General features: G+C 44.5%; 1 protein-coding gene across 3 annotated transcripts; it reads right to left on the bottom strand.

The window, feature by feature from the left end:
• Positions 1-4,871: 4,871 nt before the first annotated feature.
• Positions 4,872-100,785, bottom strand: STRBP (spermatid perinuclear RNA binding protein). Of its 3 annotated transcripts, none has more exons than XM_054997818.1 (20): positions 100,739-100,785; positions 83,003-83,027; positions 76,612-76,664; positions 65,692-65,876; positions 64,192-64,409; positions 57,831-57,996; positions 51,103-51,247; positions 42,442-42,536; positions 41,876-41,971; positions 40,981-41,092; positions 39,731-39,828; positions 38,900-39,011; positions 34,097-34,189; positions 30,738-30,937; positions 27,533-27,691; positions 15,650-15,784; positions 14,996-15,136; positions 12,281-12,404; positions 11,666-11,716; positions 4,872-6,296 (listed from the first exon to the last, which is right to left on the bottom strand). In XM_054997818.1, exons 4-20 carry the CDS (start codon positions 65,692-65,694, stop codon positions 6,202-6,204), a joined length of 2,043 nt encoding a protein of 680 aa, XP_054853793.1. In that variant the 5' UTR covers positions 65,695-65,876; positions 76,612-76,664; positions 83,003-83,027; positions 100,739-100,785; the 3' UTR covers positions 4,872-6,201. The 3 variants fall into 3 exon arrangements, with proteins under 3 accessions (XP_054853793.1, XP_054853794.1, XP_054853795.1); XM_054997819.1 differs by lacking the exon at positions 4,872-6,296 and adding an exon at positions 6,304-9,027; XM_054997820.1 differs by lacking the exon at positions 4,872-6,296 and adding an exon at positions 6,304-9,027 and having other exon boundaries at positions 42,442-42,533.
• Between the last annotated feature and the right edge of the window lie 21,111 nt (positions 100,786-121,896).

Raw genomic sequence — 121,896 nt, 5'->3', positions numbered from 1 at the left:
CACAGAACTGATTTTTTGGCATCATTTTAAAGGCACAACCAGCACAATTATGAGGAGGCCCCTCTTGAGCTATAACAAGAGAGGGGGGAACAAACTTTTCTTCTTTAAATGTAGTTTTATTCTGCACTAGAATGGCAATTTTTAAAAAGAGAAATATGTCTCCTCAGCGTCAAGAATGAGGCGAGGAAAAAAACATCCTATTTCTGCAGTGGCAGAGAGAACTGAGGGCATAGTGCTCCTCCTGGTCAAAACATGGTTTTGGTGGGAAAGTGCCAAGGGGAGGATGGGTGCTCCTAGTCATCCAGAGACCTCTGGAAATCTATTCTGCAGCAGGCCTATGCATGCACATTCCCAGTGTGGGATTGCACAGAAACCATGAAGATGAACAGCACATGGGTCTTTCAAACAGGTCACTCTCAACACCTGCATTTTCTCTTCCTTGCTTGTTCATCTTGTTAAAGAAGCAACAATTACTGCTTGCACCAAGACCATGACAGCTGGTTGCCTAATATTTTATTTCCTGGCATTGAATCTTTGGTACCATTTTCCTTGGCAACCATCCCTCTTGTGTACATTAGAATAGACAAATCTGGGAATACTCTTGATTAAAATGAGAAAAATAATGCTGTTTTGCTTTCACTTCAGAGTATAAGCAAAAATGCTCCTAGAAAAGCTGAGTAGTGAACTGAGCCTACTGCAAATGGGGCTTCAAGGTGCTTTTCTAGCTAAACATGCCATTTTGCCTCTGGGCTGGTGGCTTCAGTGTCCCCAAGTTCTGAGTTTTGTCAGAAGTGAGACAGAACATGCAAAATACTCTTATTCTGCATTCACTCCACTGGCTACCCATCAGTTACTGGGCACAATTCAAGGTTTTGGCTATCATGTACAAAACCCTTCACAGCCTTGGTCCCTTGGGATCACCTTTCTTATGCGCTACCATGGCAGCTTTGCTTTCTGCCTATGACACGCTGCAGTTGGGCAAAACCATCAGCTGCCCATCAGGTGCATTCTGTTGTGACCCTGTCCTTGTGGAATGGTCTGCCTTGAGGTCAGGAGAGCCTTCACACACAAGTAACAAAGCTGTGCTCTTAAGTAAATTATTCACAGAGGTGTAGTATACCACTATGTACTGCCTGTTGCTGCAAGTACACTCCTACTGGATAGTTTCCATGCTGTTAATGTGTCATATCAATCAGTTTCAGTATATTCCAGCTCTGTATTAGATGTCTGCTTGTTTCCAAATTTCTGTTATCCCTATCGTATTGCTTATTGAGTGTCCCCAATCAACAATTGTATGACTTACACTGTGCTATCCGCCTTGAGTCTCAATGAAAAAGGTGGACTATAAATAACATAATAGTAATAATAGTGTCAACAAATCAAGTTCTCCTGTTTCCGTCCAGCCTAGTATACCTCCGCTTCATTCTATCCCCATTTGCTACATACTAGATTCCAGAGGGCTGCTAACCATGTAAGTCCACTGCATTCAAAATGATCATTCAATAATTCTGTGAGCCTTGTAAGACTTGTTTTCACTACATGTTAAGATTTTACAGGCGACAGCTCTCATGAATTGGCACACTTGTACCCTCATTCTTGGCTAGAGCTTTTGGTGACCTCCACAGCAGGACACTTTGAAGTCACCTCACCCCTTTAAATAGATGTTCCTCTGCCACTTTCTGAACCTCTTACTCTGGATTCTTGTTGTAACCCAAATGGTTACAAATCTTCATAGCTCTGCTGTACTGTGGGATCTGTATACTCCTCTGCATGACAGTACTGTACCGAGAAATCTGTGCTTGTCTCCTCATCCTGTGTAACTTGACACAACCATTGCCCGTGTGACATAATTATAAATAGCAAAAAAGACATTTTGTCTAATTTCCCTCCCAACAATTTAGTCCTTCCCTGGGGCTCCTCCTTAGTTTTTCATTAACAACCCTTCTGTTTACTTCCTTCAGAAACAGGATGATTGCCTGCCACCTAGTGCTCAGGTTCTGTCCACATTGCTTGTGTGTGTATCCTCCAGCTTTGTGCTCCAACTAGCATAAAATAATTTCTCCTTGACTATTAACAAATGGTAAGGGAAGAGGACTTGAGCCAGGCACACAGTTCCTAGAAGCAGACAGCTGTCTTTTATTGTAAGTTGTAAGAAATAAAACATCACCATTTCCCAAACTAGGCTGACTTACGAGTAGTGGCTGATGAGCCAAGGTTACAGTGTGGCTCTTCCACACGTGAGTGCTGGTGTTTGAACAACTGCCATGGACCATAGCTTTTTTTTGACTAGCTTGTGGAAGTCAATTAAGCATCTTGCATACTTCCAAAAATCCTGCTGAGAGAATCTGACTTGTTTCAGACAAAACCAACTGTATTGCTAAATACATTGCCATTTTATAATACCTGGAGGATGTGCCTGTTAGCTTAGTTTGACCTTAAGCAAGCAAGATGGGAACAGAAGGGCAAGCATTAAAGTTAGTGCTATGTGACGGAAGGACTCCCTGGATGCCTGTTACTTTTATCACTGAATCCTAAGCCAGTTTTTTTGTATGGTAAATAAAAATGCCACAGTGAGAAGGGAGGACAATGCATGGCCTTAATAAGAGAAGCTAGACAAGAAGAGGCAAAGCAATACCTGAGTAGGATTTTGGACTGCTAACCTTTTAGGCTACTAGGAAAAAGATATACAAGACTCACCAAGCAACTGCTATCCCCACCTGCACCTGAAGCAAAATTTTGTTTTCTCTGAGCTTCTCCCTATTTGGGGAGATGCTAGTCAGAATAATTTTTAACAATAGTGCAGAAGTACAGCAGAAGCATTCTCCATAGCAAGGGCTCAAAGGGGTAGGGGGAGTTAAGAAAAATGTTGTGGCTCGCTTTGAGTCTTTCATGCTAGAAAAGTAGGTCTGAATATATAAATGACAAAACAGGGAGGAGCAGGAAATGGTTAGTCCCTGCCTGTGTGAAGAAAAACAAGGGAGGGAATGAAAGAAAGCAAATCATAGTGGCAAAGCAGGCTGTGACAGCCTTTTCAAACAAGAATGCAAACTAGTTTTGTGGCTGTGTTTATAACTGTTCTGAAATGTCAGCTCTGGAAGTTTCCATACATTTCCCAGGAAAAAAGCTATGAGGAAGGACTTTAAGGCGCTGGCACCCAGTCCTCGCACTACTGGGCCTTTTGGTTTGGCTGTCTGGATTTTCTTCCCAAATGGTCAGAATTTCCACTTGAATGATGTGGAATGAAAATTAAATTGTGCTGAGTGTCACAACAGGGTGAGTTGCCTTTTGAGAAGACTTTGTACAAGAAGGGGACAGTGTTTTGGTTTTTATCTCTTCTTTTCTCTGGGCAGCTCAACTGACTACCCAGACATTTCCCTTGACAGTAAAGGAGGACAGAACATCCACGGCTGACTGGAAGGGAAATAGGCTGACCTTCCTAAGCTTCAAAAATATAGATCTTTTTCTAAAGAAAATAGCATTCACCCTGACAGATGACATTTCTAGAAGTCACGGTGTGAACGAAACAAATGTTATCTCACGCAGCACTGAAGAAAAGACTACTCTTGTTTAATTTCCTCTTTAAAAAGAAACCATTCCACAGCTTTTGAAACAAAACCAACTGTAGCAGCTGGCCTATGTGCTTCCACAGCCCTCCTGTACCATTCATTTAGTTCCTTAAAGGATGACTTATTAGTGTAAACTTAAAACCTTTCCCAAACTGCCCTCTCACATAGCCATAGGATTTAATTTGCTCTATTTATAAGCTGCTCTCTACAGATTTTTAGGTTTGAATGTTTTTTAAATCTCCAAACTAACAGAGTTTTAGTTAGGAGACCAGTTTCAATTATTGATGGGGAAAATATTATCTACTTTAGTTCCAGAGGTCCTCTTTCTCTTCATGTCAGTTCCGCAATGATGTTCTCCCTGCAAGCCCTAACAGAGAAATTAAGAAAGTCCAGCAGCATCAGAGCAAGCTCTGTTTTTAGTCCAGCATCCAATTTCTGATCGTGGCAACCACATACCTCAAGAAATGTACAAGCAGCATGTGAAGCAATCCGTCTCCTCCCTAGCAACTGGCACTCAGAGAGACACTTCCTCCATGTATGGAGATTTCACTTAGGCATTAAGGCCTGTGCTCCACGAATTCATCTTAAGTATTTTAAAAACTAAGCAAATAGCAGTCACTACAGCCTGTGGCAGTGAAATCCCATAAGTTAATGTGTCATGTGAAAGAACAACTTAACTTTGTCTACTTTGAATCTACTACCCTTCAGTTCCATGGAGTGCCTCTAAGTTCTGTTCTCTTTCTCTAATGTATACACCATTTTTTCTCTCTTTCAAAGCAAAAAAAGCCACAAACTTCTTAGCGTTTCCTTTTAGTGAAGGTGCTCCATTAATTTGATCGCCCAGGTTGACCTTTCCTGCACCTAATCCAGTGCTGCTTTTTGAGTAGTGACAGCCAGAACGGAACACAGCACTCTAGATGTGGCTGCACCTTTGATCTATACAGTGGTATCATGACACAGGCCATCTTATTTTCAACCCATCTAATCATTCCTAGTATGAAAATTTGACCTTCTTCCAGATGGCATGCCTATATCAAGAGCAGTTTGTGTGGATGATCTTCAAGCACCAGGAATTTCCACTCAATATATGTGGAATGAAAATTAAACTCTGTTGAATGTCACAGTGGAAAGAGGTGCCTTATGAGAAGATTTTGGATTAAAATAGGCAGCTGAGATTTTGCCTGCTGAACTCCTCACACGCGTGTATCTTGGGGTCACGGCACAGTCCTCATCATGATCTGAGACTTGAGCAATGGGATTAAAAATGAAATACACAGACATGTTTTCTTTCAGTTTGATTTTTTTCAGCATGAAACTAAAAATATCATTTATCCTTCACCAAATAAAATATGTTTAAAAAAAAGTTGGCTGGTTGGAGAAAAACAGCCTTTTCTAGGCTGCATGACTCCTTCCCAAATATTTACATTCCGTTTTACAGTTCAAGACATGACAGTGGTGGACATGCTGAGGTTCAGCAAGACAGCAAAATGATTGAAAGGCAACAACAGAAATAAATCTCTAGGCCAAAAATAGAAGCGCTTACCTCTTTCAGACCCACCGACCTCAGCACACAGCCACTACCTTTCTGCTTATTTTACACACAGAGATGCCTACAGGCTGTGGCCAGAGTGGAAAAGAAAATTGCCATTAACCTGATTAGCAAGGATTCACCTGCCCCGTACAGAAGCCTCACCTCCACTGGGAACTAAGGGCACGATCCAGTAGGATCTTCTCACACACAAGTTCTGCTGGAACAAATGAACAGGAATTGTGCAAGAATATAACTGCACAATAGAATGCCAGTCATTTCACTGGGGCTTGAGTATCTTTTCATTTGGGGTATGTCATTATCTCTGTCCTCACCAAAACCCCTATGATGCTGGTCTAATGCCCAGAGGAACAGCTCTCCCCGCCCCCGCCCCCCACAAGCTCCACCCTCTTCCAACTGACACATGCGAGCTCTCGGGTTTCACAAGATGCATCTTGCTCTAGGACATTCAATGTGGCTATCACTTCCAAAGCATTTCCTTTTAAACCAATGGGTCCTAAAGCAATCTTAAGGGCTATAAGAAACACCATTTGCATCTGAAATGGCTCGTTTAGTTTCAAAATCTCATTTAGTTAGGGCTCAGAAGAGGTGGTGCAGACATGCCATTGTGGATATGGATATGGCCAGAAAGCCAGAGACCTTCCACCACATTGCTATGAGGGTGGGGAAAAGGTTAGCTTTCCCACAGCCCCTGTTTTGTTCTGTGCTTCCCATTCAAAAAAATGAGACTAGCTAGAGAGCCAAAAGTGGAGTTAAAGCTAGCTAATTCGATTTGAGAGCCAAGCCAATTTTCAAAGTGAAACATGGTTTAAAACATCTGTTTCTATATTAGTACAAAGTAGAAACAGCCAAGCAATGCTCTATGTACATCTATTGCTGTGGTTCTGAGAGCAGGGGCTTGCAAGTATTGCTTTTTGGAGTTCAGGAAAGGAAGAATTTAAAAAAATATAAATACACTTTTTTAAAGAGAATCCCAGAGTCCGATTCTGATGTTGAAGGCTCCTCACTCAAACGAGTCTCGTTAAGCTCTTGCTTTTAGGAAGTAATTTTTGAAAAGCACTTTGCAAACCGCGTAACCTGCTTGCTCTAGAAGTCAGAGAAGAAATCTTGAGGGCCCAAGTGAATGATAAAAGGAGCGATGTTGAGAGGTTGGCAATAAGGGCTGTCAATGAAAAAGCCACCTACAGCAGAGAGAAGAGCAGAGAAGCAAGAAAAAGCGCAGGTTAATTTTCGAAAGGGGACGATGGTTAAAGCGCCGCTTAAATTTCTCTGCTCTTTCAAGCTGTATGTGGGGTTTTCATTGCAAAATGGGGCACTTTTGGATCCCTTTTTTTTAAAAAAAAATGATAGTAGTATTGAATCATCCTTTAATAGCAGCCTCCAAAAACCGGTTACCCCCTGTCTATTTTTATATTTATGCATATAAAACAAGGAACCAACAAGGAACCAACAGCTTATTAAAGGGTTTTCTGTAAAGCAGAGAAATATAAAATGTGCAGCAACAGGGTGGGTTTACAACATGGGGTTAGTAACTCCCAACATAACAAAAATAAATGGAGAGGAAAAAAATGACTTCATATTGATTATTGAAAATGACGGCCATCATGTTGGAAAAGAGCAGAGTGCCAGCTGCGACCACTGGCAGGCCAGAACGAGGCTCTCTCTGAGGAGGGAAGCCTCTAGAATGTCACATAAGGTATTGCAAATGGCTTCAAAACTGCTGAAGAAATTAGTGTCATTTTTAAGAAAACCCCTCAATTTACAAAACTGCCAATTACTCAGAAAGAATAACTATTACTGTATCATCTTATCAGCCATTCTTTTCCAGCTCCATGATGGCTTTTTTCATCCATAGGCCAGCACAACAGTCAACAATCTGGTAAATGCTGTTCTCAATTTGAAGGTGTCCCAGTCCTATATCCTGTCCCCACCTTTTAATTTCTTTTGCACTAAGGTATAGGAGGGCAAACGGCATCCTTGATGCTTCCAGTGTTTTATTAAAGCATCACCACCACTGCACCGCAAGCAAGAGCTAAGGCACAAAGTGAAAACAGTTATGAAAGATTGAAAAAATGCACATTCCAAAAAGCACAAATATTGGGGTGCTTGTTTTCTCTCCCCCCTCCCCCCACAACCTCAAACCACAGGTCTGGTTAATTCCAAGGAAAGCTGCATGTTTATATACTCTGACTCAAAAAACCAGCTCAATGATCGTTCATCCTACAAGAAGAATGACTGTCCCTTGCTTTTCTGCCTTTCCCCCTCCCCATTTTCAAGGCCAACGGTACCCCTTTTCTTGTCACGTAGCGGAGAACAGAGTATATAAAGGCATCCTCGGCCTAGCACAAAAATGTAAATGAACCACAAATGTATGGCCTTTGAAGAGAAAGAAAGAGCAACGCTTGTCTGTTTGTGGGGTGATACCTTAATAACAATCCATGATCGCTCATCTTCACCAGCTTCAAAAACAGCCTCCCTCCCCCTCCTCCCTGCCCAAGAACAGCATTTCTTTCTCAACTGAGATGATACCCACATTGGGCAAATCTCATACAACAAGACCTACACAACTCAAAAGAAGACAGATACTGGCCTATGGCTGAAGTGTCTTGACTTTTTCACAGCAGCACTGAACAAGACCAGGGACAATTAAAGTAGCAAGTATTCATGGGGACCGTGTTGCTGCTTTAGATTCTTAAGAGTTGGTCAAGGGTGGGTGGGGGGGGTAAAAAAGGAGCACCTTTTGTTTTAGCTCTGAAAAATCCAAGGCTGAGTGAGGGAGGCCACAAGAACATGTGTGCATTTGATTATTTGAAGGGGGTTTTTTAAGTGGGAGAGATTTAAAGACACTTCCGAGTGGAATCTTTTTTTTTTTTTTTAAATCGGAACATCTTAATTTGATAGTGATTTTCATAAAATACTGTACTAAATTACAAAAATCTCTTTCTTTATTGTGTCAGCAGCTGCCTTGCAAAATGAAATCCTTCCTCAAGGAAAAGTTTTTTTCCAAGGCTCCTTCTCAGATTCTTCAAGAATTATTGGAATCTCCTCATCCTTACAGGAAGGTTTCAGTTCAGGGGATGACTCTCATCTCTCCAAGGCAAAACTACTAACGAAAGAAGGGGCTACAAACTCGGTCCACTTATGAGAGAGGCATGGGCATGCTCTGGTTCTAGGTGTGTAAGGCATTTCTCACATGTAAAACCACCCCCCAGTCCTCAGTGGTAGATCCTCCCACAACTTGTGGCGACATGACAGATGGAGGGCCCCACAAAAGCCCTCAAATGGAACTAACGCTAAGTTATACTTTTAGAACAATATGCTAGAACAAAAACAGTGTGGGTTTTTTAGTTTTATACTTGGTGCTAATCCCATATTAAAAGTCTAACGACACAAACTCCAGTCAGTGGCACTGCATTATGAAACAGGCAAATACTCCATTACAACAAAAAGCAGGTTTTATTTTACGATCAGCGTATTATACTCTATACATCCTTCACAAGTTTTAAAATTTTACATAATTCGAATACTTCATTTAAAACATAAAAAGATTTTAAGCGTCTAAGTTTCTTCCCTATAACAGAAGGCTGGTATAAGTTATTTTGAAAAATAAAATAATGAGGTAACCTTTTTTTCACAGACTGTTGTTTTGTTTTTCTTCAAGTTTTAGAGAGAACTAAATTTGCATTTTATTTTAAAAAAAAGTAGGAAAAGATGTTTCTTTACAAATGGTTTTTGCTCGAGTATCTGTTCAAAGAAAACCAGGCTTTATAAGCTGCATGTCTCTGAACTATACTATGGTGTTCAGTCAGGGTAGGGAAGTGGTTTCTCCCATTTGTTAAAAGAAAGAATAATGGGGCATGGGGTAGGTGGGAAGCTTCATTACTGGCAGCAGAAGCATTCTCTTGGGCAAACCTACAGAAAGAAGAAACCAAAAGTACTCCAGATAAGTTCTCAATGCTCTTGAGAAAGGCAAGATTTAATTTAAATATATCTATCTATCAATACCCTTACAGCTTTAGAGAGCAATCCTACGTAGGTTACTCAGAATCTTACTCAGGTCATTTGAATGGGACTTACTCCCAGGAAAATGTTGTTAGGAATGCACAGTAAGTTTCCTGATTTATTTGTGGCAAGGGCAAAGCAGCCAGTGTTCACAGGTAAAGGTTACCCACCCAAAGTCACCCTCCTCACTGCCAGGCAAGAAATGAGAAGAACAAACCAGGACTGGTTCATTTAGGCCTCTGCTCAGCTGTCAGGTTAGAGGGAAGCCGATAAGGCAGATAAAGGCCAGGCAAGGGTGGAGTTCAAAGACGCTCCATGCGATCATTAATAGAGGGCAGATATGGCACCAACGCCATGCTGCATGCAAGGACAAATGCTACAAAAAACCACATAGCAGAGCGTGACACGCCTCTCTGGATTAGGCCTCAAAGCAAGCAGCCCAGAGCAACATATTCCTGGGCTTTTGCTCCGTGGCAGAAAAAGGGTTCCAAAGTTTGAAAAAGGCTCTTGTCTAATTTTCAATTATTTTAACATTCTTGTGGCCTCACAAAGATGCTAGTTTATTAGGGCAGTGGTTTTTGTTATGTTTTGTTTTAATCGGCAACAACAAAAAGTTCCTGGTTGACAGTCTCTCAATCTTTTCACCTTTCATGTCCGTTTTAGAAATCAGAAAGCAGCAACAGCAGGTGTTCCAAAAGGATCGAGATGATCAGAGTGAAGTTTTCCCAACATGCAAACAGCTTCACAGAGGCAGAGAGAAACGGGGGGAGGGGGTACCTTACAGCCAGGAGCAGCGCTTCTGTCCCAAGACTAGCACCACAACCAACCAACCAGACATTTTTTTTTAAAAGTCAGATTTTGTTCCTTTATGCAGAGAATGAGGGCAGTATTTTTAATAAAGCATTTGGAGTCAGCGATGAGTCATGCTAGACAAGAGAGGACGGGGATGAAGAACAACTTGCAGTTAGTAACAAGGTGTGCCCCACGTGGCCAAAAACTGCAGCTGCTCAGTGCTAAAGCCGGGGGAATGTTTCATTCACCCCCTCCAAATTTACTTTTTGAAAGTGTACATTTATGAATTATCAGTTCTCAGAAGAGGTGACCCCCCAGTATTTGTGCATGGGTCACTGATCTGATGGGAAGGAATCAAGCCTCTACCAGCAACTCATGCAGACAGCCAATAGAAAATCTCTTCCAACATGGACATTCTGCTGTGATGTGACCAAAGTACTCAATGATCCAGTCCCACCCAAGCAGACATATGAGGTGGCAGAACTCCTCAGTACGTAGTAGAAGTTAGGCCAGAGGAGTAAGTTCGAAGGAAGGGGTCTTGGGCTTAGCTACAACCGGAATCTGAATGGGATGCCATGCTAAGTGTTACTATCAGATGAGATGGAAGAATCCCCAAATTAACTGCATCTTTATCACATTACATCAGCTGTCTTGGGATTCCTTCTGGCTCAAAAGACGGTAGAAACCAAGTAACCAGATACTTCCTCTGTAGTGCATAGTTTGGGCTCTCTCTTGTTTTCTGGCATGTCACATGGTCTGGGAATACCTGCCACAGGGGATTCCTCCTAAGGAAATGGGTTGGGATGCATCACTGACTCCAAACTGCCTGGCCCCCATTGCTACATAAAACTACATTCAAAGAAATCCAAAGGGCCAATTTTGTTTCCTGTTAAGAAGGGTAAGGTGGATTCTTTTGGGAGAGGTGACAAATGGGGAGGGGGAAAACCCATGTCAAGTGCCCCATGTTGGAAGAAAGGAAGGAAGGTCTTTTGTACTCAAGGTCATATTGTACTGTCTGCTGCAAGTAGCAAGCTGGAGGTACTCAGTCATTCCAGCCCCCTCACTTCTGGGCAGAGTTCACACATTATGCTATTCAAGCAGAGCTTAGAACTGGGATGATGCACAGCATTTGAACCGAATGCATGAACTCCCCACTAGCAACAATTCTGTTCTTCTTGAGATGAAGGATTCAGCTAGCCATGTGGCTACCATATGCGCACTGGGGAGGGGCGCTATGGTGAACAGCTGGTTCCCAGCGGACTGCAAAAAGGCAAAGGCTCCAAGCAATGGCTGTCGAGAACCAGCCAGCACTCAGGCAAGGCAAAGGGGTGATAAAAGATTCTGGACAATGATACAAGCTTCTGGAAAAGATTCTGGAAAATGATATATTCAGACTTTTGGCCCTTCGGGGTGCTTTGAATGGAGCACAAGATGGCTGTAAGAAGATATGAAAATTACTAGGGTGGGAGAGAGGGAGAGAGAGAGAAAGAACCAGTTCTGGTATGAAAGGGAGACAGGCAGTTAGAACAAGCAGCCCTTCCACAGTCAGGCAAAGCAAGAAGGCAAGAAAAAAGCTCCAACCAGAACAAGAACCACATGGGTTACGGCCTTCAAAAGAGACAAAACCAAGTACTACAATGGCCATGTTTGAAGGGAGCTGCTGTTTGCCCCAGACCACCTTCACACAACTGTTGGGCTGCCCTGAGAGTTAACAGAGATACCACTACGCTTCAGATAAGCAAGATGCTGTACGTACCATAAGCTGGTGCAGCAGCAGCAGCACTGTACCCGTAGGGTGCCCCATAACCTGCAACAGAAACACATGTGGGGTTGTGGGGGCAGCAGAAGGGCGTGCACTAGATTAATAAGGCAGAGCATGCACACATGCACTTAAAACTTGGTTTTCTAAATGAAAATTGAAAAATAGATTTAAAAACAAAATTCAGATATGGAAGCCTTCCCACATAAAAAAAAATCTTAGACTCTCTCAGGCCTTCAATTTACTGAAGCTCAGTGTGCCTAGACAATCAAAATACATACTTCCTACAAACAGGCACAGTCTGATGATGTGTGTTAATGACTATTGATCCCTATTTTTATTGCCACAGAAATGTGGCAAAAGGGCTGGAGGTGGGATTACAAACACGAGCCCAAACATCGATGTTTACCAATAGAAAAGGAGAGCAAAGTTACAACTCAGATTCAGCAAAGCTGAAGAGCCAAGTGAGAAACACTGTCTCTCCCATCCGCTGCCCAACATCCTGGAAACCAAACCATGGATTTACCACAGGCAAAGAATTTCCGTTCCCTGCTATGCGGGCCGTGTCCGTGTAGTGGTTGTAATCATGGATAAACCTGGACTGATCAATACCTGGTGCCAGGTAACTAGTAGCAGCTGCCGCCCCAACAAAAGCGCCTCGCGTGAGAGCACCCCTCCCTCTGCCTCGAGCCACCTGGACTGCTGCTGACATGGCTGTGTTGACGATTCCTTTAGTCTGTGTGGAGAGAACCAGAGATTAATACAACGCCAGGCTGCTGGAAAGGAGACTTGCCCCTGGAGAAAAATTGCTGGCACCCAAGATTCACTCTCTCATGCAGGGCTAGTGCTCCAATTTGATGCTGGCTCCTAAAATAATTAATTCTTCTGGTTCCACTGGTTCTGCCTACCTCAGGGCTACTGGGCTTGTTTCACTAAAGCAATTTCATCCAAGAATATCAAGTGTGCAGCACTCTATTCCACTGGCTGCTAAGGAAAAGAGTGGGTTGTGCTGGAAGACTCTGGTTCAGAACTTCAGCTCTGGGGCCAAGCTTGTTCGTAGCTTTTGCAGCAAGCTTTCATCTCTCCCCTTACTTGGTCTCTCTTATTTTGTAAACTGCTTTGAACACACTCATGGATAATGGCAGGAAAGAAATTTAAACATTTTGCTTTCTTGCCATCTGATCTCACTCCAGGATGATCTAGAAACAGAGCTCAGAGAGGAGCTAGGCAGACAGGTACAGTCAGGGGGAGTAGAGGGGGAAACCATATTACATAGTTTAAACCAACACAAGGTTCTGCCTTGGCATTGGATGTAGGATGAGGCTCTTATTAGTCTCCTGAAGACTCCCTTTTTTGGTTTTCCCTCCTCTTGCAATAAAACTTTTGCACCCATTGCTATTAGGAAATACTGAGAATTTTCAGGGTTAATTGTGTTTGCTTGTTCTTAATCTCCAGCTGTGCAGAAGTCTTGCAGAAGAGGCTGTATTCTACTTTCCTCCTTTAGAGTTATTTTATTTGTTAATTACTTTCTGGCTCCATCTGCTCTGCTCATCCTCAGCAGAAATTCTTCTCAATTTCTCTACCTGATTTTAGAAGGCAGAAGGGTTGGTTGTGCATAAACTGGAAACTAGGCCTGCCAACCTCCAGGCAGGGCCTGCAGATCTCCCAGAATTAGTGCTGATCTCCATATTATAGAAATCAGTCCTCCCAGAGAAAATGGCTGCTTTGGAGAGAGGGAGGACTCTATGGCATTATACCCCATTGAGGTACCTCTCTAAACCACACCCTTCCCAGGTTCAACCCCCAAATCTCCAGGAATTTCTCAACATGAAGTTGGAAATCCACTTGTAAATGCCCCCCTCCCCGTTTCAGACATTCAGCCACCCACCACAAGACTTACATGATCGTTTCACATGTTGGTCATCAGGCTAAAAAGGAGGACCGAATCCTCTCTAGAAAGCAGCAGAAGACAGCAAGAAACCTGCCCCCTCCTCATCACCGCCCTAGGCTTTTGAGAACATTGCCCTCCTTGTGGGAGAGAAACTGAGGATGTCTAGGAGGGGAGCCTCATGATGCTGATTAGTCCCTGACTTGCCTTCCTGGAGCAACAAAATGAGAAGGTGCTTCCAAAGGGCTGCAACCGCTACTCCCTTGAAGCCCACAGGAGGAAGGTGTTTGCTTCAACTGAGGCAGCCTCTGTTCCAAGTCCTAGGGCCCACAACACAGGAATCCTGCCTTCTATCTACTTCTAGGAAAAGGCTCCCCTCTCTGCTGAGATGGCAAGCTGCTGCTGTTGCTAACAGGATATGGAATCAGTGCCAACCGCAGGGGCTGATACCATATTGGCAGTGGGAAGCAGTTTCTTTGCCAAGCGTGCAATCCTTTGCCTTTTCCCTCCTTTTAACATGTTTTTGCACTGTTGAGCTGGGGAGTGGGAACACCCCCCACACACTATTTTTGGCACAAGTTTTGAAGGAAAGAGGGGCAAAAGGAACCCTAATTCTAGTTAATCTGCCTGACAAAGATCAATGTGTTAATTGTCAGGGCTCACTCCCAATGTTGGTTCCGCAAAAGAAACTCCAACACTTTTGTTGTTCTGTCCCAATGTTAATCTGAGAGAACTCAGAGGAGCATACCAGCTCTCTGTAAAAATAAAGTAATGACTCCAAAAATATAAAATGTAATGGCAAAACAGGCTTATAAGTAGCAGGTATATGCCCCCATTTCAGTGAAACACTGCATCAAACAGCACCATGTATCTGAAGCTGAATATCAACCCTCCCACCACAAGCTGTGTGAAACTGACGTCAATTCTAGTGACACAGCACAGTTTAAAAGGAAAGGACAATTATGTAGCTGGAGTATGTATGCACTTGCCCTCTTTCTGCCACAGGAGCAGAGCCTTTTGGATACCAGCGTCCACAATGCTAGGACAAGATATTTCACATCTACAGGTAGAGAAGCCTTGGCCAGCCTGACACCCAGGATGTGCTAAAGGTGAGCCATTTCTTAAGACATTCCAGGTCCTGGATTGATACATTAACAAGCTCCCTTCCACGCACTGCAGACCTAAACCACTGAACCAGCATATCTGGTCTAACTGACCCTCTTGTTCAGTCTAGCCTCTTGGCCCTTCCTCATGGAATCTATGACTTTACAAGCTGCCTCTTCAGACCTCAGCCTCAGCAGCCATCTGCATACTTCATGGCACTCATCAAATCTCCACACCTACGAAGTCCATGCTGTCATTTTAACTACATTCTTAGGTCTTGCTGCTTCATCAACCAGTCAGGAAGCTCTCCCAAGCACCTACTCAACAAGCCTCACCTGGGGAAGAATCTTCTTCTTCTTGTTAGCAGCTGCATTGGGGCCAGAGAAGAGTTTCTCAAGAGCGGCCAACGCAGCACTGGCCTTGGCTACCTTCTTGTTAGGACCGGCGCCTCGGAACTTCTGCCCATCTACTTCTACCTGGAGACGAGATGGAGGATTTACAGTGAATGCGTATCACTTCTGCCAAGAGCCATCCTGAGTGTTTCAGAACTCATTCCAAGAAGGGACAAGAGTGCTCCTGTAATGGCCCAACTCACGGGCAAGCCTCCAATACAACAAGATGCATGTAGCCACACCTCTCACCACTCATGGTCACTAATAGTTAGAACAATTCTTCCCTCTCACTATTATCCCCCTTATACAGGCCCATTACAAGGAACCAAACCCAGATCTTCCCCTGAGCTTATACTGAACATGCACAGAAACCATCCTGGATCCCTCACAAGGCAACGTGTTTGAAGAGAGACATCTGTTGTGTTCACATTTTAAAGTGTACGTTTAAAATGTGAACACCCTAACAATGTAATGTGTGAAGAGACCCACAAGTTCCTCCTTGTTCTAGATAGCCCATTGTACATTGTGAAAATGATACTACAAGGGAGAAGTGGAACAGAGCAGAAAGCAAGGACTGATCACACTTCCCTCTCTCACCTCCATCACAAAACGCTTGTCATGGCTGCCACCCGTCTCAGAAATGAGCTCATACTTGAGGCCTCGTCGTTTCTCATTCAGCTCCATCACCGGGTTCTTGCCACTCGCCGTGAGGATAGGACCCTGAGTTCTTACCTAAGGAAAACAACATAGCCTTTAGGGGATGGAGAGTGGCATACTCATACCTAAGTGCAGTACAATCAAGCAACCGCAAAAAGCGCTTTCTACAACCTCACTCTTGCCTGGAAGATGGCTTTTTACCTCAATGTGGCCGACCTGGATCCATGCTATGGTAACATCAAGACTTGACTACTGTAATGCACTATACATAGGTTTCTCATCTAAGTTAACTAGAAAACTTCAATTGGTGCAAAACGTTGCAGCCGCGACTGTTATCAGGAACGAGCAGCAGCATAAACACCACCCCCATTCTGCACTCACTCCAGTGGCTACCTATCAGTTATGTGCTCAGTTCAAGGTATTGGTTATCACTTACAAAGCTCTTCACAGCCTTGGTCCAGCATACCTACGGGACCACCTCCTTCCCTATGCTCCTCCACAGCAGCTTCACTCTTCTGAACAGGGTCTCCTGCAGGTGCAACCCTGCACATTGGCAAAATCCACAGCAGCCTGTACACGGGCTTTCTCTGTGGTGGCTCCTACCCTGTGGAACAGCCTGCCTGAAGAGGTCAGGAGAGCCCCCACATTCCACAAACAATGCAAAACCAAATTATTCAGAAAGGCTTTTGTATTGTAGGAAGGGGTCTCAGATGCTCCGCTAATGAGTTAGAGATGATAGATTTCACCCACAGACTTCACCATTATGTTGCCTTACGTACTATCTATTGCTTTAAATATCTGCTCCTATGCCAGCCCTAGAATTGCTTATGTTCTGTTTCAGCATTTCTTTAACTCTGTATTGGATTCTTGCTAATGTTATGTCTTTGTAAACTTATTTATTTACCCTATGGCATTTACACATTTATTTACCCTATGGCATTGTTTATGAAATTGTCATTGATACTGACTGTACTACTCTCACACTGTGTAATTTGACTTGAGTCTTAGTGAGAAAGGCGGATCATAAATGACATAAATAAACACTGTGAAAACAAAGAAAAGGGCATGGGCAGCCTCTGTGTCCAGTGGCTGCCTCATCTACATCCTAATTGTGCAAATGCTCACTTGCACTATGATTCCACACACAACTGTAAGTACACATTTCCAGGATGCCCTCCAATTTATGGAACACCATGGTAGAAGGGGAACAAAACCTTATTTAGGGCCATGTCATATTCCAGGTTGGCAGCTCTAACAAGCTTCTTGTTGTCTCTCTGACTGTTCCCTCACCTTCCATTCTGCCTGAAACATAACTACCTGGTTCAAAAGGCTAGTTTTGAAGGAGTAACCACAGCCCAAAGTTTCTAGTTACCCCTGGACACCTGCTGCAACACTGAAGAAGGGGATCAGCTTACTTATTCCTTGCTCTAGGCCACAGACCCTTGACCTGCACATGCTCACGTTATGAGAGATTTTGGTCTGACCATGCAAATAAGAAGAGAAAAAGAGCCCAGGAATAGATACACAGCCATGTTTTGGATGTTTTAAAAAAATACGAGGGCAGGATGTTTTTATATGTTTATATGATTTTCTTGAATTATTTTATATATTATTTTAAATAATGTTCAAATGTTTTAATGTTTTGATTTTGCTGTCGGGACCCTGTTTAGGTGGAAAGGTGAAATAAAAGCGTTTTAAATAAAAATAAATATTTCTGTTTTTCCAGGACCCCCAGCACTGGTTAAGCAAATGTTCCCAAATTCCTTGGTGCCAGCACCAAAACTGGTAACAGCTCAAGCACCAGGAATTTCAATGTCAACAGTTTGGTGGGTGGGTTTGCCATTTTTAAAAAAACCTGAAGAAGAAAAACACTTTGTAGTGTTAGTTCGATATACACTTTTTGATGCATATTCTAACTAACTACAATTCTATAGCGGGTAAGGGAGTCAGAGCTCCATAGCAGAACGCCTGCTTTGTATATATATATATATATATATATATATATATATATATATATATATATATATATATATATATATATATATATATATATATATATATATAAGGTTCCCAAAATCAATCCTTGGCATCTTTAGTTAAAATGATCTCTGGTAACAGGTGAAGGGAGAGGCCTTGGAGAGTGGCTGCCAGTCACAGAAGTCAAAATAGAGCTAAATGGATCAACAGGCTGAAGGTGTAGGGAAGCTTCAGAAATTCAGAAGAAGGTCCTGTTCCTTTAAAAATTAAAGGATAATGAAACTGTTGCCAGCCCCTCTCCCCATTTTACCTCCACACCCTACTCATGGCCTGAATATATGTACTGCACGTGGAACATCATGAGTACATGACAGCCTCTGAGAAGCAAGCACAGAACACAGGGAGAAAACACCATGTTTTGTGTCTCATGGATCTTGCAGCAATGATACCACCAGCAATAATCTTGCTGCAGTGACAACTTAGGAAGAAAAAATAATCAGGAAAAACTGGGAAGGGTATGGTGTAAAGCAAGACTAATGAAATCAAGCCCCAATAGTGTGAAAGACAAAGGCATCTTTCCCTATATTATCTGGTATGTGGTATGCAATCAGCGATCATTAATGTAATCTTGATGTTAAGCTGTCTGTGACAGATGAGGTACCAGGCCCTGCAACAGACCCAGATGCCAGCTCTGCCCCTATATCTACCCAGGGAATACAATTACAGGACCCAATGGCATCAACTACACTGTCTCTGGCTCTTACAGCTGCTCATCCTCCAATCTGATATATGCCCTCATGTGCCAACAATGTCCTTCTGCTCTGTACATTGGACAAACCAGCCAACCTCTACGCAAAAGAATAAATGGACACAAATCTGACATTAGAAATGGAAACGTCCAGAAACCAGTGGGAGAACACTTCAATCTACCAGGACATTCCATCAAAGACTTAAAGGTCACTGTAGTTCAACAGAAACCTTTCAAAAACAAAATCCAACGGGAGGCTGCTGAACTGGAATTCATATGCAAATTTGACTCTGTCAAGCTGGGACTGAATAGGGACTATGAATGGTTATCACATTACCACAGGTAACAGATTTCCTTTACAGAGGTGGGGTCTGGGGGAGCTCAGTGGTACCTGGTGTGGGCTTTTGGGAACCACAGATCTCTTTGTCAGATGCATCTGGCAGGGAGAGCTGTGGTTATCGAAGGCCCATACTGCATTGGAATTGGATGGTCTAGCTGTTTGGCTTCTACAAACTAACAGGGCAAACTCCTTTGAAGCCAACTGATACACACACCAAAAGGAGATGTTTACATATACTAGCAAAGGAATGTTTTGATTGCTCCCTCCCCCTCCCCCCCTAATTGCCTCTTCCCTCTCCTGCTCTTCTGTGTTTGACCAGTCTCTGTATCAGGCATCTGACGAAGAGAACTTGATTCTCGAAAGCTTATGCTAAAATAAAATTGGTTAGTCTTAAAGGTGCTACTGGACTCTTTTTGATTTTGTGACAGATGAGGATCCCCAATTCAAATTTTCCCACTGTTTCCAAAATTGCCTCCACAGGAATGGCTCGGTTTCATACCTTCCGTTTTGTAATGCTGTCTCTGTACCAATCCCTGGCATTCTGAAAAGACTTTATTCTGAACTCTGACTTGCTTCCTCAATCAGACCTTTCACTTTATGTGTGATTTTCTGTAGTATGCACTTTGAATCAGAATTACTTGTACATTTATGATTGGTCATGCAGGCACACCCGATGATTCTTAAGTTTAATAAAAGTTTAACCATTTCAGTAGTACAAGTGGTTTCATTACGATTCCAGTCGAGGCCTAACCACTTTTGGTGAGGATCTCCTGCTCTTACCTCCCTCCTGTATCTCTTTTTCCCTCTTTGACGTCTTTAGCAACAGTAAAGACCACTTCTCCCTCAGTGCAGTAAGCACCTCATCCCTCTGATTATTTCCCTATAAACCAAGTTATCCCAAATTGTATTCAGAAATTGCCCCTTTGGGCTAATTATGGAGGTCAGAGGCCACAAAACTAAGTGATCCTGATCAGCCTGAATGTAGTAGCTCCTGACCCCAACAAGTGTAGATGTGGTCAGCTGTAACCCTGAAAGCAACCATGAGGTGGGAGCCATGTTTTCTGATCACCTTCATGACTTCTCAGGCCATATGCTGTCTGGGACTGCAGGAGAAAAAGATGCCATGTTTGATATCAAACTGAGACATTAAGATCAGGTGGCAGAAACAGAAAAGCTGACTCACTGACAGCAGTGTAGTCAGGCTCCTCTGGGGCTCTGGACACACCCTTGATGATAGTCCTATTCTTTTGCTTCCTGAGGGTCATCGAAATTCAGGCTATGTTTAAAGATCTGAGTTTGCTGGGCAATAACTGACCTTTTGAGGATCATAAATGGTATCTGCCTTACAATTCAGAGGTCCCTGAAAAATTAATCATAAGGAAGGCTAGGCCATCAGCCATCTCCCAGCCTTTGTTGTTTGAGAGCCAGTTTGGTGTAGTGGTTAAGAGCGGAGAACCAGAGCCAGATGGGTGACCTTGGGTCAGTCACAGCTCTCTGAGTTCTCTGGGCCCCATCCACCTCACAAGGTGGTTGTTGCGAGGATAACAACAACAACACTTTGTAAACAGCTCTGAATGCGGCATTAAGTTGTCTTGAAGGGCAGTATATAAAGCAAATGTTATTAATATTATTAGTAATCAGGCTTGCCACTCAGGTAAATCAGGCAAGTCACCACCCAGCCTTTGTCCAACAGGCCTGAGTTGGAAACCTGTCATCCTAGGCTGACTTTTCCACACTTTCCTGATATTTGGAGTTCTCTCTACCTTCCACTCCCCTAAAATTCAAATCTTCCAATCAAATCCAGAGTTTCTAGCCTGGACCCAATCCTGTTGCACTGACCTCTCAATGCAAGTAAAGGTGCATAAAAGTCACTTCTCACCCCCACCCCCAAATTTTTGTAGCTGGTTTCTGGAATCTACTTGCTACTCCAGCTCCATAATTGGTCTACTCTTGCTGCAATCACTTAGTCTCCTCAAGGCTTCCCATGAACTAGAATAGGCTTGCAACACATAGGAAAGGTATATATATCTTTGCTTCTCATCTTAACGATCTCCCCTTATTTTCCAATTCACACTTAATCACGCATAGAGCTGACATTTTGCTTCTCTCTGCTAGTTAGAAAGATTAGACGCTCTCTTCTGTCCTGTTCCATCACCACATTTACACCTTAAGCTCCAAAGCAGAATAGTTCTGGTTGATGTTTTCAAATGTAGATATTAAAACAAAGCACAAGCAAATAACACAAGTATTTACTCGGGATAAGTTCTTTCCCTCCTTTCTAATATTGTACCCAATCCCTCAATAAACAGCAGATTTCTCTTTAAACCCGTTTCTGTTGTCCTTTTCCTACTAGCTCACACTCCTCACAGTTACTCACAGCCCCTTCATCAGGTCAAGATCCCTGTTCCCACTCCCTGCACAAGCAAGCAAGCTAACTCTCATGCCAGTCTGAATATGCATGTTCATACGTGTGCAAGGATGTGATAACAAAATGCCAGGGAACTACTGCTAGGTTAGATGGGTCAACAGTGTGACTGGGAAAACAGAGTTGCGCTTACCGTAACTACTGTTCATTGACGTCTTCTGTGCAGACACACATGGGACTGCGCCTGCGCAGGCCTGCCGACCGGATTTTTCTTTCTAGCAAACGTCCACTAGGGGGCGCACGTCCGACCCAATGCGCATGCGCGGCCGTTTCCCGCCCGAGCGACATTGGGCGACGTCGCCCCCTTTCCCCTCAGTTTCTCCTTTGCCGCCGAATGCCTTCACATTATCTGGAAGAACACAGCGGGGTAGGAGGGAGGGTTGTGTGTCTGCACAGAAGACGTCAATGAACAGTAGTTACGGTAAGCGTAACTCTGTTTTCACTGTCCGTCTTCTGTGCAGCCCCACATGGGAGACTCACAAGCCACTTACCCAGGAGGCGGGCATGTGTTCTCACCGAAAAAGAGACTGAAGCACTGCATTACCAACAGCAGCCTCTTTCCTTTCCCACACATCTAGTGCGTAATGTTTAGCGAGCGTGTCAGAAGACGACCACGTTGCAGCCCTGCAGATGTCTTGCAAGGGCACGCCCCTAAGGAAGGCCGCCGAAGCAGCCTGTGCTCTGGTGGAATGAGCTTTTAGTTCCAAGGGGCAAGGTAACTGAGCATGCGAGTAGCAGGCTCGAACAGCTTGAGTGACCCAACGTGAAATTGACTGGTCTGTTGCAGCCTTTCCCTTCCTGGGCCCATAATAGCACACAAACAGTTGTTTGGCACTCCTAAACTGTGATGTACGTTGGAGGTAAAATAAAATAGCCCTTCTCACATCCAAAGAATGTAAGGCCCTTTCAGAGTTATCAGAAGGGTCAGGAAAAAAGATAGGTAGGACAATGTCCTGCGAGGTGTGAAATTGCGTGGACACTTTGGGTCTAAAACGAAGGTCAGGTCTCAGCACCACCTTATTCTGATGGACCTTCAAAAAGGGAGGGTCCCACCTCAGTGCAGCCAGCTCGCTAACCCTACGGGCAGACGTAATGGCTATCAAAAAAGCCACCTTACAGAATAACCATTTCAAATCACAGGTGGCCAGTGGTTCAAAAGGTGATTTCATAAGCCCCGCCAATACTACTTGTAGTGACCATTGGGGAACAATTTCCTTGACCTGTGGAAACATATTGTACAACCCCTTCAAAAAAGACTTCGACAAACTGTGGGAGAACACCGTCTTCCCATCTATTTTAGGGTGGAAGGCTGAAATGGCAGCCAAATAAACTTTAATAGAGGAATTAGAGAGTCCCCCGTCCTTTAGGGACAGGAGGAACTCAAACACAGAAGACAACTGGCAATCCCAAACATTAACTTCGTTGTCAGCAGCCCAGGCCTCAAAACGCTTCCATTTAGCTGCGTATGACCTGCGAGTGGTGTCCCTACGGGCATTCAGCAAAATTTCAGCTACCCTGTCAGACATCCCCTCCGTCCCCGAATGTGCCAAGCAGTGAGGTTGAGTTTGGGTAGGTCGTGATACCAAACCCCTTGGTCGGACAGAAGGTCCGGGTTCAGTGCGAACCGATAATATGACCCCTGCGAAAGCTGCATGACATGTTGGAACCATGCTTGTCTGGGCCAGAAGGGGGCCACTAGGATTAAGTGCGGCCCATCCCTCTGGATTTTGCTGACGACTCGAGGCAGCAGTGGGAACGGAGGGAAGGCATAAAACAGGTGCCCTGTCCAGCGTATCTGGAACGCGTCCCCTAGGGAGCGGCGACCTAGCCCTCCCCTGGAGCAGAATTGCGGGGCCTTCTTGTTGGCCTCTGCCGCAAAGAGGTCTACGTCTGGGAACCCCCAGTCCAAAAAGATGGCATTCAGGTAACTGTCTGCTACGGTCCATTCGTAGCTGTCGAATCGCATCCGACTCAGCGTGTCTGCGATGACATTGGTGGTGCCGGGAATATGGACCGCCTGAATGAATACGCCCCTGTCCACGGCCCAGTTCCAGATCCGAACGGCCTCGTCGCAGAGGGCCTTGGATGTAGTGCCCCCTTGCTTGTTCAGGTAGAACATCGTGGTGCAATTGTCTGTGAGCACCTGAACTGCTTTCTGCTGCAGCGTGTCTGCGAAAGCGATAAGGGCATATCGGACCGCTCTCAATTCTAGCAGGTTAATATGATCTGTCCTTTCCTGCTCTGACCAAACCCCATGTGCCCTCAGGGCACCACACTGGGCTCCCCATCCTACCGTGGAGGCATCAGTGGAGATTGTGATCTCGGTTTGGATGGACCCAAACGCAACACCCCCAAGGAGGTTAGTCTCATCGAGCCACCATCGTAAGGCCCGGATAATCCCTCTGGGGATGGAATACTGTTTATTCTGGGAATCGTGCTCAAAATCATGAACCGATAGGAACCACAGCTAGAGAGGTCGCATGTGCAACCTGGCCATAGGGGTGACAGCTGTAGAAGAGGCCATGTAGCCCAGTAGCCTCTGGATCGCTGTTACGGATTGGAACCTGCACTTAGAAAAAAGGTTCACCATCCTGCCAATCTTTAAAGCACGCTCCCTGGGGAGGAAACCTCTATTTACGCCACCGTCCAGTTCCATACCGATAAACAGTATTCTTCTGGATGGGGTAAGGTTAGACTTTTGCAAATTGACCAAAAGCCCTAACCGGGAGCAGGTGAGCATCACTGTACTAATCTGGGCCATGAGTGCATCAGCAGAGGGAGCTGCTAGAAGCCAATCGTCAAGGTAGGGATAGATGGTACAACCCCGTTCCCTCAAATAAGCCACTACCACAGCCATACACTTAGAAAAAACTCGTGGGGCTGTTGAGAGACCAAAGGGAAGCACTTGGTAATGGTAGGCCTTATTGTTACATAGAAACCTAAGGTACTTCCAATGATCAGGATGGATGGCAATATGAAAATATGCATCCTTGAGGTCCAGGACAGCGAACCACATGTCCTTGGGCATTAACTGGAGGACCGTGTTCAAGGTAAGCATCCTGAACCTCTTGACGAGAACGAATTTATTCAGTTCCCGTAGGTCCAAGATGGGTCGTACCCCTCCATCTTTCTTGTCTACCAAGAACATCCTGGAATAAAAACCTAAGGGGGGGTCCTGAGGGAGCACCTCCCGCACAGCCCCTTTCTCTAGCAGTGCTACAACCTCAGCCTGTAAGTTATGAGAAGAGGATTGTATTGAGTGGTCAGGAAGAGACAACACTGGGTAAACATCAAACTGAATTTTATATCCAACTGTAACGATTTTAAGAACCCAACTATCGGACGTAATCTCCACCCATGCAGAGGCAAACTGAGCCAATCTGTTTCCAAACACGACAGACTGTTCGAGCTCTAGTCAGAACTGCTTTGGTTGCGTAGCTGACTCTTTGGTATCGGCGGCATGAGGGCCGCGACGAGGGCGGTAGGTAGGCTTCCAGCGCTGGTAAGAGCCTGGTGGTTGGAATGGCCGGTAGGAACCATAGCGTGGATACGGCTGGTACCGGTGCTGTCGTCCATGATAACCCTGGGCAGGGCGATACTGGCCACGATTCTCGGTGGGTGGTCTGGCCGGGAGAATGCCATAGGATCGGGCTGTAATACGATCCTTGCGCTTCTGCGACAGGTAGTCATCTGTTTTGGTAGAAAACAGGGATTGCCCCTCAAATGGCAGGTTCTCCACCTTATTGCGTGTCTCCACTGGCAACGCAGTTGTGCGGAGCCACGAGTGCCAGCGCAGGACGATGGAAGAAGCCAGTGCCCTCGCAGAGGTGTCAACTGTGTCACGGCCCGCATTTATTTGTTGCTGGGAAAGCCTCAGGGCCTCATCGAGGATCACCTTCGCCAACACTCTCTGGTCTCCTGGGAGTTTCTCCAGGAAGGCCGCCATGCGGTTCCAAAGGAATATCTGATACGCCCCCATGATGGCTGAATAGTTGGAGATTTTCAGCGTGAGGGCAGCAGAAGAGTATAGCTTCTTGCCCAAAGAATCCAACTTCCTGCTCTCCTTGTCAATGGGCACCGCATAGGACCCCTGGCGTTGGCGGGTCTGCATTTCCTCCGTAATGAGGGAAGAAGGAGGCGGGTGTGCAAAGAGGTATGCACAAACATCATCCCGTGTCTTGTACAGGGCCTCCAGCTTGCGGGACGTCGCGTACACAGAGGCTGGCTTCTCACAGATGTTGTGGATGATCTCCACCAAGCCTTCAGTGAATGGGAAGGCAATAGTTGGAGGGTTCCCGGACTGGACATATTGAAGAATTTTGTCCTTTGGCTTAGGATCTACGGCCGATATCTCAATGTCGAGAGAACGGGCCATCCTGACCATCTGCTCAGAGTAGAGTCGGTAGTCCTCAGATGGCGACACACGACCGGTCCCAATGATGACGTCATCTGGAGATGGGTCAGATGGAGGACTGGGAATCGGGCCCTGGTAGGGTTCAGCAGGATAGTAAGGTGAACCGTGTCTGGGAGAACCATAGTGGGAGAACTCACTTCGAGTGTCACCCCAACACTCCCTGCCAAATGATGGAGAGCTGGCATACAGGGAACCCTCTCTGTCAAATGCAGCCCGCGGCAGGTGGTAACGCCGGTCCACACGGTCCGCATAATCACCCTCATGCCACTGCTGGGCCGGAGGTGGCGCGTCGGGCAGATCACCATCATCATCAGACGAGTGGTGCAGCGGAGGCGACAGGTGCGGCGACGGAGTCAAAGGCCTCTCCCAGAGGACCTCATCTGTTTGGACCAAAGCCGATTGACTGTGCTTCGACTTCTTCTTGGACTTTTTGCCGCCCTTGTCAGCCGAAGCCGGATCCGAGCTTCGGTCCCTGCCAATCGAATCCGATGTCTTCGGATCCGACCGAGCGCCCGCCTTCGGAGCGTGGTCGGTGCGCGCCGACTCTGCAGGCTTCGGAACCGATGGAGTCGGAGCCGATGGCGGATCCAATGGTTTGGGAACTGACCCAGCCGGGATGTTCGGTTCCGATGACGCTCTCGGCACCTTCGGAGCCGGCGTGAAGGTCGGTTCCGACCTCGACGGGGACCTGGAACGGTGACGTTTCCGAGTCGGATCCGACGTTGGTGCCAAGGGCCTGCGACCCGACGCGGAACTCGCAGTCCCCTTCGGATCCGGGGTTAACTGCCGGGCTTGGCGACGATCCGGGGAGCAGGAACGCGAAGCGGACGCGGCCTTCTGAGACCCCTTCTCAGGGGGGGTGTCACCCGTCCCACCAGCCGGTGGCGGTCCCTCCGGGGTAACGGGAGCCCCCGAAACCCGCATCGCCCGTCTCCACAGTAAGGCGTTCAGCCTATTAGCCCTCTCAGCCCTGGCCTTCGGGGTGAACCGTTGGCAGTGCTCACACTTCCTGACGATGTGTCCCTCACCGAGACACTCGAGGCAAACGGCGTGACCGTCCGTCCTTGTCATCTTAGTGGAGCAGTTGGAGCAGCGTTTGAACAGCGACTTCTCAGACATCATTGTAGGATCCTCACAGGAAAAGTTTCCTCACAAGCGGACAGCTAGATCTTTACCGGTCGGCGGCAAAGAAGAAACTGAGGGGAAAGGGGGCGACGTCGCCCAATGTCGCTCGGGCGGGAAACGGCCGCGCATGCGCATTGGGTCGGACGTGCGCCCCCTAGTGGACGTTTGCTAGAAAGAAAAATCCGGTTGGCCGGCCTGCGCAGGCGCAGTCCCATGTGGGGCTGCACAGAAGACGGACAGTAAATAAGGCAGCTTCTTAAGTGAAGGGGGCATAACTCAGTGGCTGAGATGTTTCACGGGTTGAATGTCTCGGGTGCAATCCATGGGATTGCCACTTCAAAAAGGATCAAGGTGGGAGACAACTCTCTCTCTCTCTCTGAGCCTCAGCCCTTGGAAAGCCACTGCCAGTCAGAATAGATATCACTGAACTAGATGGACCACTGGCCTGATTTGGACAGTTTAACATGTACATTATTCCCATATGGTAGAAGGGCGGGCTGAGAGTGCGAGGCAGCTTCCAGACACGCTCATTGTTGTGATGAACTTCCACAATCATGGCTGGCACTCTTAACTGGTATGCTATACTAACTCTAGTATTGGGGTCAGAATGTAGTATCCTAAAAACCTCAATCTTCATTTTTTTAAAAAAAAAAAAGTTTCTAGATCTCTTAAAGAAAAAAGAAGGAAATACTAGTGCAAATTTTTTAAAGAGAATTAAGCTAGAGGAAGACCTACAAAGGATTTCCTATGGCTGATTGTGTATGTGTGTGGGAGTGGGGGGATGCAACTCTAACCTCCAAAGTAGCAGAGGTGTCAATTGTAGAATTTCCAGTATTATTGCTTGAGTTTGAAGATGCTGTCTCATTTTTGCCTTCTGTATCCGACTTCTCATCAGAACTTATACATTCCATGTCGACATCAAAACCAGTGGGGTAGCCCATCGCTTGCAAAACCTGTAGTGAAGAAAAAACACGGGGTAAGGCATTGAACCATTTTGTTCCTGCTGTTGTTGACAGCCTAGATTTCAGAGCTTGATCTGTTGTTGGAAAACTCAAACCCTGCCACTGAAACACAGGACCAACTAAGACCCTCTAGGCTCAACACACACACACACACCATTCTTCCATTGCAAATGTTAAGGCTCACCTGAGAATACCCTTCCTGAACATCACAAGCAGAAATAGGAACATTCTGTCCTGAGGGAAAAAACCCTCCGTCTGCATAAATTGCTATTCTGTATTAATTCGTTTTTAAAAACTATTTGACCTCACTTATTCTGGTCTCAGTTGTCATGAGAAGGAGCAAGAGGCAATGCAAGGCCCTACTCCAAACAATACTGGAATTCTGCCACCTTTCTGGTTCCTAAGGTTTGGTAGCTGTAACAACACACCCAAATGCATCTTCACAGCCATGAGGGCTAGAAACTTGCTATATTTTTAGATGGAAAATTTAGATACTCAGGACAATGGATCCTGCACCTTTTCTGTGCTCCTACAGAATTCCTTGTCAACAACACAGGAGTTGTTGAAACCCTTGTGGGACTCTTCCTCAGGAGATGCTCTTCTGAAAGATGTCTGTGCTTAGGCAAGGACAGGCTGGTTTCGTGTGCACCAACTACTGACATGACACTGCAGTTGGTTTTAGTAATTATTCAATTGTTTATCCTAGCTCTAAACTGTTTCCTGGACACAGGAAAGCATCTTTTCCATTACCACCTTCCCCGAGGCTATGGGATAGTCACGTCTTTTGCTCTGGAAATAAATTTTCCCAATACGCTGAACCTCAGTCACTAGATTTTGCCAGTGAGGGACTCTACCCTCCTCCCCATTCCACAGCATGACACAACATGGAGATGAGAACAACCAGTGCTTTGCAAGACGAAGTATGAATATGTTTGGGGGGGAAGGAAGGGAGGAATAAAAGAGAATGACTCTTAACAGCTAGGTGGGAGGAATGATGTCTTGAGAGAGGGGGAGAAAAGAGCTATTGGATATTTTAAGGGCACTTTCATATACAAAGGAAGTGAGACCAAAAAGGAAACTTCCTCTCAGCTTTAAAAACCAGCAAGACAGAGCTAAATATTGCCAAATGAACTTTCTGAAAATGAGAGTCTCATTCAAAAAACATGAAATAAGCCTAAGATAAAAACGACAGATGGAATAGATATGGGGCTTCTTGCCTTGGCAGATCTGCCAGCTCAGAGAAAAGAATTTCCTCCTTTCTTTTTAAAGCTGGATGAAGGCAGGCTGCAGGTAGACCCTGTAGCAGATCCTACCCTGCCTCTCTGGAACCTGGAATGTGATACATGTGCATCTATTTCCTAATAACACAACCAACACTTGCAAAAGAAATGAATTACTCAGCCAACTTGTAGATCATCATCACCACCAGAAACCTTTTTAAAAGCTTAGAACTTGCTACATGGTTCATTCTAAAATCACTAACATAAAGCAGGCCACATACACACCAGCTGCACATTGCAAGGTTATGTCTTGATTACAGAAAAAGAATCTATTTCGGAACTGGGATTTCAGCCCAGGATTGCTAGAACCATCTTCTGCTAGGAAGCACATAGTGTAAAATAGATTCAAGTTGAATAACTCTAAAATTTGGTTTAGAGAATACCGTCTTGAGGTGAGGGCTGAAGTTGGCATCCGGAATATTTTTTTAGGAGGTGGATGACAGCTCAATTGGACTTCTACATCCCAATTGCTGGGGGAGACTGGTAGGGGAGTGCCGTTTCCTTCACGCTGGGCTCAGGAGGTTCCCTGTGGCAACTGAGGATGCTTCATTAGATGGACCTTTGGTTTGATCCAGCAGAATTTTCCTATGTTCTTTATTTCCCCAAAAGTCATCAACACTGAGTTGATTCAAAACTAACACCTACTCTTGTCAAAAGCTGAGTTCAGTTTTTCTGTTCCCCATCTGCAAACCCAATGAGTGGTGACCTTAATTTGTGTGCTGTATGATCTTCTGCTGGGGGAGTGGGGCGGGGTGGAGTTCGTGTATTGGGCCCCCAAACACACACTTTGCCAGACCCAGCAGCATCTCCAGCTCGGTGCCACCCCTTTTGCACCAAGCTTGGTCCCTGCTGCTGAGGCCACCAGTAATTGTGCCCCAGGAGATTCCTCTTCTGAGGAGGTGCCCTTTAAGAGCTCAGGGCAGAGCTGTTAGGGAAAGAACAAGCTATATCTGAGGAGGGTAGAGCCTGGAAAAGATAGCAGAGTAGAAAGCCCCAAGGAATATCAGAGGCAGAAGTGGGATGGAATGGCAGAAGGAGGAAGATGAGGTAAAAGTGGAAGAGGGAGAACTAGACCCCTGACATGACTTCGTCTGATGGGCTCCCTAGGCTGATGTTTGCCCCTAGGCTAAGGCAGATGGAAGCACCAGCCCTAACAACGTAACTGAGGGCCCAGGTGTAACTGTATAGAGATGAAATAAAGAATATGGCACTGATTTTATTGACTTCCTGGTTCCTGGGATGAAGACCCCAATGTCCACCTGCCAATGCCACACCTGCCAAAAAGCAATGGCCCTATTTAAGACCAAAACACTCGAGTTACTAATATTTCTCCCTATTACTAACATCAAAACCCAATTTGAAGCCAGAATGGTTGAGCAATGCCACTCTACCATAATTCAGGTTGGACAGAATGAAAAGGAAATACTTCTTTACACAACGAGTGATTAAAATGGGGAATGCACTGCCAGAGGATATAGTGATAGCCAAATGCATAGATGGCTTTAAAAGGGGATTAGGCAGATTCGTGGAGGAGAGGTCTATCAGGAGCTACTAATCATGGTGACTAAAGGGAGCCTCCACATCTAGAGGCAGTAAACTCTTGAATGTCAGTGCCAGGAGGCAGCATCTGGGGAAGGACTTGGCCTCTATGCCTGCTATTGGTCCTCCAGAGTAACTGGCTGGCTACTGTCTGAGACAAGATGCTGGGATAGATGGACCACTGGTCTGAGCCAGCAGGGCTGCTCTTATGTTCTTACCTTCACTGCTACATGAAGCTTGGCAGTTTTCTTGGAAGGCCCTGAAGCTTCGTATGTCGTACCATCCACGTCCACAGACATCGTGAAGACTGGGGCATGGACCGGGCCTGACTGGGAGAGCAGCTTGTACTGCAAGCCAGGCCGTATTTGATTCAGGCGCATCAAAGCATTCATGAGATCTATTGCTTTGCTGTCAAGGACTGTTATGGGGGAAATGAGAGAAAACGAGAAATGAGCTGGAGTGAGGCTGGGCTCCCAGGAACGCAGAAGGGAAGAAACTGGCATCTCTATTTCAGAGCCTTCCACACTGATTGGAAGCTAAGCTTCATAATTAACTCCAAGGGATGTTATTGCTTATACCATGTCATCAAAGCATGTGGCACTTGACAGAGTAACAGAGACAGAAAAGGCAGGTAGTCCCTGCCCTGAGTAACTTCCAAGTCTAAATTTCAACAGTAAGGAAAAGTAAACACAGGAAACAGCTAGTTTTAAGGGAGAGGCTCACTCAAGTAACTCTTTAAAAAAGTTTCAGGTGGGTAGCTGTGTTGGTCTGTAGTAGAAGAGCAAGATTCGGGTCCAGTAGCACCTTAGAAACCAACTAGATTTCCAGCGTGTGAACTTTTGAGAGCTAAAATGAAGCTTTGACTCTCGAAAGCTTACACTCTGGAAATCTAGTGGTCTCTAAAGAGCTACCGGACCCAAATCTTGCTCTTAAAAAACAACAAAAAACTGATAGCCTCTGGCTCTGCCCTACTCACATACAATACCATTTAATTAACTCAGTACAGGATTGCAAATGTTTCCCTGGGCTTGCTCCTGTATCTTTATTAGCAGCCTGACACCCAGAGAATCAGCTGCTAAGGGTTTCCCCCCCCCCCCAGGCACAGAGAAAACTGTTAGGACAAATTTTCACTTGCTAAATTGCTGTGTGTCAGAAGTGAGGCCAGGGGAAAAAGCTGGAAATCCCTTCCATATCCAAAGAGAGAGCTTCTTCAGTGGGCGCCGCTATTGTAGCTAGCTGGGCTTTGCCAACTGAAAGCGCGGGTGCCCGACTTACCAGGTGACCGGTTTGCTGCCATGGGGGCGCGGGAGCAGGACGAGCACGGCGGCCGGCGTGCTGGCTGACCCGATCTCAGTCGGGCAGCCAGTAGCCAATCAAATTCAAACCCCGGCCAGCCAATCCGCGGCGGCCGGGAGGCAGGCTGGGGGCGGGGCCAGCCACCGGACCTCAGGGAGCCAGTCTTCCCTCTGGTCCGCTGGCTGGGTATAAATTCAGGCTCCCGCCCGGCCTCGGTTCACTCGGCTTCGGCTGCTGAATCCCACCCACCGCTCCCTGTTGTTTATTGGTTTGTGGGGTTGTCTCTGTCACAACTTGTTGGCGGTTGGTCATTGGATCGGATCTCTTTTGGGGGAATCAGGGCCTCCGCCCTGGTTCCTGTAAGGGGATTCCCATAAGGAATCTTGGGGGTGAGTCGCGGAGGTGCATGCCCAGCTCGGGGGCTGCCAGGTCGGACTCACCACCAGGCGGCAGGGGAATCATACAGGGGTGTACACCCAGATGATCTCCCCCTTAATGCCGCTCCGCGGTGCCCCCCCTCAGCTGGGGGTCTGAGGGGGGAAGGGTTCATCGGCTGGCAGGCGGGCCAGCCGATGCTTGGGGATCCGATCCATATGACTGCCTTCGCTCCTCATCTGCTGTTCACAATAAAGTTGTGGCCTATTTTCACCCAGCCATCGTGTGGTCTCAGTTTGTCGCCTGCGCCTGCCAGCCTCCGCGCCATCAGCCTAGGCTGCAATATAGCTGCACCCTTGAGTGATGATGTAATAATGGTGATAAGGGGAGGTGATGAGGACAAGAAAAGTTGCTAGGGCACTGCAGCAGCTGACAAAACTCTGGCATCTTTAGTAACTCTTCAACCATCCCTGGCAAGATCCAGTCCACCTTGCACAGGTACAATCAGATACAATCTTTCCACATGTATCATTCAGGTTCCACTTCATGCATGTGATGAACAGGGCTTCCAGCCCCCAAAAGCTTATACTAGAATTAAAATGTGTTAGATCATATTAGATTGTAAGGTGCTGCACAATTCCCATCAGTTTTCTCCTGAAACAGACAGGGAATTGTTTTGGTCACCAAATGCTAGGCAACACTTCACAGTGCCAGGCTCTGTACAAAACCAGTATTGCCGAAATGATAATCCAAGCTCAAAAATGCACATGGGGAGTGAGGTTGGGCTTGTCCCACAGCTAACAACTGCCCAAAGAGTTGGGGGAGGGGAGCTCAGTCTGTCAAAAAAAAATTGTACTATCACAGCCCATATCACAGAAGCAAAGGAGACATTATTGTCTAGGGACTGCAGCTGTCGAAGTATTACAACTTGACCAATCAGCAAAAGGCACACTTGGGAGAAGGTATCAAATCGAGAACAACTACTGTAATTATACAAACAATCAACTCTTTACTACTCAAAAATCTAGTAGAAACAGTCAAAGATCAATGATTAATATACAAGAAATTAACATGTACAAGCAACAGTTTTGCTGATAACTATTTACAATAATGCTCATACAAATGTCCAACATTGTTTCCACTGATACCGGACTGGACCAGGTACTTTTGATATCATTGAAGGCGTCCCATTAATTATTTTGTTGCCCCTAAGAAAGCTTTGGCTGCGAAACTGATCGGGCTAGTGATTTGTCGGGCAAACAGCTTGCCAACCCCTCCCAGGAGGAAGCCTACTCACTTCGGGTTACTTCAGGTGTTCTACTACGGACCCTGCAGTGGGAGTGGACGGCAGCAGCAATTATGACACCTTCTTTATTAAACAGTTTTTTTCATGGGACTATGATTACATTTACAGCACTAGGATTTGTAACTGACTGTGGAAGAGCCTGTGGGCTGTTAAATTACAACTGAACTGGAACCTGGTTGCAGATCATCTATGATGTATTCTGTATTTGTATGAGGATTATTGTAAATAGTTATCGGCAAAACTGTTCCTTGTACATGTCAATTTCTTGTATATTAATCATTGACTGTATGTAAATTGATCTTTGACTGTTTGTACTACATTTTTGAGTAGTAAAGAGTTGATTGTTTGTATAATTACAGTTATTATTCTTAGGGGAACTTTTGTTGTTCTCAAAGTATTACAACTTGCCAAACAATGCAATATTTGCGTAGGCTCATGTACCCAAGATACTGCAGTTCATTTTTCAGGATGCCCCCCCTCCAAACCTTTGAGTGTTGTACCATAGAAGGAACTCAGTAGTGTCTTATCCCTCCATAATATCCTGACAACGAAGCCCCTTTGAAAACATAAGGGGGCAACAAAAGGCAGCGGCATCCTTACTTTTCCTCAAGTTACGCTTCATCTTCTTATTGGGATCTTTCTCGTCCCCCAACCCATCTTCAAAAGGCCTCTTCAAAGCAGAGGAGCCTGCACCTAAAAGAGAATGCTCTTCATTAGAAGGGTTTCAGGACAATACAGACTTAGCTTATGGTCAAGTATTATTGCTTACTGCCTGGGATGCAAGTGCATGCTCAGAATTAAAATCCTGTGCCAAGAAAAGCTTGCACAGGAACACACGGAGCTGCCTGATACTGAGCAAGTCCTTTGGTTCATCAATACCAGCGTCTTCTCCTCTCCAGAGTCTCAGTCAGAAGAAGATGATTCCCAACACCTGCTACCTGCGATTCTTAAAGTGGCAATGCTGGGCACTGAACCTGAGATGACAGGAGGCACCTACTCTGACATCAACTTAGGGGCCCCTCCCCTCCCCTCCAGGAGACTGCAGGGCACCCAACCCCTTTCCCAAATGCCAAAAATCTTCTTTAGCCATTGCCCAGCTTCTACAATTTCTGCAGCTGTTCAGTACACACTGCTAACCCTCACAGTTATGAAGATATGCTTGGAAACTTGGTTGCCATTTCCCTAAAGCAAAAGCCAAAAGAATAATTAGGTAGTCAAATTTGGTGCCTAGTAACATGTTCTGCGGGTCCTCTGCGCTCCCACAGGACTGGGGTACACTGCCAGCCCTACTTAACTGCTTTCAAAACATTACCACTCACTCTTGAGCCTTTGCGAGGAGAGTCCTCAGCCTCTCCAACCCAGCTCCAGCTTATCACTAATGATCAGTTCAGCCCCTCTAAAGCACTCAAGCACTCAGCAGACTGCTCCCTCCAGCTGTGGATTATCCCTTAGCCACTCCCAACAACTGTATATACAGATGTGGATTGGAAACATGCTAGCTAGTGACTGGCATCAAAAAAGCTGGCTGCATTTTCACTGTTGCCAGTCAACATTGTATGGCAAAATTCTCCTTACCAAAAGGAGAAGACAAAAGAGGCCATCATTTGTTATCTTATTGCCACTTGGCAGGCAATGGGCTTACCAAGTTTTAATATACATGCCCTAGTAAATGGCCCCAGTAACGTGTATTCAACCACACAAGGGAGACAGTCTGTGTGGTGCAGTAGCCAAAGTTTGCATTTGGGTATGGGAGGCTGAAGTCCAAAACTTTGCTCATTCACAAAGCTCCTTTGACCCTTGGCATGTCTAATCTATGGCAACAAATAAAAAAGTATTTGCATATTAACCTTCCCTAGAACAGTTGTTAAGAGGGACAGATGGTCATATCTCAGAAGCTAAGCAGGATTAGTAGTTGAATGGGGGACCATCAAGGAAGACTCTACAGGGGAAATAGTAAAGAATCCAGTAGCAGCTTAAAGACTAACCAACTTTACTGTACTGTCAGATGCATCTGACAAAGAGAACTGCGGTTCTCGAAAGATTATGCTACAGTAAAGTTGGTTAGTCTTAAAGCTGCTTCTGGACTCTTTACTATTTTGCTACTACAGACTAACATGGCTAACTCCTCTGGACCTACAGGGGAAGGCAATGGAAACCATTTCTGCTTCTCATTTGTCTTGAAAACCCCTTTCTGGGGTCATCATAAGTCAGCTGTGACCTGTCAGCACTTATGTACGTACATAAAACAGTTGTTGGCAGGGCAGGAGACAAGATGGATAAAACTAAAACAAATTCAGAGTGCAGGTTCTGCCCACTTCCAAACTGGTTTCCATCCTGGCCATGCATGCATACCCTTCCGCTCAGGCAGCTCCGCATTACAGCAAGGGCTTCACTCAGAACTCAGCTGATTCTATTTTTAAAGAAGCCTCAATGTTCTAAAGGAGGACGATGAAGTCAGGAAATGAAACTCAACAACAAGAAAAAACAAATATGAGGGACAATATTGACTTTGCATTTCAGTAAATCCCAGATTTATGGCTAAGTGAAGAGAGCTTTGCCTGACTCCAGTGAAAAGATGCAGCACTTGACATTGAAGGTCTGACTCATCTGTGCCAGGTAAGTGCCATAATAGAAGTCAATTTAGTCAGCTGGTGGCTAAACGGAGATCTGGGAACTAGGGGAGGTGCTAAAAGAAACTGCACTTGCACCAACAAAACCTGGAGATTGTCTCCTTTCCTTTGTTCCAACACTCTCCCTAGCACCAGCTTTTGAAGACCATATTCTCTCCCCCCCATTCTCCAATGCAATCTTCAGGAAAACACCTTCTGGCTTCACGATATACATTCCTAAGCCTACATAAAAAGAGGTGCATATGGTGGCTGCCCCATGACTGCAGAACTTCCTTCCTATGCCTGGAAACTTCCCAAGCCTGATCATAATTTGAATTCACTCCAAGACCTTCCAAATCCTGAACAGCTTTTCTCAGCTAGAGCTGAAAAGCAGCAGGACAATTTTAAACCAGGGCTGTATTGCAGGATATCCTTCAGTGTCACATTTCTCCATAGAAGCTAAAATGACAAGACTAAGGCTATCATACTTTAGTCACATGGTGAGAAGACTCAGTGGAAAAGACAATGCTAGGAAAATGGAAGGTAGGAGGACAAGAGGAAGACCCAAAATGAGATGGTTTGACTCAATAAAGAAGGCCATGTCCTCCAGTTTGTGAGATCTGAGCAGGGCTGTTAATGCTCGCACGTTGTGGAGATCTTTCATTCATAGGGTTGTCAGAAGTCAGAAGCAACTTGATGGCACATAACACACACACTTTGATGCCACGTGTTTAATTTAGCCTGTCCCTCATTAACTCACATTCTCACCTCATTTGTACCTCTGCTGCTCTTGTCTTGACACATTTATGGGACATCTGCACACTGAACAGCAAGGGGCTAGATACAAGCATGCTGGTTCAAGCAGGAGTGAACATGTGAAAATGTCTTATACCTACTGAGAGACCACTGGTCTATCAAAGTCAGTACTTAAAGTAAGTTACTACTCTAACTGGTAAGAGCTTGCCAGGGCCCACCCACTACTTGATTTTTCAAATTAGAAATGCAGGTGATTGAACCTGGAGTGTTCGGCATGCCAAAGCAATGCTTACTGCTGAGCCACAGTAAAACTAACAAGCACAGAATTGTGCTAAGAGGAAGAGATTCAAGACACCACTTCCTAGTTTTTGTCAGGGAAGTGCAGCTTTAATAAGGCTCCAAATAACTTTATCTCTGGTACGCATACAGTAAGTCCATCACAGAGAACTCTGAGATAAACTCCATGCAGCTCTAACAACGTTCTTGAAGGAGGGAACTAAGAAGCAGAACCCCTAATTAGGGACACCATCCAGGATGAGCTGCAACCTCCACTGCAGTTCTCCCATATGTTCCAGAGCAAAACTTACTGAAAAGCTAACAGTGAAGTATCAGCTCAGTTACTTAACTGATTTCACTGGAGTATGACTTTAATATTTGTTAAGTTCTGAGCTTGTAGGGTGGGGCAAACTAGTGCCTGTCTAGTGCCTGGCACATGAGTAATCATTTCTCTCTTTTTTTAACACTCACATTCAGCAACAGATAAGAGTAGATGGTGATGGACCCATGAACCATAACAGAAACAGAGGGACAAAGAGCTCATTTTCCTTAGCTGCTGGGTTTAATGAACTTACACAAGGATTTGCATAGTTGAATGTCAGTTGGTCAGAGTGCAAGAAAGACGACCTGCCTCTCCCTTCTCTCCCAGTTTTTCTCGGGTACTGATAAAACCAAACCCAGCTTGAGAATCCTATTTGTGAGTCTATCAGGATGTAGCAAGCTAGTAACTCTGCTCTAAGCATCCCAATTTCAGCATCTATCAGGTACTGGGAAAGGGTGGGTGGGTGAGTAGAGGGAATTGGCTATCAACATAGCAACAAACTCCCCCATAATAGACAGTGTCACAAGATCAATGTGCTCACTTTAAAAATAAATGGCCAAGGCCATCTCCACTATTAAGAGTCAAGAAGCCATTCTCTCTCTGACAGTAGTGAGTACTGAAAGAGGCACTCTTTTAATTGCTAGAAAGCCCCACACACAAATAAGGCAGGGTGCCAAGATTCCGGTCCCCAGTAAGAGGTCAAAAACCAGAGGGATCTGGTTGGCACATGGTCACAAGGAAGTCCCCTCCTGAACCAAACATTCACATCCTCTAAAGGCAGCCTGCATCTGAAACTGCCTTCAGGAGGGTTACTCAATGAGAGGAGCTGTGGGATTGTTGATGCAACCATTGCAAATCACTCCATGACAGCTAGATCTGGTAGCCTTAACCATGAGTAACCAGCCTAGCAATGCCTGTTGTTTCCTGGCTGCAATTAGAGGCAACAGGAAAAACTTATGTTAGCAGTTTGCAGGGATTTTAATTTTGAAATCACAAAACTAGTTAAAGTTCATAAATGAAACCTGAATGGTCAGAGGAAACCACACTTTGGGGGAGGGGAGGAGGACAACGGGATTTCTTGTAATTTTTCATTTTAATTTATCATCCCATGCTCAAGGCAGCTTATTTAAAGATATACCTAAACACTAATGCCTTAAAATCTCAATTCAAATATCAGTAGAACAGAATAAAACAACAACAAGCTCTGTCTCCCGACCCTATCCCACAACAACAGTGAGATGTACTTTTACTGCATGTCCAATACATAGGTGCACTGTTGTTTGCATAAGCTGACGCCTAAACTTTGGGGCCACCATAAAAAAGTCCCTGCTCTTACTACTCATATTCCTACCAAAAGGAAAGCAGTTCAATGCTTAGTCTTGTTCTGAAGGGCATTCATTGAGGTTCTCTCACCAGTTTGTTTTGCCCCACGAGACCCACCTTCTTTGTCGGTTCCTGACCAGGAATATTTCTGGAACGACTTATTAGATGGGAGAGGGTCCATCTCCAGCACCTTATAGATCTGACCAAATGCTGACAGTCTCAATGCATGCTGCAAAAACAAGAACAGTTATGCTCAAGGGATCCTGTCCCAATACTCCTCCATATTCATGACAAAGATTGACCGAAAGCACTCTGAAAATAGCAGCCACAAGCAAAGAGCAAGAGAACATCCCATTTCTGAGCTGTCAACAAGAAACAGCTATGCTGCAGGCAAGAGGATGCAGTCATATAATGCCCTGCAAGGAAAGGACTTCAACTCTGTGAACAAATCAACTCAAGCACTGTGAGCCATGTCCCTGGGGCAAAAAGAAAGCCCACTGCAGGAGGGGATGGGCAAGGAAACTGGAGATATTGTACCTATCCCTGCCTGCCCGCTTCCTCTCCCAAAGAAGAGATACAGCTGTCTACATAAATAACAGACAGATGAAAGCCAAGGCAGGATAATGGTTACAGTACTGGATTAAGACTTGGGAGACGAAGGATTAAATCCCTACTTGGCCATGAAACTCAAAGAGCAACCTTGGGTCAGCCTCTCTCAGCCTAACTGACCTTACACGGTCGTAGTGAAGATAAAAGACATGGAAACTGGTATGGAAGAAACATGAAAGATTAGATAGGAATCTTCATTTCATAAAAGGGGCATTTGTAAGATGCACATTGTGAGGACATGCACTAAGGACAAAACTCACTGGCTTATTCTTATTACCATAGGAGATAGCCAAAGGGATGCTTGAAACCTCCTTGTCTTAAGCTGCAGGAATATTTTACCTGGGCACTATGGGTAATGGCTTCTCGTTGTTGAACAGTCAAGTTGGACAAGGCATCTGTCGGCTCCCGCTCACAGGGGTCATGTACGCCAGGCCCACCTACAGGGCAAGAAAGCAGGATAATTCAGGTTAATATGGAGGCCATAACTCATTTCTTCCTCACAGGGCTGTCGTGATGAGATAACTCTGCGGCACTAAAATTAATATGATTCATGAATAAATGATGGCCCCTGAAAAACGTTTCTGGAATGCCATGTGGAGGCCAGCCAAACCCAGTTCCTGCCGACCATTAGGAAGCTGGTTCTAAACTTTTGTTCCACCAAACATTTAAGATGATTCTTTGTTGCCAAACCTCTGATTTTATTGATTAATTATTTTTACACAGTTTGTACATTATGGCATTTTAAGTTGTTGAAATGGTTTTTAATCTTTTGTGCACTGCAACAAAGCAGAAAGCAGGGATAAAACTGGTAGGAGGATAGCTAAAGTAGCAGCTACGCTAAAAGACCTGTGTTTCAAAGTTGTTGCATTTTCCTGAGAGACCAGGTGACTGCTTCAGGTGACTACATCTAAACCCCTCACTCCTACTGCTTGGAGAAGTGAGTAAACAAGCTTGTCCCACTCCTTATCCTTCCCTGCAGAAGAAAGTAAGGTCTGGACTAGAGACTCATGTAAGTACTGAGGCACTGAAAACACCATGGGGCCTCAGTTTGTACCTGGTGCATACTGCTAAGCACAACTCTCATATCCTCCCTTCCCCACCCCCCATTTTATTATTTGATGGCACACCAGCATCTTCATAGTTGATGCAAGAGCTTTTCTGATTGGGACAAAAAAGGCTGCCTACCCCTGGTCTGAACAGAAGACAATATGTCTCATGGAAGATCAAATGCCTCCTAGCTCAGCTACCTTGGGGGACTTTGCGTAAGTCAACCTCTCTCGGTTCAGTCCCCTACCTGTGAAATGGGAACAACTAGCAATCTCCACCCAATGGCTGTGAGGACAAACAAAATTAATATAAAGACATCTTATCTAACAGAAATAATGCGAGCGTGCTCTTGCCTATATTCACAGATCTTTAAGCACACAAGCCTGTGTGTCTTATAAAGACAATGAAATAGCCTTCAATCAGTCTGTGCTTGAAGAAAAACTGTGAAGGAAGCCGTTCTTAAACTGCAGTACCAGAAATAAACAGGCTGGCACACACCAGAAGCTATACATGTATGCACACAATTGCTGGGCAGCCCTTACCAGGTAACAGGATTCCCGAAGCCAAACACTCCATCACTCGCCTCAGAGCTTCGCCGGCACCCAAAGGTCTATTGCATGTGCCGATCGCTTTCTCGCATATAAGCTCCAGGGGCTATAAGACATTTGGATTGTGGTCAGTGCTGATGTCACCAATGGGGGAAGCCAACACTGTTCTGTATCACATTTGTTAAAATCAACTCTACCACAGAGGATGGAGACAACCAATACTGAGGCCTTGGAGGCTACATTTTATATGTCCTGTGTCTTGTTGGGTTGGGGGTACTGAGTGTGTGAACTACTGGGGCAACTGTACAGAAAGGTCGAACATTTGAAGGCTTAAGATGAGAGCTGCATATACTCCATTTTAATAAAAGTCAAGCAAACAAACCACTCTTGTGCACACACTCACACAGACACAAGGCCCTCAAAACGTGTGTTGCAATGACCTGCAGTATTTATCCACATGCGCTTCAGGCCAACGCATGCACTTCAGGCCAACACAGGCCAACACAGAGTATCATCTACAGACATTTCCCACCCAAGCTTCAGAACATCATCTACAGATATTTCCCACCCAAGTTCCAGTGAAGCAAACAGAAGCTGCATCAACTTCCATTTACTTCAATGAGACTTGCATGAGAAATCATCAGTAGATTGTTCTCAGTGCAGTATAACATAATCTACTTCCCCTAAGGACATTTTCCAGAGGCACATTCCCAGGGGAAATATGGAGTACCCCAACAGCAGTCTCTTCAGACTTCTTGTAATTAAGGAACAGACCCCAAATCCTTAATTGCAAGTCAATTCTGAACAGCATCCTTCTTTCACCTTTCTCCACAAGCATCACAAAACAATTTACCAAATGCTATTGGTTCCACTCTTTCCCAATACTCACCCATCCTTTAAGTGGTGCCCAAGTGGGGACTCTGTTGCACAAATCTCGCAGAATACGCAGCACAATTACACAGGACTTTAGTCCATTTGCCCTGGCCTAAAACAAACAGAACTGTTCCAATCCACCTGCAAAACACTCAGCCCAAACAACTCAAAAAAAACTTTTTTAGGGTCTTTTAAGAAAAATACACAGCGATTTTGGAAATAAGCCTTTTTGAAAAAAAGAAATTAGCATTTTAAAAAAAACATGTAAAATCAAAAGACAACAACAACGAAGTTACTCCCCCGCCCCTTCCAAAAAAGACAGAAAAGTGGAGAGGGGAAAATGTGCAGGCTTTAAAAAGAAGAAAACATCAGCGTTATGACATAGCTTCATAACCACACTAAATCAGCTGGCTTATCTGCCATCAACATTGGAGAAACCTGTGCTCATAAATCTGTAAACACTCAGTCATTGAGTAGAGAGGGATATCAATAAAGGCTAAACATTAAGGAGGAGGCATTTCAGGAGGCATCTCAAATTAAAAACCTTGCAAGGCTACGATAAGGTAAGAACAAAAAGCCAACCTGGAACCATTTGGCGTGCCGCAGAGATGCCAAAGCATCAAGGCATTTCTGCCTGTCCAGTAAGTCCGGAGGATCTTTCATCGCAACACTGTCTACTGGGGAAATGGGAATATAAGAAAACAAAAAGAAGAGACAGACACAGTTTGACCAAGGGGTTTCTGTCACAAGTACACAGAACAGTGGCAGCATGATGGGGAGTTAATAAGGCTCCCAGAATTTCTTGCTTTCCCCCCCGCAAAAGTATAAAATTTATTTTTAATTCAGCCATTTCCCCAATGGTAGTAAATATGCATAGATGCAAAAGAGGCGAAATTAAGGCATTTGTTCAATGGCTGGTCAGTCAGTCAATCTGGGATCTTATTAAAAAATGTAACACGTTTGGGACAGACAATATAAGGTGCAGCATTTTGCCTGATTCCTGCCAGTTTTAAGAAGTTTTCAGAGTTGATCAGCATATTTCAAAATGTTGAGCAGCATTCAGTTGCCAGAGACCGTCAGGGAGGGCATTGCCCTCCTGAATGCAATGCTAATTTTAAAATAATTTTAACATTTTAAGCGTTAAATCATACAATTTCTGTTCATATCCTGAAAGTCTCATTTTCCTCAACTTGCAATGATCAGATATTGTCAGAAACAATGCAGGGGCCAGGGAGCCCTGGGTGCTCAGAAATCTGAGAATGTTGCTCAAAAAATTTTTTTTCCTGTTAGCCCAAGCTTCAACCCAGAAGCAAGATGTTGCCAGACACCTCTGCTGAAATGTACACTCTGCTTCTAGGGAGTTACTTTTGAAACGATCAACAGTTTTTGCCTGTGGCAACTGGATTTATTTTGAAAGGGAAAATATTCAGAAACTACCACGCTATTTTAATAAATAAATATATGTGATTGCTGCTTCCGAGGTCTCAGAGAATCACAAGCGGAAAGAGCCATCTCATCACTTGTGAAAGGTTCCAGGTTCAATTTCCAGTTAAAAGTTATCTCTGGGAAAGACCCTTGCAATTGAGACCCTGGAGAGTCACTATCAATCTGTTTAGATACAACTGATGAATCAGTTTTCTGACTCAGTTCAAAGCAGTCTCATATACTCGATATAAAATGCAATCATCACTTAGTGGGTTGGGGGAGGCAACATTCTGAATCCCAACAGAAGCCTCTTCTAAACCAAGCCGAAAAGCCTACAGGCTCTGTCTCACCAGCAATCTGCAGGCAGCTTGTTAGAACACCAGATGTTCTTGGAGTTCTATTCTCTGGCACTCTCTCAAAACAATGATTTGCAAGGTAGTGCCTTTATCTACTTTTACTGTTGCAGAAAGATCTAAAGGTACGGAAATTAAAAGGAAGCCGAGTTTATAATCCTACCTACTAGGATGGCTGGGAGATGAAAGAGGGCCTTTCCCCCAGCAATTCCACAAGCAGTCCCACTTTGCAGTTTTAAAAACACTAAAACCATAAACAAGTGGAAGGATTTAAAATTAGCAGAGTGTAAACCTCAACGAGAAGCCGCATCTGTCTTGGCTTGTGTCCCTTGGCTTTGGTGTTGGCAAAGAAGCAGCAAAGTACTACACAATTATTGTCCAACCTCTATGAACTTTGCAGCAGATATTTGCATTGTTTGCATTACCCTCATCACCAGAATTGTAACAAGAAGCTTAATCTGTGCTACTCCCAATAAAAGCTGCAAAGTTGTAAATGGGATTAGCTGCTGAGTGGTTTATAAGCAAAAAAGAGGGCACTTTGGCAATTTTAGTTGCTGTTAGGGTTTTTCCCCCTCCCCACTTTTGTCAGCATCTTTTAGTCACTGCTGGAGGAAGGGTTGTGCCATTTGCATTCTTCAATAGTTAATCCACGATCTGTTGTGCGAAACAAAACATTTGATGTTGGGGGAGGGACAAAAGAAACATCTGCTTCAAGATCATGCTTTTGTACAAAACAGCAACCATCAATGAGTGAGTAGAATCTCTTTCAATAGTTAGGAAACAACAAGAGATTGACCGGCTGCAAGGCTGTCCTGCCAACCATGCAGAGATTTCGTGGCCCCCATCTCACAAGAAATTGTGCAACCAGTTAACCATTAAAGCCTACTGGCAAGGCAAGTGCAATCTTGGCATGCCAACAAATGAGAATTTTGCTCAAGTAAAATAGATCCTCCCTCTGTGCCTTAATGCATTACCCAGAGGAAGATAACCAATATGAAAGTGAAGGATCGACTTCCATGGTGCTTGTTCATTGTTAATAGAAGAGGCCACAGTGAAACATTAGAAAGGTCTTTTGAAAACAGCAAGGCCATTAAAAAGTTCAACCTCTGGGTGGTCTTGTGGTGGCATTCCCCTGCCACTGCAGACAGTCAATATGTGAGAATTAAGAATCACAGGGAAACGGAAAGATGGAGAGAAAAGAGGTAGCAAGGAGAAGTGGGTGGCTCATGGCATCAGGTGTCAGTTTTACCAATCCTCACTAGAATTGCTGTGTTGGTTCATGCTGTGCCTGCCAGTCATGATAAGGGGAACCATTTGTGAAAAGGCATTCCCATCTTCCCCACATTCAAGAAGCACAGGTAACATTATCCAAGTTACTCCACCTGGAGTGCGAGTTGAGAAAAAAAGGAGGTTGCAAATCACAATTTTAAAAAATCTGGACAGAATACCATTGTGTTGGACTGATTTTCAACTTTTAGCCATCTTCTGTGCTCATTCCCTGCCTGCCAACAGCAGCTAACTTTTCTGCTCGATAGCCGACACATGCCAACTCTCTAAGAGCAATGCAAAGGTGGGGCTCTCAGAGCTACAAGGCAAAGCAGGTTCTCTCTGCCAGCTTCCACCTGGCCAATTAAAATAGCTACCCTACTTTTGTGGACATGCTGCTCACTCATCACAAGATGGAAGGGAGATGGGGTCAAGAATTCCACATTTACAGCCAGAGGGTCTTTTCCTCTGTATCAGCTCATTCCAAACTCCCGCTCAACTCCTTAAATACCAGAAGCTGAACAAAGTTCAGGGTCTGATGTCCCAGGAGACTGATGGTGTAAACAGACTATTCCTTAATCTTAGAATTTGGAGGAGAGAGCTTGTGAGGAGCATGAGAATGGACTACTGGAATGCACAGATGGCTTTTTCATAGGGGGGACAAAAAAAACCCAAATCCATGTAATACCTTTTGGACAACCCAAATGACACAAAAATTGTTCCAGCTCACCAGAACTTTTCATCAGGCCAGATGTTACAAAATAAAAAAAACAGAGGGGGTGGGGGGAGAAGCAGATTTTCCAGGTCAAGATTTTAAGCCCTGGTCACCTTATTTCAAGGGGGGGCAGCAAAATCCATGGAAGATATTTAAGAAGAATAATTACTTCCCTGTTTGTGATAAAATGGACTTGTTTAGAGTATGGTTTCGAAAAGGAAGAGCATCAACTGTCATAATCATCTGGAATCTGTTTATCATCTTCTACTACAAATGTCAGAATAAAAATATTAATTTGCAGGAAGGGGAGAAGGTGACTTTCCTTGCTGGGAATCTCCCTTAGACCAAGGATTCCCTGGAAAGCACCCTGGTAACTGGCTGCCACCACTGACATATCTTGACTGATCCACTGAGATGGTGCCCTTCCAGTGCAGCACCAGAACTATAATGAATTATCAGTGTGAAAACCCTAGAAAATACTTTATAGCAAATAGGTAGCACCTATGCAATCTGGCACGTAGGGAAGAGATTCAATGTGCTGAGAGCTAGAATGGTACAGTGGCTAGAATGTCAGACTGGGATCCGGGAGACCCAGGTTCAAATCCCCACTCTGCCATGGGAGCTTGCTGAGTGACACAATCTCAGCCTAAGCTACCTCACAGAGTAGTTGAGGGAATAAGATGGAGCAGAGGAGAATTATGTAAGCCACCTTGGGTACCCACTGGGAAGAAAAGTAGAGTATAAATGAAGTAAATAAAAATAAATACTGTGACTGACTGCTTACAGTGTCCTTGTCTGTTTAAAAAAATTACACTTGAAAAAGAAACCCCAGGAAACTGACAACCAGAGCATGAACCTAAACACAGCAATTCCCAGAACACCAAAAACCGCTTGACACGCCCTCCCTCCCCACTCATTGGGTTAGAAGAGAAATTAGTTGACTAATCAGACCATACTGCAGGAAACCTTGGTCAGTTCCATGGGTTTGCTCCAAACACAGGACTCTAAGCAGGCTAGCAGCTACCAAAACAGAGGAGCTCAGATCTTGAACAGCAAATTGTGAAGAAACTGGCAGTCACACTGGTGAGGGGCAAGAAGAAGATGCCTATCATTATTCTCCCCCTTTGCTACAATATTTCTCCTCCCTGCTTGGCTTTTGCCTAGACTCCGTTTGAGCAGCCAGATCAGTTTCACAGCTCACCCTTTTCCAGTCTGAAACACCCTCCCACTCCCCCTTATTCATTCATTCATTCTCAGCCCTACACTCCCCTTTCTCTACTTCCCATACCTTCTTCTTCCAATCACAGCAGTTGCGGTGGGGGATTTTTTCCCCACTCTTAAAAAAGAACCCATGTAGTATAGTGTTTGGGGTGTCAAACTAGGATCTGAGAGACCCAGATTTAAATGTCCACCCTTGCTTGGGCCAATCAAACATCTTAGCCTAACCTACCACACAAGTTCGTTATGAGGCTAAGAGGAAAGATATGATGATTTATGCCACTTGCATCTCAATTAGGGAGAAAGGTCGAATATAGATGAATAAATAAATAGAATGATTATATAGAAGGGAAAACCCAACTCTAAAACCTTTGAGTGCATGTTTGACATGAGCGCATGCTGCCTGCCTTGGTTTATTTGCAAAGTTTACAGCTCTTGAGAAAGAGCTGACCTCTGCAAAAGTAAGAACACATGAGAATAAAACAATAAAAGTGAACTGATAAGTCAAAACATTACTCTTTTTTCTCTCTTACAAGCAGGCTTTACAGGGGTGCACCAGTTGGTGGTGTGTGTGTTTGTAAAAAAAACCCAATCTTAAACCCAGCACATGACATAGCCTGATACTATTTCAAAAGAGGTACTCTCTCTGACTTCTTGCATTGCCAGAGGCTTTTTACAAAGTCTGTTACTCCTCTGACAAGCATACAATGCAGGGGTTTCCCTATTGGTCAAGAATTAAATTTCAGGTTGCCATTGACAACCCTATTTGTGAACTTCTGCAACGGTGTGATATTCTGCAAGTGGCTTTAAGCCCACAACTCTGACTGGGTTGAGTCACATCTGCTCTATGCCACCTACTCTCCATAACTACTTCCCTTATACCTCTCAGTCATCACTCTTTTAAGAAAGTTCCTTTTGCTGTTCTCTGTCAAAGATACTTTTCTCCTCCAAAACACTATGCGAAGAATTAAAAAATCTCTCCAAATCCTTGATGTGCTTCATCTCCCCCTCCCCCTATTCTCCCAACAAGGCAAAGAAAAACTGACCAACATTTCTGACAGTGATGGCAGTGTAATGTGGGGGGGGGAGCAAGGTACGTGTGGCAAGTCTAGAAATGGGGAGAGAGGAACCAGGAAGGGAGAATCCCTCATCCAAACGGGATCCAGCTGCCTCAACAGTCATGACAGAGTGGCGCCAGTTGGTCAAAAGTCTGACATCGTTCAAAGTCTAAATTTTTTCTGCACATGTGTGTGTAGAGAAAGTTTGGGAAACAGAGGCAGAAATGAACATCATAAAGATTAGGATTTTTTTTTAAAGAGAAGAAAGAAGATGACGACACAGGAGCCCTATGGAACGTCCTTGGCTGTGTTGCTGGTTTTCCTTTAACGATGAAGAAACATCCTCCGCGGATACCTTTTCATGTGGCTGAACAGCAAAGTAGAAGCACGTAACGGGAGAAGGAACATAGGGAGGAACTAGAGAGGTAGAGTTTCGTAAAAGACAGCGTATGCCCAGAACATTATGTGCAACAATTTCAGGAGGAAATTTTAGCTGTTAAGTCCATCTCTGCCCTGCATGTGTGTGTTCTTTGCTTAAAGACAAATGCCTCAATAATTAGTACGAGAGGGAGGAAACCCTCACTGGGGCTGCAATTTGAATTGGAGAGAGTGGGCGTGGGCTGCTGTTGCTTTTCCAGCCATCAGATTATTTAGACAGTGTTAGCCAAAAAGCAAACCTACTAGGTATTTATTAACCAGCATCTAAAGCTTTAAAAATAGAGAATAAATTAATACTGGAGCTCATTCAGTGTGACAAAGTCCAGACTGCTCTTGGAGTCCCCCCTCCACCACTTTTAAAAATGTGCATCTCTGGGCAGGTATAAAAGCAGAAGCTCAGCTATGAGATCCTCTCCTCCAGAGTCCACAGTGAAAAAAACATCGGAGTGGCACAAGAACACAGCTGTTACTTGCCTTTGAAAACAACCACAGTCACAGAGATGGGACCAACTGACAGCCAGTGTGCACAACACGTTTGCTCAGAAGCAGTGGCACCCACCCACTGCAGTTCAGCTTATTTTGTTTATGTCCTTCATACCCTGCTTTTCTCCTCAATGGGCACTCAAAGTGACATGCATCCTTCTCCTCTCCCATTTTATCCTCACAACAACCTGTGTTATAGGGTTAGGCTGAGAGAGAATGACTGGCCCAAGGTCACCAAGCAAGCTTCCATAGCAGGGTAGGGATTTGAACTTGGGTCTCCCAGATCCTAGTCTGACATGCCAACCTTACATCATCTGGACTGCAGCACGACAACTAACACCCTTCTGGCTTTCCCACCTTGACAAAATTATCACAAAGCTGGAAAAGGCGGGGGGGGGGGGGAGAATTAAAATGATCAAGCGGTTGGAGCACCTCCTCTAGGGTGAAAGGCTAAAGTGTTCAGGGGGTTAGTTATGGGAAAAAACTAAATGAGGGACACAATAGAATTTTATAAAAGTATGCAGGGGGTGGACAAAGTAGATAGAGAACTTTGTCGCTATCTCTCAGCCTAGTAGGGTTTTTAATGAAGTTGACTGGCAGTAGTTTCAGGAGAGACAAAAGGAATTATTCCTTCACACAATTATTCCTTAAATTAACTTGTGGAACTCACAGCTATGAGATATAGGTGCAGACACTTGCTTAAATGGCTTTAAAAGGGAATTAGACAAATTCATTTGGGAAAGGTCCACCAACAGTGATTGGCCTTGATGGCTAAATGAGAGCTGAGCATGGTATAGTGTTTACGAAGAATAAGATCTGGGAGACTCTGGTTCAAATACCCATGCTGCCATGGTAGTTTGCTGGATGACCAGATATTCTCTGACATCCTAACCTACTTCACAGGGTAGCTGTGAGGATAAAATGGTGGGGAGAACAATGCTGTAAGTAGCTTTGGGTCCCCCACTGGGAAGAGAAGGTAAGTATAAATATCTGAAAAAGAAATTGATGGAGGCAGTAGACCTCTGAATGCCAACTTCTGGGGTAAGTCGCAGCAGAAAGAGGCTTTGACCTCTGCACCCCTGGCTTCCAGGCTTCTGGGGCTAGGTGCTTGGCCACTGTGGAAAACAGGACGCTGAACCAGCTAGATCTTCTGTCTGATCCAACAGGGCTCCTCTAGTATTCTAAACCTGAGCATGTGCACTTCAGGAAGTGTTTCGATAACTAAAGGGGGCATCTCACAAACTTATCGACTGTCATTCCCTAGCATGTTCACCAGTGGTAAGTACAAACTGCCTTCAGGTGACCATGCTAGCAAACATCTTGTGCACTGGAACAGAACCAACTTTTTCATTTTTTTTCTTCCTTTGGGATCATCAATGCATTTGCAAATAGCGTGAGTATATACATTGAGGAGAGGGGGCTGATCAAAATGTGAAATCTTATTTGCCAAATTGCTGCCACTCAGCTCCGGAGCAAAATCTGTTTACTGAGCAACTCAAGAGAGCTATTGCCATGCCATTCACCATTCTGTCCCCAGCTGTGGCAATATTTTATATTCCAGAGGACGAAGTCTTGTTGGTGTTGGTAGGGAATCTTTAATGTTACATTTTATCGGGAGGGAAAATCTCTCCAGATCCTATTAGATCAAAGTTAATGAATCAGAATTGATGCCACAAGAACCTGGAAACTCTCTTTTCTTCCTGAACGTGCTAGGGAGACTAGCCTTTGGCATAAGCCTTAATCTCCTTCCTAGATGAAATGATCCCTAAGCCCACATAACTAAAGGGAATGCTTATTCTTTCCCCCATTCATCCTTGCCTCCACCTTCTATCCGATTTTAGACAGTAACCTCCCTGAGGCAGAGACCACTCTTCTTGTATTCTGTAAAGTACATGCACACAAATGACACTATAGAAACAGTAGCAATTATTCCAAAATAATCAACATTTCTAGAAGTTGGAATAGACTCTGACTGGCCTCTAATGATGGGAAAAGGAGTATCAGCAACTCGCTAGCCCAGAGTGATAGAACATCTCCCAAGGAAGACCAAAGCTGATCCTCTCAACAGTAGGGATGAACTGGGGGAATGAACAGATGTGGTCTTGTGCCACTCACTTCAAATGGTACAGGATACATTCCAGTTGGTTCTGGGATCCCTGTGGCTATTGTCTCTGTAGGCTACAGTAATTTTCTGATAGCCCAAGAAGAATGGAAACTCCTTTGTCCATATGTCACAAGGAGGAAAACATTATCAAAACGAAAGGCATGGAAGAACTCATCTTAATACCTCCGTTCTTCTTCTCGGCTTCATCTCGGATTAGGGGAGAGGTTAGGGTCACCTTGAGTGTTAGTGGAAGCTCCTTTGTGCTACGGATGATGATGGCCGCCTCATCCACATGATGCTCAACTTGATATTTTTCCTCTGTGAGTTTCTGAAACAGTTCAGAAGTGCTTAGTTGAGCAGCCCCGACATACCAATGCAAACGCTTTACTTCACTGACAGGAAACACCATTAGGGCACCTAAATTGAAGATTCCTCCCCAACACTGCTGGTTCTACAAGTTATCACAAAGCTTTCTTATTGTCCTTTAGCTTTTAGTCTTTTGAGTGTGTTTTGGGTCAACCCAATTCTCTTCCTTCCAGCTGTATAGTCTATTGATAACGGACCTTTGGACACTTACCGTGAAGGGTCCTTCTCCTCTGAGTGCAGGAGGACATCTTGGGTTGTTTCCTTTTGCCCAATCAGGGAGGCAGGAAGTCAAAAAAATAGCTCTTCCTCTTCCTCTTGGAGCCTAGGAACGCCCCCTTGTTCCAGTTCTGGTGACTCCACAAAGCAGTAGAAGAAAAAACTATCAAATACTAGAACTTTCAAGAAGAAAAAACTTGCACCCGACCCGAAAAAGGAAAAAACTTAGTCAGTGTGCAGAACTATGTTAAGTAAAAAACAGTGAGAAAAAACGACTGCGGCATGTTGAGAGTGGAAGGAGAGACAGAAAATTCCAGCCGGAAAGGTGTCGTTTATAAGGAAGTATCAGAGAGGAGTAACAGGAGACGGGGGAGCCTGGGAGGGGCAAGATGTCCTCCTGCACTCAGAGGAGAAGGACCCTTCACGGTAAGTGTCCAAAGGTCCGTTCTCCCTCTGAGGCGGAGGACATCTTGGGTACTCCCAAAGCAGTTAGTCTTCTCCGGGTGGGAGAGGCTCCCCGTCGAACATCACGTGCTGGAGAACTCTCCTTCCGAAGGCAGCGTCCGCTGAATTGAAAATGTTCATTTTGTAGTGTCTGACAAATGTGGAAATTGATGACCAGGTGGCTGCCTTGCAAACCTCTTCCACGGAGGCGTCCTTGAGGAATGCTGCGTTAGTTGCCGCGCTTCTTGCCGAATGAGCAGTAATTCCCTGAGGCACTTCTCTGTTGCACGCCTTGTACGCTTCCGTGATGCAGGACCGAATGTTCCTCCCAATGGCTGCCGAGGACATCTTTTTCCCTTGGTTGGGAGGAGAAATATTGATGAAGAGCGAGTCGGAACACCTGATAGATTCAGTCCTAGATAGGTACGACTTGAGGACTCTACGAACGTCGAGGGTATGCCAGTCCCTTTCCTTAGGATGAGAAGGGTTAGGGCAGAAAGATGGCAGATTGATCTCCTGAGCCCTATGGAATCTGGAACAGGATTTGGGAACAAAGGTGGGGTCAGTCCTGAGAACCACTTTATCCCGGTGAAAAATGCACAGGTTGGGCTTGATTGACAGAGCCCCCAGTTCCGAGATCCGCCTCGCTGACGTGACAGCTACCAGGAAAATAGTCTTGATGGTTAGCCATCTCAAGGAAATTGAATGGAGAGGTTCAAACGGGGGCCTGGTTAAGGCCGATAAGACAACGTGAAGCCTCCAAGTAGGGAAACGATGAACAACTGGGGGGCTTAGCAAGGTCGCACCCCTGAGGAAGCGTTGGATGTGAGGATGCCGGGAGAGTCGACAACCTTCCAGGACAGGAAAGACCGAAGACAGAGCCGCTACCTGCTTGCGGAGAGTGGCCGGCTTGAGTCCAGCTTCCAGGCCCTGCTGGAGAAAGTCCAGGATCATAACGATGGATGGGCGCAGAGGATTAACCTTCTTCCTCCTAGCCCAGCGAGCGAAGGCCTTCCAGGTGGTGTTATATAGCCTAATAGTTGATTTCTTCCTAGACGCCAGGAGGGTAAGGATCACCTGCGGAGGGTACCTCAATCTGGTAAGGTACTGCCTCTCAATCTCCACGTGGTCAGACACATCCATTCTGGATGGGGATGCCACACCGGGCCCTGATGCAGAAGATCTGGTACCGTTGGTAGCTGCATCGGAGGGGAAATCGTCAGTGCCTGTATCGTGGAGAACCAGGGTCTCCGAGGCCACCATGGAGCCACTAGGATTACCTCCGCTTGACGTTCCGCTATCCGCCGTAGAAGTTTGGGAAGAACCGGGATCGGTGGAAAGGCGTACAGTAGCCCCTTGGGCCACCGAGTAGAGAGAGCGTCTATCCCTTCTGCCTGGGGGTACAGGAACCTGGAGAGAAACCTCGGAACTTGACAGTTCGCAGGAGTGGCAAACAGGTCCATGATCGGTGTCCCGAAACGTTCCGCAATCATATGGAAAACCTCCTTCTTGAGTGTCCACTCCCCTGGGTGGATGGACTGCCTGCTGAGCCAGTCCGCTTGAATGTTGGTCACGCCCCTGATGTGTTCGGCTTGCAGAGAGAGGAGATTGGCTTCCGCCCAGTGTAAGATCTTCATGGCCTCTCTGTGCAGCTTGGGGGACCGAGTGCCCCCCTGATGGTTGATATATGCCTTGGCTGAGACGTTGTCGGTTCGTACCAGAACATCCTTGCCGACGAGGTCTTGGCTGAAGAAAGCGAGAGCAAGGCGAATGGCTCTGACTTCCAGGAGATTGATTGGCAGGACAGTCTCTTCCGGAGACCACGTACCCTGAGCAGGTCGGTTTTTCAGAACTGCCCCCCAGCCGGTGAGACTGGCATCGGTGAATAGTTGCAGCCTGGGAGGATTGAGGAACGACTTCCCCCACCGCAGGTTGGGTGCTGAGGTCCACCATCTGAGGCTGGACTTGACCTTCAAGGGCACTGTGAGTTGTCGATCGCATCTTAGTGCAATAAGAGATTGGAACGGTCTGAGGAAGGACACGAGTTCCCGTGTGTGCAGACGGCCCCAGTCCAGGGCCTCGCAGTTCGCTACGAGGGTTCCCATCAACTTGGAGAGCGACATCAGAGAAACGGAGCTGCGGCTCAGCACCAGAGCGGTCATCTCCTTGGTTTTCTGGATCTTCTCCGGTAGTAGGTAAAAACGACCCTTCCTGGTGTCGACCAACATTCCTAGATGAAGCAGTCTTTGAGAAGGCTGAAGAGAACATTTTGATAAGTTGATCAAGAAACCGTGCGCTTGCAGGTAGAGAACCGTGGTCTGTGTGTCGGCCGCCACCTTTTCCCTGGAGCTTGCTCTGAGTAGCAGGTCGTCTAAGTAGGGATGTATATGAATCCCCCTCTCCCGCAGTCGAACGATGGGGTTGATCAGGATCTTGGAGAACAACCTGGGAGCTGTGGCAAGTCCGAATGGGAGGGCTTTGAACTGAAGGTGGAGACCATTCACATGAAACCTCAGGAATCTGCGATGGGCCTGATGAACCGGAATGTGTAAGTATGCCTCTGTGAGGTCTATGGAGGTGAGGAATTCTTTGGGTCGTAGTGACTCCGCGATAGATCTTAGAGTCTCCATGCGAAAGTGCCTCAGCTTTATGAAACGGTTTACGAACTTTAAGTCCAAAATGGCCCTCCAGTCTCCGTTTCTTTTTGGCACGGTGAAGAATAGGGAGTAAACACCGGAGCCTTGCTCTTGACGAGGTACAGGTTCGACTGCTTGGATGTTCAGGAGATGTTGTACCGCGTTTAAGGTGATGGATCTCCTTTGAGGGTTTCGGCGTAGGGGGGATGACAGAAAGCGATCCGGTGGGTGCGACTTGAACTCTATGGAGTAACCCTTTGAGATTACTTCCAGTGTCCAGGCATCCGCCTTGGAGTCCACCCAGGATTGGAGAAAGAACTGTAGTCTTCCCCCCACCGGAAGCGGCCGTGAGTCAGGACTTCTGAGTTTTGGAGTCGAAGTCCTGCCTTTCCCCTCGTTGTTGGTGTTGTCTGTTAGACCTGAAACCGAAGTTAGCTCTCTTGAACGATTGTTTGTTGGCACTCCAGGAGGACCGTTTGGAATCTGGACGTGGTCTCGCCAAGGAATGGTGTGTACGAAAGGACTGGTTATTGAAGGGTCGTTTGTCATACCGTCTCACCGACTTGGGTAAGGCTTTTTTCTTGTCTTTGGTCTCGATGAGAACCTTTTCCAGGGCATCTCCAAACAGTTTATCCCCCTGGAAGGGGTACGCCATCAGGATAAATTTGGATCTGATGTCAGCTGGCCATGCGCGCAACCAGAGAAGCCTTCTAGCCACTGCCGCAGAGGCAATGGCTCTGGACGAGAAGGTGAGAGCATCCAGAGTAGTATCTGCCGTGAAGGTGGTTGCTTTTAAGACTCTACTAGCCCCTTCTAACAGACGCTTTTGATTTTCAGGTAGCAGCTGGATTAACTTGCGCAGCCAGACTACTGCCGCCCGGGACACGATGGACGCGGTGGAAGATGCTCTAATCGCCATGGCTGCTGCTTCATGCGCTCTCTTGAGTGCCGCTTCCGCCTTCCTATCCAGATTGTCTCTGACTGAGCCTTGGCCATCTTCCGACAACAGCCCAGGTGACTGAAGCGCCGCCACCGGGGCATCAATTCGAGGAACCTGTAAAAGCTCAGATGCATAAGAAGGTAATGCATACAGTTTTTTAAGGGCGCTTGAGCATTGTTTGCTAGAGGCAGGGGAGACCCATTCTGCTTTTAATTGTCTTTCAAAATATTCCGGAAAAGGGAAGACCTTCTCCTGGGTGTCACCCCTTGGGAAAAATTCTTTACACCCTCTGGGTCTTGAAGAATCCCTACTGGTACCACTAGATGCCTCTTCCCCTCCTCGTTTCTCCTGAAGCTCTAGGGCAGCCAGAGCCTTACTCAGAAGGTATGGATAGTCCTCTGATTTAAACAGCCTGTTTGACTGGTCAGGCATAATGACTTCTTCCTCCTCCTCTTCTTCTGAAAGGAACTCCCTTTCTTCACCCTCCTCGCTATCAGAGTAGGCTCCCCCCCCTACAACAATATCCCCATCTCTGGCCGGGATTGGGTGTGCTTTTTGGGCTGCCTTGGTAGGCCACTGGCAGGATGTACGCCGCACTTTACTGGGGGGGGAAGGAGGCAGGGAGGAAGACTGGCTTGTTGCCTCGGGAGGGGGTTGGCACCAATGAAAAATCTCTTCCCGCATGGTCTGTAGAAAGGACATGAACTCGCCTCTCAGGAGGGAACCGAGGTCGCCCTGTACATTACCCGTCCCATGGGCTCCGGTGCCGATCGACTGCAGAGGCCACGTCACTGTAGAAGGGCCTGCAGGGCACTCTCCCGGCTGGAGGTTGGCGACCGCGGCACTGGGAGCCGCGCGGGAATCGGCGCGGGCGCCATCTTGGTTTCCCGCCAAAACCGCGGCTGCATCTAACGGGCTGCTGGTGGCCTGCTCGACTGGCCCTGATGCCTGGGAGTCCTTCTGCTTGCGTCGCGATTTTTTTGAAGAAGTACGCGGCTTTGCAGCCGGAAAGGTGCCGGGATGCCGTTCAAGCCTGGGCGGCAAGACGGTACCGGGTACAGCAGCCGATTCTGCCGCCGATGCGGCCGTTGGTGAGCTTCCCTCCTCACCCTCCATAAAGCTATCTTCGGAGTCCCTGGACTCCATCGTCTTGATAGACTTGGGCCCAGAGAAAAAAAGAGTTGAGGAGGGGGGGGAGGAGTAGAGATAAGAAAGGTAGAGTAGAGAAGAATAAGAGAGGAAGAGGGAAGGAAAAAACTAGAGCTAGAACAAAGAAGACAAAAAAGACAGGACTGTGGGCTGACAGAGAAAACTGTAGCCACAACTGCTCTCCCTGGAGGCAGGAAAGAACTGGAACAAGGGGGCGTTCCTAGGCTCCAAGAGGAAGAGGAAGAGCTATTTTTTTGACTTCCTGCCTCCCTGATTGGGCAAAAGGAAACAACCCAAGATGTCCTCCGCCTCAGAGGGAGAACTCCCAGTTACTTCTGCTTACCACAATCACATATTTAGCCATGTATTTTTCAGCATCTGGTGTTATTCAACAAACTCATAAAAAGTTGAGTTTAAAGAAAGATGTGGGTGCAATTAACTCACTGTTTCATTCCTGCTGTCCACTAGCACCTCCCCAATTCTTAAATGGAATGGAACCTCACTGGACAGAAGCACTCTACCTTTGTTAAATATTGGGGGCAAACAAAAAGGAGAAGGCCATCACCTTTCAGAGCCTACCTCCACTTTCCCAGAGGCATCTGACTGGCCACTGTTGGAAACAGAATGCTGGACAAGGTGGATGTTTGTCCTGACTCAACAAGGCCTTTTTAGTCTAAGCACCAAACCCTTAGGGCAAATTTAGAGTAGGGAGGGGAACCACACTCACAAATTGCATACTGGGTGCTCACAAACATGCAACAATTTGCTGGGAACCTGCAGAATCTGACTCTCTCTTGTTGCAGAACATTGGCTTTTTGAATTGCAGCAATTCATCATCCGTAGCTCAACACAGCAAGGGCACATTGCACAGAAAAAAGATTCCAACCGTTGCTCAGAGCAACGTGCAGAAAAAACAAAGCCAGAAAGTAAGAACTTTGTACCACTTGTGCTCACCTTCTCTGGGGACCAGCCTAGATCTTTTCTTCTTTTAAAATATACCATTTGTTCTCTGTACCTTTAAAAGGTCTCTATTTTTTCCCCTGGAGGATAATTCAGATAAGGTTTCCCTTTTCTGCTCATGACAGCAAGTACTGAAAATACAGAACACTCTTGCAGAGCCATTCATCACAACTGCAGGACTGCCCTAATTTTTTGCTCACCTGGATTTGGATGGGGAGATTGTCTTTAACAAGAGATAATAAGGTCTCCGTGGGCTTCTCTTGGCACATAAGAACCAATTCTAAATCCATGTCATCTTTTATCAGCAGCCCTTTAGCCACCAAGCCAATCCGCATCACCCCACACAAGACCCGGCTACCTTGCTCCCTGGAAACAGAAAAAAATGTTTTTAGAATAACTGCCCCGAAGTTTTGCACGTCCTGAGAAAAAGAATCAGCAATAATTATGCTTCAAGATCTTCACACCAGGCAAGAATTTATACACATTAATTTCTAGGCTCTGGAATGAACGGTGAGAGGTGATTGATTACCCATATGCATAGAGTGCAAAACGCAATACAATCATCTCACATTCACCCTCCTGACAATTCAGAGTATCCATCAAAGCACTGGTTTAATAAGTTTAAGCAGGATGAGGTGGAATAGAGTGGATTTTAACACTGATTTGTTCTAATGTTCTAGTTTATATATTGTCGAAGGCTTTCACGGCCGGAGAACAATGGTTGTTGGTTTATACAGCCCGGAAAATCCACAACAACCATCGTTCTATTTTATGTTCTTATTTTGTTTCAACTTTATTGCCACCTCCTCTGTTCCTTCAAAATGTGGCGAAGGAGAAAACTGAGAGGGAGCATCCAACAAGGATCATTTTCTCACAGCCCTGTGAGAAGTTGCACCAATGGAATCAGCTGCCTTTTAATGCACTGAAAGAAGATAATAGTCTATTTTTCCCAAGCAAGATTGCAACAATTCCCTCCTGGTACAATCCCCATTGCTATCTGATGAAGGAGACACTCACACTCACTCCAGCATGGTTGCATTTCTCACCTCCCAGAGACTCTGGCAACTCTAGCATGGCAGGCAGATGATAAATATAGCACAAAGTGTGGCTACTAAGATTGCTTTCTACTACTATCAGATATCATTTAGAATAATAAGGTTTCTTTTTCATCACAATATTCTGAATTGTTTTGCTATTTTTTTTTACCCATGTACATTTTTTCCACGTCCCTGACCAAACAAGCTAAACAATATTTTAAAAAATTATTTTAATTATTTAAAATCTCAGAGGCATTCCTCTAACTTTGTACAACTGTGGGTTTTATGACAATGATGCTAGCCTGACAAGTGTTCTTTTAACATGAAGCAATGGGAGCACAACTGATCTTCTTTGAAGGAAGCCTCTGGCTAGTTTTGCTGACTTCAGTATTGAGTAGGCAGGGCAAATCATTTGCTATCTTTTATATGGATTCCACAAAGCATTGTGCTGCAGATGGTTTAAAACTACCAGAATCACACAACCATCATGGCTGAAACTTGCTCAATCAAAAAAAGTTTCTCTCTTTTAAAAGCCCTGAGGAAAATAGTACTACAGATAGTCTTATGGCTAGGAACGGAAGAATACTTCCAAACATGGGTTGTTGTTTTTCCCCCCAGCTCTGCTACTGTAGCCAGGACTCTGTTCATTTCAAGACTGTTTTGCAGAAACACAAAGTTAGCTATTCAGCAGGCTTCTAACACTTAAGACTGCAATGCTCATTTATTTAGGACTTTTTTTATACCACCTTGTTACTACGGCTCTCAAGACAGTTCCCACAAACAGTACTATAACAATCAGTAAAAACCAAATATTAATAGCAGTTATTAAAATGCTGATGATTCTAACGAGTAGTCATAACAATCGTTAAGTGAATAAAAATACTATCACAATAGTCACCATTAAAAACAGCAGCAGTTAAAGTTATGAGAGTGAGAATTAACAGTGCAATAGAACACTAGTTATCATCAAATGCTTGGGAAATTAAATAAGTCTTCGCTTGGTTACCATATCTCAAAAGAGATGGGTAAGAGGGTAGCTCGTAAGAAACCAGTGCAGATGGTCATAACATACCTGCAAGAGAAAGGAGTGATACTTAGAGAGGTCTGAGCAAGAGATGATGGGAGGGACATGAGCAGGAACTCTGCAAGCAGCATCTGGAGGATCAAGTTGCTCAATTCTTATCCTTAAGGTCAAGATGTAGGGTAAGCAGCTGGGTTCTATAAGATTCCATCTATTTATTCAGATATCTATAGCCTGCCTTTCTCCCCAATGGGGATCCAAAGTAGCTTATATTATTCTCCTCTACTCCATTTTACTGTCAAAACTACCTTGTGAGGTAGGCTAGTCTGAGAGTGTGTGTCTGGCCCAAAGTCACTCTAAGAACTTCCATGGCTGAGTGAGGATGCTAACCTGGGTCTTCCCAGATCCTAGTCCAGCACCCCACCCACGACATCACATTGGCTCTCAACATCATGGGAGAAACACCCACAATCAAAATAATCTTATATCTATTTGGCCCAATCCATAAAGCAATGGCAGGAAGCAAACTGCTGCACACCCAATCCCTGGAAGGACTGGGGTCACAAAAGCTTGAGGAAGTGTAGAAAAGGGGTTAGAGGGGGTGCAGAGAGCAAGAGCACACGTGCTCAGAGGGACTCCCCAAACTGATCTCTACCCTTCAAAATGTGGGCCAGATGAAGAAGCAGCTGCCAGTTCCCACAAGATGTGTGCATGCACCCGCACACACAGCCAGCAGGCAGGATCTGTCATCTCACTGGCTTTTGCAACCAGACAAGAATGTCCTGCCTTTGATGCTGAAAGACTTCTTCCAATCACACTACATTTTCTGTTCTGCAGAAGCCAGGACATGAATGTTCTCTGTCCTTTCATGGGTGGTATGCACAGCTCACCAAAAGAAAACCTCTACCCACAGAGTGAGCTTTTAATTGGAAAGCCCTATAGAAAAAGATGAGCCTTTTTCGGGGGGGGGGAGGGAGGAAGAATTCAGGAAGGAAGAAAGACATCATACAGCGACACAGTCCTGATGGGCAACACCTGGCCTCCAGGCAAGCTATTCTGCAGTCAACCAGCTCTTTGTGTGAACATCTGGACTCAGGCGCCTGCACAAAAAAATTGTCCTAAATATAGAATGAGCTCATGAAAAATCCGGTGCAGAAAACGAGTAAGAAAAGAGACACCAGGCTGCTGGAATATCTCAACAGCACTCTGCATAAGCCAAGGGTTTGCACCAGAAGTGTTTGCAAAAAAAAAGAAAGAAAGAAATGAAATGAAAAGGCAATCAGGGCCTCATTTATTCCACAAAGGGAGAGAAGAAAAGCAACATGCCAGCAGAGCTTGACAAATGGCTCATGTGTCACGGGGGGGGGGGGGGAGGAGACCGAAATATGACCAGCTAGCATTCAACAAACATCATCAAGCTAACTGGGCTCTTTACCTGCCTCTTGTTGCTATTACCAATGCAGTCAACGGCTACATCTGTTCAAAACAATTTGCTGCCTAATTTCATGGTAAAATTTGTGTGGCTGTATATTATCCATTTGCAATCCCAAGTCTCCAGTCCCCATGCAAGCTTCACAAAGGAAAGTGCCTGAACGGATACAAGAAATGTTTCTGACCTGACAGAAGAAATGTTGGGGGAGAGGACAGATTGAAAGCAATGTAGGAAAAAATATTTAAAAGGTTTCCAGAAGATGACGCTGGGTAATATGGAGACATTCATTCTGTCCTGAACTGTCAACTTGCTTTCAGCAGCTGGTACAAATGGAGGGCATGCACATATTTGGATAGAAGCAACCTGCCTTGGGTGTTTTATCCACAAATAGCCACTATGCAAATTTATTCTCACCACCTTAGTACTCAGTGACAGATAGAAATTAAGTGCTGGGTAAGAAGAGTTGGCAGATTTGAGTCCACCTACAAGCCCACAACCCTTTTCTTCCCACCCCAGATATGTGAGCAGTGATAGTAATTACTTAGTCCTGAAGCAAATGCATTCTGCACATGCCCAAGCAATCCTTTCTGCCCAGGTCTAACAAATGCAAACTGAGTCACTGTGGATAGTGAATCACAGAGAAAAACAAATTGAAGAATAAACTGAGAACTGAGGTCAGTTTTCAATACATAGTTTGGACTCGTTGCTTGCAAATGGGGCAGCATTTCTTAAGCTATGTGCCAAGAGGTACCAGTGTGCAAGAGGGGCCAAAAGATTATGCTACCCTGGCTTCATGAATCTGCCACTCTTTGCCCTTTGAAGTGGGGCTGCCACACACAGCCCTGATTCTCCCCCTCCATCTGCAAATACGTGACTATAAGGATGGTCCCCTGCTCTGTTATGCAATCTACATTATAGGAATCCCAGAAGCCTCTTCATTTACCTTAAAAAGTCCCAACCCTAAGCCCTGAATGACTAAGCAAGGGGGGCATTAACTGGGCTACAATGCAATTGCAATGGAGATGCCTACCTGGAACACTATCATTAACATTACTATAAAGAAAATATGGGTAGGATCATACCAGCTTTCTTTTATTTATTAATTTGATTTTTAGCCCACCCTCCCCACAAACTGGCTCAGGGTGGGGTACAAAAAAATGCTCAATGAGCATTTAAATACACACACATATACATACATACATGTATATGCACATGCATGAGAGAAGGAGAAATGGTTTAGTTCAATATCCAGCATGTTCAGGAAAAGGCTCTCATGTTATAAGGAAGACCATTCTCTGCCTGAGACCCTGTAGAACCAACGCCAATCAGAGGGGAAAAGAGACTAGGCTAGATTACTTGACAGTCTGACTTGGCAGAAGTTAGTTTCACGTGATCATGCAGGTGCACTCTCAGGCTTATACCACAGCAGTAACTGCAAACAGAAAACACCAAGTACCAACCCAACAGCAAATGTTGCCAATAGCCTGCTTAATGAAATGCAAACACTTTGAGATGGTAAAAGAGGAAATGCATATTAAAATATTAATATGCAAAAACACCACTTTCAATTGTTTAACATGAGCTTCATTAATTACAAGTTGAACAGACAAGAGACAGGAAAGAAAAAGCCAAGACAGGGAAACAGTGTTTCGAGACCACTTAATACAGCTTTTACCAAATCATTTTTTTTCTTTTAAGTACAGATACTTGGCATGCTTTCTAGGGATCCCCTCTAGGGATTTCTAGGGGTGGGAGCGGAGGATCCCCCGCTTTCACCTTCTGCCCCCACCACCACTCACCTGGCCAGAGGGGAAGAAAGGTGTGGGAACAGGCCTCCCAGGTGCGCTCCAGGAGTGGCATGACGATGTCACTCCCAGGAGTGACATCATCGCGTTGCCCCGAGAACGCTCTCGTACTTTGCCACAGGCCAATGCAATGACGCCTGCGCAATGACGTCACTTCCCAGGAGTGATGTTATCACACAGGCGCGGGAGCATGCGCACAAAGCACATGCGAGGGAACAATCATGGGAAGGCTGGAAAGGTAGGCATCAGGTACCCCCGCCTCCCACTGGGAGGCTAGGGGGACCTGGCAATCCTAATGCTTTCCCTGCTCTCTGTGGTGTGTGCATGCACACGCATCACTTATACACTAGTGCTCACACCAACTTGGAAAGCATCAGAAATCCCATGTTTTAAAGTCAGACAAGTAGGGGAGGTCAGTTGCTCCACCTGTTTCCCAAACTGCAAGGATGGGGTTAGAGGATCAGAAACTGATCCCGACAGAGGAAGCAGATGTAGACTCACAGCAACAGGTGTTCAGTGCAATCCGTCATCATGCCAGATGCACAACTGCCTCTCCACCCTACTGGTGAAGCTATTCCTACTGGCTAAACTGGACAAGACTGCCAACACAAATCCACAGCCATTAACTTGGAATGGCTGCAAAGCCACATGCCTTTCTAATGATGGGCTGCAGCATTTACTCCATCCGTCTGCGTGCAGGGAATTCCAGCAGCTGAGCCGCAAATGCCACAGAGCTCTTAACCCAAGTCTCTTTCAGCATTAACACCTTGCCTTATTTAACCCCGCTACACTCCCAACACAGCAACTACAGGAGTCTCGGCACAACAAACCACATGGACAAATACTACCTTCTTTCATAAGCAGGAAACGGATATTCCTGAGCAATGCCCTTCCTGCTACCTACAGCAGAATCTGTAGCTTCAGTGATCCCAAGCACCGAGCCCTCTTTCCTGTCATCAGAAGTACAAAGCTAGGAGAGAAAACTTGGGACCACTGCAAAATTTGTCTTTGTTTTACCAATACTCTGGCTGGGAAGGAATCCTCACGTGCTAGAGGAAACAGTTCCTACAGAGAGGTCTTTCTTTTGAATTCCTGCAGAATTTTTGGAGCATCAATGGAAAGAGGTGCTCAGCACCCCCCCCCCCCAAGTCTTGTTTCACACTGCCAGAAAACAATATCATAAGACCTTGGTAGCATTGTAGCAACTCAATCGGATGCAACTGCCTTTACCAGAACTCTATTTGCTGGACGGTTGAATGCACTCACTTGCCGCTGCTGTCTGCCACTTCCTCTTTACCATCTGTGCTGCCCTCTGCCCTGGAGGACTTGTTCATTTCATCCATCCAATCAGAGACCTGTTTAAGGGCACACTCAACTGTGGAAACCATGTTCTGTACTGCTTCAAGTTCCTCTGGAGATGGATAAATGGTTGAGTGTTTCATCATCACATGCCGGTCATCATTTGCAAAAGAGCGGATAGATCTCTGTAAAGAGAGGCAAGAAAGGATTGAAAGAGGAGGATTATTTACAAGTAGGGGACAGACTTGTAGATAAGGAAATATTACAATGTCATAGTTTGCCAAAGATGTGGGAAGACATCCTAGAATTTATTAGGCAAAAGCACATGCCCCTCTCGAACCTGGTATCTGCAAGGCCTGCTTCCCGCCCCCCCCCAAACCTTAAGTACAAAAGGTTCAGAAGCAAATGAAAGTCCAGATCAGTCAGCCACAATCTGTCTTCTACATTTCATATTTTCTTGCATGGAGAAGAAGGAAATGCTCTAACCTGACGGTGCCCAGCAGAGTTGGAATTCAGCCTCCCACCACCTCCTGGTTCCGCCACCACAGGAGAAAACAGGATGGGCAGCGGGGGAGCAGGATGGTGCCAAAGCTGTGAAAACCCCATGCTGTCACCATGTGGTGTGCAGAACCCCAGGCTGTCTTTATCTAGAATTTGATAGCAATATTAACACCTCTCAAAACCCCGACAAAAGATTCCCTCTTACATCTGACACAACACCCACATATGTATTTTTTTCATGCTGCCTCTGAGCAACAACATTTGGAGGACCCAGGAAACCAATGGGCTCTGGTTGCTCTCCCATCAGCTGGCAGGCAGGAATTCATTAATTGCGTGAGTATAACCATGCATTTTCTCCACTCCTGATACATTTTTTTTGTCCAACATATAGATTTCAGAGAAACTGCAGAGTACTGCAATAGCTCAGGTCCAGGAAGGTGCAGCAGCTCTGCAACAGAAACAGGAGAAGGGAAAAGGTCGTCCCTGGAGTGTTTTAACAGCATGAACAAATACACTGAATCAATGCGCTTGGAAGATGAGCACAACAGCTCACCCCAACAATAAGAAAGGTACAGCAGCGACTTCACCTTGTGGGAAACAGAGGAGCATCAGCGTTTTTGGTTATGCAACCTAGTGGAGTTCAAGGTCACCTGAGCCATTCTTGCAACAGCTTGCTAATGCCACTTTTATTCAGAAAGGTTATTTATGAGCATCCCCTGTGTTTGCATTTAATAATTCATGTGCTGCAGACTCCTGCTCAGTGGTTTTGACGGAGGCTCCGGCAATAAATCAAAAAACCCCGTTTTGCTCTGCTTATAAACTGTGCCAGGCTGCCCTTTAATTCTGCAACAGTTCACTTCCTCTCCCACATCCACACCTTTTATTTGCTATCAGCAAAAAGGGAGAGAGCATGTTCCATGGCTTGGCTCGTGCATGCTTATTCTGAGACCAGCAGCAAGAACCTACCATGGCTGGGCACAGTATGTTTCAGCTCTGGTGCCTTTCCCCTTTCTCCTTCTCCCTCCTCCTGGGTGTCTTTGCTAGGCACTGTTTCGTCTGACAGAACCTCCTCATAAGCCTCTCAGTCTCTTGACGGCTCAGGAGGTCACACAGGTGCGAAGCTCTGACAATTGGATTCTGCAACACACCTCCTGCAAAAGAGAGACAAAAGAAGGACAGCCATACTCAGATAAACATGAAAACTACACTTTTCCAGATTGCTTTCTTGAAGGTAGAGCATGGGAAGGTAGCCTCAGAGTCTTGGTGACAAGCAGATGTCTCCGCAGAAGGTGGTTAACAACAGGCAACTCCAAGAACCAGAACTGGCCATACAAAAGGATTCCTCATATTCTACTCCCTCCCGATAGCAACTGAAGTCAAGAGAGTTCAGTTCTGGCAGTGATCCCCAACATGGTGTCTGTGGGTGCCATGGGGCTCATCAATGTGTTTCTTGGTGTCTGCTTGCTCTTCTTCCAAAGCATCTCTTCATAAAAATACTGGAGCAGGAGGTGCTTCAGAAGAACCCAGAAGGCATCACCTTTGAGTCTGCAAAGAGTACCCATTCAGAAACAGCTACACAATGACAGAAAGATGCATGGGCTGGAACCGCACAAAATTTTGAGATGGGACACAGCCCCCCCCTCCCATGACAGCCATTTTGTGAGTGCTGCTACGCACCCCGTAGCAGCCATTTCATTGTGGTGCCCACTGCCTGCTCTCAAAATTTCAAATGTGCCCTCAAGTTCAACAACGCTGGTGACCTCTAAGTTACAGCAACGCAACTTGTTGGTAGAGCTTAGCATCTTACCCCATTACTACCTTCAATCCCATTCTCAAGCAACCCTACCTAACCAGCCCACTACAGTCTGTTAGTACAATCAGTAATAATATATAAAGCACTCAAAATGTGCAACCTCTGTTGTGTTTCATCCAACAACAAAACCTATGGACGCTGTTATTCCCATTTACTGATGAGAGAACTGAGGAGCTGACATCTGCTGCAACACATAGCATCTTGAGAATCTCAGTTTCCATTTTAAAAAAAATCCAAAAAATCAAAGGTTATCAATGTCATGATCATAGAGAAAAAGCCTGGAAGTATGTGGCAGAGTCTAGAAGCTCAGCGACCTGAAAGCAGTGTGTGTGAACAAGACCCAAGAAGTGACATACTCCAGTGCTCCTTCTACCTCAGCTATTTCTCCCTTCCTTCACACTCCTACAGTCTCATACAACCTCCATGTGCTTCCCTCCCCCTTACCAATGCTCCCAACAACATTTCCTAAATGATTTGTATTATTTTAATTGTGGATGAAGAGTTCTATTAGCCAATTCAGTGTGTGCAAACTCAAATGTGCAAAAGTAATCCCTGCCTGAGGATTTACATTTCCTGAGGACAATAGCTAGATTTGCCAACTGGGGCTTTCAGGACAAGCATTAGAATGAAATGGTGACAGATAGGCAGAAAGGGACAGGCATGCTTCACTCCACACTAAGCTCCATTGGGCTTCCAAGCACAGGAGACAGTCTGCTCAAGAAGCAACAGCTTAATTCCCTTTGGCATTGTAAAATGGTTGACAGTGGCCTCTTTATTCTGTGCACGAAGCATTCCCCCTCTCAACAGAGAACTCCTTGCAGGCAATAGGGACTTATGGGTTATCACTTGCATCTAAAAGTTCAGCGACATGCCAGGGAATCCACCACCATACAATGATACCATCACTTTCAGAGGACAAGGAACCCCTTAAAGACAGCTCTGCATCGTTACTGCAAGCAGATCAATTTTTTTAAAAAAGATTGTAAAAAATCAAATTTCTCTGTATTTTTAGTTTCAGCTATCTTTTTAAAAAATAACTTGGTTTAAATCCGAATCTGAACTTAAAACAAAACTCTCTCTTAAAACTGAACTTATGATCCCTTTTACAAAAAGCTGCTTCTCTTTCTATTAAAAAACAGAACAAAAACTGTGAAGAAAACATCACCAAGAACACAAAGGTTCATACAATTATATTATGGCTTGATTCTGGGGGATAATGACTAGCAAATCCACTGATACAACTGGCTGACCCTTTACTCCTTTTATGCCAGTTGGAGCAGTACTTTAACTGTAACTACCAAAGAACATGCACATCTCTCTCCAATCTCATTGAGAACCCTAATCTACACAGTAGCTATTACCAGTCCTTAATTCTTGTTGAGAATATTTACTTTAGTGGGATAATGGTAGGGCATGTATAACAGAGAGCATATTAAAGCAGAAAGGAACTCTGGAAAAAAGCAGCATTTGCTGGTGTTGATGTCAACCAACCTCTGCCTACAAAAACCTGTCATGGCTGCAGGCCAGAGAAGAGACTTTATTCAGGACATGAATATGTAAGGTTGCTAACCTCCAGGTGGGGACCGGAGTTCTCCTGGGATTACAGCTTATCTCCAGTGAGGAGCGATTGGTTCTTCCAGAGAAAATACCATTTTTTGGAGAGAAGACTCTACAGAATCATACCCCCATTGAGCACCCTCCCCAGGAAATTCCTTCAAATTTCCAGGAGTTTTCCAAGCTGGAGTTGGCAACCCTAGTATCAAGTTAGCCAAAACTATGTATTGTATACTTCTAAAAATAGCAAAAATATTAAACAGTTGAGAATGTTATTGCACACCCCCCCAAGGTTGTATGAAGATTCTGTTCAGTTTTAAACCAGAATAGGTTGGATGCTACCCATCTGTTCCACTGACCTCAGCACATTCCTTTCACTCAAGGCACATTCTGCCAATGCAAGAGCCTCCTCCACCACTGGAAGAGCCTGTCGTGTTGGTGAAAGGCTCCTTGAGCCAGAGGAATGTGCTGGCACCAGCCGAATGGACCGGTAAGATCCAACCGATTGTTATGACTATAACAACAAATGTGCACTTTTATGTAGAAAGCATCTAAATAATATGAGAATGTTTTGGCTTTATTTATTGAAAGCAGACAGAAATCCACCCTGCCTGCAACCGTGTACTCAGCTAATGTACCTTGCAATCCTGAGTATCAAACCACTTAAATGAAGAATTCTCTTCCAAACAATGCCTGCCTCATTGAGGGATTATCAAGCTTCTGTTCGGCAACAACAGCCAGGGAAGGAGGAGCAACTTGAAAGCAGCACAGGCGCTTTTTCTGGCTGGGCCACAACAGAGAATAATTAAACTGTTGTGTCCCTGAGAGAGTCAAACATGCCAAGAGGATTCTACTGGGCTTGTCTTCCAATTAAAGGCGAGAATGAAAGACAGATTTACACCCCTAAATAGATTTGATAGTGACTAAGAATCACTGCTCTTTGCAAGAACAACCTCCTCCAAAGCCAGCATTTCTGGACATAAAGAACAGGACAAAACTGGACAGGGTCGAGGTAGAAGAGCACACTTTTGATGACAAAAGGGCAACTGAGCACGCTAGAAATGTAGATTCCAGAGACACACACCTTGGAGATAAAACAGGCAGTGGATATAAGAGAAGAATATGCGAGGATTCCAGACTGGAGCATGTCCCCCAATATTCCCAGGACATTCCTTTGGCAACAAACAAATCCTCCCCCTCCCCTACCACCTTTGCCAGCATAATCTTCACAGAAGCGTTTTTCCCACAAACCCTCCAGAGAGAGATGCTGGGTTATTGGTATGAACACACGTGGCCCTTGGCTCTTGCAGGAATGAAAATAGGCTCCTTATGTTGCCTTTGGTATCATATGACACCATCATACAATCATGTGATACCATCATACAATCATTTTTTTAAAAAAAAGGCCATTTCATACACACAAGAGCTTTCTTGGGTTCACAGAGTACAGCCAAAACCGTAATCAACACTCTGAGTGGTGATCCAGTTTCCAAATATAAGAACTTCCTATATTTTAGAGAAAAAAATAGACAAGAGGTGGCTTCAGACCTCCAAACCCGGCTTTGTCCTAATTGCACTCAGAACTTTTTAACCATCCATGGTCCTCCCAGCTCACAAACCTTCAGAGCTGTTACCTAGCCAGACTAGTTCCCAAAATGTCCCCATCTGATCCCACTTGCTGCTTCCATAGCATTAAACTCTGGCATTTCCCTTCTTGTTCTCCATTCCCGTCCCAACATCCCTCCAGCCTCAGCTTCAGCAAAAGATCTTGTTCCTTGAAGTTTGCCACCAACAACACTGAATTACAATCCTTCCTTCAAACCTGCAAGCTGCCCCTCCTTGGTGGCTGCCTACCAGAGACAGATGCAGGGAAATGACTAGCTAGCAGAACCTGGTGTCTTGCTAAATTACCAGGCAGACGTCATAGCAAAGAGGATACACTTGTGCACTGCCTTGAAATCAAAACACACCTTTGCAAGGGAGTCTGGATGCATCAAGTCCTGTTGGTGTCTTCAGGAAACCCAGAGGAGCATCTAAGTGATCACAAATACACTTTAGAGGATCAGAACTTTCCCACACTGAAAACGACGATAGTCCTGGCTAATTTTGGAGAGGCAGCAACTATACAGCTGTGTCTAATTAGGTGGCCGGACAAGTCTGACGGGTATCATTGTTAAAGCTTGTTCAACCAGCCCTTCCTCCTAGCAGAGAAACAAAAGGTCTCTGGGTAGGCCAACACCTTGCAGCATTTAAACCAGTTAAGACACTCTTTTGATTAGAGGCTGTTGAAGAATCTTTCAAGGAGGCTTCCTCCACAAAATGCTTCCCTGAAGCAGGAAACTTTCAATGTTTATGACTGCATGTGAAAGTATTTAGTAGTAATCACTGCACAGGAACCAAGTTTGTATTTCTTAAGAAACCTTTAAGCCAGCAGTCCCCATCATGGTGCCCATGGGCACCGTGACACCCACCAAGTGTTTTTAGAAAGTGAGCAGGTCAGGTTAGGCTTTTGCCCCGCAGGACTCCTGGCTGACTGGTCACTGAAGATCTCATTGGCTGGGCAGACTTTTAAAAATGCTTCAGTAGCAGCTGCTGTCACAGCACAAGAATCTTCACTGCATGACTGAAGGTAAGCTGTGCATAAGAAAAAATATTTTTAAACATGTTCATTTAAAAAGGCATCCTATTAAGCAGAGCTTCTGCCTGCAATGTTACTGTTAAGAGTTGTGTATAATAATAATATTTTATTTATATACTGCCCTTCAGGATGACTTAACAACACCCACTCAGAGCTGTTACAAAGTATGTTATCATTATCTCCACAACAAACGCCCTGTGAGATGGGTGGGGCTGAGAGAGCTCTTAGAAGCTGTGACTGACCCAAGGTCACCCAGCTGGCTACATGCGGAGGAGTGAGGAATCAAACCCAGTTCTCCAGATTAGAGTCACACGCTCTTCTTTACCACTACACCAAACTGGCACTTCCTGGCATTTTGTGGTTGGCTTCACCTTTTGCAAAACCCATTTTGTAAACTGTGCTCACCACCCTGTGTCAGATTTCAAAAGGTCCTCACAGGCTCAAAAAAGCAGGGAACCCCTGCTTTAAGCTGTAGGTTTTGAAAAGTGGTGTTGCTGCACATGGAACAAGTCGCTGCTCAGTGATACAGCATATAGTTTGCAAGTCTAAGATCCAAAGTTTGAGTTGAGGTATCTCCACTGAAAGGATATCTGAGACTGAGGGAGTGGGAAAAGGCCCTTGCCCAAACCATAGAGAACTATTGAGAATCAAGGTGGACATGACCAAGCTAAATGTACCTGTATTCTGCCACTGGAAGAAACATGGCTCAGTGACGCAGCACTATTTTACAGGTAGTCAACTAGGTGGACCAAGGAACTGACTTGACCATAGGTGCATGCTTTCTGTGTGCACTCTAGGATGTTAAATGTGAGGTATTTCAGGCATGTCTTAGTGATTCTGGAGGCAATCTTTACCTGGAGCGGGATATATGGGAAATGTACTATTGCAGTGCAGATGGGAGTTGGTAGATATGTGGTTAGGATTTCTCAAAGACAGACAGTATCTGGTGAAGATGTTTGTTGCCTAATCTCCATAGCATCCTAAAAGCTGACAGTGCAAGGGCCCCTATTTCCCTGCATCTTTGCTAATACTGTGCAATACCAGATTAGTGAGGCACAAAGCTGCATGCCTTGCTGGGATGTTACAGGAAGAGGAAATTGACCTGGCTTGCGTAACAGAGACACGGTTGGAAGAAAACTATGTGGTGTGTCTGCCCCAACTATGCCTGGTTACGCAATCCTCCTCCAATCCCACATAGTTGGCCAGGGAGGAGGGATTGCTATTATCCTCCATGAGCCCACCTGCTTCTGCAGACTCCTATTACGTGACGCTGATAGCAGCAAAGAAATGTTATTTCTCTGCAACCATTGCATCAGCTAGTTCATGACCACCTCAACTGTTTAAAATATCTCAACATCTTCTGACTCCTAAATCTGAACCTTTACAGTGTTAGGAATAGACAACTTGCTGAGACAACTTTGCAAAGTTTTTTGCTGATAAAACAGCAAGAATACACTCTTGATCTGGATGCCAGCTGCAATATAGGCATGGCAGAAGAAATACTTAATGCATCATCTGGTCCACTTATCATTTTGACTCAGTTACAGTAATGGCCATTAACAGGATCCTGGCATCTGTAAAGGCCACTACTTGTTCACTGGATCCTTGCCCATCTTGGCTATTAAAATCATGTAAGGACCACATAAATGTTCCCTTTCTGTCCATCATAAATCAGTCCTAACTCAAGGTACTTCCCCATGACCACTCAAAGAGGCAGTTATCTACCCACTACTTTAAAAACTATCCTCAGATAAAAATGTAGCCAATTACCCACCCTTTCTAGACAATGTAGCAGACTAACGCCAGGTCTTCTTGGGTAACTCTTGGACCCAATCTCGTTTCAAGCCAGGGTATGGGACGGAGACAGCTCTGGTGACTTTAGCTGATGACCTATGTCTGAATGTAGGTAAAGGCCATGCTTTTTTGTTGCTCCTCCTGGATCTATCTGCAGTCTTTGGTACAGTAGAGCATGCCATCCAGTTGAGGTGTTTAGAGACAGAAGTAAGTATCAGGGAATATGTCTTGGACTGGTTTAAACTGTTCTTCATGGAATGGACCCAAAGGGTTGCTGTTGGAGACTAGCTATCTTACTGCGGGAATTATCTTGTGGGGTTCCACAGGGTGCAATTTTATTCAACTTCTATGAAAATGTTTAGGAGAAATCATTTGTAGCATTGGAATTGGGTATCATCAATATGTGGATGACACTCAGCATTACTTCTCATTTTCCAAATTCCCAGATGATGCAGTAGAGATCTTGAGAAACTGCCTGACTGCTGTGGTCAAATGGCTGAAAGCGAACTAACTGAAACTGAACCCAGACATGATGAAAGTGATCCTGGTTGAGAAAGTGGAGCTCCTAAAGGACTTTGTTCTCCCTACTTTTGATGAGGTTCAATTGACTCTTGCTGATTTAGTAAAGAGCTTAGGGGTTATACTGGATCCAGCATTGCTGCTAGAGGACCAAGTTAATGTAGCTGCAAAAAATGCCTTTTTCCAACTAAGTCTAGCCCAGAGGATGCCCCCCTACTTTGATATGGACAATCTGGCAACCTAGATCCATGTCACATTAACATCAAGACTAGACTACTGTAACATACTGTACATGTGTCTCCCCTCAAAGTCAACTCAGAGACTCCAGTTAATGCAAAACACTGCTACACAGTTATTACCAGGAGCTAGGTGGAACATGCATATTACTCCCATTCCTCAGTCCCTCCACCGGCTACCCATCAGTCATCAGGCTCAATTCAAGGTATTAGTTAGCACACACAAAGCCTTCATGGCCTTGGTCTCTCCTATCTACAGGACCCCCTTTGCTCCGTGTTCTGCCATGTCAGCTTCTTATCTGAACAGTGACTTCTGCAAGTAACACCCTGCAAATAGGCAAAAATCAACAACTGCTTGCACACACACATTCTCTATAGTTGCCCCTACCTTGTGAAATGGCCTGCCTGATGAGATTAGGAAAGCTCTCACTCTCTGGGCTTTCCACAAACTATTTAAAATTGAATTATTTAGGAGGCCTTTTTTTACACAGGTTATACTGTACTGAAGTGGTTCAGAGAGATGCTCTGGAAAAGGGTAGGGACTGCAGACTACACTATTGTGTACTGACTGTCACTGTATTGTTTATAAGATGTTCCAGCCATAATTCATATTGACTTACACTATGTTGTCCATCTTGAGTCACACGGAGAAAGGCAAGCTATAAATAACACAAATAAATAAACCAACAGAAATTTCATATATGCAACGCTAGCACCCATTTGCTTTGCATACAGAGGATTGCAGGCTCAAAACCTCTCTCTTACTAAAGGATCCCAGACAACAGGACTTGGACTCACTTTTTTCTGCCCGAGCCTTCAAGAATCACTGCAGGACAGAGGAAGCAATACTGAGCAAGATAGACCGATTGATCTGGTTCACTATAAGGTGGTTTCATATGTTCACAAAGCCACGTCTGTGTTGAGTAACTCTCAATGTTTCCTGTTTGTTCTTGTCTTTATAGATATTCCCATCATTCCCAATAACCAAACCCCTCCTTTGCAATTGAGGTGCTGCCCAGCCTTACATCCAGAATCTTGCCTTTTATTCCACTGGTATTTCAGACAACCCACAGCAGAACCTCATCCCTTTACCAGTGCTCACATAAGGGAACTTAGTAAGTTGCAATATTTCTTAGCAGAAAATGTAACAGAAGAATGAGCCGGAATTCCAGCAGCATGATGGGGTGGGGGGATTCAAGTTCTGGAGAATACTCATCAAAAATATGGTGATGCTTAACTGGGCCAAGGACCCTTCCCTGAATCATCACAGATTGAGCCCTGATGCCAGTCTGCACAATGGAACCATCAGAAAGCAGCCAAGCAGACTCACTGAGCCACTTCAGGGAGATAGCTTCAGGATACAGAGCAGTGTTGAAACTATGCCCCATCCCCAAGTCTTCTTTGGGTAGGGTGAGGGCTAGAAAAGCTTCTTTATATCCCACTTCAGATGCACAGTAAGCAGCCAGTTGTTTCCATGCAGAGAGCATCCCCATTGAGCCACTACTGAGAACAGAAGCAACACAGGGGAACATGGCAATCAGCCAGTAATCCCCAGTGAAAGCGGGTGCTGGAGCCACTCGTTGCACTCTCTGCACCTTGAGCTAGAAGGGCTAAAAAGACATCAGGCTTCTTGTGTATAGCCTATTTGCCTCCAAGGAAGTCTGAGCACTTCAGAAAGGGAAACCCATTTCCACTGGCTTTTATCCTGAACATCTGTTGGAGGGTCGGGACGAAGAATTCTAGACCACTCCTCCCAAGTGTTAACTTCATGTAGATTTCCATTTGCATTCCACACCTTAAACAGCAGATGTCTTTTGCAGATAGTTCTTCCTATATCACACTCAGCCAAAAATTAGAAAGCGCATCATGTTCCTTCTGCAGTATAATTTTAATTTCTGGCCTTTGTCCAAACTTCTCTCTGGCAGCATCCGTCACAGTGGGAAACTGTGTATCTGGGTCAGAAGAAACAAGGAGCTACTCAGAGCGGCTTGCGCTTTGGCGTTGGATGTTGACAGAATAATTGAACTCTTTCAGCAACTTTTCTGATGTGCTCAGACAGTGGACAGAACAAGATCTGCAGTGCTGACCAAAGGAAAAATGCAAGCTTAACTGGAAAACAGAATTTTGGAAACAGAGAAACCGCTATGGCACTTAAGATGCTACTAGAACCAAGTGTTAAACCAATCAACCATCTACCTGACTTGGCAGGGGATCTACCAAGTTCTTGGGTGGAGGCCTTTCCCAGAACTGCCATGCAAGATCCTTGCACTGAAGTTGTCAAACACAGAGAGTTATTGCCCTGCCCTTGGATGTTAGGAAGATTTTCTGGAGGTGCGTGCACACTAATATGGATGTTAAACCTAGCTGGTATTTATTACAGGACTGTAAATATCCAAGGGCTTAAACATATGAAGTTGACATGTTGGTATTTGAAATATTTTTCCAGCTCTTACTTTTGTTTGTGTGTTTAAAATCCAGCAGCTTAATGGTAGGATCGAAGAAGTCAGGACAGCCAGTATGCACAATGTTAGAGACAGACTATGACCAATAAGGCCTGGGGCAAATCCCCACTCGGCCATGAAGCTAGCTGAGTGACCTTGGGCCAGTTGTTTTTTCATTAGCCTAACCTACTTCATGATTCTGTGGTGAGGAAAAAGGGAGGGAGGAAGGGACCGTATGCACTGCTCTGAGGATAGAATACCCAATAAAAAGTCAGCGTAGGAACATGTCAAACTGGGCTTTTGCATATCCAGTGAGGCTTTTGACTTCTTGAAACAGCAGGTGCCCCTTATTCTGTATCAGAAACTAGTCCTGAAATTTCCCTGAGTGTTAAAAATGGCTTACTGTATGACAAAAGGGACTGCTGGCTGGAAAATGCAGATATCCAAAGCCCCCTTGAATGTGCAGAACTAGCTGCGAGGCTCTTCAAATCCAAGACTTACTTCAGTTTTAATGAATGTTATAATCTGCCCCGACCAGGAGGAAGTAAATGTTCCCCACGATTTCTTGCATAGGAATGGCAACTTCATTGCTGGGATAGACAAAAGCTGGTGCCAGCTACATGACAGAAGTCAATTACAGTTGAGATGTTGGCTGTTTCCAAAGAAAGATGCTGTGGTTGAAGCACAGCTCTGCCAGGTTGCTGTTTTTTACCCAAGAAGGTACTTTCTCTTGTATTCTTCTCAACCACCACGGTGCTTATGCAACAGGAAAATTCTCCCACATGATGCTCCATGCTACTCCTTAAAACCATGTAACATGGGACCATTGTCCTTGCCTACTCTTGGGGGGAAAACGGACAGCCTTTCAAATTCTAGAGCAAGATTTCTCACCTAGATTGTGAAGGTGCTGAATTCCTTTCTGGATGATACTTGTGCCGTTCTCTCTGGAGATTAAAAAAAGGTATCAGAAGAATGGACTTACAATGGTGATGGAAACCACATTCCTAAGAACATTTGGCTTCTCCAGGATATCTCATCCATTTGCAATTAGCAATATTAATTTTACAGACTGCAACCAAACATTCAAACTGCTACTGGGACAGGGCATGCTTTATATATTTTGTCTTCAATGTTATGGCTTACACGCAAGACAACTGATAAATGAATCTGAACAAGAAAATAAAAAAGATAGAAACAGAGACAGCTTAAGTATTCAGCCCTCAAAACAAAGCATGTGTTTGTTCTGGAGCAGCCTCAAAGGTCAGTTTATGCAGTACCAAACCAATCAGGTTCTAACAGGACTACAGGGGGTTCCATGCAGAGCCCCACCTCAAACAGGGATAACAAAATGGTTGACAACCATCTTAGAGAGACATTGTGAGTAAACTTCTGTTTGTTGCTTGGAAAGAAAAAAAAAGTGCACTCCTGGAAGTCTCAACAAGACAAGCTGAAGAAGCTGCAGACTAGATGCCGACATACAGGATGATGGAGAAAAAAAGATGCTCCATCCAAAACCCAAGCCAGGAGTGGGGTGCTGGGAAACCCCAAAGTAAGACTGAACCAGGTCAGCCAACCCTGCCATGCAGCCCTACACTGACTCCCAATGCTTTTTATGATGGCCCAGAGTTGCAGAATTAGCTTGAGCTTGAGCAACTGTTGCACAAAAGCCCCCATTACTCCCCTCTCCCCACCCATTTCTTCTTAATGCTGTACCACACAAAACCTATGTTTGGACCTCCCTGCAGAAGAAGACTTCCCAGCAAACCTTGATCTTGTCCATGGGCACCTGAATAGCCAGTAAGAGAAAATGGCAGCAAATTTGGGGCATGTATTGGCGTTGGGCCACTGCATTGATGTCACTGCCAGCAAAACAGGACACTCTAAGATTCACAAAATCTCTTTGGTTCTCCCCCCTGTCATGATGTCTAATCACTTCCAACCAAAAAAAGTGACATGACACAGCAGTAGATCAGCCCCTGCCCTCAAAAAGCTCCTAGACAAAACTTTAGAGCAGTTTGTTTTCTGCTATAAAGGTTTGTCCAGACTATGACAGAGTAATGAAACACCTTAAAGGCTAGACAATTTATTGTGTTATAAATTCTCATAAGTCACATCCCACTTTGAAGCATATATGTGACTGCTAACTAAGCATCTGACAAACAGCAGAAGGCAGTAGGGAGGGAGTTATTGCAAAGGCAAGTCAGAAGACCCAGTTTCTCCAGACATGCATGTGCAAATTACATTGCAGACCACAGATGAAAATGAGACACAGTCAAATCAGCAACCAGCTCAGAGTGGGTGTATGTCCTAGAAAACGGGGCCTTCTGACCTCTCTGCAATAAAGAGTAATTCACTTCACCCACTGCCCTTCTACTCTTTATAGATTTGCATGTATGTTATGCATATATCTTTGCCTACTGAATATAACAATTCATGCAACTAATGAATTGAACTATGTATCCTGAAAGTTTGTACCATAATAAATTGGCTAGTCTTTACAGTACTGTGACACTCTTATTTGGGTTGCCAACTAAGATTTATAACCCCCCCACACACACACACACATCTGCCTTTACATTGTAGAACCCCAGATGGGGAGCTTGGGAGAAGCTTTGTTCCCAATGGTGGGTTTGTATATGCACATGCACACACACACACACACATGAACTTTTGGCCTGTGACTGCTTCTGGTCAAACGGGCTTTGGAAGAAATGCAAAAAAAAATGTTTACTAGAAGCAAGTAAATAAATAAACAGGATAAGTGTACACATCATGAGCAATTCTCCTTAAATGCACTTTTAACTATTGGGAGGATCATCTGTCTGTAGCCAAATGTACTTAAATATTTTAACAAAAGAACACACAAGGATATAAATTAAATAAATAATACAGTAGAAACAGAACAAGCTGTGGGTATTTCTGAGTTCCAAGATTTTTTTGAACTGCTGCCTCCCTAAAATGTTTGGTGGAGGCAGCAGTGGCAACAGAAGCATGTAAGCAGGCTTCTATGATACATTTTAAGAGTTATGCCTGAACCTTTTACCAACTGCATTTTTGAGTTCCTGACTTCCCTTATGTTTGCATCCCTTTTTAAAAATGCATAAAACCATTGAGGCAGGGCCTGACAAGCTAGTAGTGCATTTAAGTGAAGGCTCATTAATCTTTAAACCAGCTGAGAGAGACAAGGAGGAGATCAGTGTGCCAGTGCAGATTTGCAGCACAAAAGGAAAGGAAGAGTGCCAGCTTGTTCAAAGTATTACCAACCCAGGAAAGCCCAAGAGGTAATTCAAGAAGGGAAACAGGCAGCTGCAACTACTGTATTACTTTTGGTAAGGAAAAGTAGTGCTGGGAATAGAAATAAACACTCAGATTCCAGGCCTGTGCTGTGTCCACATAATGCATCCTTAAAAAATAAACAGAGGCTTTAGATCTTTTTAAAAAAATTGTGCAGACAAGATTATTTTTTCTAGTGGTAACATTTTTATAAATAGGTCTAAGACCATTAGCATGTAAGAGACGTCGCCTTTTCCATTGGCATGCTCCCTGCAAGCCTTCCTGATAACGCTAGGAAGTGTGGAAAGCAGCAGGAAAATAGGAAGATCCAAGATGAGATGGCTTGACTTAATAAAGGAAGCCACAGCCTCCAACTTGCAAGATCTGAGGAAGGCTTTTAATAATAGGACATTTTGGAAGCCATTAATTCATAGGGTCTCCCTAAGTTAGAACTTGACAGAACATAAAACACGAGATGATTGAGCTTCAGAGCACTTCTATAAGAGACTCTCCTTTCCAATAAAGCATCTCTACCATTTCTGAATATGGGACAACTACATTAGTAAGCGGCCAAATTATCCTGTGGGCCAACCTTTGGCAGAGCACATGATCATAGGACCTAACTCTTTCTAATCTCATATACTGGGTCCCATGGGTGGATTCGACTCATTCTTAGGAAAGCAGTATTCAAAAAAGAAAGTTTTGCTCAAGTCAGCATAGCAGAGCCCTGATTATCACCTCCACCCACTTCCAAACATATGACATGGCCCACTTGCATGAACCAGCCAGTCATTTTACTTTGTAAGCACCTTCCTGCATTGCACTTGCTCTCTGCTTGTGATACGCAGCCATTGTGGCCACACCAGGTCAGGAATGTCCATGTTGAGTATATGAGTTTGTTTAAGGGATAGTAGACAAGATAAACTTGTTTTTGTCAATGCGTGGACACCCTTTACAGATTACTGGAAATCAGAACTCAGCCTAAACTGATCCTCATAACAGCTTTTCTTTATTGTAATTTAATAGTCCAAAAGATGAAAAGTATACTCATATATTCCTAATAGTATTTTTTTTAAAAATAAAAGCTGTTGTTTGTGTTGTATTGGTAAAAATATGTTTTTTTAAAAAAGGAATGGGCAGAAGTTCAGCTGATGGACCACTGAGCAATTCTTATGGACCATGTAAGGCATGCTGGCTGCTTGGATCCTTGCAAAGAATGCTGGGCTAGGGTGACCTTGGTCTGATCCAGCAAGGTGATTCTGATGTTCTTAAGGAAGAGTACAGACTCTGGACGACCCGTTAGTTATCCATCATCTGTTAAGAGATTCAAGGTATACACATTTGGCTGTGCAAGTTTAAAACACAGTTGTGGGTTATGGAGATTTTTTGTAGCTTTAAAAAGTAGACCAAGCAAGATTAAAGTCAAGCAGTTGCAGGGATCTTGCTCCCCTCTCCTTGCAAGCAAGAATACTACTCCAACTGTTACTTGCCCTGTAACCACAGAGGCATATGGTCCCCGACACCAGCAAGAGGACCAAGACTGGTGGACTTGGATTTCCTGCACTGAACAGAGGGCTGGATAGAACACCTGTGTGATCTTTTCCAATTGTAGGATTGCACCATATCTGTCACAGCAATGACCTGAATAAGTCTGGCTCCAAACAAGTATAAAATCTTGCTAACAACTCTCCTCTTTTGCTAAAGAATTCCTCTCTCTTTTCACCCAACTTTCCTTGTGCATCCTACCATTTAGGGCCAAAACACATGGAACAAAATTCACTGGTCTCCATCCATCCGTAAAAAGTAAACTTAACTGTTTAATGGGAAAGGGTTGTGGCTCAGCGGCAGAGTATCTGCTCAGCATGCAGAAGGTCCCAGGTTTAATCCCTGGCATCTCCCGCTAGAAGGATCAGTTGGAAGATGATGTGGAAACCCACTTCTAATTTGAGCAGACCAGACTAACCTTGACAGAGCAAGGTCAGTATAAAGCAGCTTCATATATGTTCACTACCCTGATTCATATTAGGGCTCAGAAAGGTCCCTTCAATCCATGCTCAGCTTCACCAACTGAAACTGTAACAATGGTGCGGGGAGCCCGGTTTCAAAGAGGAAAAGGGATACTTCCTAATATATCAGCATGATGTAGCAGTTAGAATGTCAGGTAAGGATCTGGGAAAGACAGGTTTGAACCCCCACTCTGCCATGGAAATTTGCTGGGTGACCTTGGGCTGGTTACTTTCTCTCAGCCAAACTTACTTCACAGTGTTGTCAGGAGGAACAGAGAAACCCATTGCAAGTCACTTTGGGTTAACACTGGGGAAGAATAATGGGATATAAATATCTAAGACAGAATATGTATTTTTCTTTAAAATGCTAACAGAACAGAGTCCAGGTTTAGTGAAACCAAACCAGAGGGAGGGGGTTCAAAAAGTAAAATCCCCTCTTCCATCCCTGTGTGCCCCTGATTCAGAACTGGGGGTGTGCACACAATATACCTTTTACATGGATGGAGAGCTGCAAACTTTGCCACACGTCTTTTGGCCCTAATTCGTATGCAAGCCTGAATGAAGGTTCTGCATTTTTATTTTGATTTATGTACCATGCCTATCAACAGCAATGTATAATAAAGTGTTAGCTGCTTTGGGTGGTCATTTCTGTTTTAAATGCAGGATTAGCAGATATAACAAATAATCAATTCAATCACAGCATAGGATGATCTGTTATTTGTCCCAGGGGACTGGTTCCCCTTTACAGCCAAAAGGGAAGATTGCACCAAAGACCCTCTCCATTTCTTCTATTGTTCTACAATTGTAACAGGGAAAAGACGACAAAGCATCATTTTCCAATGTAAGACAAGAGACGGCTGATTAAGCATCAAGTTTCAGAGTGACTTTTGTGTTTTGCTTAGTTCAAACTGCCTTGGATGCGGCAACCACACAGATCTGTCATTTAGAAACAAGCCTGAGGTTGGTTAGTATCAGAGCAAGTGTTCCTCTGGTGAGCTCCCATAGGAAAATAAGAGGTAGCTGCAACTATGCATGATTGCTCTATGGAAGTGAAAGAAAGACTGTTTTTCCCTCTTGAGGGTCCTCAGTAAAGCACAGAATCAAGCTATACTCCAAAGGCTATTGGTAAGCAGAGATCTCAGTCTACTTTGCAAACTAGGCACCCTATAATATACAGACCATGGGCAAGTCAAGAACTATTGGAAAAGGCTGTTCTTGATTTGAGAATACATTAGAGCCCACCAAATGCCAACCTTGGAGCATCCAAAGGGCCCTAACTTCTAGGAGAGGTGTGTGGTATTTTTGGAACCAAACTAGCAGTTAGGTGATACTGCAATGTTTCTGTCAGACTAAGAGGCCCAGGTGCAAATCTCTACTCAGCCAGTCACACACACTCAGCCTAATGTACCTTACAAGGGTTGCTGTGAGGATAAGCAGAAAGAGGAAAGAAACTTACATGATGCCCAGAGATCCTTGCTAAATGACTTAGATAAAACTGTGATTGCTTTTACTTTCACCCAAAGGTGGCAACAATGCCAATATTCAATTTCTGTCAAGAAAACCCAGTTTCAGTGCTACATACTGAAGTTCCATATCATATCTCAAAATTGTGGAAGGGTTTGGGGTCTTAGAAAGCGGAAATTAAGGGACATGCTGTTCTTTGTTATCACCAGCTTTCAAAAGTCACACTGTCAGCACTCAGAAGCAAGGTGTTTAATTCCAATGCAGCAGAAAGTGAAACTTCTTCATTACTCCAGTTTGTGGTTCCTGAATAGTAGACCTTTGGCACACATTCTGTAATTTGTACAAATGCTCCCACCTCTAGCATTCTCCAAACAAGTAGACATAACCCTTCTGTAAAAACTGTCATTCATAACGGCATAGATCACTATAGATTCCCCCTTAGGCCTATTCTATGTTAAATTCTTGAGCCAGAAAATTAATTGGCTGGTTTCAACTCTACCAGCATTGCTTATCAGCACAGAGTTCATGCTAAAACTTACCTGCACACACCTCCTCACCCCATTACTGTGTACACATAGGAGAAAAAAAACAGAGAATTTAGTTTTGGCTTGAAAATTGATCTTCAGTGACTCTTGAAGATGCAAGTGCATGCAGACATAGAACACTGGCAAAGAATGGCATGCTTCCAACTACTGGGATTAACTGTCACAGGGAGAAATCCAACAGAATTCATTGCCACAGGATACTGGTTAGAACTATGAGATTATCCCTAGATAATACCCTAACAGCAATGGCTGTTAGATCTAGATTATTCCTCCTATGTCTCATTGCAATTATAATCAACTAAGCATGCCTTGATCTGGATAGCCCAGGAGAGCTTGATCTCATCAGCTTTCAGAAGTTAAGAAGGGTCAGCTTTGGTTAGTAATTGGATGGGAGACCTCCAATGAAGCCCAGGGTTGGAGAGCCAGGCAATGGCAAACCACCTCTGTTAGTCTCTTGCCATGAAAACCATGCCAGAAGTGCCAGAAGTGCATGCAGACATATGACTTGAGGGCAGGATTTCATTTTTTCAAGCACACCTTATAAACAAATATAATCTATATGCCATTTGAAGGAATGGACTCACAAGCACTTCCTTATTCCTTCTGACTGGACCCCGGGGAAGTTGGAAGAACACTACACACAGCTACACACGGCCTCTGCTTGGTGACACACCATTTCCTCTCACTCCCCAAAAGTACCAATTACAAACTGGGTATCCACCGACTACCACAATGACTCTCAAGAGGATTTCCTGCCAGACAGTCATACATCTAATACTCCATACCGTTTTGCTGCTTAGAGGCCTCGTCTAATTGCTGCGCCTCCCACTACTGTTCTACCAGCAAGCACTGGGGTGATCTATCGCAACTTCACACTGTAGAACTATCATGCTCCAGAGATGGAAAGCTTCTCTGCTGCTCCTCCCTGGTATCACACTTCAGATAGCTAGACGAAATAGGGATGGTGAGTTTCCAGAGATCAGAGTCAAATAGTTCAAAACATAAGGAAGTTTAATAAAGAAATAAAAGATTACAAGCTATTGGGCTTGTAGAAGAACAAGCAGAAGAACAAAGAAAAGGTGAAAACACCCAATCCTCTTTCCCTTCTCTAGGTACTTCCTAAATGATGTTTGATTTAGGAGAAACGAACTTTACTTCAAAAAAATAAATAAATTACAGTTCATTATTACTACCTTAAATCTCCAGGCTGGGACTTCTCTCCATAGTCCAGTCTCGAGGACAAGATGGAGTCCCTAGCTGAAAGTTATGTCCAGCCTCTTTGAACCTGTGAGTAACTTTGGAATTCCAACACAGGGTGGTGGGTACAACCACAATATGGCCACCCCAAGAGGCAGAACCAATCACACAAAGCCCAAGAGCAGGGGACAAGAGGAGAAATTGTTAAAACACACTGGGAGAGGTGTGAGAGACAATAAAACCAACACTGTGGTAGCTGTCACCACATACAATAATTGAAACACTGGGGTGAATTTTTGGGTGGAAAGCATTTATCCACATGCCACACTGACAGGCAGTCTTGATGGCTGATTCGCAATTTTGGAATCTTTCCACCACTAAAGCCTAAGCCTGAACATCCTCCTTTGCACTAAGGTTTGTACAGCTCATTCTGCAAAAATCTAAGGAAGCAGAGAACACAGGGGCCAAGACATGAGCTATCAATGAAATTGCAAATTAATCTCCAGTGTAACTAATACGTAATACAGTATGCATGCAATTCTATTTCAATGTTGTTGTATTCACTGGTGCCTGGATGACCATGGAACTGTGTGCCTTTCATACTTGTGCATGACCTGGCTCTTCTGCAGAAATTTCTTGTGGCATTGCAAGAGTGGAATATAAACCGCAGTCCTGAGCCTAGAATACAATGGGATCTGTTAAATCCCGCACTGCAGAGCTAAAAATAGTTACATGCTGCAGGACTCTCACATATCCAGGAATAATTCCTGAGGGACTGATACTGAGAAAACAAACTAGGTGGTGGAGGGGAGAGAGACAGCAAGGGGGGGGGGGAGGGAAAAGGATGAAAACAAAACATTTTTCAGTGCCTACTACCCTCCTCCCAGAAGCTTATGACTAGCTTCTAATTGAAAGAGGAGAGAGTTACTGCATGCAGCTTTTCAAAATGCAAATAATGACATTTATTGTATAATAGGGGGGGGGGACTCATGCTGTGATCCCCAAGTACAAGAAAGTAACAGCACGAACATAGATTGGGGGCAGGAATTCAATTTCTATCTCCTTGGATTTTGGTTGCTGCTAGTAGAAAATAGAAGGAACCACAGCATTTATGTCTTGTAAAGGGCATATTTTCCCCCTCTGGACAAATTCAGGCATACACCTCAAGCCAGTTTAGTGTAGTGGTTAAGAGTGGCAGGACTCTAATTTGGAGAACCAGGTTTGATTCCCCACTCCTTGAAGCCAGCTTGAAACCACTGAATGGCCTTGGGTCAGTCACAGCTTCTCAGAGATCTCTTCTCAGCCTCACCCACCTCACAGGGTGATTGTCATGAGGATAACAACAACATACTTTGTAAACTGCTCTGAGTGTGGCATTAAGTTATCCTGAAGGGCAGTATATAAACTGAATGTTATTGTTGTTGTTGTTGTTATTAACATGTGAAGTATGGTGGTGGAAAAAAGTAATAGTTGACTTATGGCAACCCCTGGTGGGGTTTTCAAGACAAGAGACTAACAGAGGTGGTTTGCCTGACTGTGCAACCCTGGTCTTTACTGGAGGTCTCCCAGCCAATTACTAACCAAACCAAAAAAAAACCAACATGTTTTTTTGTGATGAGGATGACTTTCATACAGGAACACTCACCAGACTGGCAGCAACTCCCAACTGAGCATGCATACAGTGGCAAACCCCATGTAAAATCAAAAAGAGTCCAGAAGCACCTTTAAGACTAACCAATTTTATTATAGCATAAGCTTTCGAGAATCAAGTTCTCTTCGTCAGATGCCTGATCAAAGGTGCTACTGGACTCTTTTTGATTTTGCTACTACAGACTAACACGGCTAACTCCTCTGGATCTAAAACCCCATGTAGTGAGTTTAGCAGCCCTCAAGACTTTCTCAAGCTCTGATTTTTAATTATGTATTAGAATTATTTTTACTTCATTTATATCCTGCCTTTCTCCCCAATGGAGACATAAAGAGGCTTCAATCGACCTCCTCTCCTCCATTTTTTCCTCACAATAACTCTATGAAGTAGACCAAGGTGAGACAGAATAACTGGCCCAAAATCACCCAGCAAGCTTCCGTGGCAGCGTATGGATTTGAATCCATGTCTCCCAGACCATAGTCCAACACCCTTACCCACTACACGATGCCGACTCTCAGGCAAACTTAAAGCTAAGATTAAAACAAGCTGTTCTAAGGCAACAGCAGAAAAGACTCAAGCTGTCCCTCGTGCATCAAAAGACCCCAAAATTCCTCAGAAATAGATAACATTACATTTCATGATTTCACAAAGGGGAAGTCAGAAGCTGAAGATCACAATTCAAACAGTTCTCGCAACCTACGCATATATCAGGTCTACGATGCATATGGGGCCCCTCTAGCTGTGCAGGGAAGGAAGAGTCCGCTTCAATGGGCCATATTAAGAAACACAGCAACAACTGTCAATTGTGTATGATGTAGATAATGTTAATCCCAACAGCAGCTCTGTTTTTAGATAAAGAGAACATCTGACACAGTGGAACTCTTTCATGCTCCAGGACTTCCTAATCAGCATGTTAATTCACATTAAGAAATATAATGGGTGCTCAAACAGGTTTCCTAAAAAACATCAAGATTTAAATAGTCAAAGGGTTTTCAATTGTGACAAGGTATAGACTAAAAGGCATCTCCTATTAGCCTACTAATTGGCTCTAGATCATCACTAAACTTTGGTCACTGATTGTTTGGCTTGGGGTCCTCTTGAAGACAATATTTTCAGCTTATATCAAATCACAAACTAGTTTCCGTGTGGCTACCCCCGCCCCATCTTGCCGCCTCTCTCCTTTCACCTCCCTACAGCTTCTCACCATACTGCCTCCACCCAGAGCATCTAACGCACCTCCTCATCTCATTCCATAGGCAAGCCACCCATGCCCAACAGAGCAGTGATTCCAGTCTAGCACCAGTAAAGCAAATGGGGGACTCTGCTCAGGGTTGTACTCTTAGTTTTTTCAGAGGCCTTCTAAAAAAAAAAAAGTGGCCCATTCCGGAGAATCCATCCAACATTTTCCACAGTGAAGACTGGCAAAAAATTGACTGAACTCAGCAATCTGTCCGCTCTCCTTCCTAAATCCTTTTACATTTTTTAAAATTAAGGAATGCACTCTACATCGGTCTGCCCTTAAAAACAATCCAAACTCCAGCAGTAAAGAATGCCACAGCCATGTGGAAACTGCATATCATTTAGTTTCTGCAGCAGTAGAAAAGAGCAAGAGACCAGTAGCACCTATAAGACTAACAAAATTTGTGATAGGGTATGAGCTTTTGTGAGTCACAGCTCACTTCTGCAGGCACTCCATTGGTTATAGATCAGTTACTGGGTTCAATTCAAGGTGCTAGCTATCACCTACAAAGCCCTTAAAGGCACTGGCCCTACATACCTGCAGAAGCACCTCTCCTATTAGGTTCCACTGTGAGAGCTCTGCTCAGAGCTCTGCAAACAGGTAAAAAACAGCAAATGCCTGTTCACTTGTGTTCTCTTACAACTGCTCATCCTCCAATGTGATATATGCCCTCATGTGCTAACAATGTCCATCTGCTCTGTACATTGGACAAACCAGCCAACCTCTGCGCAAAAGAATAAATGGACACAAATCTGACATTAAAAATGGCAACATTCAGAAACCAGTGGGAGAACACTTCAATCTACCAGGACATTCCTTTAAGGACTTAAAGGTCACTGTAGTTCAACAGAAACCTTTCAAAAACAAAATCCAATGGGAAGCTGTTGAATTGAAATTCATATGTAAATTTGACTCAGTCAGGCTGGGATTGAATAGAGACTATGAATGGTCATCTCATTATCAGAAGTAACTGACTTCCTCAACAGAAGTAAACTGATCTCCATATCAGAAGCTACTGTTTGCATCTACTCCTCCCTCCCCTCTCCACCTATATATCTGACCAGTTTCTTCTTGCCCTCCATGCATCAGACAAAGAGAACTGTGATTCTCGAAAGCTTATGCTACAATAAAGTTGGTTAGTCTTAAAGGTGCTACTGGACTCTTTTTGATTTTGCTACTACAGAGTAACACGGCTAACTCATCTGGATCTATGTTCTCTTTTGTAGCTCCCACATTATGGAATGGTCTGCCTGATGCTACTAGGAAGCCCTCACACTTCTGGCATTTTGCAGCATGTGCAACAAAACAGAATTGTTCAGGAGGATATTCTTGTAGTGGGAGCAGAGCTGTGGAGGTCATGATAATCAGGGATAATGTGTTTTTCCTCCCCTTTTCCACTTCTTCAGTCTCATCCCCACTCTATTATATTGTTTTGCTAGAAATCTTTGCTGTTATATTCAAATGTTAATGTTCTTTGTAATACGCTTGCTGATAGACTGGATATTTCTATTTGTCATCTGCCTTTAGTCCCAATAAGGAAGGCAAATTATAAATGAAAATAAATATATATAAATAAAAGAAAAATCTCTGTAAGACATTCTTGCCTCATCACTTTTAAGTGCTCAGTGTTTCTAGCAAACATACCTGAGTGTAGAGAAGTCCAGAATTTGTTAACAAGCCTTTACACTGATATTGTAAAAAAATGGCTTGGCTCCTGAAATACTGCCAACTGACCATTTACTTGACTGTGGGCAAATATTGTCATATAGTCTGTGAAATCAAGATTGCTGATGTAGGTGTAGACACTTAACATTCATCAGCAACTATTATTTTGGATTGCTGCTGTTACTTTGCCTCTTTTCTGCTTCAACTCCATTTTAAAAATCTGAACCAGGATAAAAGCCACACTAAAGAACCAGCGTAAGTTTTAATTAAGCATCACAGTTATTTTCAGAAGTTTACTTCAGTATTTCACAAAAGCAGATAGGCTAGTTATAAAAATAAAAATTTAAGTATCAATCAGCTAATTATCAGAGTACCTTTTCTGTTGTTCCAGTAAAGTAATGTTTTAAAAATATGTGACCATTATTGGGCAGTATTTGAATGGTTAATGGACCTTCTTATCTTAAAAAACTGGTAAAATGCCCAACCCTAGGTAAAAAACAGATTTTACTATGTTGGGGTAATTTTACAGGTAAAAAAGCCATCCACACAAAATGAGACCTCTTCATGCAATTTGGAATGAAGGATACTTTTTGCAATTCTGTATTAAGAGGACGAGAACAGGGGTTTCACACTCTCAGAAACAATACCAAAAAAAGGAGCTTTCAACAAGCTAAAGCAATAGCCAGTGTCTGGAACCAATTACCATTCTAACCAAGTGCAATAAAAGCTGCCTCTGCTGCCAAGCAAGTGAAGAAAAATACTTCTACACGGATGATGACTACATTGAATGAGACATCCAGAAGAATAACAGAGGATGCACAAATGGAGGAAAACAGCTGGGAAACTAGTCGTCCATCTGCCAGTTAGGAGACAGAATGTCTCCAGAATGTGTTTTCCCAGGGAAACTTGGGGGTTTGGACATGCTAGAAAGCTCTGGTCCACTTCCAGTGCCAGCTTATTCCTTATCATGTAGCCTACCTAAAAGAATACAAAACATATTTTTCAGCATTAATGCTCCTATTCCAAACAAGTGTCTTTGGCTGACTCTTTCACTCACTCCTATGCCTCATTGCATGGTGTAGAGCACTAGATCCTGTGCAAGCATTGTAAAACTTGTTGCTATGCTCTGTTACTGTGGGCCAGGTCTGCCTCTCCTTTACTGATGCTGCAGCAGCCACCACCATCAGCAGTAGTGCATTAATGCACCAGAACAGTTACTACGTAGAGGGATATGTGAAAAGGTGCGACTGATGGTTCATCTATTTTTTTTAAAACTCTCCCCCACCTCTCTCCTAAAGAAGACTCAAAATGGGTAGTGGTTGGGGGCATTATAAAGGCAAGCTGAGAAAAAAATAAATGAATTTGACCCCATGAAAAAAGGAGGGCAAAGCTCAGTGGTAAATCAGTACATGCTTTGCAGAATGTCCCATTTTCAGTTCTCAGGAACTCCACTTAAAGGTCTCAGATAGTAGAATTGGGAAAGATTCTTATCTGCTTGCCATTATTGGGCACTGACCTAAAGGACCAATGGCCCAACCTGGTATAAGGCAGTTTTGCAGGATCTGCTTGGGACTCCACCAGTGGGATTTAAATTCCAATACTGGCTTCACAAATGCAAACAGCACGCTGGGCTGAAGAGTTCACATTCCAAAGTAGACCTGCTTCCCAAGTGCTTAAGAACTGAAAGGAGATGTGGTGAGACCTCCCTCCCTTTTAGGGCTCAATGGAACTGCCACAGGAAACAAGTCTTAGAAGAAACTGTGGTACTTGCAGAGTAGTCCTCTACAGGAGTGTGCAATTCAGGTTTCCAATTCGGGATAAATACCCGAATTGGACCTGATTTGTAAAGGTTCGGGATTTCCGAATTGGGCCCAGCATGCTGGCCCGGATTTGGAAATGCCTTTCTGAAGCATTCGGGTTGCTTCGGAAAGCTTCAGGGCACTTTCAAACCCTGCAGCTGGCTCTAGCTGACCAGTGGAGGAGGCAGCTCTCCTGCCGGTCAGCTGGAGCCAGCCAGCCGCAGAGTTTGAATTAAAAGCACCCAAAAGGGGTGCTTTGAATTCAAACCCAACTGGCTGGCTCCAGCTGACTGATAGAGGAGGAAGCTCTCCTGCCGGTCAGCTGGAGCCAGCTAGTCAGCCGGATTGGAATTGGTCAGCTCCAGCTGACCAACGAAGGAGGGGGCCCCTTCTCCATTGGTCAGCTGGAGAAAGCTGCAGGGTTTGAAAGCACCCCTTTCAGCTTCAGCTGACCAGCAGAGGAGGGGGCTCCCCTGCCCATCAGCTGAAGCAAGCAGCAGGGCAAACTACCTCCTTGCCGCTTATTTCACTCTATGGGAGGGGGGAAGGGAATCTCATCCTCCCCCTCACCAGATGGGCGAGGGAGGAGGGAACCCCCTTCTCCCCCTCCCATCAGATGAAATAAGCGGAGGGGCAGGAAGTTTGTCAGTGTGCTCCAAATCTTTATGGAGCATACCAAATAAGCAATTTCTGAAGTGACATCGCTTATTTCCAACTCTTTTTCCTGCTTTGGAAATTCCGAAGTAGGAAACCCGAATTTTTATTTGTTGCACACCCACCTGGGTCCCCTCAAGTTATAATTCCCAAGGTAGGTTTAAAGTGTTCACTGAAAGACTGTGAGATGGATTGCCCAGAATATTTCCAGCTACGGGTGTCACAGCAAAGTCTGCATCATCCTTCTTACATTCTTCAGTACTGCTTTTATCAATGACCAACATCTGGTACAGAATAGGGCACTTTAAGAGCAATACAGTTTTCTGTTGTCAGGGTTAAGATAACAGCAAACAAACCCTTCACATCTAACACTGCCACCTTTCCAAAATGAAAGCCAGAGTATTCCTGCATATCTAAGACAAGAAGGCATCACAAAATCCAGAACTCTTCTCCTGAAACACCTCTTCAGTTGAGGTTGCTGTTTTTTTTTTTTAATGAATACACAAGATAGTTAAAATAGGTTGCAGGGACAAGAGCAGATGTTCCATTTGATTACAAAAGCTCTGTGAGAGAAACCTTTAGGTAGGTCAAACATATCAACCAGTTTAAACCTGAGCATCATGCAAGATCCATTCCTACCCCTTTCCCCATGTCCAACAACCCAGTGAAAAAGGGAAAAATAAGCCAAGTGTTCAGTGTATTCCAAATGAGGCAGTAGATATCATAAATAAAATATTCTTCATAAGTATACCCAGCTTTCTTTTGAAACCATTTGCTCCCAAGACACTTCTGGGAAGGGCATTCAGATGTTTACATCCCAAATGTTTTAAAGCACCATCTTGTTTGTTTACTGCAGTTCTCTACTTCTTTTCCATACAGCTCTCAAGGCAACCTACAGCCAAAGATTATAAACATCACCCCAACTAAAAATACACCAAACTGCTTTTAAAAATTCAAAAACACACAACGGAACAAAAACAATAAACAAGTGGTAATAAAGTAATCATTAAGTGCCAGAACAGATTAAAAGACAGCGATCATATCAAACAAATTGAAAAAGTTTCCAGGAACTGGGGGGGGGGGGTAGCTTTTCCATTTGGGATAGGGCCATTTATTATTTTTAGCTTTCACACCAACATAAATCTCTCCACTCAACCACAACTTGACACTGAAGAAGTTTCTTCTCAACCTTTCTGATCAACCCTGTACCGACCCATGTTTTGCCCAATTATTTAGTGATTAGGAAGCAATTCCTGCTCCAACTTCCACTGTGCATATTTTTTCCCTCCCCCAATCTGCCAGGGAGCACATAAAACCAAGACGTTACTCTGTAACAGATGGTAGCCTTCAGAAGCAGAAGAACAAGTCTACAGCTCTGTTTCCGAAAAGGACTGGTGCTTTGTTTTTGAAGTGACTTCAAAAAGTCTGGATAAGAGGGTTCTTTTGCATCTAGTATGCAGCTGATCGAAGAGGCAATTCAAATCCTGACACATTAAAAATTCAAAACCACCCTGAACTAAGAACGATGGTGTCCAGAAAGACTAAGATCTAAATACAAATATCAGGAGAAGCAGCATCTGAACCCTACTTGGGGCATTTCCAGTCCAGCAAAAGGTGAACTACATGCAAACTTCACCTATCCCTGTGAAGCGCTCATTGGTCTTGTCCAATTATTAGGTCTCTCTCAATAGTATACTGCGGGTCAAGTCTCTCTCTCTCCTTGCTCTTGCTATAGCTCCCAATACCTATTCCCATTTATTCTACCATCAAATTAGGGATCCAGGGTCCCTCGGTAGTGGCAAGAGATTCCCCTGCTCCCACCCTCTGCCCCTGCCACCACTCACCTGGCCGGGGGGGGGGGAGGCAGGGGAATAGGCTTCCCAGATGCGTTCCTGGGCAGCATGATATCATTTCCCAGAAGTGGTGTCATCGCATCATCCCAGGAGCAAAGCACAGACACTGAAAAAGGTGAGTGCTAGGCGCCCCCCTCCTTCCGGGAGGGTAAGGGGACAGGGCAACCCTACCTAAAATACAAATTCTGGGCCCAGAAGAATGTAACTCAACTTGAATACTTTGAGGCATACATAGGCATACATCAATTACCATTCCAAGGGTTTGGTCTTGAAAATTTCATTTCTTTGGACTTCCACCTTGTCCAAGACTCCATTAGGATTACAGATATTAAAAGACACACAGAGAGAGTTAAGAATCAAGCTAAATAAAACATACACTAAAACCTCATCAGAATTAAGCACTTATTTACAGTGGCCAATCTTATAAAATTCTATTTTCTATTCCCCCATCAACATTTCTGCCTAGGGTATCCTTCGAAATATTCCTACCATGATGCTTGCTTTCTTTGTCCCCTTTACTGCTTTTCTCAATACTGTCTCTCCTCCCCTTCTCTATGTGCAGGAGCACATAGGTGTGCTCCCATTCTGCAGCAGTCAGCTGCTGCACAAAACTGACAGGGCCCGTCTTCCACTGCTTCTTCACATTGCTGCAGAAGCATGGTGCAGCACAGGGGCATAAGAGGTTTGATCAACCTCGCAGGAGTTTCTGCAGAGCTAAGCTGTAAAGTGGCGGGCGGGGGGGGGGGGGGAGTGCTAGCTTTCCAAAATTCCACTCATGGATTTTTTTTTAAAGACTATTGAAGCAAAAGCTTAAAAACAGGAACAAAAGCTCCCCTGCAGAAGATGACGATGACTTTCCCTTCTAACAGAGAGCTTTGAGGACATTTTGGTGGGGAGCTTTCATAGCCACTCCAGCAGATCTAACAGCATGCAAGTTCCACGTCTTAAAATAGGTTTCAATCGATCTACTCCAAGATTATCAGCTTCCTGTTAATTTCATTTAGAAAAGTGCTTTCTAAAGACCTGGGGGAAGAGCCCCATCTTACCCAATGAACACAACTATGTTCCTGCCATGCATTTATTCATTGCTAAAGCAGCAGCAACAGCATCTGAAGGCCTAAGGCCTGTCTTAATGGATCTACATATGAGATCCACGAGAGAAGGGGAGGGGGGAAAGAAAGAGGCCGTAAGCAGCTGACACTGGAGAGCATGAGAACGCAGTGTGTACCTGCTTTGCCCTCTCCTAGAAGAGGATCTGGGTGATCAAGTTTCTGGTGCAAAGGCATGGGAGGGGAGCATTAGAGGGGACAGCCAAGAATGCATAGCTAGCAGAGAATTATACAGCCCAAATACAGTATCTATAACTTGCTGATCAGTGCTACCAAAATTAAGCACACTGCAGAAACACATTCCAAGGGACCAAGCAGCTGCACCTTTCCCAGCCATGCCTCTGTCTGCTAACAAAGCAAAGTACTGCAGAATTCCAGTGGTGTAGAGTCAGAGAACTAGGGAGAGCCAGGATCAAATCCCCAAGCAACCATAATGCTCAGAGTGACTTTTGGCTTGTTGTTCTTTATCAATCCAAATTCACTCACAGCGATGTGAGGATAAAATGAGGCAGAGAAGAATCATGTATGCATGCCATTCTGACCTCCTTGCACTAAGGGAGGGATAAAGACAAATGACACTGAGCAAACAAGCCTAAACATACCTACTCAGAATCCTACTCATATCTATTCAATGGGGCTTAATCCCAGAAAAGTGTTTTTATGATTGGATTGGACATGCAAACTGGCCTCTGGTGTCTAGCCACCTTGATGCAGCCTCACTTAGCAAACCTTACAGCCTCTCCCTTCATAATCCTCAAATTTCACCATCTACTTACACAGACACAAGACAAAGTGGGATTTTTTGTGGTAACCATACATTCAGACTAATACGCCATAACAAGCAGCAAATATTAAATAACCATTTCAAACCTAGCAGTTGCAACACAGACCTTTTTTTTAAACATAAAAAGTGTTCCAAAAAGGCACAACACATTCTCACAACAATGCAATACAAAGTAATTCCCAAAGTGTTTATCAGCATCAGATTTTGTAGTGGGTGATTCCATTTAAAATAACAATCAAGATACTCTCCACTAATGAGGAAAATCTCACACAGAGGCAGAACTGATGCATACAAATGGCCCACCTGGTAGACACCGCATTAAATGTAGCGGCTGTCCAGAAGTTTTCTGCTGCAAGGCTTGGGAAGAGGCTAAAAATAATAATCATCACTGTACTCAATCCTAATTGGAAATGAGAATGTTGAATGGACATCCCAATAGCAATATTCACGCCTTGAGTCTCAGTGAGAAATGCAGGCTATAAACGGCGTAAATACATAAATAAACATGAATACCATAAAATAAAAGGCTGAATATTCCAGTTCACCCTTCATTTTCATCAATCCACACGCACCCATACACATCCCTTTCTTACTGCACTGGAAAGAAATGGGAATTCACCTATGGAAAATTCCTTAAAATTAGGAGCTGGTTCTTAAACTCCTTGGCTCAGAGGCAAGCCCCACTGAAATAAACCATGCAATTTGTCTCTTTCAGGTGTTAGGAAAAGCCTTCCCCCTCATGCACAAGCACTATTCCTTCCTTTGATACACCACAGATAAAAGCTAAAAGGATACATCTGTGCCAAGGAAGGGTAACTGTGGATCACACCACTATTAGGGTGCCCTGGCCCTACGAGCTGGCGGGGCGGGGAGGGGGGAGAGAAATGCCTGTGCCAGAGCGATCTCAGCAATGCAAGAAAAACAAAAATTGTATCATGATGAGTATTTAATGGAACAGCCCTGAACTCTGCAGTGCATTACAACACACATAAATGGTACATCGACTTTGACCCTTGTCCCCATACAAGATGCCTTCCTCTTGATCAAAGCTCTCAAGCAGGAAGGAAATCAGCTGGCACAAAGAACACTGTCCAGACCAGGAAGCCGGGTTGGTTTCAAGAAAACGATTACTTGGGTCATTCATTAGCAAAAGACACCCATTTAATCATAGCTTTGTACAGAGAAGCAAGACACAGGAACATCAACTACTACTTCTACTACTACTACAGCATCATGAAGGTGAGCACAACATCCCTACTTTGGTGCTATGGGATCAGGTGGTTCCACTTACAGATGCTCCCTTAGCTCATCAGCTCCTAGGAATGTACACTTGACAAGTCTGTGGACCAATATAAAACCAAGCCCACACATAAATAAAAGTTGAACCATTGTAGTTATGGGCCAGTGTAGTTATGCATGATTAGGCTTGGTTCCCACTGGAACCAAGGACAAAGCCAGAGAACATATCATATAACTGCTTCTGCTCACACTCAATCCTCCTTACCTCCTCCTCATTACTGTCCTCATACTGTAAAAACTTAGGTTATACTAATATGAACAAATGAATTACTGAATTAGACCATGTTTCCAGCTCAGTAATATGTTCACTACGATTAGAAGCAGCCAGCAGGGTCTGGGACAGAGTAAGACTTTTCCCAACACCTTCTGTTTGAAATAACCAACCTGGAAATGGCCAAGATTCAACAAGGAACCTACTGCATTTGCTCTAACATCATCGTGACCCCTTGCCACATATTGCTTGGGAGGTAGGGGATCCATCTCTCATGCCACACTCCTCTGTAAAGTACAAGGTACACTGTGGATACAACAAACCACGACAGATAGAGTTGAACTAAAACTGTCACAGATACAGACAAAAATATAGGGGGAAAGTTGCTGGTCTTGACTATGATATAGAGTTTCAGCTCTGAATTGGATTTCTGCTCCCCTTCCCCAAATTTCTGTAATCCATACTCTGTTATATTGTTTCTTGAATGATCCAGCCATTGATTGTATTCACTTACATCGTATATCTGCCTTGAGTCTCAGTGAGAAAGAGGGACTAGAAATATCGTAAATACATAAAATAAAAGATAATGGAGGGTGCTTTTGCCAGCCACAATGAGGGCTGGCTTGGCCTCTCAGCTAAACAGACCAAATGGAGACCCTGAAGGGGCCTTAGAAAGGGATAAGCAACAAAGGAGTAACAGATTAGTAGGACCTCTAGTACATTAGAAACAATATAATTAATATTGATAAAATACATGCCTGGGACGATAAGTGTCTGAGAATGGCAAGAGCATCCAAGTCCAACTAAATAAAGAAATGAAGATGCTGTTCAAAGATAGGGCATATTGGTTGGGGGGTCCAACAGATAACCATATGTATGAGCAACTTTTGAGCAGCTTTCATTATGATTAAAAGTAGTGAGAATGAAATAACATTGCTTATTTTTTTTTTAATTCTGGAATATAGATAATTCTGTACATTGTTCAAAGTTATAATATAATTCATTAGCCAAGAATGTGAGTCCTAATCTGGTGGGATAGTTAGTTAATGTTAGAAGATGATTTTGAAAACTTATAGATATGAGAAACTGATCTGGAGTCTTTGCTTGTGATATGGATACTTTTGGTAAGAAATAATTAATGGGCTCAAGTAGTTGCTCTCCTTTAATTATCTTTGTAAAATGAAAGGATGGTATTAAGTTAGTTAATATTAAAGATCTAAATAATTATGTTTTAGTAAAAAGATAAAATTGAAGCAAGGATTCTCTAATAATATTTTTACTTGTGTATCATATCCTAAATAAGCCAAAAACATCGCCGAGGTGTACCTCTTGTCAGGACATTGATGATCTGATAAAGGAAAGCTAGCTAAACTGGAAATGGCCCAGGTTAGTTAGCTCCCACCCCATAACTGTGTAATACTGAGCACCGCACTGGGGATTAGTTTTAATCCCTGTACCATATTTGATGTATTTTATTGTGTGTTCTGTATGCTTTTATCTTTTATTGTATGTGAATTTGGTGTTGTTACCCACCCTGAAACCACTTGCAGGGAGGGCAGGTTAAAAGTCTTAATAAATCAAATCAATCTAACTAGACACTTTGAGGTTCTTAAGTGCATGCCTGTAGATGACTCAGACATGACCAGAATCATCCGGAACAGAACTCTGCCCACAAAAATGGCAGTTACAGCATCCCAAAAAATTCATCTGCCAACTTCCAACATTTGGATGTTTCAGCTCAGAAATGCATAACTTTCCAGCACAAGCAAACCAGGACAGGTGCTCCCAAAGGGGCTGCAACTTGTAGCTTAACTATAGCATGAAGCAGCCCACAAATGCAAGTCTAAGGATCATCTCATCCACCATTAATGCTTCCGAAGGCCTAAAGAGACCACTCGAGTAGAGTGAGCAACAGAATGCCCAGATCCCTGCCACCTATTCACCTTGTAGAAGCCAATGCCAATAATTAATGGTCCATGGCCACTCTATTTGGCAGGGGGGGAAATTAAATGCGAGATTTCGCAACAGAGCATTCTTTGCTAATGTCAATAAACAGAGAAGAAGGCAGCTGTAATATGGTCATTTGGTCAATCTGGCATCCTCAGACCACCTATAAATTCAGGGCTTGTTTCCATGGTATGCTTATCCTGAAGTAATTTTATTGTTGCTATACAAATGGGTTTAACAGGGCCATGCAGCATGTCATGGGTCCAAGCCACTTTGGGGCTGAAGGCAGGGAGTACAGGCTAGGAAAGTAAAGATCTGCCCAAGAATACTTAGTGAGTTAGGCCCAAACTACATCTTATAAATTGTGTATTGGTTGGCAACAATTGCCCAAATTGGGCAAATAGTGCCCCCATTAGGGGTTAGTATTGGGGGCTCCAAGTATTGTATGGAGTCCCTTCTCCCCCCACCCCACACACACATCATGGTCCTGATACAGAGCAGAGGCCTGGGCTCTTCGAAAACAAGTTTCCCTGTTCCTGACATCTAACTGTTGGCATTAAAGTCTGGTTGGGAAACCCCTGACACTACACATTATAAATCATAATGTGCAGTTTGAGCCTTAGTAGCAAAAGCCAGGGGCCATCCTTGCTCCGAAGCAGACCTTATACATAAGCATTAGGATATATGTTGCAGTGGAGAATCCCCCAGAAACTACGTAAGCTATCTCAACCAGCAACCTGCTACAGAAACACCCTGGAATGCCTCACTTATGTAGGTAAATCTTGCTGCTTCTTTATATAAGAATGAAAGAACGGTCTTACTGGAACAGATCTAATATTCAACGAGACCAACACAGAATTTTCCCCATAGCCAAACAGATGCTTCAAGGGCCACAGAACACAGGCCCCTGTCGTGGCTTCCCCTAGCATCTTTACTGAGTACACAAGAGTTTAGCATCAGCTCTTCCCTTCTTAACCAGCTTGGGGGCTTCCCAGAGCTGGCCACAAAACACTGGATTAGGTAGGTCTGATCTTAAAGTTCTTTAAAAGAAGTGCCTCAGAGGACACTGGTCAAGGAAGCCAAGAATGGGATCTCCATAGTCAAGGAAAAAATACCTATTAATACCAGTTGACAAGGACAGAACAATAAGGAGAGATCATCACCTTTATGCCTTGGCATCTGGCTGTTAGCAAGAGAATCCAGGACTAGACGGACTTTTGGTCCACTCCAGCAAGGACATTCTTTTGTTCTTAACAAATACTGACTTAGCAACCTCAGACAGCTAAGGTTGTAGAAGCCAGCCCAAAAATCCTCTTAAAAGGCATTTAAAAAGCAAAACACACAAAGCAACCAAATCTTATAATGGGAAGATATTAATAGCGGGGGGGGGCACCACCACCCTTTAAAAAAACCCAATTTAACAAATGTTTTCTCCACCAAAAAAAAAAAAAAAGGAACTGGAGAGAAAGCCACTGTAATGAGCAGCGCTGAGCCTTCCTGACATATAAACCTCAAGTCAGATGAATTAGTGCCTAGTAAAACAGCATATAATTTACATTTTGTTATGTCAATCACTGGCAGCATCCCGAGGCTCTTTATGACTAAGCTAGCCAAACCACAACATACAAGAACTGCTTTAAATCATTTCCCTCACAGAGAGTGAACAACTAACAATCAACAATCTGAGCATGGGAAGGGGAAGGAATCTCCCCAAAACGAACAAGCCACTGGAATTCTTTGAAGGAGATTTCAAGCAGTGACTCCACGAAGGAGCCCATTCCTCTCCAAAAGAGAGGATGGGAGCACCACAGGCAAGCAAGCTCTCTTAGTAAGTTGCTGAATAACCAAAATAAAGAAAGAAAAAGCCACAAAGCCATAAATCAACACACTGGGAAGTGTAAGTCACAGGTTACAACTATACTGGTGTTTATTAGCATGAGAAATCAATCAGATCAATGGGCCAATGAAGCAGCCTGGAGGTTTTGGCAAATCCCAGCACTACCAATTGGAAACACAGCTGGAAGCAGCATGGGAATTCCTGCACTCTGTTGAGAGGCCAAGATGACACCACCAAGTGGCACACACTTCATAGCAGGATTTGGTTTAATGCTCCAGGCCAGCAGGTATGAAGAGGAGGGTATCTGTGTTCCATGTCAATTCATCATTGGTGGTTTTGGTGCTCATTTTAATGTTGCAAGGTCTACATGGAAACTAGCAGCAGAACAACTTTTAACTCTATGTGAAGAAGCAACTGTCATTTACCATTGTACCAAGAGTTGGCTAGAGTGTTCTTTTCCATTATATCCTAATGGGAGATTCCTTACCTTCCCAGCATGGGAGCAAAACAGGAACAGCGCCAAGAAGCATCTCTCTGTTGAAAGTCATATACATGAACATAAGAAATTGACTTAAACGATGTCATATTATTGGTGCATCTGGCAAAGTACTGCCCATCCTCTCTGGCAGGGGTTATCCAAGGTCCTGTTACCTTTGATCCCTTAACTGCACATGCCACAACTGAACCAGGGACCTCTTACATGAAAAGCACATACTCAGTTGTGACAGGTTGAACGTAGGTATTCTGCATGCAAAGCAAAGGCTCTATTGAGTTATAGTAGAAAGGAACTTTAAAAAGGGAAGGTGGGCAATTTAAAGGGAAAATCTGATTTGAAAACAGTGATGTGAAACAGACAGGAAAGATGTAATTTGGTTCTGAAACAGTTTGTGTGTTTTAATTAATTTTGCTAACTTACTTGAACGATAGGACTGTCACCATATAACTAGTTTAGATAATTAAAAAATAAAGCCTCACACACTGTACTGCAAGTAGTAACAAAGCTTCCCTGGCCTAGAAAGATATTTCAGATTCAAAAGGCTCCACACCCACCATCTTAATAATATTAAAACAGCCCTCTAAAGTAGGCTGGTACTGATAGCCTCACATTGCTGGAGGGTTGAGAGGAAATGGAGACTGTGGCCAAGAGAACAGCAGATTGCTTAAGGTCACCTGGCAATTTTGTGGCTAATTAAGAAATCGGAACTGGCAACTTCCTTGTTGTCTTCTGAGCTACTGTGCCACAGCTTTAAAAAGTTGTGCCTCACAGTAGCTGGCCTTCTGACTATATCCAGCTCTTGGATTCCCATGGTAGTTGGGCATTTTCTATATTAACACAATACATAATCAACACATTGCTCCACAAGCACAAATTTATGGCAAGAGCACAGAACACAAACACAATGTGTAACCAATCATCGCTTTCTGCAATGTATGTGTGTGGGTCCTCTAAATAAAAAGACGCCATTCTAAGAAAGAGGGAGAGCTAGCAGACAGGTGTTCCCCTTCTGGTTTTCTCTGTTCCCCAAACCCTTACAAAGGAAGCTTGAGAACTGGTTAGGCTGGATAGAGGGGGAGAAGAAAGAAAATGTCTACAGGGAAAGCTCTGCGGTAAAGTCTACTAAGTATCTTACCAGATGCCCTATGAAACTCAGCAGCATCTCATGTAACTTCTGGCCTGTGCCGTAGTTGGCGGCTTGGCAGAGCCCTTTTTTGCCCTCCCCTTCTCACACCTCCACTTAGCCAAGTCTCCAAGCACAGTTAGTTCCACAGCAATGTGGAAAATGTGTGGGTGCTTTTTAAAGCGTTTATTTCTATTAAAAGAGTAAGTTTTCAAATCTTGCATAAGAATGCACTCACTCACCAAAAATACATCCACCTGAACAAGCTTTTCTGAAACTCAAATTATTCATCCTTGAGACACACAAGTTAGGAAAGAAGAAAGCAACTCTAAGCCCCAGGCAAAGGGGACATTCAAAGAGAAACAAAAGAAGCTGGGAATAAGCACAAACTATCCATATTAACTACAGCGTTTCTAACCAATCAATACTCCACAACAGTGGCACCACTTCCATTAAAAGACGCAACAGTCTCTAAATGTACAGAGGCTCACACAATTCCATGCTAGTATTTTAAGCAAGTTCAAACCCACACCCACCTCTTTTCCTGTCAGCATTTCAGGCATTTAATGTTCTTATCTTAGCATCTATGGAGCTCTATAATCTTTATTTAGACAGCCATAATGGCATAGAAATATCCCATCACTTTCCTGTTTCGCCAGCAGGGAGAGGCACAGAGACACACAAGTAGGATGGCCCAAGTAGGATGCAAAGTGATCAAAGTGGCTTTCTAAAGAAGGGGGTGGAAACCAGTAAGACTAGTAGGAAAGCAAACTTTTTAACTGCACCGTATTTTTCTCCAAACAGGAAGGAAAAACAGTTCTATGCAATAAAAATGTTTGCTGGAGCAAACACTGGTCCAATGGAAAGAAAATTCTGATTAAGCAGAAGAAGAGGGTTTTCAACTTCCAAGCACCAGGAAAAAGAATTAGAAGTCAGCAAAAACCTTTAAGTGCCACCCCGTACGAGAAAGGGTGAAAAGTATCAGAAGTTCATAGACACCCAGGTTGCAATTTTGACATGCCTAGCTGTTCTGAGCAGCTTGCAAATTCTCATAAACTGTTACTCTTGTTGCCCAAAAAGACACTTGGTCATAGGGCTTGAATTTAAACTCAGGGATCTCAAATGCCACCTGACAAACGCTCAGGAGCTGCTGCTCCAGAGAATCCATTAACATAACGTAAGCAACCAAATAAATAAACAAACATCAATTTGCATTGCATATTTTAATCGGCAAAGGGCAACAAAGGCAGCCTTGAGTACTTTAGAACCCAAATTTCAATAATGGGGAGAGATGAAAGATGAGGGAAGGGAAGAAATGAAAAGGCCAGGGCAAAAAGGCATGATTTCTGAAGTAGCATTTGAATTAACTTTGAGCATATTTAGACTATGACTCTGTACAGGAAGAGACAGAACATTTCCAGAAATTTTGAAACTGGGGAGGACACTAGACATTTTGAGAAAAACTAAAATATGCAATATTTACAAAAATAGAAGCATCCAGTAACACCTTTAAGACTAACCAACTTTACTGTAGTATAAGCTTTCGAGAATCACAGTTCTCTTCCTCAGATGCAATATTTACACTTTTTCAATGAAACTGAAACTCACTTTATCGTTTTAATAACATAAAATGCATTGTTTATAATTTAGCACACAAATGCACTATTGGAGATATTTATGAAATTTAAGAGTATAAATTTAAGAGTATAGTCCTATGGTGGGTTACTGCAGTCTTAGCCCATTGAAAGAAGGGTACATAGCCCTTTGCCCCATCTACAACGTAGTGCATGGGGAAAACATTATTGGATGATCAAGAGTATACAAAGCACTTTGTATAATAATAAAGGGCTGAATGTATCAGACCTTACAACTTTAAGCTGTAAGGGCACTCTTGGTGGGGGGAGAAGCCATTTTGGGGCATAACAGATTCATGTAATTTTCCAGGCTGCAACAAATTTACTTTAAGTACAATTCTTGAAAGTGGTGGCTTCAGTTCAGACAAAAAGTGCAATCAGCTGGGTGAAGTGCCAACAAAGAAATAGGAAATCAGCCTATATTGGATAGATTCCTACTTTCCCTGAAAAAGTAGGTTTGTGGCCTGTGAGTGCTCCTGGCCTCTTCTTTGTCCCTAGATAAGAACATGACTAGCTGTGCTTTCTTATCAGTTGGGATACCAACTGTTGGCCATTCCTGGAGAAAGCCAACCTGGCCACTGCCACACATGCCTTTATAACATCCATACTGAGTTACCGTAACACACTACTGATGATGATCCAGAAACTTCTGTTGGTTCATAATGTAACAACTAGAATGTTAACTGTGACTTAATTGCAATAAGGACATAAAGCAAAACTATACCAACTACACTGGCTTCCAATAGGTTTCCAAGCTCAAATTAAAGTACCTTGGAAACTGCTTACACTCTCATGTTCCTGCAGTGTTCTGAGACCAGACTACAGACTCTGTTGTAGGAATGTACTGTCGAAGGCTTTCATGGCCGGAGAACGATGGTTGTTGTGGGTTTTCCGGGCTGTATTGCCATGGTCTTGGCATTGTAGTTCCTGACGTTTCACCAGCAGCTGTGGCTGGCATCTTCAGAGGTGTAGCACCAAAAGACAGAGATCTCTCAGTGTCACAGTGTGGAAAAGATGTTGGCAGGTCATTTTGAATCATCTCAACAACATCCACCTGAACATACAATTCACAATGGAAAAAGAAATCGAGGGAAAACTCCCATTTCTGGATACCTTGGTCATCCGCAAAGCAAACTTTCAGTTAGGTCACAAGGTCTACAGGAAACCAACTCACACTGATCGGTACTTACACAAAAACTCCAATCACCATCCCCGACAGAAAAGAGGCATAATGAAAACATTAGTGGATCGTGCAAGACGGATATGTGAGCCGCACTTTCTCAATGAGGAAATTAATCATTAGATGATTAATCAATGAGGAAATTAATCATCTAATCAGCACTTCAGGCAAATGGCTACTCCAGAAATGAAATCCGAAGAGCAATCAAACCCAGGATGAATCAAACAACCAAGGAAAAACAGTCTCCTACAGGAAAAGTGTTTTTGCCATATATCAAAGGAATTACTGATCAGATGGAAAAGCTTATGAAAAAGCATAACCTTCAAGCTGTATTCAGACCCACCCGAAAAATACAACAGATGCTACGATCAGCAAAAGACAGTAGAGACCCCCTCACCTCTGCAGGAGTATACCGTATACCCTGCAGCTGTGGACAAGTTTACATCGGGACAACAAAGAGTAGCATCCAGACAAGAATAAAAGAACATGAAAGACACTGCAGACTTGGACAACAGGAAAAATCAGCAGTGGCTGAACATAGCCTAACTCAAACAGGGCACAGTATCTTATTCCAGGACACCAAAATACTGGACAACACTTCCAACTACTTTGTCAGACTGCACAGGGAAGCCATTAAAATTCACAAGCATAAGCAAAACTTCAACAGGAAAGAAGAAACCTTAAGAATGAACAGAGCATGGTTTCCAGTTCTGAAAAACACCAGGCTAACAAAACACTCTATACCCGACAATAGCCCTGCAGAGAAGATTAGCACATCAAGCACCAATCCATATGCAAAAGAACCTCCTCAGGATACAGTGAAGCCTCCCAGCATTAGCATTCCACACCCTGACTCAGCTCAACCCCACCCCTCCTAAATGACCTGCCAACATCTTTTCCACACTGTGACACTGAGAGATCTCTGTCTTTTGGTGCTACACCTCTGAAGATGCCAGCCACAGCTGCTGGCGAAACGTCAGGAACTACAATGCCAAGACCACGGCAATACAGCCCGGAAAACCCACAACAACCATCTGTTGTAGGAACTCACAGTATCACCAGTGTACTTAACAGGAACCCATGTGAAGGCCTCCTTAGTATCTGCTCCTACATTGCAGATTTACTTTACCCCAGAGTTTCATTTAGCCCCTCCTCATAGTCTTCCAGTATCATTAACTATAACCTAAACTATACCAAAAGGCTTTTCAACAGAATTGGTGTTATCCCTGGGAAGCAATTTTATGTGCTTTTTAATTTATTTAGTACATTTTTATTCCATCTTCTAGTTTATACTCACAACAACCCTGTGAAGTGCAGGCACCAAGAAGGCTTCATAGCAGAGCAAGAACTTGAACCAGGGTTTTCTAGGTCCTAGTACAATGCCCTAACCACTACATGACCCTGTTGGATGTGATGTTGACTTTTTAATGATTATGCTGCATTTTATCCATTTTATTTTGTCAGCCACCTTATTTTTTAAAAAAATTCTAGCCCGCCTTTCCATTAAAGTATCCAAGGTAGTATAGGAGTTATCCAAATAAAATAAACAGATAAGAGGTACCATGTAAATGCTAGCTATTCTTCTTCCAATTGATACAAGCCATGAAATTTTCTTATGGCTGTGCAAGTTCCAAGAAAACACAAACAAGCAGTTCAGCTCACAACTTGGTTTTGCTTTACAAAATTAACAGAGACAGTTGGATCTCCCATTGACATTCAATGATGGAAGCAGGCTGGTCTGCCCCATGACTAATGTCCTACTTGCTTGTCTGCCAGATCCTTGACCATACTGTGCTTCCTTGTGATGTGTCATATGTACAACCGAAAGAGAGGAAGCAGAAGAAGGCTGTCTCCTATCATACCTTGCTTCTGAACTTCCTGGGACACCTTCCTGCGGACGGAGAGAGGAGAGGCCGTGTAAAAACAGAGCCCCACAGTGTATACAGGAAGGGGATGAAGAGTATATAAGCAGGCCACTTTCTTAAGACAAAACCTTACTTGTAGCCAACCCTTTCTTCTTTATATAGCTCAGAAAAAGCCGTCTTCCACCCAGTGAGGTGTTCTGTGTAATGCAAAAGCTTGCCCTCAATCTACATTGATGAAAAGATAGCCCTAGTTTGTATGTAAGAATCAGCAGCAGCACAGTTAGAAAGATACAACAAAGGCAAGGCCAGCCCAGGACTTCCCATATCTATTTCTTATCCCTGCCACACTGACAAAATCAACAAAGGTTCCATTGCTCAGCTTACAGCAACTCTTTTGAGTATACACACAAAGAAACTGGATATATCACAGCTTAGAAAAAGCTTTTTAGCTTACAGAATTCTCTACAGAAAGTGAGAACTTTATATATAAAGCCTGAACACAATCCATTAAAGGGGTCTTTGTATCCTTTCCTTCTAAAATGCAATTCCAAAATTAAGACAAGTCTGTCCAAATCATCCGCCTTCAGCCTCTTTTATAATCATCTCTTTAACTAAAAGGGCCCCAAACAAACCAACTCCATCTTATCCTTTGGATCCCTCTTAAAGAGACATACCTTTTACCTTGAAAGGCACCTGTTGTTACAAGCAACACTGAACATTCTAAACATTTGCCAAGTTTCATTTGCAATGGCCCTATATTACCCCCTCGTTGTTTCCCTCATTTGGCAGTGAAGGGACAAAAAAAAATCAATTTAAATCTGTCTATTTTTTTTCTGGTTTGCTTGTTTCATTCCTCGCAGCCTCCTAAATCTTTCAAATATTAACAAGGATGTCTGCCTGAAAAGAGAATCAGACCTGCACTGAAGTGTGACCTGAACTAAGGTTCAAATTCCAGCTAGCCATGAAGATCACTGGATGACCTGGGGCCAGACACTGCCTCTAACAATAATCTTATGAGGTTGATTAGGCTGAGGATAAAAATGGGATCTCCTCCATCCTTGTAATCTACTCTGAAATCCTTAAATTTGCAAACCTCCAATTCATTTCAATGGGGATTGTGTTCAATCTGAATTTACTGACTGTGGGACAATCAGGGACTCATTCTGAGCCAAGAAGCAGCAGAGCTGATCTTAAGTACCCATCTCCACGCAATAGATCAATACAGTGATGCCTCAAAGTCAGACCAGCAGCCTGTCTAGCTCTGTCTTGTCTCCTCTGACTGGCAGTAGCTTTCAGGAAGAGAAAGGTCTGTTACTGAGCCATGATGCCACTCTTGTCCCACTTCTCACAAATTAATCATTGCATCCATTGAACACAATAGCAACAACGTTTATCTGACCAAATATTGGACTTTACTTCATTCATACCTTTCCTTTCTCCTTTGGGGACCCAAAGTGGCCTCCATCACTCTCCTCTCTTCCATTTTATCCTTACAACAACCATGCAGTTTAGGCTGAGAGTGTACGACTGTCCCAAGGTCACCCAGCAAGCTTCCTTGGCAGAATCTGAACCTGAGCCTTCCAGATTTTAGTGTGGTATTCTCACAGCATACTGCATGCAAGTTAACAACTACTAACCCACAAGACCTTCTGCTATTCAATTTGTCCACAGCTATTTGTGGTTGTGAAAGAACTGACTTTTGCAAGGTCTTCTTACCTGGTCATCCAGAGGAGAGCCTTACTAATCACAGGCAAAAAGGTAAGTGGTTACTAAACATTTACAAACTTACTAGAAAACATACTATGCAATTCAGAAGAAGGTTCAAAAGCACATTTTTAAAACCTCAGGTAAAACTCACCAAAAAAAAGCATTACAGATACCACGAAAGAGACTTTGAAAAATCAGAATGCCATGCCTTGGCCAAAACCACTTACCACTTCTTAACTCTAAAGGAAATTTTGGTTTGACTGTAAATTCTTTAGGGTATGTCAGCCCTATAACACAGATGTCCAACTGTACAAATCAGGTGACAGACAGCTAAATATTTCTATTTTCTATTTTTATTCCAACCTTATACTAAGCATAGCAAAGCTGCACTCGTTCCATAGGCCACCTTCTACAGACGTTATTCTTCTTTCTCCCTCTCTCCGCATTCTTCTCCCAACTTCTACTCTAGACCTTGGGTTTAATGATTAACAATAATCAGGAGACAGCAAACCCAGAGAGGAAAGGGGGGGGGAGCAAAGCATGAAGATCTGCAATTAAGAACTGCATACAGAACTGCCACCTAATTTGGAACTGCTGCTCAGACACAGCACAGAGTGTGCATAAGCCACTAGGAAGTGCAGATGCTTCATTTTTGGAAAAATCAGGTCAGGCTAAGAGACAATATGATGAACCAAACCAGCTGTATGGAGGCTGAATTTTAATAGCTGAAATGCAAAATCAAGAAATGCTCCCATTATGAAAACTGCTCCCTTTCAAAAAATGGAATGGCACACCTATAAAAAATGTTAGCTCTTCTCATGTTTATTTCTTTAGAGAGAACTGCCTGGCACAATTCTCACAGAAGAACATACTTAGCCTTAGCTGTCTGCAAAGAACTGGAAAGTATTTGAACGCCATAGGTGGCATTTGCTGGTACTTCAGAAATTCATCTCTCATCCTGCCCCTCATCTCCACACTGCATCTCCACCAAAAGCTTGAAAATAACTGTGACAACAACTCTCCCAGTATATTTGAACACTACAACTGTCCTAAAAAGCAACCCCAAGCCATGGAGTTCTTCCTAGCAGATACAACATCACAATTACAGCAATATCTGCCACACAGAAAACAAGATAAGCCAAAAAAAATTAAATCCTGGTATCTGGAATAAAATGCTGAATGAAATTTGCAAGTCACACAGGGCTCTTCTCTAAGGTGGAAGTGGTAGCTTGCTTAAATAAAGACAACAGTACTTGTTATACCAGTACCCAAAAGATGTCCTCTAGTTAGACATAAAAAATATAAATAAAAGATAAAGGTTAAAATTTTCTGTGCCCAGATTTACCTCGCTTGAAAGAGTCCTGTATTACTCAAAATCTTGCATGCAATACCATACCATTGAACTCCATGTGGATACAGAACACTCTCTGGTTCACTAGTCACAATTGATTTAGAAGATCAGAATTTCCACTTGATGCAAATACATGAGCAGATGGGGGGAGTGCCACCTTTTTACTCCCCTCACTGAATAACCAACCTAGTCTCGGGGATGCTTCTTTACTCATTACTGGACTCTGCAATCCAAACAACCAAAGAGCAGCCAATCTGGCCTGAAATTTACTCCCCCCAAGCACTGCCTGACCAAGTCTCCCTCTCCCAACCCCAAATTTTCAGCTTACAAGCTTCCAGTCTCATGGAAAGATCTATTTCTGCCTTCTCCTTTCTGCAGGTGTTCACACCCCCAGCACTCCATATAACCAGCACCCATAAATGCTGCCACCCCACCTTGCAAAAAACAGCCTCTGTTGCTTGGGTGCTTCTTCCTAGGCCCAAGTCCCCACAAGCGAGCACCTTTGCCGTCAACTGCCTACAGTGATCCCTCCCCCTTCAGAAGCCCCAGGCTTATTTCCTAGCCCCAGCGACAGCACACAGGCCACACGAGACTCTCTCTCTGCCCCCAAGACTAGCGCTCTTCCCTAGCCACCCCTCAACCCTCTCGCCCTACAGGCAGCCCACTGCAGATCACGCTGTCCTATACTGCTCCAAGTCAGGTACCTCACCTCCCTCCAGGACCTCAAACCCTCCAACTCGCTCCAGGTTGGGTATTTGGCCTGAGGAATTCACACCGCAGCCTCTTGCTGCTGTTCCTCTTCCACATTCCTGATTCTCACATACACTCCGATCCCCACAGCACCCCTCCCCACAATGTCTCCTGCTTCAGGTCTTGGAATCTACCCCCCCCCTTAACCCCCACCCACCCACCCACTTCAGTTCCATGGAACACACAGAGCAACCGTTGGGGCTGACAGCGTGTGCTTGCGGGGCGAGGGTTTAAGAAACGATTCCAAATAAGTGAAGAAGGAAAGCCCCCCTACGCTTAACAGGCCACCCCCGCCCCTTCCCCGCGGCATTTCTTGCCCCCCCTGGATAGAGCCCCCCACTTTTCTTCATTGCCCCGCCCCCTCGCATCTTACAAGAGCGACCCCTCCGCGTTCCACTCGCTGCCCCTCCCCCAGTGCACATCGAGAGCGCCCCCCCCCATCCAAAAAGAGGAGAGTACCCTACCGTCCTTCGCGCAGCCCCCGACCCGCTCCCGGCTCGCTCCGTCTCTTGCGGCTCCGCAGCAGGCAGCTTTCGGGGGCTCCTGGAGCACGTGACAGCGCCCAGCACCCCCATAGGCTGGGCTAGACTAGAGCTGCTGGGCAACGTGAGCCCGCCCTCTCCCTGCACCTGAGAACGGCAGAGCTGTCTTACGCAGGCTACGTAGCGAGGGGACCCAGTCCGCCACGCAAGCGCTGCAGCTCTACCTTAATTCTTCCCCGCCTTTAGCCGCGCTACGGACGGAGTTGGCGTAAGTTGTCCCCCCCTCTTACCTGAGAAGGCGGCTTCCTTTACGCAAATGGCGTAACCCGGTCCCTCTTCTCTTCACCTTTTGGCGAAAGAAAGGAACGCTGCTTTACGAAGAAGCCGTAATTCTACCACTGTCAAAATCCGCCACACTAGAAGCGGAGAGAGAAGTTTCTCCCTCTCCCTTTGTGAAATATGTAAATTTCCCCTTGGTGTTGTTCCTGGTAGGTTACTGCTAAACGTGGAGTCGGCTTTACCTTACTTGAGAAGCGTCCTATAGAGCCTCGGATACTTCGCCTTTTCCTTACGTAAAGTGCGTAAGGCAACGAGGAATACGGAAGGCTCCACTACCGCCCGCGTATAAAGGAAGGGGGGTTTGAAAGGGGGGAGGGAAAGCTGAGGGAAAATGGAGTTAGGTGACAGGTGTGTAGACTAGAGGAAAGGGCTGAGGTAAAAAAGGGAGGGGCGTTCGGGTAAAAAGCAAGTGTCTGTAGATGAGGCTTGAGGCAAAATGGAGACGAGCAGACAGGTGTGTAGAGAAAAAAGCTGAGGTAAAATTGAGGAGAGAAAGGATTGGAGGGATAACTGAGGTAAAACTAAGGGTGCAGAGGAAAAAAGAAAACATGTGACAAGCCGGCATTTGTTTATATTAATCCCTGAGGTGACTTTGCAATAAAACTAGGGTTGCCAACGCCATGTTGAGAAATTCCTGGAGATTTTGGGGATGGAGCCTGGAAAGGACAGGGTTTGGGGAAGGGAGGAACCTCAGCAGGGTATAATGCCATTGGGTCCACCCTCCAAAGCAGCCATTTTCTCCAGGGCAACTGATCTCTATGGCCTGGAGATCAGTTGGAATTCTGGGAGATCTCCAGGCACCACCTGGAGGCTGGCAGCCCTAAATAAACCCCAAAGTTGACAATAATAAACTATAGTTAAAAACAACACTAATTTAAAATATTTATGGGGGGATTAAATCAGATACACCCAAATCCACAGATGTTCCACAATCAGTCAATTCAGTCTGAAGGCCTGGAATAGAAGTGTCTTTAATATAGTCAAGAACACCTATGAAGATGGCGCCACTCTCCTTTCCAGGATGAGGAAGTTGGACACAAAATCTCAAAAGTCTTTTAAAAACTCCCTTCACATCAGGTTGGAACTTGAACAGGTTGATATGAGTGGAGGCAATCCTCCTGGTACTTTGGACTCAAACCATTAACGTTATAAAGGTTAAAAAATAGTCAATTGAACTGAGTATCAGTTCATACTCATGCTGTTGTATTTTGAATTTTTTTAAAACTCTTCAGGAGCAGCCCCATGTGGAACATATCACCATAATCTATACTGGGTGTTACTAAATCAGGTGTACCTGTAACCAGGTCTGTTTTCTCCAGGAACTGCTGCAGATGATGTAAACTATGTACTTCAGTCATGGTTATTCCTAGCAAAGAAGCATTCAGAAATACTCCAAATTGTATCATTACTCCTTCAGGGACAATGTTATCTTCTCTAGAACAGGCCAAAAGCCAGTTTCCACATCAGCTTTTCTCTCAGTCCACAGTATATCTATTTTGTCTGGTTTCAACTTATTCACCATCATTTGGTTTTTCAGTAACTCCAGATACTGTTTTAAAACTTTCACCAACTCCCTAGAATTTGATTAAAAGAGAGAGAAAGGTGAGTGTCATTAGTATATTCATGGCGCTGATCTCCAAAATCTCCAATGATCTTTTCAAGCAACTTTATGTAGGTGTTAAATGGCATAGGGGACAAGATGGAATCTTGCAGTATCCCATAAGCCAATGCCCATAAGGTAGAACAGAAGTCCACCAGCAACATCTTTGGGACTCTTATCTTCAAAGAAGGGTTTAAAGCAGGGCAGCATTGTGCTTTCCAAGCCCAGCGTAGCTAGGTGGTCCAGAAGGTGTCCATGGTACTGAAAGCCACTGAGAAATCAGGAAGATCAAGGAAGACATGCTCCCCCTGTCTGCTGACTGGTGAAATAAAGTGATGGGCAAACAGGTACGTAGGAAGAGAATAGTAAGGTAAAATTGGGGAGGGAAGCACAGAGGGAACGCTGAGGTAAAAGCAAAGATGAGAAAACAAGTGTGTGTAAATACGGATAAAAAGAAAGAGACTGAACTGAAGATTGCAAACAAGGGACGCAGAGGCAAAGAATTATAAATGGGGTGTTGGGGCAATGAGAGGGGATGAGGTAAAGAGTTAGCAAGGGTTGAACATGGTAGTAAAAAGGGCAAATGAGCAATGAGAGGCTAAGGTAAAATGGAACTGGGTAGACAGGTCAGTAGAGAAATTAAGTACAGGTTACGATACAAATATTTACATATAAATCAAATAGAAACTTTTAGATAAAGTTTGATAAAATAACTGATTTTTTAAACAGAGGAGGTCTGACATAAAAACTGAAGATGACCAGGCAATTAAATATGCACAAACAGGTGGTGAGGTAAAGACTGAGGCTGAAATAAGAAATCAGTAGGTACGGAGTATAGAGGCTGTGTAAATAAGGGGCCAAGGTCAAATGGAGCTGGGCCATTAGGTGTGAGGAGAAGAGATGCTGAAGTAAAGAAGGCTGACCAGCAGGACTGGAGGGGAGGGGAGGTAAAGCAGCTGTGTGAGGAATAGATACCGAGGAGGAAAAAAGGAGATAAGCAATAAATGCTCCACTATGTATGGGAAAGGTGGGCAGAGGGAATGGGGGGATGTGAGCATGGCATATAAGGCAAGTGGAAGTGTGAGACAGCCACAGTCTTGCCGTAGTAACATTATAGTCTGGGTGTTTAATAATACGTGTGGATTTGTAAGAGAAGTCATCAATGCCCAATAAGGTTTTCAGACATAGCAAAATGACGTGTTATTTTTACATTTCTTGATAAAAAGCTGTCCCCAACACCAAAAATTTTCTCCTCTGCCTTTTCTCTCCAGTGCATAATTTTCAAATTGAAAGAAAGACTGGCTGTAATTTAACTGGCCACATAGCTGTGTGTTCTCTTTGTGGCCTAATGTTCCACTTCTCTGTATGTTTAGGAAGCCAAAGGGCAGTTCCCAATCACTGCAGCATGCAGTCTGTCTTTGATAACTGCAGTGTTGGGGACAAAGGCCTGGGGTCCCTGATGATGCAGTCAGACATCTGCTCTTGAAAAAGAGACCTTCCCTTCCTAGAGAACCCCAAGACATCCCAAATCAGTGATTCAATTCTGTATTTGTGTGTTATGTGCCATCAAGTTGCTTCTGACCGATGGCGACCCTATGAATGAAAGACCTCCAAAATGTTCTATCATTTACAGACTTGCTCAATTCTTGCAAACTGGAGGATGTGATTTCTTTTACTGAGTCAAGCCATCTTGTTTTAGGTCTTCCTCTTTTTCTACTACCTTCCCCTTTTCCTAGCATTATTGACTTTTCCAGAGAATCTTCTCATGTTGTAACCAAAGTACAATAGCCTCAGTTTTGTCATTTTAGCTTCTAGGGAGAATTCAGGCTTGATTTGATCTAGAAACTAGAAAAAGACAAATGTCTTTTTGGCCATCCATGGTATCTGAAAACTCTCCTCCAGCACCACATTTCAAACGAATCAATTTTCTTCCTGTGGGCTTTCTTCAGTGTCCAACTCTTACATCCATACATAGTAATAGGGAATACCATAGTGTGGATTATCTTGATCTTGGTTGCCAACAACACATCCTTATCTTTAAAGATTTTTCCTAGTTCCCTTGCAGCTGCTCTTCCAAGTCCCAGTCTCCTGATTTCTTGGATGCAGTCTCCCTTTTGGTTGATGACTGAGCCAAGGAATAGAAAATCTTGAACAATTTCAATTTCCTCATTATCAATTTTAACATTGTGTAATTCCTCAATACAGTAGTCATTACTTTTGTATTCCTGATGTTCAGATGTAATCCTGCTTCGGCACTTTTTCCTTTAACCTTCATCAGTAGTCGTTTCAAGTCTTCACTATTTTCTACCAGTAACGTGGTGTCATCTGCATGTCTCAAATTGTTAATGTTCCTTCCACCAATTTTCAGTCCACCTTCTAAATCTAATCCAGCTTTCCTTATGATATGCTCTGTATAGACATTGAACAGATAGGGAGATAATATGCATCCTTGTCAGTTGGAAGTTTGCCAGTTGGAAACTTCTGTTTCCCCATATTCTGTCCTGACAGTAGCCTCTTGTCCAAAATACAGGTTGTGCATCAAAACAATCAGATGTTGTGGCATCCCCATTTCTTTTAACACTCTATAGCTTCTCATGATCTACACAGTCAAAAGCTTTGCTGTAATCTATAAAACAGACTGATTTTCTTCTGAAATTCCCTGGTATGTTCCATTAGCCATTGTCAATTATGCATAGCTATCCTAAAATCTAACTAGTGTAGTTTTAAGTACAGTGCTTTAGCATTTTCTTTCATAATGTTTATATTCTTTTTCATTTTCCAAATAATTTTTTCTTAGAAAAAAAATCTAGTTTATGATATTCTGAGTAAAAGAGACTGGGTGAAAGTGGGAAAATGCACAGAAGTTGCCAAAACATGGAGAGCAAATTGTATGCTGCACCACTGAAATAGAGTAGCAGGATTATCTATCTACTGAAGTCTCCAACTATAAATGCATTGATTCAAAAGTCTTTGAACACACAAAAAAATGGAAACTTGATATGTTCAAAAAAGGATCTTTGTTATATCAACACATGATGTTGTTGATCTAAAGGTTAGGGAACTCAACATTAAAGCTGTTCAATTCCAAATTTATAACTGCATCTCAAATTAGTACATAAACTACAAATCAGTAGATAAACTACAGTAAACAGAAAAATAACAAGCATGTATCAAATTTAAACTTAAAAGAATACAGTGAAAGACAAGAGTACAAACATAATATCTGTGATGGTGATTGTTACAGTTCATACAAACAGCGCAATCCTGAAGCCTGCTGGGTTGCTGGCAACTGTGTGCTCACATAACTGTAATGCCGCTAGTCTGCTTCCTAAGGACTTTGGTGAGACAGTTGTGCCTACGGGCAAGTCCAACAAGGCATGACCAGGAGAGAATGCTCTCTAGTTGTTCTGGCAATGGTGACAGAATTTACTAATAGCAGGGCGGCTGTAGTTGACCACGGCATGAGTGGCAAAGAAAGGCATAGCAAGTCCACGGGCTGAGTTGCATTTGCTGTTGCCAACTGCCAATGCCACTTCTTTGCCTTGCAGAGAGCAAGTGCACAGAGCCAAAAGACCCCCCACAATCAGGCTTGCCACACCCTAACAGAGGCACGTGTCTAGAGAGAAGCCCTGTCCTATGGGGGGGAGCCATACTGAAGGTGCAGACAGGGTGCCTGCCCACCCGCTTGCCCAGCCCTCCTTCCTGACAATGACCAGGCTATCAGCTGAAGCACGGCTCACTTGCCAACTCTGCCCCTGCCACTGCTCCGAGAAACATATACCTCTCCCTGAAAAGTAAGACCAGAAAGGCAGTGGGACCCAGCAAGGGTCGCACCAGAAGCCCCCAGCACCTAGGATCAGCACTTTAAGTCCCAGAGAGACAGTTCCTTAGAGAAAAGCAGGGGGCGAGTTCTGAAATGAATGACAGGAATGCCCATTGGAAACAACAGGAAAGACTGGAAGGGCCATTGGATATAATGGTAGCCATGAATGCCCATCGACTTGCAGCGGCTTAATTGAAATACATTACTGCATCAAAAAGATGTGAGGGGAATGCAGGATAGACCTCAAGAATTGTGCTCCGGTGCCAGAATGATGGCCCCCAGAGCGGAATGGCGGCCTCCAGGACCAAGAAAACTGCTCCAGGGGTCATCATCCCTTCATCAGTGCAAGATTCCCAAAGTCCATCCCTGCCTCCACAAATAACAAAAGGGAGCGTGATCTGGCCTTGCAAGGGAGAAGCCCCAGAGATCCCAGGACATCACTCCACATCTCCCTCCCATGTCCTGGCACCAACTTTTCCCCTTGTATGCAGCAGTCTTCTGTCTGGCTTATTAAACACTAGCAGCACTGTTGAAGAATGAGAGTCCTCTGTGACACCACCACCACCCCCTGTCTAGGCAACACTCCCAGTCCCACCCCTCTGCCTGCAGAGAATTTGAGAGGGAAGAGGGGAGGGAAGCTGAGTGGGGCTGCAGCCTCCACTGTGCCAGTGGACACCTGCTCCTTTTGGCAGCAGAGCCACACAAAGACACAGAGGCATCTGAAGTTTCCTCAGGGCCACCCCCATCCATTCCAGCACCAGAGACCATTCACTGGGACGTGTGAAAGGACAGCCCTGCGGGGAAATGGAGGGGGGCTACTTTCATGCACAGGCAAGCCAACAGACAGGGAGGGCATTGTTGTTCGACACAGACTTTATTGAACTGCCCAAAGTGAAGAGGATATCCAGCTGCATGTGGCCAACTTCCCTTGGTGAGAGTAGGAGCTGCACCTGTTTGCATGGCAGTCGGAGGCACAAGGGCCATTCCTCATGCTGCCATCTCAGGAGCTGGGTTGAGTTGCAGGCTGTCCAGGGAACAGCTCAATTGGTAGGGCTCTCCGAGGGTGATCACCTGGAGCTGAAAAAGCCATGCTCCCTGGCAGTGTTCCCGCTAATGTGAGCATGTGAGCAATTGCTCACAGATTCTGACTCCTCTGCTCACAGATTCTCAGCTGTAGATCACAGGTATTAACTCTCAGGCAACCCCAGCCTCCACTCAGCTGGCACCAGCAGGTGGGACCAATAGGGATGGAGCAGAGATGGAGCCTTGTCCTGCTTCTCTCCTTCCTTCCTGGCTGGGTAAGGAGGCCAGAGGGCTGGGGCAGATGCTCATCGTGCCCACTGATGGCCAGATGAGGAGAAGACCATTGTGGTGCTGAAGGAAGCTGATTCTTTGCCATTGATGAGGCTTCCTTTTTGAGGGCTCTTCCAAAGTGGCTTTTACAGCTTGAAATGCAGACTCTCCAACTTCCGTCTTTGGACCAGCCACGTACCTTTCCATCTTGGCTTCAAAAAAGAAAAAAAAAGGAAAAAGTTAAAGAAGATCCGTTATTTTGAGTCCCTAGAGACTTTTCCTGTTGCATTGCCGTCACACCCACAGGTCCTCTAGGAGAGGACTTTTGTTTTTGTGTATAATGAATGATAAAAATGTTTAAAAATTATATGTAATATGATGCAATTATGTATTATTGTTAAAATCACTTGAAAAGGGTTATAAACTGTTGCACTAGAGTATTGCAGAATCTTTCTTCCCGATGGTCCTTTGACCACCTTTATTTAGTGAACGAAATGCAGACTCGGCCAAGAACTGGATCTGGCTGCCTTGTCTTGGTAAGCTGAGCGTCTCCATCTAAAATGAAATCAATGGGCATAGACCAGGGTAACTCTGCATAGGATTGTGCTGTTGGGGATTTATTTTACCACTTTTGGCCTGGCTCCAACTTGGCTCTCTCATTTCCCCTTTTTAAGCCACCTTCATCTTTGCAGGCTCACAGGCTCACAGCCCTTCTTTGCCCCCACCCCCAAATCTGAATCTGATGCTAAAGTGAGCCTCCAAGGGAAGCTGTGCCTGACTTCCCCTGGTTCAGAAGGACTGGAACCTCCAAGACCCGTTCAGGGAGGAACGGAGTCTAGACGTACTGCGCTGATTACCCTCACACCTGATAGAGCTGAAACTAGGCCCAGGGCAGCAGCTGAACCTTTGATATCCCTGCCTACGCTGAGGCAGTGGGGCTCGAGGCCGCAAGAGACGAGGGACAGGAGAGCGAGTGCGGTGTTCACTCAGTCGCAAATGGACGGGAAACGAAGTATCGGCTCGATACCAGAGCATCCAAATAGCCAGCCATGGTATCACTGGCATCGAGAGGCTGATCAAATCGAGTGGAACCAAAGAGCTTCGGAAAGTACTCAGATGTGGGAAACCTCCCGTCACAACGTGATGAGTTGGGATTACACGGAAAGTACCCCGTGGATGGGGCAACACGAGCCAACCGAACAGAGTTGGATACAACTTCAGAGCTGAACTTTGGCAGTCGATGCTGGAATTTCGGCGGTGGACCGGATTGGCCAAAGGAATATTGGCGGAGAGAATGGAAACAGAACAAGGTAACGGGGCTCAGGGCATGGGAGAAATTCGGCCTTGGCCTCGGGCGATGGCGTCCAATACGGAATATATGGAAACTACACAACTTCCCAAAGAAACTCCTCAAGAGTATGTTGAATTGGTGGGGGCTACGGCAGCCCCAGAACGTGTACAAATATTAGAAGAGAGACTTGGTAGTATGGAGGAGAGCTTAGCACATGCTGTTCACTTGCTCTCTGTACTTGTTGTAGGGGGATCAGAGGAAGGCCCCTCCAGTCGAGTTGTTGGGCAAAGTTTGGCAGCCCTGCAGGCTATGATCCCGAGGGAGCAACCGATAATACCCGTTGACGATCAGCAACCACCGGTACAACCACCGGAACAACCGCAGGAGCCAGCAGATGAGAGACCGGAAGAACTTCCCCCTGATGAACCAGGAGGACCTCTGGAAGGGGAGGAAGAGGCACTGTTAGAGCAGCCTCAAGAACAACCGCAGGATCAGCCCCAAGAACAGCCGCTGCAGCATCAAGAACAGCCACCGGGGCAGCCACAAGAGCAGTCGATCCTCCCGGGAGGATTACCGTTACAGCCGCGAGATGAGGCTCCGGTATTCCTCCCACCGCCGCGGAGACAGCCGATTCTCCCACGGCTTCCAGCGCCAAGGCTTCCACCGCCACCAAGACCGAGAGGTCCACCTCCACAAGGCCCACCAGCTCCGCGACCGCAGAGACCACAGCCGAGGCTGCAAGGTCCTCCAATACCGAGACCCCAAGGGATCCCGCAACCAAGGCCCCAGTATCCTCCGATGCATCCGCTCCTGCGCCAACCCGACTGGCAGCCAAGGCAAGAACTGGTACCTGTACAATATTACCCACTCCCAGCACCGGTTGCCCAGCCACAAGAGTTACCAATGGGATGGGTAAAATTGGAAGCTACTTTTGATGGAGATCCCTCGAAGTTGGGATTTTTTCTTGTACAAGCACTGCAATTTTTCAATCGTTGGGGACATGTGTTCGGAGACGAAGCGAGTCAAATCGAGCATTTGGCATCACGGCTAGGGATGTGCATTTCGGCATTCAGAATGCCGAAAGAATGCCGAAACAAAAGTGTTTCGGCTTCTTTCAGGGAATGCCGAAACGTTTCGGGGAATGCCGAAACGTTTCGGGTAGCCGAAAGAAAAAAGCCGAAACGTTTCGGGATTCTTTCGGCTTTCTTTCGGCTTTTCAATGGGAAAATGCCTCCGTCTTCCCGGACGTCTGGGGGAGGCATTTTCCCACCAAATAAGCCCAAAAATGGTGGGGACCTTCCTCTAATCCTTCTCTAACAACCACCCAAGTTTCAGACAGATTGGACTTTGGGGGCCATGTTATGGCCCCCCAAAGCAGGTCCCCCCATTCTCCCATAAGAAAGCGAAGGAGCAGCATATTGTTAGCATGCTGCTACTCATCTTCTTCATTATTTCCTATGGGGAAAAAATGAAGAAGCAGGCTTCCTTTGCCAGGGGTGGCATTTTGCATGCAAAATGCCCCCTCACCCTCAGGGGCCCTTCTCCCACCCCTCCTCCCACCCCCACCAAGGCTCAGCCTGCTCCCACTTGGGGGGCCATTTCATGGCCTCCCCAAGTAGGTGCTCTAATCTCTACCACTGACAGCTGGGGGAGGCTTGTATTGCCAGGGGTGGCATTTTGCATGCAAAATGCCCTCCAGCCCTCAGGGGCCCTTCTCCCACCCTTCCCCCCACCCCCCACCCAGGCTCAGACTGCTCCCACTTGGGGGGGGCATTTCATGGCCTCCCCAAGTAGGTCCTCTCAGCCCCTAAAGTCCACCCCTTACAGCCCCACACAAACCCAATTCCCCCCCAGCTGCCACACACAGACCCAAATCCCCACATTAGCCCCTCACAGACCCAAATCCACCCCCACCTGCCCCACACCCATAACCCCAGGAACAGGCTGGCAAAGGCCAGCCCTCTCCCTTTGTTCCCTATGCTGGGAACTTCTAAACTCTCTTTCCCTGGGCAATTCTGCACAGCCCAGGGGTGCCACAATGGTGGGCACACTTCTGAGTGCCAGCTGGTCCCTGTGAAAGAGCACCTGAACCACAGACACCCTCCCTCAAATTCCCCCACCACCTACAGAGATGGCTGGCCAGCCAGCCCCATTGTTCCCTATGATGGGAACCAACTGCACAACAAAGAACAACACAAAATAAAGTTTTAAATTTTTTTTTCTCCCTTCCAAAGTACAAGTAGGCAAAGCATTATGACACATTACACCAGCAGTCCCCCACACAGAAAAATAACACAACTCACTTAATATCAGAGAATCACAAAGCATGATTCCTGTCAAAAACACTTTATTTCTTGAACAGCTTTAGGTTACACAGCAGGGGGGAACACCAAAGGGCATGGCAGCACTATCTTACACAAAAATAACACAACTCACTGAACATCAGAGAATCACAAAAACACAATTCCTGGCAAAAACACTTTATTTCTTGAACAGCTTTAGGTTACACAGTAGGAGGGCACAACAGGGCATGATAGCAATGTACTACAAAAAATAATACAACCCACTTCACCGTTTTTGACAGCAATTGTGTTTGTGTGATTCTCTGATGTGAAGTGAGTTGTGTTATTTTTGTGTAGTACACTGCTTTCCTGCTCTGTGGTGCCTTCCTACTGTGTAACCTAAAGCAGTTACAGAAATAAAGTGCTTTT

The sequence above is a fragment of the Eublepharis macularius genome, chromosome 14 (genome assembly GCF_028583425.1).
Source record: "Eublepharis macularius isolate TG4126 chromosome 14, MPM_Emac_v1.0, whole genome shotgun sequence".
In the NCBI taxonomy this organism is placed as follows: Eukaryota; Metazoa; Chordata; class Lepidosauria; order Squamata; family Eublepharidae; genus Eublepharis; species Eublepharis macularius.
This window is presented reverse-complemented; position numbering and strand designations above follow the sequence as displayed.

Coding starts and splice junctions, on each gene's coding strand:
- STRBP (XM_054997818.1), bottom strand. Junction 51,248..57,830: donor ATCTCCCCATCCAAATCCAG/GTGAGCAAAAAA, acceptor GAACTGTTTCAG/AAACTCACAGAGGAAAAATA. Junction 41,093..41,875: donor GGGCACCACTTAAAGGATGG/GTGAGTATTGGG, acceptor AATGTCTTATAG/CCCCTGGAGCTTATATGCGA.